The 133,979-nt window shown below is 33.8% G+C and overlaps 9 protein-coding genes, 1 long non-coding RNA gene and 1 pseudogene across 17 annotated transcripts in view; 2 read left to right on the top strand and 9 right to left on the bottom strand.

Moving 5' to 3' along the window:
• Positions 1–16,467: 16,467 nt before the first annotated feature.
• LOC109159055 lies at positions 16,468–20,029 on the bottom strand (annotated as a pseudogene).
• A 4,441-nt stretch (positions 20,030–24,470) lies between these two features.
• On the bottom strand, positions 24,471–51,704 carry LOC109159056 (receptor like protein 30-like). Its single transcript, XM_019307056.1, has 3 exons — positions 51,598–51,704; positions 34,067–37,068; positions 24,471–25,188 (listed from the first exon to the last, which is right to left on the bottom strand). Exons 1-2 carry the CDS (start codon positions 51,666–51,668, stop codon positions 34,089–34,091), a joined length of 3,051 nt encoding a protein of 1,016 aa, XP_019162601.1. The 5' UTR covers positions 51,669–51,704; the 3' UTR covers positions 24,471–25,188; positions 34,067–34,088.
• On the bottom strand, positions 25,435–32,923 carry LOC109158739 (tyrosine-sulfated glycopeptide receptor 1-like). Its single transcript, XM_019306637.1, has 3 exons — positions 32,560–32,923; positions 27,937–28,745; positions 25,435–25,829 (listed from the first exon to the last, which is right to left on the bottom strand). Exons 1-3 carry the CDS (start codon positions 32,921–32,923, stop codon positions 25,563–25,565), a joined length of 1,440 nt encoding a protein of 479 aa, XP_019162182.1. The 3' UTR covers positions 25,435–25,562.
• A 9,553-nt stretch (positions 51,705–61,257) lies between the features above and the next one.
• Positions 61,258–66,144, top strand: LOC109158738. Its single transcript, XM_019306636.1, has 5 exons — positions 61,258–61,460; positions 63,761–63,851; positions 64,043–64,064; positions 64,809–65,256; positions 66,087–66,144. Exons 1-5 carry the CDS (start codon positions 61,258–61,260, stop codon positions 66,142–66,144), a joined length of 822 nt encoding a protein of 273 aa, XP_019162181.1.
• Positions 66,145–74,864: 8,720 nt separating this feature from the next.
• On the bottom strand, positions 74,865–77,630 carry LOC109159057. The gene is made up of 4 exons (XR_002050486.1): positions 77,239–77,630; positions 76,986–77,066; positions 76,046–76,125; positions 74,865–75,488 (listed from the first exon to the last, which is right to left on the bottom strand). It is a non-coding gene; the product is annotated as an uncharacterized LOC109159057 (long non-coding RNA).
• A 3,206-nt stretch (positions 77,631–80,836) lies between these two features.
• Positions 80,837–82,401, bottom strand: LOC109158736. The gene is made up of 2 exons (XM_019306635.1): positions 81,285–82,401; positions 80,837–80,964 (listed from the first exon to the last, which is right to left on the bottom strand). The coding sequence occupies exons 1-2, from the start codon at positions 82,399–82,401 to the stop codon at positions 80,927–80,929; spliced, it is 1,155 nt and encodes a 384-aa protein (XP_019162180.1). The 3' UTR covers positions 80,837–80,926.
• Positions 82,402–86,247: 3,846 nt separating this feature from the next.
• LOC109158735 lies at positions 86,248–87,880 on the bottom strand. The gene is made up of 4 exons (XM_019306634.1): positions 87,821–87,880; positions 86,986–87,509; positions 86,705–86,821; positions 86,248–86,512 (listed from the first exon to the last, which is right to left on the bottom strand). Exons 1-4 carry the CDS (start codon positions 87,878–87,880, stop codon positions 86,248–86,250), a joined length of 966 nt encoding a protein of 321 aa, XP_019162179.1.
• Positions 87,539–91,527, bottom strand: LOC109158734 (LRR receptor-like serine/threonine-protein kinase GSO1). Its single transcript, XM_019306633.1, has 3 exons — positions 90,695–91,527; positions 88,357–90,620; positions 87,539–88,208 (listed from the first exon to the last, which is right to left on the bottom strand). Exons 1-2 carry the CDS (start codon positions 91,525–91,527, stop codon positions 88,379–88,381), a joined length of 3,075 nt encoding a protein of 1,024 aa, XP_019162178.1. The 3' UTR covers positions 87,539–88,208; positions 88,357–88,378.
• Positions 91,528–96,217: 4,690 nt separating this feature from the next.
• On the top strand, positions 96,218–103,012 carry LOC109158733. Its single transcript, XM_019306632.1, has 6 exons — positions 96,218–96,223; positions 100,153–100,560; positions 100,779–100,812; positions 101,599–101,689; positions 101,996–102,039; positions 102,161–103,012. The coding sequence occupies exons 1-6, from the start codon at positions 96,218–96,220 to the stop codon at positions 102,205–102,207; spliced, it is 630 nt and encodes a 209-aa protein (XP_019162177.1). The 3' UTR covers positions 102,208–103,012.
• An 835-nt stretch (positions 103,013–103,847) lies between these two features.
• LOC109159054 (LRR receptor-like serine/threonine-protein kinase FLS2) lies at positions 103,848–107,499 on the bottom strand. Of its 3 annotated transcripts, none has more exons than XM_019307053.1 (3): positions 105,952–107,499; positions 104,104–105,885; positions 103,848–103,956 (listed from the first exon to the last, which is right to left on the bottom strand). In XM_019307053.1, the coding sequence occupies exons 1-2, from the start codon at positions 107,384–107,386 to the stop codon at positions 104,126–104,128; spliced, it is 3,195 nt and encodes a 1,064-aa protein (XP_019162598.1). In that variant the 5' UTR covers positions 107,387–107,499; the 3' UTR covers positions 103,848–103,956; positions 104,104–104,125. The 3 variants fall into 3 exon arrangements, with proteins under 3 accessions (XP_019162598.1, XP_019162599.1, XP_019162600.1); XM_019307054.1 differs by having other exon boundaries at positions 104,104–105,901; positions 105,968–107,499; XM_019307055.1 differs by having other exon boundaries at positions 104,104–105,901; positions 106,037–107,498.
• A 9,992-nt stretch (positions 107,500–117,491) lies between these two features.
• The window catches only part of LOC109158888 (putative receptor protein kinase ZmPK1), a 17,304-nt gene continuing 816 nt past the window's right edge, over positions 117,492–133,979 (bottom strand). The window contains exons 1-2 of one of the 6 annotated variants that reach the window (XM_019306783.1): positions 133,781–133,979; positions 127,985–129,770 (exon numbers count right to left, since the gene is read on the bottom strand). The exon at positions 133,781–133,979 is cut by the window's right edge and continues 811 nt beyond it. In XM_019306783.1, the coding sequence (XP_019162328.1) occupies positions 128,164–129,770; positions 133,781–133,979 (1,806 nt within the window). In that variant the 3' untranslated portion in view covers positions 127,985–128,163. Of the gene's footprint in view, positions 120,189–127,978; positions 130,567–132,257 lie in introns of those variants that run through there. The other 5 variants (XM_019306782.1, XM_019306781.1, XM_019306786.1 and 2 more) reach the window with 5 other exon arrangements.

The following is a 133,979-nucleotide window of genomic DNA, read 5'->3' as shown; positions in this document are numbered from 1 at the left end:
GATATTTTGATGATGAATATTAAATAGTTTTGTCGCAATAAAAGTTCAAATTACTTATAATAAATGTTCTTCATTTATGATAACTAAGGAAACAACTCATAATGCTTTGATATCAATTTAGAAATCTTTAGAATTAATTAAATAAAATATAAAATATTACTTGTAACAAAATTTATGACACCTATATTGTGTTTGCCCATAAGTGTTCTTTTTTATTTCGTAACTATTTATTATGAAGTAATTACATGGGCAAATTATATCGTGCACTGCAGTGCATAATCAATTATGCACTGAGCTTCAAAACGACATCGTTTTGTTTAATGAAAAGAAATGACATCCGTTTTGCACCGTTCCGCAAAAAGTAACTCTGTTATTCAGTTTCATTTTGTATACACTGCAGTTTCAGTTCAACACAACTACAGTCTCATTTTAATATAACTACAGTTTCATTCGACATTTATACACTCAAATATGTGAAAATGTTATTTAATTTTATTTTATATACACTATAGTTTCATTAAAACACAACTACATGATCATTTTGATATAACTACATCTTCATTGCACAATATACACCCAAATATGTGAAATGTTATTCATTTTCATTTTATATAAACTGCAGTTTCATTCCACCACAACTACAGTATCATTTTGATATAACTGCAGTTTCATTTGATAATATATGAAATAATACGTGAGGCAGTGCCGGTTTAGATACATTGTAGTTTTAGTCGATAATTAACACACACAAGAAATGCGCGCTCCTTTAACAGTAACGGCACACCGTTTTTTTACTTAAAAAAATAGTGTCATTTTGACTGCGTGCACCGCAGTCCACGATATAACAACTGAATTACATGGTTACATTAATTAGTAGTACAAATTTTGTAGTTTACAATTATACTAATTATTCACATACCAACTTTAAAAAAAAAAATTGTTGAATTGATGAATATTTAAATATTTTTTTTCAGTAATTGATATTTCTCTTCCTCACTAAAGGCGAAACCCCTAGCCCTCAAGGGCCCATACTCTAACTAGATAAAATAGTGGATGGTAAATTACAGTGACTTCGTAACCTTTTAAATAGGAGAATCAATATCAGATTGGGTGCTCACAAAAAGCAATCGTTATACCCTACACCACGGCGCGCGTAGCACTGTGCGCCGCGCGCCTCCCAAAACGACGTCGTTTAGGGGTCGTTTTGGGAGGCGCGGTAGGAAGTTGCTGTGATTATGTGTATTTGTTCACACAATTATGTGTATTTGTTCATACAGTTATGTACATTTTTTATACAATTATGTACATTCTTTTTATACAATTATGTACATCCGAATCAGAAAATTTGTGTGTATTATGTTAAGAGTTGATGTGTATTATGTTAAAAGTTTATGTTTATTATGTATTATGTTAAATTATGTGTATTATCTTTTAAAAAGAGTATGTATATTTTGTTATATAATTATGTACATTCATGTATACAATTATGTGTATTCTAGTATAACATTATGTACATTTTTGAACAACGGTTTTTTTTAAAAGAAAAAATTTACTGCCATTCACTGAGGCGGGAAATTTAAAAAAATAAAAAATAAAAAATAAAATGACGTCGTTTTGCATCTGGGCGCACAGTGCAACACGCGCCGTGGTGTAGGATATAAATTGCCCACAAAAAGCGTGTCAATTCAATGTAAATCTCACACTGTGACTGATAAGTTTTAATCATACGTGTTTGTTCATAATTCATCATATGCATACCAATTGAGCAGCGCATATCAGTATAATGGAAATATTTACCAGCTTCTAGGAAAATAAAGGAAGAATCTTATAAATGATTTTATGACGAAGAAAAGTAAGATTCTCTTGACATTTCCACATCCGATACGCTAAGACTCGGCAAGACTTTGTGTTGCGTTATTAGTGGATGGTTTGGGTTGTACATTACGTTGTTACGCGGAGGTTGCGATAATCAATTACCTTTCCACGGTCGGTCAGCGAAATGGTCATTGGCTATTCCGCACTTAAACTCTTTACTAATAGCCAATCATTTCCATAAAAGAATAAGTACTTCATACTACACTAATTCTTTTTTTAACTTTTAATTTATTGTATATTCTATTAATGTAAGTGTACTGAAAGCATTTGTTACAAAAGATTTACCCAAAAATATCTCGTGATTGTTGAGAACAAATATAATTAAATAGTTGTATTTCTTGACTTTTTTCTTTCTTTCTCCACGAAAGTAAAATTGAAAAATCAATCATTCTCAATAACTAAAATTAAAAAATCAATCACTCTCAACATGTATGATTCGTAAAAAATGTTAAGGATTCCATATTCTTTATTTCTTTATTACTTATGAACTGTGTGAGATGAAAGTCAAGTAGGCCCTTGACTTTTATACAAAAAAATAATTAAATTTCTGAACTTTAAAAAATTATAATTAAACGCATTAATATGTTGATTTGATGCAATTAGACCAAATATCTAGTTACTCAAAAGGTAACTGGTACAATGTAGACTTGACAATATTTATTCAAAATTTCAAATAAATTAGTTTTAAAATTTATAAAACTTTAAAAAGATAAATGGAGAAGTGTTGGAAAAGGCAGAAGTTACAAAAGAAGACAGGTAGGCACTGGAAAAGGTTTATAATCAACGACCATTATTTTTTTTTTTTTTATTAAAAATTAACACGTCAACATTTTTAAACATGTTTTACCTTAGGTTTACAAATACTTGACTTAATTGCAACAATTTGACAAGTTAACAATTTTATTGCATCAAATCAACAAATTGATATGTTAAATTGTATCATTTTAAGTTGATGGGCTTAATTATTTTTTAAAAAGTTTATAAGGATATTTGACCAATTTTTTTTAATAAAGTGTAAGGTGAAATTTCCTTTTGATTAAGACTATGGAACAATGCTATGCATTACTATAAAAATTAAAACTTCATTAATTTTCAATTCATATTTATTTTATTATAATAAAATGTATAAATATGGACGCACAAACAACTTTCTGTCATTGTGTGAATGTCCCATTCCCAAGAGCCGATTCTTTAAAGAATCTTATTCATTCAGCCACATCACCACCATTAATGACACCAAATATGTATACAAGCAATTCAATTCAAAAGTGATTTAACTACTCAACCATCCATCCTTATGGCCATTACCATTACTTGCCCACCTACTATTTATCCCTATAAATAATGGGCACCCAATGCAAATTTATATCAAATCAAATTACAAATTAAAGTGGTGTCATATTATTGTGACAATTCTATCACACTTACTCACGGTTCTATGTGTCCAAATCCAACCGAAATTAGGTATTTGTGCTGAACTTCGAATAATGTGCATGCAATGAGCGAAAATATAAAATATTAATAATGATAATTTAATCTTTAATTTACGGAAAAATTTATCGTCACTAGACGATGAATGTGCGCTATAAGTGAAGTTCGCCATGAAATCCTAGTCATTAAAAGATTACAAAGAGGTAAATCGACCTAGGCTGCATATAGTTGAGTAGTTGACTGGTTTAAATCAAGAAGACCATAGACAACTCACACGAGATCGGACTTGGAAGCTTATGGTTACCAAGTCAATTGTCGATTTGCCCCACGGTAACTTAATCAGTTAATCTTAGTTTGGAATGTATATGACCCTTTTAACTTTTTTTTCCCCTATTATCTTGAAAAGTAGATTATGATAAAAAATTGAATTATGATAAAAAATATCTTACCTCTATCTAAAAATAACAAAAGTGAGTCACACTAGCACCTACTAATTTGAACCTTAGCTTGTTGTATATGGTTTAACAAAATCTCAACGCTCTTTTCATAGCTTAACTAATTGTAGAACAAACTTTGACCAATCGCAATCGAACATTTTAGACGTACGTACGCTCTATAGTTAACAAATGGCAAGTTGAGGTTTAGCTGAGGTTATAGGGAAAGAGAAGTTGGTGAGCCAAAGCATATCCCTTAAAGCATTAGTTGTGTCTTATCAAGACTATATACATAAATTAAATAATAATTTTAGTACATTAAGTTGGGATCCACGTTGAATACAAGACTAGGTCATAACATACACAATTTTCCCTGATTTTAGGCACCCAAAATTTGAATTTTGACCGTCTATTAGTGTACCTTTCTTAGCTTTCAACTAGTTATAATATGATATGCACCGAATTCTTAACGAGAGTATCTATAATGGTACTTAATTTTAAGAGAATAAGTCATCCAAAAAATTAGTCCAATAATACCCTAAAAGGGGTTTAAATAGTTGTCAACATCTTCGTCCAGCATGATTTTCTTAATTTTTTTAAAAAGGGTAACCAAGTGAGTGTTACGTTGCATGATTTTAGAATTTGAAATTCACGAGTCTTAGCTTTCTAATGCAGTTTACCTTTTTTTTTTTTTTTTTTTTTTTCAAATTTTGTGACGACTAGGGAAACTCGCAATCACTTTCCAAGAGTGCACACGGGGTAAACACACCTTGTGACCCGGCCTACCTGGTAAATGACCATAAGGAGGTAAATTAGCCTATATATTGTCCATATCTGGCCAGCTCAAACCAAGAATGCCAATATACCGCTCTCACTGTGAGTCAAACTTGCAACCTTTATTGAGCTATTTCACATGAATGAGATTTATATTTTTACAAATACAAAATAGATGTAAGATATATATAGTATGTATAAGATAGTGTAAACAATTTCTTTTTGCTTTGTTTATGATTTATGTGTGTAGATATGTGGGAAAGTGAAGCATATATGGTTGCGGAAAATTCCTTGTAGATGAGGCAACAAAGTTCACAAGGATGAGAATGAAATAAAATTTTGAAAGGAAAAGTTGTCTTTTCGGCCACCGCAAAAGGTTTCAAGATTCTACAAGCTAAGGTAGACAACATGAATATAACATAGATGCAAAGCTCTCATGTGAATACATTTGTCTTCTCCTATCTCACATGAAACCTCAATGAACATATATTCCGGCCACAACGATGTGAACAAATTCTATTTCAGTCCTATTCTTTGGTTCCATAGGTATATAATAGACAAATTCTTCTTTTTCAAACGCGCATTGCACCGTCCCAATTCCCAATCGTATTTGACCTCCACCTTTCTTAATCGTATCAAAATAATTGATAGCAAAAATTAAACTGGAGAGTAGGTCCCCATCCTTAGTCTGTCTCTTTAGTATTGTTATCTCAAGATAAATAGAGCTACTAAAGTAGTAAGAATGGAAGAGAGAATATAGCTTCTTAATTCATATTAATAATGAAATAATACAGAAATTCAGTAAAACCTATTAATTATAGGGTGATCGGGAAGATGGTCAGTTATAAATTGGACTGTACAACTCATACTATTATAGAGTATATATAAGTGGTTTAATTTATAGTGAGATGAACGTGAATATGCTCTTGGATTAACTAGATTATAGAGCATTTATATAGCAAACCTGTCAGTTTATGCCATGATGAAAAGTTACAAGTTGGGTGAACATGACTAGCTCTAGTTGGTGGATATGGTCCGTCAATCAGTTGGTGTAGTAATTTTGTTAGCCATTGCACAACGACCTACTTTAGCAATGTGACATGCGGCGTATGTTGACCTGGTTTAATTCACCGAATCTAAGTAAGGTTAGTCGGTAAATCTTTTGACCATGTGTGATTGGTTCGATTCTTCAAAATGCTAACCCCATGGGTCATGGGGTCTTTTCACTATCATATTATTTGTGTTATTGGACAAGTTAGGTTGTCATAGCTAGAATGTTCTCAATAATTATATACACAAATCTCAAATTTAAAGTTTATAAATCATCACGATATTGTAACCTAATGGTCAAAAGTGTCATGGGAATGTTCTGGTCTCCCGGGACTAATTAAAAAGCCGATTTCATTTGATTTGGTAGAGGACTAGAGGTAGTTTGAGTTGGACTTATGAAGTGAGCGATGGATAGGGAGGGCCAATAATGAAGAACATAAAGATATTAGTAGGGCAGTTTTATGAGGCAGCGGTTGTTGAAATGTTGTATCCGGCTACAAAATGTCCCAGATTTTTGCAGTGAAGGGACAATTGGGCGGAAAAAGGGGCCGAAAGAGGGGACCTTTGGTTCCTCTGCTAACTACAGGTTTTCTACACTACAATACATATTTCATCATATTGTCTTCCCTTTATATATCAAGTTTGGTTGCTTTAGTAACCCAAACTTGTCTATCACCAAAACTAACAAATCAAGATTAGATGATGAGCTTTAAAATTATATGGAGGCATTTGGTTTTTAAAATGTTTTGACGTGATATGACATTTTTCAAAATTTTATATACTTTAAAATTTTGGATATGAGATTTTTAAGAATGAGAAATAATTAATTACTTTCAAGAACCTCACATTATCTAATTAATATTACCACAATCAAATAAGGACATATAACATTCAAACTTGTTTAGCAGTTAACTTTGAGTGCAATTTTATGCAATGAAATGTATAGAGTAAAAATATAAAGGTTTAAAAGTTAAATACAAATCCTATGCAAAGAACATTTATTATTTATACTAAAATCTTACTCAAATTGTCAAGTGTTGTATATAGATAATCATAAGTTAAGAATTTTTCGTACATATAGTGTGTGCTTCACTTGTTATGCTATATGTGGCATTGAATGCTATTTATGTTGCTGAATAATGATATTTATTATATCAGATAAACATGCTTACATATGAGCTTTTGAGTATAGGCCACTTTTTAGAGTGTCATTGATAGGGTTATATGGCAATCCTACTTGCCTTAAAGGGCTTACAAGTGCACTTTCCGGTCTCAAGAGGGCTCACATGGAAATTTCCCAATCTCAAGAGGGCTCACAAGTGCACTTGCTGACCTCAGGAGGGTCTATATGTGCACTTTCCGAATGACTTAGTGTATTTCTCAAACCGAAGAGTGTATGTCTGCTCACCGATCGACTTATTAAGTGGACTTACTGGTCGCCTTGTCAATAGACTTCTCGACTAGCCCCATCAATAACCACACAATGATTGCCAAGTGTCCGCAAAATCTACACCGATCGTCCCGTCACATGGTCATACCTCTAAGGACACCTGGCGAGCATAACTTCACCACCGAATCTCCATAAAACATGTGGAGGGCATGTCGGGCAGTCGGCATGTGTCCACTCTCCACTCTATATAAAAGACGTTTATTGCACTTTGGGAGGGAGACTGCTTCTCCCAACCTACACCGCTCCAATAGAAACTTTCTAACCTCACGTACATGATTAGACTCTCAATTAGCTTCCCGGTCACATTTCTCCCCCTTATATTTAATTCATGTTTCAATAGAATTAAGTCTTATTAATCAGAATATGAACTATTCAATAATATTAGTAGGTTTCGGTCTAACCCAACCTAAATGGCTGGGCTCGTAGTTTTCTTTTTAAGATTTTCACATAAATCAAAGTATGAATTATGAATTGAGTTGAATCACTTTCTAGCTAGTTAATACGCAATAATATGTTCAAGTTTATAACCAAAAAACAAATGTTGTCAACTCTGACTTTGCGGCAACCTTTTCAACAGGGTTAATTACTCGGTTCCACACCTCAAAAAATAGATAAGAGACTTAAAACGAAAACAAAGGCGACAGGAAATTAGCAATCCAAGAAAAGGTCAAATTAAGCCACACTACCAGAAATAATGTTGTATTAGGTTTGACTAGTACTACATATGACTAGTATCTTTTACGGAGTGTCTAATTATAAATAGAAACGTGTCATGATACGTGGACGACTTCCAGACCGTAATTCTATCGATTTAGACGTAATAAATACTCGTAATTATCCAGTCAAAGTTGTGGTCCGTCTTTGAAAAAACTTTTTTACTTTTCTTCACGTCTCATAAAATATTTGGAATGAATCACGGTGACTCAACAGACATAATCAATTATCAGTGCATATGAGAAATTTATTCATTTTGAACATAATTCTTATATTGTTATTGTCAAAGTTCGAACATTAATCTCTTCTTTCAAATATTATCTAAATTATTGAGCTAAATCTACAACTTTTTTTACTTGTTATTTACAAAACGTGGAGAGATAAATTTTTAAATTTATTTTCTGACCGTCAAAGTGCCGTTTTTAGTCAGACAAATGCTTTCGGCTTCCTTTATTTGAAATAATGATTAAGTAATATGGGTTTATATGGTAAACAACAGATTGAAAAATATAAATCATTTATGCATCTTTACAAGCACGCTTAACTCGCTATTTATATTATTTTTACGGGGAAAATGGCACTTTTTTCCCCTGTGTTATATGCTTATAGCATTTTTTCCCCCTGAGTTATTCATGCATTCACATTTGCCCCCTCAATTATTATAGAAGTGGCGGTTTTTCCCCTGATAATATTAAATGGACATTTCTACCCTTAAAACAAATATTTTATTTATTTCTCTTCTTCACCAAATTATTGCTTATACGTAGGGATGACCACGGTTCGGTTCGAACTGAACCAAACACTATAGCAATCAAATTAAAAAATTTCGGTTATGATTCATAACATAACCCAATATTTGGGTTTCCGTTTATTAAAATCGTGAACTGGAAAAAAATGGATCCTGAACCGTGAACCGGAGGTTCAAATCGGAACAACTACTAGCAATAGCTTAAATTAGAATTATAATATTTGCAAATAGTGTATGTTTTTTTCCGCATTTGTATTTGAGTTTTATTTTGAACCGTCGGTTCACGATTTTGGATCCAATTTGAACGGTTGGTTCAAACTTTCTTTTAAAATTTTATTTTTTTATTTTTAAAATATTCTAAATTTAACACTTAATGTATTTTATTTTTTCAAATCGTGGTTATAATTTGTTGGAGAAGAAAAATAAATGAAATATTTATTTTAAGGGTAAATATGTCCATTTATTATATCAGGAGGAAAAATTGCCACTTAAATAATTTAGGGGAAAAAAGTGCTATAAGTATATAACAAAGGGGGAAAAAGTGCCATTTTCCCTATTTTTACGCTTATAATTTTGAAATTGGAGTGCAATAATAATGTTAATTTTTTAATTTTTTTTAGAATGCCGTGTGCTTCATAATGTCGTATTTTATGCCTTACAAATTGTACCTTTACAAGTTATACTATCTTTCTAATAAAATACACATCATTGTAAAATTTTCTAGATTGAGTTAATACCATTTGGGGTCCTCTGGCTATAGTGATTTTGCCACGTTTAGTTATAAACTTTCAAATTGACCACCTGTGGTCCTTCGACTTTCAAATTGTTACCACCAGTAGTCCAAGTTAACCACCCATAGTCCTTCAACTATCAAATTTTAACCACACATGGTCCTTCCAGGAGAACCACAGCTGGTTAAATTTTGAAAGTTGAAGGACCATTGATGGTAAACTTGAACCACGAATGGTAATAATTTGAATGTCGAAGGACCATATACGAGTAGTCAATTTGAAAATTTAGGACTAAACGTGGCAAAACACCATACTCGGAGGACCTCATATGGTATTAACTTTTTCTAGATTTATTATGTATCTATAAGGAAAGGCTATGGTGCTAACAAAATCGGGTACAACTAATCAACAATATATATATATATTATTTTGGATACATAAGGTATGTTAGCTTACGCTAGATTAATCTTAAGTCTCTACTCAAGAACTACTAGACCAGAAGAAGTAAATTGTGTATCGTATCATTAATCCTTAGATACATATACCATTTTTGGCATTGGAGCCTAATAATATTAGGTATAATATAATCGGATATACCATTTTTGTGTTATTCTTGATAATTTTGGCGCCTATATATACTGATTGGTATAGGAGAAAATTCTTATATTTATAAAAATTGTGCCTATTTAAAAATGTAAATCTACTATTATGGACCCACATACTCTTTTGGATGTATGTTGACATTGATGCGAATTTTGCTTAATCAAGTAGGCTAGCTAAGTGGCGTTTATGGCCACGGAGAGAGCATCACGTCAGGTGATAAAATGAAAAGTTTGACATGCCCATCATCTCCAACTTCAAATTCTTTATATTGGGGGTGGGGCATTTTCCATTTTCCTTCTTAAGTCCACATTAGGTATGGATTCTTCCATGTTTTCAAGTACACAATAGTATACATAACTAAGCGTTAAGGACACACCTCAACTGGTTAATTAATTCAAAAATATGAATAGTTTAGTCTTTGACTCTTCGGCAGTCACTGCATTGTGCAAATTAAAATCTGATTTCTACTAAAAGTACGTATAAAATTGAATTTGTTGTCTCAACCGGTTAATCAATTCAAAAATATGAATAATTTAGTCTTTGACTATCCGACAGTCATTGCATTGTACAAATTAAAATCTGATTTCTACTAAAAGTACGTATGAAATTGAATTTGTTGCGAGTATAAGTATACAAATATTTTGATAAATTTATAGATTGTTGAAACACATCGTGTAATGATACTACCCTTGATATTAGGTTTTGGTTTGGGAATATTTTTGGGTAGCCGAAATTGAGAGGAAAATGAGGAATATAATCAAAATCTGGGAAAAAAAATTCTTGACGAGTTCCAATTCATTTTTTTTTTGAATGTGACGAGTTCCAATTCAAGTATGGAATATAATGCAACTTTTTTTGAGAGGGATCCACCGGCGACCAGCCGCCCTTGTGTTCTCTGAAACCCATGAAAGTTACGGCGTTTTGTAAATAGCATGCATGTCCACCTCATCATCTTTGACGGTTAGAAGAAGAATAATTCAAAACAAATTTAAAGATTTTAGGCTGTGAATGATTGGATTAGCTTGAAATTGCTGACTGCTATGTTTGACCGTTGACCGTTTTTTTTTTTTTTTTTTTTTTTTTTTTTTTTGACAGTGATGTTCCTGCAGAGTTGTGCGCTGCCCGCGGGAGCTTGGAAGGATTGAAGAATGAGCAGTGAATTTGTGGTTGCATGGCATGTTGTACTTTTCAGGTCTCTGCTTTTTCTTTCAAGCTTTCACTTTTCATATCTATTCAATTATTTATATAATATAATAATATTACTCCGTATTATTTAGTTTTTCTGGTTGACACATGTGAATTCTATGGGTTGATAAAACCAAATTCCGTTCCACTTCTTTGATTTACAAAGAATAATTTTGTAATTACTATTTAGAAGTGTGTTTTTGGTGAAGCTTGTCTTATACTTTTAGGGTGTGTTTGGTTCAGACATAGGAATCGGAATCGGAATAGGTATCAAATACTTGGTAATGGTAATAGGTTTTGGTGAAAGTATTTAACATGTTTGGTAGTAGGGTGGAATGAGAATGGTTACTAATAGTAATGCTTGAAAATGAATAAGGGAATGAAACCCTTATTGTATTTGGGTATGAGTTTTTCAATTGATGGGGTATTCGAAACCCATAGTAGTGTTCTAAAAACCTATCAACCAAACAACAACAATCATTTTCATACCCATTCCTATGGGCAAAACCCACCAACCAAACACACCCTTAGTTGATAAAAAAATACAAAGGTAAACCAATTGTTTATAGTTGATCGGCTCAAATCAAGAATAATAATAAACAATTCATATTAAGAGTCAAACTTGAAATCTTGTGAATATTGTGGTTGTCAAGCCAATTGTCCAACGAACTTCTCAAGTTATACAACGGCTTCAAGTGGAAGTTTATATATATATATATATATATATATATATATATATATATATATATATATATAATCTAAAAACATAATAAGTGTCAATACAAGTTATGTCCTTGATTTTTGTCCATTTTTTATATGCTAATAAATATATACATCTTGCTTTAATTGTTGTACATTTAATTTGTATTGGACAAAATTATCCTTACACCGTTATAACACCGTTAGTATTTAATATGTCCACCAATCTTACCATACACCTACATCTATCATATCTTTTTCCTATTTTTAGTTATCATTTTATTAAAATTATCATATAACAATTAATTTAATTATAAATTATATTTTAATTAAATATTTATATGAATATTAAATTTTAATTATAAATAATATGTATATATATTATTTGTGTATACATATCAATATATCATATATGTGGGTGTTAGCTTAGTATTATTTGTAAATTATTATTATTAATATATATATATATATATATATATATATATATATATATATATTGTTTTGATCACTTTAAGGAATTGTGAAACATATTTTAACTAATTTTTTAAATTTTGTTACTTAATAATATTTTAATATTGGGCATAAGTTTTCGCGCATCGCGCGTACAAAATGCTAGTATATATATATATATATATATATATATATATATATATATATATATATATATATATATATATATATATATATATTAACTGTAGATACAGAATAATTAACTGCAGGTGTATAATTTAAATGTTATTTTAAACCAGGATCAACCGATCAACAATGCAAGATAGACCATGATGCCTGATATAATATGCCATTAATGTAATTTCATAATCGCCCGTATTCATTAATTGCATTTGAATGGACTAACCATTTATTCAAATGAACTCATATGTAAAATTTGCATGATAAATGGCAATTTATATCCTACACCACGGCGTGCGTTGCACTATGCGCCCAGATGCAAAACGACGTTGTTTTAATTTTTTTTTTTTGAAATTTCCCGCACCAGTGAATGACAGTAGTTTTTTCTTTAAAAAAAAATCCGCTGTTCAAGAATGTACATAATGTTATACTAGAATACACATAATGTTATACATGAATGTACATAATTATATAACAAAATATACATACTCTTTTTAAAAGATAATACACATAATCTAACATAATACATAATAAACATAAACTTTTAACATAATACACATCAACTCTTAACATAATACACACAAATTTTCTGATTCGGATGTACATAATTGTATAAAAAGAATGTACATAATTGTATAAAAAATACACATAACTGTATGAACAAATACACATAACGTTGTGAACAAATACACATAACGTTGTGAACAAATACACATAATCTCAGCAACTTCTTACCGTGCCTCCCAACACTACCCCAAAACGACGTCATTTTGGGAGACGCGCGGCGCACAATGTTATGTGCGCCGTGGTATAGGATATAACGATTGATGATAAATCTAGTTGCAGTTATACAGGTTGATGCTAAAAGGCCCAATGTAAAACACAAAAATGGGTCTATCGATCATATGTATGGGCCGTTGGGTTCGGCCTATAGTTGAAAATCACAGTTTCAGCTTTAATAGGGCAAATTATTGTGTGGATCATGAATATTAGGTATATTTTTAATATATTTAAAGTACATTATTTTTGTGCAGAAGATACATTATTTTTATACTGAAGATACATTATATATTAAAATACATTATACTTAAAATAATGTATCTTTAGTATATTAAAAATATACTTTCAAAAATTGTATTTACGTACATAAATAATGTACCCTTAGTATACTAAAAATGTACATTTTATTTATGGTCCACACAATTGTGTGGATCATGGTCCATGTAATAATGATTGTTTTAATAGATAATCAATCATATCGTGGAACAGGGTCATGGACCCTAGTTCAATATACATAATTTGACTTAATAATGCATAGAATTTATGTTCATAATGCACAGAATTTATGTTTCATAATACTTTTTTTTGAAGGTCAACCTGACGGTTGTATTTATAGATAAGCTAAAATAGAGTTCGGTGGGACATTGTCCCAGTACATAGCCGTAGCGAAATCAAAAGTTGTAGTAGTTAGGGAATGAGCTAATAAGTTCTGTAATCTAGGAATAAACATAACTGAGCAGAAAGTAAAAGTAGATATGTAGGTTCTGCAACTATCAATAGCATAACCTAGATATGAACATGATGTGGTAGGTGGTCCAGACAGATAACTCTGTATCAACCTGATATAATGAACATGAATTCTGTGCATTATGAACATGAATTCTGTACATTATGAATATGAATTCTGTGTATTATGTTAAGTGTTTATGTGTCTTTTATTATATCGTGTTTATGTGTATGTACATTATGAGAATATATCTATCACAAGTATATGTATCAAACATAAATTTAATAAGCTTGCAATTATTAATCGAATAACCATAAAGAACACGATGAATAAAAAATAATTGTATTAAGGCAATAAAACAATTACGAACAATGTCTCAACATAGGCTTATCATAATTCAAGTATTGCAAATTTAGCCTCTAAACATTGAAGCAAAAATAAAAGAGATAAAATAAACAACAAAGAAATTGATTTTTTTTTTTTTTTTTTTTTTTTTTTTTTTTTTGGTGAGATTGACCCGTGTATCACGGAGAAAACAAAAACAAAGTTACCAAACTCTAATCGAGCTAGCTTCGAATGCGTTCACTGCTAGGAGCCTATCTAAGCTTGTTGGTGGTTCTTTGAGGCAGGATGTGCCCCACTCGCTATGTTGCCCAATATTCGTCAAGTGGTCCCACACTTATTACCCTCTCTTAACATGTGTTGGAAGGCAATATTATCAAACTGATTCGCAAAGAATTTACAGTCTCTAACAAGTATCGATGATGCCTCATGAATCTACTCTTCCCCTTTCATTACCATGATGCATGACAACTTCTGAATTAAGTTCGAAGATAACCCTCTTCAACCCCTTAGTCTTTGCCATAGGCCCCACAGCTCCGCGGCAAAGCTATTAGAAGTCCCGATTTTAGTTGTGAATCCAAAGAGCTAGACCCCTTGATGGTTTCGAGCCAACCCACCGGCACTAGCAAGACCCAAACCCCTTTTAAAGGCACCATCAGTGTTGATTTTTATCCACCCAATGTCTGGTGGATCCCAGAAAACCCAACGCATTTTCCCCACCGTTTTGGAGGTGTGAGGATTGTCCGTTTCCATCGTTATTCTGGAGAGATCAGTTATAGCCACAATCGGAGAGGATATGCATGGTGGTTTCCTCGTCCTCGCCACAACCCGTACAGCTGCAGTCATCCGTTAAGCCTCTTCTGTATCTTTCAAAGTTTGAAAGCAGCTTCCCCATCAGGCCATCACCGTAAGCCAAAGAAAGAAGCGGCACCTTTCCGACACCCAAATTTTCCAGAGTCAATCGTAATCTTCAGCATCCTCCGTGATACCTGCGATATATGAGAAAACAGAGCTTACCGAGAACATACCTGTGGATGAATTTGGCCAGTAGAGGTAATCTTTGGAGTGCTCATCCATGGGAATCGGGATTGCCTTGATCATGTTCACCACTTCCCAAAAGGATTGGTAGAAAGAGGCTTGGATGCCATCTGGACCAGGACTACCGTACTTTTTCATTTCCATAACTGCTCTCATAACTTCTTCCATGTTCACCGTCGTCCGGGCCAAGTCAACCGCTTCCCTTCGGGTGATCTTATGGCCTTCATAGGTTTTTGTCAAGAAACCCATTTACGTTACGAAGAAATATTGATTACAAGCCTTCATGAGATGTAAAGTTTCTTTCCTAAGAGTGTTGAAGCCTCCAAAAGTTCTTCGGTTGTTTCCTTGAAGTGTTAGATCAAAGAGTTCTCCCCAAAAAAAGGTCAAAACGTACGCCACTTAAATAGAGATTTGTGACCATTGACATGCCCCATACATTGTCGTGGCATGTCAAAAGGTGCATTACAATATGTTGTGCCAAGTGACATGGCCTTATCTCTGAGCGTATCAATTTTTGCATGTATTTTTCTCCATATCTTAGTCTGAATATCTCAACACTTTGAACACAAGAAGTTGTAGAGAGTCATCTTAGCTTTCCATGGACACTCTAATCATCTCAATCAAACTTTGTATGAAAGAGATATGATCAAAATACTATCAGCATGTCGCAAGGCCGTGTCCATTCGCGTGTCAAAATTTATCCACAGTTTTGATCCTAATTTGTCCCAAATCTTTGAAATCTATGAATATAAAAGTCACAAGAGATTGTCTTAGTTTTACATGAACACACAAATCACTTCAATTGAATTTTATATGAGTGAAATACAGCCAAAATACTTACCGCATCTCACAAATTGCATGTTTTGTCATTTTTGCTCAAAAATTCCTAAAAAATAAATATTAACGAATTAAAGACTATATTCAATAAATAAACAAGATACATACAAAATCATCATAAATATGATATTAGAAATAATTGTAATTAAGTACTTATCTAATATTCGATTGGCTGGTCTCCACCTTCTCTTGACCATATGAATTATGTTGGTGTGTCACATTTTTGGTTTATGTGACTTGCCTTATGCTTTCTTTACCATGATCCAAAAAAAAAAAAAAGAAAACAATACAAAAAAAGAAGAAGAAGAAGAAGAATAGAAGAAGAAGAAAGAAGTAGAAGAAAAAAGACATGCTTGAAAGATGGAAAGTTAAAAATTAATTCCTAACATATCACATGATTTTAACTTCAGGAATTAGAATGATGAAGATGATGACAAAATATATATTAAATCAGAATACGAAAAATAGATAGTATTTTAGTAACATAAATAGGATTTATTGAAAATATAAATACAAACTTTTGTGTTTTCCTCTAAATCAAATGCAGGAAACATACAGATCTTCAAACAGATGAGTGCTCCATACAAATTCTTCATTCTCAATTCGCACATACATAATCGATCTGTGTCAATTATATCAGATTAGTGGAGGCCAAAACTTGATCAATTAGTACGATACAAAATTAAAAAGGCAAGTTAAAAGATATAGTTTCACCAAAAGGAGACAAAAAAATGAAATAATACAATAGTGGGGGCAATTATACCTTTTATTGCTTCATCAAATCATCATATGCGTCTCAGCTTTCTTTGCATCCTGACCGAATAGATCTTCATTTTTACATAGAGCCAATCTTTGACATCATTCAAGAATTCATAGTATGTAATTCTCCAAGAGTCTTTGAGTACCAAAGTGATTACAATTCCCCAGAAGAAGAGAGAGAACCCTAGCACCATGGATATGTAAAACTCTCGATTTAGAAAACTACCATCTTCTTGGAAGTCATTGTCTTTGTTTTGTGGAGGAACATATGAAGAACATTTAGGAAGTGGGTCCCCGCACAATCCAATATTTCCGGCATATGAAGAAGCATCGAAACTTTGTAGCTGAGTGCCCGTGGGGATTTTGCCCGATAGAAAGTTGCTCGACAAGTCAAGAACATCAAGATAATTCAGACGAGCAAGACCTATTGGAATTTCACCAGAGAGTTGATTCCTAGAAAGATCAAGGACTTCCAATTTTTCGAGCTGATAGATTGTCGAAAATATTTTTCCAATCAAATGATTTTTTGAAAGGTTCAAGGAAATTAATCCCTTGAGAGAAGAAAATTCCTCGGGAATATGTCCAATCAATTGATTGCTTGAAAGATCAATGCTTTTTAAGAGTCCCAATTGCTTCCTATATTCTCTTTCTTGGTTTTTCCACTGAATCAAAATATTGTCTATATAGGAACTAAGTCTTCTATCTAATAAGAGAATTAATATTAGGAAATTCTATAGTAACTGCGATTGATATACTATTTTTCATCATATAAGTGAAATTGTAGAAGCAATGTGGAATTTCCCCGGTCAATTTGTTTTCAGAAAGATCCAAGATTTGGATGCTATTAAGATGACAAACACTTGAAGGCACTTTTCCATAAAACTTGTTATGCCGGAGACTAACAATAAGCAAACTTGTCAAAGATCCTCCAATCCATGATGGAATTTTACCAGCAAACTCATTTCCACCAAAATCCATAACCCTCAGTGATGTGTAATTTTGCAATGAGGAAGGTAATTCTCCAGTAAATTTGTTATTTCGCAAGTGCAATGATTGAAGGCTACATAGGCAGCCTAAAGAGTATGGAACCTTCCCAGAGAAATTGTTATTTGCAAGGTTAAGAAGGAAGAAAAATGGAAAGGTGTAATTCCAACAATCAGGAATCTCCCCAGAAAGTTGATTATATGAAAGGTCAATAGAAAAAGCATTAGAGCTAATACTTGAACATAAGAAAGAAATCGACCCAACAAACTTATTATTTGAGAGATGAAGAACTAAAATTGGTTTGGAATTTATGAATATTGGTATCGGACCCCAAAAGTTATTAAAACTTAAATCTATGACACGAAGAGAAGACTCATTTTGTAAATAAGGCAATCTCCCACCAATCTTGTTGTATGACAAATTCAAGTAGTCGTAACCCCGGGAGAAATTCCAAAACCAATTGGGTATCATATCAGAAATATCACTTGAAGAAATATCAAGTTCAACGTAACTATTTTAGTTTGAGTGTGCAGCCATTTTGGAAATTGAGGCCCCATTTTACAGTTTGCTAATAATAAGCCGTAAAGCTGAAAAGGAGGAACCCAGTTACTACTCATGTTGAAAGACAGTGCTACATTAAAGGACAAATCTAACTCTTGGAGACTGGTAAGTTTTGAAAAGTGGGCTTCGGTTACAACTCCTTCCAATGAGTTTGATGAGGCATACAACTTATTAAGCTTTGATAGCTTCCCTATAGTTTCTGGTAAGTCCCCTTGTAATTTATTTTTAGAAAGATCTAGCACTCTTAAGGACAAAACATGTGATAGATCAGGAATTTGTCCTGTAATTTGATTTCCAAAGAGATGTAACTCTCTTAAGGACAAAGCATGTGATAGATCAAGAATTTGTCCTGTAATTTGGTTGTTGGACAAATCTAAATATTCAAGACTTGAAGGTAGTCTGAAGTTTGATCCATTCAGCTGGTTGAAAGGTGCGCGCAATTCTCTCAAAGATGTAAATCTGGTGTTGAGATCTGCAGGGAGTTCACCAGTGAATTTACTCCCAGATAAGTCTAAGATTTGTAAAGACTTTTCGGCATCGTTGGGCAACTTTTGGAAAAGTTCAGCAATTGACTCATTTAATTGATTATTCTCACGCAAAGATAAAACTCGTAGATGAGTTAAATTCCAAAAAGATTTCAGAATCCCATCCGTGATAATAGAATCAAGATAAAGGTTCTCAAGATTTTCCATGTCTCCAAATGCATGATCAGGAATGGTATCTGCAAAGTAATTTCCTGAGAGGTCGAGGCTAGTGAGTTTTTTGCTTGCATTGCGCAACAATGGGAATACCCAAGACGTATTGATAGAGCTGTAAGAAAAATCAACAACGGAAAGAAATGGAGAGGAAGAATTAAGCGAGAAAGGCAAAGACCCATAGAGTCGGGAACCTGGCAAGTGTAATTCCTCAAGGAAAGGAGGGAGGGTGACACTGGTTTTTGATGACTCAATTAAATCAATGTCAAAACCACCGAGCTTAATGGATCTTAGAGAGGAAAGAAGAGAGAGCCACTCAAGATTTTTTATTTTCAACTTCACATTTAAATAATCTCCAGAAATATTTAGAACTCGAAGATTGGTAAGATTTCCAAGTTGGGGAGGAATTGTACCAATGAACTCGGCATCCATAAGACTCAAGACACGTAATCTCTTAAAGGAACCAATGAATTTGGGGATACGACTCCCTTGAAAATCATTGTAACTAAGGTCCAGATAATTCAAATGCTCCAGTTCAAGTAGAGATGGACTAACCTTGTGGCCTCTCAGCTGTTTATAAATTGGATTGTAATCACTATAATCTGGTAAGTGGGCATGAAGATCAAGCATGGTTACATGACCAGTGCTGTTGTTGCAGTGAACACCCCACCAATTGCAACACTCATTATCATCACTTCCCCAAGAAGACAGAACTCCATACTCATCCAGAAGGCCTTGTTTGAAATCCAGAAGAGCAAGCCTCTCCCTCTCAATACACCTTATCATGTTGTTTTTCGCTGCAACTCTTTTTGTGAAAGCACAAGAAGAAGAAGAAGAAAACAAGCAAACAAAAACGAAAAAGTAAAGAAAGGGGGGAAGTAGCGTAGTAGTAGTAGTAAACAACATTCTGATAGCAGCACAATAAGGTTGTAGGAATATTGGTTTTGAGAGCATGATGGATGGATAGATGCTTTATGAAATCTTTCAATGGGAGGGAGAACTGAACAACCAAACTAACTCTAATATATATACTGTAATTTCGACAGCATTTTGTTGGATTCAAGGACAACTCATTAATGAAAATGTGTGGATTTATAAATTAATTAATAATTCTGTATGTTTAATTTAAGGGAAAATTTCAATTTTGATCCACTGACTATTACGTTTGTCTTAATTGCAACACTTAACTATTAAAAATGTTAATTTAGTAATTTGACTATAAAATTTTTATCAATTTTGGTCACGCCGGCCAAATTACCGACGGTCGAAAAATTTTAATACTTAGAATAGTGAGGATATTTTAGTCTTTTTGCATCTCCTTTCCTCCTCTCCATTCCTTGGTCGATCTACTGCAATCGATCTTCATTTTTGCAGCAAATAACAGACCATGATCTCATGATGGCCATGGATTTCCATTCCCAAATGAAAACTATTAACAAATAATTAATTAGCAACCAGTAAATATCATCCCTTTCATGCTATTGACGACGTAATGTAATCCCTCACTTCCTTGCCAATCACATTTTCCATGGCATCCCGAAACAGCGCCGGCAAGTTCTCAGCCGACCTCAAGTGACCGCCCAATCCCGGAGACGCCATCACAATTTCTGTTACCAGTGTTCACTCTCGGACTCTCACTGTCCGTTCCGATGATTTTTCCATCTTGAATTCTGTAGATCTGGATGAGTTAACGTCCGCCGCAGTCATTGGAATATCAGACGGTTGAGGTCGTTTTTGCTGTTGTTGGTGTCTTGGCGGCGTTGTCGGTGCGTCCGGGAGCAATCGCGCACTGGTGGCTCATAGGTTGCCGTACCGCGAATGGGCGGCCAAGATGGCCTCATCCTTCGCCTGATTCCCGCCAGCGGAAAACGACGATCCAGAAGAACACGAATCCGACGACATAGATCGAAAGCATACTATTAAGGCGACATTCTTCTTAAAGCTATCTGCGTTTTTTTAAAGCTATACTGTTCAAGCGACCTTCTTCTTCGGCGAATTTGCAGAAGATCCGATCGAAGGAATGGGAAAGAAAGAAAAAGAGATGTAAAAGACTAAAATATCCTTACTATTTTAAGTTTTAAAATTTTCCGGTCACATTTGGCCGGTAATTTGGCCGGCGTGATCAAAATTGATAAGAATTACATAGTCAAGGTACTAATTAACATTTTTGATAGTCAAGTGTTGCAATTAACACAAACGCAATAGTCAGTGGACTAAAATTGAAATTTTGTCTTAATTTAATACAATTTTTATTTGAATTTAATTAATAAAATATTTTATAATATTTTAAAAATTTAAATAAGTCTACATCCACAAATCTTGATTTAAAAAAATAAAAAATTAAAATTGAACAATGATGTTTTAAGAGTTTGGTTAGAGTTGGTGGCCGGAACTAGTGGAGTTTTTGAAAATTAGAAAATTTCTTGAAAAGACGATGAACACATACTATAGATAAATAGCAGACATAGACTTGACTCAATAATGGAAGGCGAATGAGCACGATAATGAATGACAGACAATCGTTACACCCTGCACCACAGCGCACATAGCACTGTGTGCCCTGTGCCTCCCAAAACAGCGTCGTTTTGAAGGCATGGTAGGGGTTGACATGATTATGTGTATTTATTTATACGATTATATGTATTTTTTATATAATTATGTGTGTTTGTTTATATAATTATGTGTATTTATTTATACGACTATGTATAATTTTTTATACAATTATGTAAAACGACGTTGTTTTGCATCAGAGCGCACAATGCAATGCGCGCCCTGATGCACGATATAATTTCCAATGACAGATGAGTGGCAGGCAAAGACTTGACTTAAATCATTATGGACTAATTTTACATGAATATACTTTCTTTTTGTTTGGTTGAAAGGAAAAAAAAGTATTGCAAGACAAAATTTGGTGGGTCAACCCCTAACTTCCCCACTGATGCAGAAGTGGGATATGTGAAAGTTATATTCAAAGCATAATACTGTACTATTAAAGAGAAAATTTTATTTTTTATTCATTAATTATTGTGCATTGTAATATTTAGTTATGTTTTTTTTTTTTTTTTAATGCTACTGGCTCTGATCTATTACAATATAGTATCTGTTCATATTTAGTCACATTTTTTTTTTTAATTTTATCACATTTAATAATGATGGCCAATATACCTCACTTACCTTGAATTGCATTCGGTAACCGATTGCAAGATTTCTATCGATCAAATCTGAGCGGAATTAATACGATATGATTGACCCCCGACTGACATTAGACAGGAAAGTTTACAATTCTGATTGGGAAAAAAGAGAAATAAGCATCTGTAGGCCGTACAGTGACAATAATTCGAGCAGGAATTAAAGCACTGTCACATCATATACATGTGGATTATATTGTCAGCTTCATATGGAAACCTCGCCGTAGAAAAATAGGCGCAGAATCCACTTTAATTTGGCACGTGGCAAACATGCCGAGAGCCCGGCATGTGCCCGGTGCCCCCATCTTTGCTTATATAAGGCACATTTAAATGCTCTTGAGGGGGGATTTTGAAACACTATATTCTACAAACTTATGCTCGGAACTGTCCGGTTAGACACAACCGTTTGACCATAAATTGTATATTAGGTCTGAGTAACCCGATACGCGTAATGTATCAAATAAAATGATTAATTAATATGAAATTTCATCATTTAATTAAACAAGTTTATAAGAATGGGAGAAAAATTACATATTGAAGTAAGTGGCTTGAATGATAAAATTACATGTTAGTCATTTTTATTAAGCGGATAGAGGTCAACGATGTAATGAAACAAAATTAAAAGAATAAAGCTAAGTATGACGATGCCATAATAGTTGGAGACTAAAAGTAAAATTTATTGTAATATTAAATATTTAAAAGAATAGTATATTGGAGTTCAACCTCTGCTCTAAGCTAAGCCTCCCTCCACCCAACAGTCTTTTTCTAATATGATCCTTTTTACAGTCAACATTCAACTTTTGAGTTAATTTGTAGAAATTAGGATGGAAAAAATAATTCCCCACCAACATTTTATTTTATTTTTATTTTAAATTTTGTGGTTAAAAAATCACTCATTGCAACAATGAAACAATGTAAAATTAAAGAAAGAGTTTTCAATGCTGAGAAACATGTACACCAAATTAAAGATTGAGTGTCATTTTAAGTTCTTGATACTGGCTTAATTAAGGACTAACAACAGTAGTAATTTCTCCGAAAATTATATATAATATAACTGTAAAATTTTACAAATGTTATGTTAATGGACAAAAGAATGAGATAAAATTTGATGTAATATGTTTGGTTTAAAGTATATAAATAAAGTAATAATGAGTACGGTCAACATCTTTTGGTTGAGATTATGTGAATTTAAAAATATATAAGTTAGAAGATTACAAAAGTTTGTACGAAGTTGGGATATAACACTCGTTTAATATCAATCATTAGTTGATGAATGATAATAAACATGTTAAACTAGAAAAATAGTTTGTAACTAAATTGAGATTTTAGGTGAGTCTGTGGGGAGGGAATGCTGTACAAAATATTGTATTCAATTTTAAGCGACATGCAGGTAGTGATACTAGTGAATAGATGAATATAATAGTCAATCACAATCTATATATGTTAATCACATGGAAGGTAATTCTCATAATGGGCATAGAGATATATCATATATATATCATGAGAATATTTAAGCAACAAGTAAAACAAAGAGAATAATAATCAAAGGTAAAAGAGAGATTTATACTAGTTCGAAACTTGTATAGATACTATGAGATATTTTAGGATTGGGGATCATATAAATAACTTACGTAGTTGTGGCTAAGAGAGATGTTGCAATTGTGCCAAGGTTACTTTAATTTCATAGTTATTGGTCTAATGGCTAGCTAGCCAGCCAAGTAGTTCTGGTCGAATTCCAATTTTATGGTAGTTCATTCATAATTTGGATAATTTGTCGAACACATAGAATATAGGTACTATCGATCTCTTCCTTTTATAAGACAAGTTTAATGTTGTGAGTAATGTAACTTAGGTGTAACACATTCTCATGATATTCACATAATATAATCCATGGACTAAAGCATACCTATGGTTAGGTTACATTATAGTTTAATGATGAGAATGCTAAACACATAGTTCATAATAGGGGTTCCTTTATGCAAACAATCTAATCAAAACATCTAGAGGGAAGAGCAAGTTTAAACTATGAAACATAAGGATAATGAAAGCCATAAAAGAAATAACAAGAATTGGATGAACTGAAGGTAAGTACTTAGCTTTAATTTGTAAGAAATTAAAGATTACAATATCCAAACTATTTAGGAAATGAAGATTAAAAGTGCCAATAATCTAGACATATTCTTAGTAGGGAAAAGTCAAGAGGATGAAAAATGCTCTCCAAAGTATATTCAAAGATTCATAAAATGATAAATAACTTTTTATTTAAACTAAATTTAGACGTAACCACAACTTCCTACCATGCTTGTAGTGGGAAGAGTAGTTGTTCTTTGCCCATCAATTTCAATTTTCAAACTATTTTTGATTCAGATAACATCTAAATAATGATTTATAGTTTACTTGGTTATTGTAGTTCTCTGAGTTTTATTTCCAATGCTATTGGAATATCTCAAATTTAAACATTTCTATATTGAGATATGACCAAAACACCGCGAATACACTTAATAACCACGACCTCGTGGTTTGCAAAGGTGGTGACCACAACTGCATGCATGGTGGAAGCCATGGAACCTGGTTCTTGAATTGCCCCAAACTCCTTTTCTCCGATGCCTTAAAGATTGCCTCTTCTATCATAGGCACTCTAGGAAATTAAGAAAAACATATTTGAAAATAGGTGAAATAATGTAGTTTCTTAACAGAATTGTAAATGCAGAACAATCAAACACAATAACATTAGCACTTAGAATGAAGAAGATGATGATAATACATTATCTTAGAATATGAGAAAGGGATTCTAGTAACATATATACATAGAAATTATTGAAAAATCAGATACAAACTTGTTTCTACAAAACAACTGGAGGAAAGAAAGGTACATAGCTTCAAACAGAGTGCTCCATCCAAATGGTGTGTGATGCTGCACATATTATTCATCCCCAGTTTGCACATAATCAATCTGTTTCAAGTATGTCAAATTCATGCAAAAACATGATCATAATTGAAACATGTGCTCCATCTCGACTAAAAGCCTAAGTTGATAGTTGGATACACATCACATTAATGGATATATAAACCGTAGTCGCTTACGAGTAACATTGAGATTCGAAGACTCTGATACCAAATTGAAACATGTGCTCCATCTCAACTAAAAACCTAAACTGATAGTTGGATACACATTAATGGATATATGCTCACAATCATCAATTCAATAATCACCATACAAAATGAAAGGGCAAGTTTAACAATTTCATAGTTTAAAAGACACTCATTCACCAAAATAAAATAATACACTAGCGGAGTAATTATACCTATTGTCACTCATTCATTGAATCATCTTGTGCACCTAAGCTTTTGTTGTAGCCTGCCCAAATATATTTTCACTTTCACGTAGAGCCAATCTTTGACATCATTCAAGAACTCATAGTAGGCAGTTCTCCATGAGTTTTTGAGCACCAAAGTGACCACAATTCCCCAAAAGCTAAGAGAAAACCCCATCACCATTGATATGTAAAACCCCCGGTCTAGAAAAGTATCACCTTCTTGGTAGTCATTGATTTTACGTTGGGGAGGAACATCGACTGAACATTTGGGAAATGGGTCTGATAAACATTATTTTGGTTGTTATTTTTAATAATCTTTTTATAGTTAATATACAATAATTGATTAATTTTATATCTATTTTTATTTATTATTGTTTTTAATAGCTTTGTTAATATTTTCTATTTTTAGGTTGTTTTTATTAGGGAAAATGGCACTTTTTCCCCCTGAGTTATATACTTATAGCACTTTTCTCCCCTGAATTATTTAAGTGGCTCTTTTCCCCCTAAAATGTTAAATGGACATATTCACCCTTAAAATAAATATTTAAAATAAATATTTCATTTATTTTTCTTCTCCAACAAATTATTACTATAATTTGGTTCAAACCAAACAGATATTATAGCAACCAAACCAAAATATTCCAATTACAATTTAGAATCAAAACGCGATATTTAGAGTTTATTAAAATCACAAATCGAAATGATCGGTTCATGTTCCGAACTGAAAAAATAAAATACATTTATTGTTGAATTTAGACTATTTTAAAATAAAAAATAAAATAAAATTTAAAATAAAGACGGTTCAAAATCACAAACCGGATTCGAAACCGCCGGTTCACGGTTCATGATCCAGTTTTTTTGGTTCATAAATTTAATAAATTGAAATCTAAATATTGGATTCTACATCTGAATCATAACCGGAAACTTTTAATTCGATTGCTATAGTGTCTGGTTCAGTTCGAACCGAACCGTGGTCATTGCTACATATACACAATAATTTGTTGGAGAAGTAAAATAAATAAAATATTTACTTTAAGGGTAGAAATGTCAATTTAATATATCAGGGGGAAAAACCACCACTTTTAAAATAATTGAGGGGGCTAATGTGCTTACATAAATAATTGAGGGGGAAAAAGTGCTATAAGTATATAACTTAGGGGGAAAAAGTGCCATTTTCCCTTTTTATTATTATATTTGTTTATTATTTGATTTCTGTTGATCCAATAATTCTTGATCCTAATTTCATAATAATAATAATAGTTGTAGTAGTATATGGTCAGCATGAGTTTTAATAAATGTAGATTAGTTATATATGGTTTCTAATAAGTTTATTATTATTATTATTATTATTATTATTATTATTATTATTATTATTATTATTATTATTATTATTATTATTATGGTTGTAGTTTTAAGTTAATAATAAAAGTGTAGCTAGTAGTTAAATAAGGATTGTAATTTATTTAAGCTTTTAATTTTAATTTATTTAACTAAAGAATAAGTCATTGTGCGGTGAACAAAAAGAGCCGAATGGAGAGGATGATTCGCAGAAGAACTAGAACTCGGGCAGCGGCTTGGTCATCTTGGCGATCCGATTGAATCGAAGAAATTGTGGCTGGGCTTGGAGAGGCGATGGAGGTTAGACAGTATAAAAGGGACGCTGATTCATTCTCCTGAACATGAAATCTGGCCCCGGACCAATTCCGGAGGCGATCCACATCAATCTCCCCGGAGCAACTCCGGTCCGTAGGGCGGCGATCTCCGGCGGCAACGTTGGCATTCTTCGGTAGCAACCAGCCCTTGGGCGGTGGTGATTTCCGACCCGCGGTGGCATCAGTTTGGTTCAACGTTTGGCAACAACTCTCGTTCTTCCTGGTTTTTCCCTTTGTTTATACTTTCATTCTCTAATTAGCAGTAGCAGTTCTCTGGTTTTCTTCCTCTTAAATCTTCACTTGTCATTTATAAATTCTTTACTTTCAACTTTGTGAGTGGTGTACGTACTGTGCTTGTCGTAACAATGTTAAATTGGTTTGCAATTAATTTTGAAATGCTTTTGATATTATTAGGAACAAGATGATTTTAATTTCATTCACACTATTTGTTAGTAGATTTAAATTAATTGTTGATCTTGAATGAGCCAGTGCTATGTTTCTGTTATTATTATCTTGATTTTGATTTTCAAATATTCCACTTGTTAATTAGTTTATAATACTTTTGAAGCTGAACTATTGAAGCTGATAAGTTAATTGTTTTAATTTCAAGTCAATTACTTCTTAAGTTGTTAAATTGCATCGTACAATTTCCTGTGGGATCGACCCTTGCTTTTGCACGCTATTACTACCGTGACTCGTGCACTTGCGAGGACATAAAAATTGTCCATCAGGGTCCCCACATAGTCCAAAATTTCCCGCATAAGAAGAAACATTGAAGCTTTGCAATTGAGTGCTAGTTGGGATTTTGCCCGACAAGAAGTTGTTTGACAAATCAAGAACATCAAGATAATTCAAACGAGCTAGGCCAATTGGAATTTCACCTGAGAGTTGATTCTGAGATAGATCAAGGACCTCTAAATTTTCCATCTGATAAATTGTCAGAAAGATTATTCCCGTCAAATGGTTATTTGAAAGGTTTAACAAAATTAATCCATTGAGAGTAGAAAGTTCCTCAGGAATATCTCCAATCAGTTGATTGCTTGAAAGATCAATGGCTTTTAGGAGTCCCAATTGCTTCCTATATTCCCACTCTTGATTTTTCCATTGAATCAAAATATTGTCTATATAGTAACCATTTCCTCTTATAATAAATGTACTGCTCCACACTATATTTTGCATAGTACTTCCAACAGAACTGTTGGCTTGCATCAAATAAGTAAAATTGTTGAAGCACGGTGGAATTTTTCCTGTCAATTTGTTTTTGGAAAGATCCAAGATGTGTATGTTTTTGAGATGGCAAATACTTGAAGGCACGTTCCCGTAGAACTTGTTATGTCGAAGGCTAACAATGAGCAAACTTTTCAAAGATCTCCCAATCCATGATGGAATTCTTCCTATAAACTTATTTCCTCTAAAATCAACAACACTCAATGATGTGCAATTTTGAAGTGAGGAAGGCAACTCCCCATTAAGGTTGTTGTTTCGCAAGTGCAATGACTCAAGTCTTAATAGCTGGGAGCCTAAAGAGTGTGGAACCTTCCCTGAGAAACGGTTATTTGCAAGGTTGAGAACAAACAAATGAAAAACAAAACTCTTATTCCAACAATCAGGAATCTCAGCAGAGAGTTGATTATATGAAAGATCAATAGAAGAAGTAGCCGAGCTAATTGAGCATAAGAAGGAAATTGACCCAACAAACTTATTATTTGAGAGATGAAGTATTGAAGCTTCTTGAGGATTTATGAGTAAATTGACCCAAAAAAGTTTATATTATATTGACCTTTTTTTTTTTTTTTTTTTTTTTTGAAAATTTCAACAATGAAGTTTTAAGAGTGGATGCCCGGGACTAAAGGGTGTTAGGAAATTAAGAAATTTAATAGAAAGAGACTAAACACGATAATACAATAATGACAAGATAAGTGATTGATAAAGACTTGACTCAATAATCTTTGTAAGAAGTATTAAACAAATGTATCAATAACCTCAATATTGGTTGAACTCACTGGGGCTTTTCTATCTCTCTCTCTATATATATATAGTACAGTACTTACAATTAGTATAGTAGCATTTTTTTTGTTTGAATTGGTAGAATTTTTAAAGAATAAAATGATTTATTTTAAATTAAATCATTATAGTAAAATGAGTCTAAAATTATTATTGTTGTTATAATAATAATAATAATAATAATAATTATTATTATTATTATTATTATTATTATTTATAGACAGAAAATGCAAATTACTCTTAATTTTACCATCACAAACCAAAAACTCCATGATGTGGCAAAATTATAGATATTTTTTTTAAAAATTTTAATTTTACTAATGTCTAGGAATTCCCACATCATGCAATTGAATCATGTCTAAAATGAACATGTATGATGTATATTAGTTGTTCATATTGTAATGTGCACTACTGGAAATTCTGAAATTTCCGACCACCTGAAAATGATCTTAAATTAAGTTGATACTAAAAAATCCAAAAAGTGGTCGAAAATAGCAACAAAGGTTTTTCCAGATACCAAAAGTGGTCGGAACAAGACTTTCAACTTGATTTATGATCACTTTCAGGTGGTCGGAAATTTCAGAATTTCCAGTAGTGGTGGACCATGATTCATTGTATAATAATTACATAAAAATGGTATGGGCTTAATATGTGGACCTTAATTATGTACTTGTAAATAAACTAGAGGTACATAATATGTTAATTGAAATATGTACATAATTTATTAACTGAAAGTTCATAATATGTTAATTACATATACATAATATATTAATTGTAATGTGTATGTAATTTATTAACGACAAGTACATAATATATATATTAATTGTAATAGATACATAATTTTATAACTGAAAGTACATAATATTTTAATTACAAGTACATCATATCATCTGAATTATATTTTGAACTAAGATTCACAATACAAAGTCGACCTTGATCCAGGGTATAATAATTGATATAAACATGACTAATCTTGATGTGGGAATGTGAGATGACCTATTGGACAAAGTATTTTAAATATGATTTAGTCATTATCTACTTTAGACTACTTTGTTGAACACCAATAATTATATCGTGGACTACGTACATGTTGCTACATGCATTCAACACACCAATGTTTTTTCCTTAAATTTATTTATTTTTTGTATAAATAAAATTAATATATAAAAAATATATCATTAAAAAATTGTAAATCACTCTCATGACTTTTGTTATAAAATATTTAAGTGTTTGGACATGTCCTAAGGTAATTTGTCTTGAATTTAGGGTTGATAGCTAATTTAGGGAAGTTACAACAAACTCCATGTGTCTTCCAAGCTAAATGGTAACTTTGTCATCCTAAGAGTACGCCGTCCGACCTAAACTTCTTTCAATTGTTATTGTATGGACCATGGTTCATATTGAATTGTAAACCATGGTAAAAAAATTATGTATTTACCGTTAATATATTTTGTATCTTCAATTAATACATTTTGTACTTTAAACAAATTGAAGGCAAATAACATAATAACTACAGACACATAAATTGTTAATTGCAAGTACCGAATATATTAATCGTAGACACATAGTATGTTGGTTAACATGTTATGTGTCTACCGTTAATATATTTTGTATATATATATGCAGTTAACAGTTTATGTGTCTATGATTATTATGTTATATGTCTGTAATTACCATGTAATGTGCTTCCAATTTATTTACAGATAAAAAATGGTTAACGTACGTACATAATGTGTCAATTGTATGCACCTAATAAAATAAAATAAAAATTAAACAAATTGTGAATATTAAGTATATAAATTGTGAATTTTTGAATTCGAATCCATCTTACAAAGTGGAGCCGAGTCCACAGAATAATTTGCCTTAAATTATATTGTGGACTATGGTGTCAAATACAAGATGAAAGACTAAAAAATATTTTTTTTTTTTATCAAAAGGAAGGGGAACACCCTCAATACGAACTAATTAATTAACTACAAGTAGTCCAGTTGATGCCATACTGGCACTCCAAACTGGTCCTCCTCTACAACTCTGCGCAGTTCTTTATTAGGTGAATCCACAATGATAGTTCTGTGAAGGCCGGCATGGTTCTTCGCCAAAAGATGGGCTGCTTGGTTTTGTTCCCTGGAGACGACTGGCCAATGTTTTCCAGCTCTCTTCTGCAAGCAGTAAGAATATAATATTCTCTGCTATATTGCTTACCTTAGCTCTTCTATTAATAGCCTGGCCTCCACAATACTTCTAGAGTCACTTTCGGAACAAGTTCTCCTACTGCCAATTGTTTTAGCAAACTGAATTCCCTTAAATAGAGCCCAAACCTCGGCCACTTCTATCTTACCCCTGGTAGCCAGTAATCCACGACCGGTGCATACAATTCTGGCGGGGTAAGTAGATTGTCCACACACTAGCTCTTAGCTAGGGCAATTAGCTCTCAGTCTGACTCTCAATTTTGGGACCGCGTCTCACTCAATTGTATTCAATATTTTTTCACATTAGCATCTAATAAGAGACATTGTCAATAAATAAATAAATACTCCGTAAACCTTAACACCATGGAATAAACATTTGCAAAGCATTTAATATCAAACCTGGGTTGAAGCAAACTTTTGTGTAGATCGAATGGAGTCAAAAGCAAATTTCATGAAGTCTCACAATTTTACCTAATATCTTTATAAAGAGGATTAATAACTAATCACTAGGTTGATCAAATAGAATCTCTTTGATCTCAATTAAAAACTCCAAAAGTTACATTAAAGATTTATGAGTTCTATGGAACAATTTGACTCAAATGATGATTTCATCTTATCTCCAGAATTGCATTCTACCTCTTCTAAATGTGTGAGATTTACACATATAGAGAATATCTCTTTCACAAGTATATGTATCAAACATAAATTTAATAAGCTTGCAATTATTAATCTAATAACCATAAAGAACACGATTGAATAAAAAATAATTGTATTAAGGCAATAAAACAATTACGAACAATGTCTCAACATAGGGCGCTTATCATAAATTCAAGTATTGCAAAATTAGCATCTAAACATTGAAGCAAAAACAAAAGAGATAAAATAAACAACAAAGAAATTGATGATTTTTTTTTTTTTTTTTTTGGTGAGATTGACCCGTGTATCACGGGGAAAACAAAAACAAAGTTACCAAACTCTAATCGAGCTAGCTCCGAATGCATTCACTGCTAGGAGCCTATCTAAGCTTGCTGGTGGTTCTTCGAGGCAGGATGTGCCCCACTCGCTATGTTGCCCAATGTTCGTCAAGTGGTCGCACACTTATTACCCTCTCTTAACATGTGTTAAAAGGCAATATTATCAAACTGATTCGCAAGAAATTTACAGTCTCTGACAAGCGTCGATGATGCCTCATGAATCTCCTCTTTCCCTTTCATTACCATGATGACAACTTCTGAATTAAGTTCGAAGATAACCCTCTCCAACCCCTTAGCCTTTGTCAGCCATAGACCCTCCCTTAGGCCCCATAGCTCCGCGGCAAAGCTATTAGAAGTCCCCATTTTAGTTGTGAAACCAAAGAGCAAGACCCCTTGATGGTTTCGAGCCAACCCACCGGCACTAGCAAGACCCAAACCCCTTTTAAAGGCACCATCAGTGTTGATTTTTATCCATCCAATGTCTGGTGGATCCCAGAAAACCCAACGCATTTTCCCCACCGTTTTGGAGGTGTGAGGATTGTCCATTTCCATCGTTATTCTGGAGAGATCAGTTACAGCCACAATCGGAGAGGATATGCATGGTGGTTTCCTCGTCCTCGCCACAACCCGTACAGCTGCAGTCCTCCGTTAAGCCTCTTCTGTATCTCAACACTTTGAACACAAGAAGTTATAGAGAGTCATCTTAGCTTTCCATTGACACTCTAATCATCTCAATCAGACTTTGTATGAAAGAGATATGATCAAAATACTATCAAGTATGTCGCAAGGCCGTATCCATTCGCCTGTCATAATTTGTCCACAGTTTTGATCCTAATTTGTCCCAAATCTTTGAAATCTATGAACATAAAAGTCACAAGAGATTGTCTTAGTTTTTCATGGACACACAAATCACTTCAATTGAATTTTATATGAGTGAAATATAGCCAAAATACTTACTACATCTCACAAATTGCATATTTTGTCATTTTTGTTCAGAAATTCCTAAAAAAACAAATATTAATGAATTAAAGACTATATTCAATAAATAAACAAGATACATACAAAATCATCATAAATATGATATTAGAAATAATTGTAATTAAGTACTTATCTAATATTCGATTGGCTGGTCTCCACCTTCTCTTGACCATATGAATTATGTTGGTGTGTCACATTTTTGGTTTATGTGACTTGCCTTCTGTTTTCTTTACCATGATCGAAAAAAGAAAAAAAAACAAAAAACAAAAAAACAAAAGAAGAAGAAGAAGAAAGAAGTAGAAGAAAAAAGACATGCTTGAAAGATGGAAAATTAAAAATTAATTCCAAACATATCACAGGATTTGAACTTCAGGAATTAGAATGATGAAGATGATGACAAAATATATATTATTAAATCAGAATACGAAAAATAGATAGTATTTTAGTAACATAAATAGGATTTATTGAAAATATAAATACAAACTTTTGTGTTTTCCCTCTAAATCAAATGCAGGAAACATACAGATCTTCAAACAGAGTGAGTGCTCAATACAAATTCTTCATTCCCAATTTGCACATAATCAATCTGTGTCAATTATATCAGATTAGTAGAGGCCAAAACTTGTACGATACAAAATTAAAAGGGCAAGTTAAAAGATATTGTTTCACCAAAAGGAGACCAAAAATGAAATAATACAATAGTGGGGACAATTATACCTTTTATTGCTTCATCAAATCATCATATGCGTCTAAGCTTTCTTTGCATCCTGACCGAATAGATCTTCATTTTCACATAGAGCCAATCTTTGACATCATTCAAAAATTTATAGTATGCAATTCTCCAAGAGTCTTTTACCACTAAAGTGATTACAATTCCCCAGAAGAAAAGAGAGAACCCTAGCACCATAGATATGTAAAACTCTTGATTTAGAAAACTATCATCTTCTTGAAAGTCATTGTCTTTGTTTTGTGGAGGAACATATGAAGAACATTTGGGAAGTGGGTCTCCGCACAATCCAATATTTTCGGCATAGGAAGAAGCATCGAAACTTTGCAGCTGAGTGCCCGTGGGGATTTTGCCCGATAGAAAGTTGCTCGACAAGTCAAGAACATCAAGATAATTCAGACGAGCAAGACCTATTGGAATTTCACCAGAGAGTTGATTCCTAGAAAGATCAAGGACTTCCAAATTTTCCAGCTGATAGATTGTCGGAAATATTTTTCCAATCAAATGATTTTTTGAGAGGTTCAAGGAAATTAATCCTTTGAGAGAAGAAAGTTCCTCAGGAATATGTCCAATCAATTGATTACTTGAAAGATCAATGCTTTTTAAGAGTCCCAATTGCTTCCTATATTCTCTTTCTTGGTTTTTCCACTGAATCAAAATATTGTCTATATAGGAACCAAATTTTCCATAGGAAGTAGTAGAATTAAGAAATTGTATAGTATTTCCAATTGATCTACTACTTTTCATCATGTAAGTGAAATTGTAGAAGCAATGTGGAATTTTCGCGGTCAATATGTTTTCAGAAAGATTCAAGATTTGGATGCTATTAAGATGACAAATACTTGAAGGCACTTCCCCATAAAAATTGTTATGCCGGAGACTAACAGTAAGCAAATCTGTCAAAGAACCTCCAATCCATGATGGAATTTTACCCGTAAACTCATTTCCACCAAAGTCCATAACCCTCAATAATGTGCAATTTTGCAATGAGGAAGGTAATTCTCCAGTAAATTTGTTATTTCGCAAGTGCAATGATTGAAGAGTATATAGGGAGCCTAAAGAATGTGGTACCTTCCCAGAGAAATTATTATTCGCAAGGTTAAGAATAGCTAAATTTAAACGGCTGTTATTCCAACAATTAGGAATCTCACCGTAGAATTGATTATATGAAAGGTCAATAGAAGTAGTACCGGAGTTAATAATTGAACATAAGAAAGAAATTAACCCAAGAAACTTATTACTTGATAAGTGAAGTATAGAAATTTTTTTGGAATTTATAGATATTGGGCCCCAAAAATTATTAGAACTCAAATCTATGACTTGAAGAAAAGACTCATTTTGTAAATAAGGCAATCTCCCACCAATCTCGTTGTATGACAAATTCAAGTAGTCGTAACCCTTGGAGAAATTCCAAAACCAATTGGGTATTATATCAGAAATATCACTTGAAGAAATATCAAGTTCAACTATTTTGTTTTGAGTGTGCAACCATTTTGGAAATTGAGGCCCCATTTTACAATTTGCTAATAATAAGCGGTAAAGTTGAAAAGGAGGAACCCAATTACTACTCATATTGAAAGACATGGCTACATTAAAGGACAAATCTAACTCTTGAAGATGGGTAAGATTTGAAAAGTGGGCTTCAGTTACAACTCCTTCCAATGAATTTGATGAGGCATACAACTTATTAAGCTTTGATAGCTTCCCTATAGTTTCTGGTAAACCCCCTTGTAATTGATTTTCAGAAAGATGTAGCACTCTTAAGGACAAAGCATGTGATAGATCAGGAATTTGTCCTCTAATTTGGTTATTGGACAAATCTAAATATTCAAGACTTGAAGGTAGTCTGAAGTTTGATCCATTTAGCTGGTTTAAAGGTGCGCGCAATTCTCTCAAAGATTTAAATCTGGTGTTGATGATATCTGCAGGAAGTTCACCAGTGAATTGATTCCCAGATAAGTCTAAGATTTGTAGAGACTTCCCTGCATCCTTGAGCCACTTTTGGAAAACTTCAGCAATTGATGCCCCACTTAATTGATAATTACAACACAGAGATAAAATTCGTAGATGAGTTAAATTCCAAAAATATTTTGGAATTCCAGCATCCTCCGTGATAATATGATCAAGATAAAGGTTCTCAAAAATTTCCATATCTACAAATGCATGATCAAGAATGGTATCTACAAAGTAACTTCCTGAGAGGCCGATGGTAGTGAGTTTTTTGCTTGCATTGCGCAACAAGTGGAATACCAAAGAAGCATTGATATTGTTGTAAGAAAAATCAACAACGGAAAGAAATGGAGAAGAAGAATTAAGCAAGAAAGGCAAAGACACATCGAGTCCGCAGAATGGCAACTGTAATTCCTCAAGGAAAGGAGGGAGGGTGACTCTGGTTTTTGATGACTCAATGTCAACACCACTGAGATAAATGGACCTTAGAGAGGAAAGAAGAGAGAGCCACTCAAGATTTTTTATTTTCAAATTAAAATAATCTACAGAAATATTTAGAACTTGAAGATTGGTAAGGTTCCCAAGTTGCGGAGGAATTGTTCCAGTGAAGCCGGCATACATAAGACTCAAGACACGTAATCTCTTAAAGGAACCAATGAATTCAGGGATACGACTCCCTTGGAAATCATTGTAACTCAGGTCCAGATAATTCAAATGCTTCAGTTCAAGTAGAGATGGACTAACCTTGTGGAAACTCAGATATGAATTAATATTATAGGAATTGAGATCAAGCATGGTTACATGACCGGTGTTGTTGTTGCAGTGAACACCCAACCAATTGCAACATTCTTCATCACTTCCCCAAGAAGACAGAACTCCATAGTTATCCACAAGGCCTTGTTTGAAATCCAGAAGAGCAAGCCTCTCCCTCTCAATACACCTTATCACGTTGTTTTTCGCTGCAACTCTTTCTGTGAAAGCACAAGAAGAAGAAGACAAGCAAACAAACACGAAAAGGTAAAGAAAGGGGGGAAGTAGCGTAGGAGTAGTAGTAAACAACATTCTGATAGCAGCACAACAAGGTTGTATGATTGTAGTAAAATCATTAATGAAAATGAGTGGATTTATAAATTAATTTGTAATTCTGTATGCTTAATTTAATACAATTTTTATTTGAATTTAATTAATAAAATAGTTTATAATATTTTTTTTTTGAAGAAAATAGTTTATAATATTCTAAAAATTAAATAAGTCTACATTCAAAAATCTTGATTTTTTCTTTAAATTTTCAACATGATGTTTTAAGAGTTTGGTCACAGTTGGCGGCCAGGAGTAGGATAGATAAATTATACAATCATTATTGTGTGGACTATGGTCCACACAAGTTATGTGGATCATATTTTGTATACTATAAAACAAATAATATACACAAATAATATACTTTTAGTATATTAAAAATGTACATTGTATTCAGAGAAAGTAAATTATTTGAATACTAAAAGTACATTATTTTATATAATGTAAATTCAGTACACAAATAATATACTTTAGTTTATTAAAAATGTATTTTCTTTTATGGCCCATACAACACTATGTGGACCATGGTCCATACAAATAATTTGCCCCCAACCTTCATTCAATTGATGTTACACCATGGATCGGACCATAGTTCATATTGCATTGTGAACTTTGATCCAAAAATTATGTATTTGCAGTTAATACATTTTGTATTTGTAAACTAATTGAAGATACATAACATGATAATTATAGACACATAACATAACTACAAACACATAAATTGTTAATTGTCGGTACATAATATGTTAACTGTAGACGCATAGGATATTGGTTAACATGTTATGTGTCTGTAGTTAATATATTATGTGTTTATAGTTATCATGTTATATGTATGTAATTACAATATAATGTGTCTTCAATTTAATTACAAGTACATAAACAATTAATTGTATGCAGTACAAAGTGTGTTAACTATATATACAGAATCTGAAGATTATTTTTAAATCAAGATCCACGAAGCAAATTAGCTAGACCCAAGTACATGGTATAATTTGTCAACTTTTTTGCAATTGTGCTTAAACAACTTAAGTATATCCAATCGTGATTGGCTCCAGCTTGGACTATTGTTCTATTGTCAACCTCAAGGGTTTATGATTTACTGAGAAGTGTCTTTATTTTGGCTTTGATATAGGACAGGAGAGAAATCCTAATGGATCTAAATGGATCTAAATGGTCCAGTTAGTTCATGAATAAATTTCTTCGCAAATAAATGGTGTATCCACATGGAAGACTTGACTTGGTGGTATGTATATATATTCACAATTTCACACGTATAGTAGGTGGAAATTTGAAAAAAGAAAATAATTATTCTCTCAAAACATTCAACCCACATGCTAGAAAATGTTTTTTTTTTTTTTTTAATATACTCCTTTTCACACCTCATTCACAAAGGCGGATTCAAAAAATTATTTGAGTGGGGCAAAGTTCAAATGAATTTAGGGCGTGTTTGGTTCGCACATGGGAATCGAAATCGGAATGGGTATCAAATACTTGGTAATGGTAATGGGTTTTGGTGAAAGTATTTAACATGTTTGGTAGTAAGGTGGAATGAGAATGGTTACTAATAGTAGTGCTTGAGAATGAACAAGGGAATGAAACCCTTGTTTTATTTGGGTATGAGTTTTTCAATTGATGGGGTATTCGAAACCCATTATAGTGTTCTAAAAATTGGCATTTAGCCTTGCCTACTAACCCATTGAGTCACCGTGATTTACATCCTCCCACATGCTCTGTCGGGTCGAAGTATGGGGGGCCCTTAAGGCTGGGAATTCAGCCTTTTGGGATAAGTGTTCTAAAAACCTACCAACCAAATAATAACAATCACTTTCATGCCCATTCCCATGAGCAAAACCCATCAAATTATCAAATACTTGTAATAAGGTTCAAATACAGAATATATTATAAATTAGAATACAATGATAGTTAGAGACGACGGAGCTAAAAATATATTTGAGTAGACTAAATTTTAAAAATCCTATAAAAATATTTATGACAAAATATGTAACACAATCAATTATAGAAAATAGTTTGAATAAAAAAGACAATATATATATATATATATATATATATATATATATATATATATAAACTTGAATGCCTATAGTTGGGCCATTGGGTTGGGCCTATAGTTGAAAATAACAGTTTCCGCTTTGATAGATAGTCAATCGTGAAATCGTGGAGCAGAATCGTTGACCCTGGTTCAATACACATTATTTAACTTCATAATGTATAGAATTTATATTTATAATGTATAAAATTTATGTTCATAATACACATACATATCTACTATATATATCTCTACATCTCTACATCTCTACAAATCTTTACATCTTTTCTTTACATTTTTACAAATACAAATCTAATAAGAGCGAATAATGTTAGGCCCTTAACTGGAACAAAAAAAATGTCGATACTAATTATTTTTTAAAATGAATGATTCATATTATTTTGATTTTAGTATCTTTTAATGATTTTCCTTATTTACCCTCTATTATATTATTTTCTTTTCTTAAATAACCCTAAATTCCGTTAGTTTAAACTTTAGTAACGGAATATTCCGTTAACTATTTATTATTCTTAACATACTCTTAATTTATATAAGGTCTTAGGTTCGAACCTCATCCCAAGTATAATTAGCATAATTGTTATTTGTTAAACATATATTATGAATATGTTAAAATGTATTAAAAAAATATTCATTATAAAAAAAATTAAAAGAAATATAATTTCATTAGTCATATTATCTTTATTTTCTACAATTCAAAGATTCTTTACCTTCAAATTTATTAATTTATTATATTCACTACATTGTTCATTGTCTTATTTTTTACATTATCTTGTAATTAAATATCAATGTTATAATCCAAAACATATTATATTATATTATATTATATTATATATATATATATATATATATATATATATATATATTTATTTATTTATTTATTTATTTATTTATTTACCAAGTATTTTATACAAATATAATAAATATTAATATTTTGTTCAATACTTTTACATGATAACCTACGACACACATCTCACAACACATGAAACATGTAAGGAAAAAACTATCACTACTAAATATCAATAAGTATTTGTACGCTAAAGAGTTCATATTGCAACTAAAATCTCAGTCATATACACAGCAAGTCAAATCTAAAATTTCTTACACCATAATCTCATTGCATGATGAATCCCTCTATGCTGCTACCAGTAACCTAATTGCACATGACACACTACCAATAAAAAAAAAAAAAAAAAAAAAAAAAAAAAAAAAGGACATGTACTGAAGATAAAAACAATAACAATGCTACCCAAAAGAGAATTAAGAAGAATTATAGAAATTTAAACCAAAAGTACTATTTATTTAGACTATCGCTTTAAGACTAAGTATTTAGACTAACGTTATTATAAAGTTACAAACATTTAATTTAGTGACAATTATAATCAATCTCTCATATATTATCTTGCATTTATATACTTTAAATTACCGATTTAAATAAACAAATTTAACATTTATTTACCTATGCATGAACATCTCCTATATAATATTGCATTGATATACTTTGAAGTACTTAAAAATAATTATTAGGCATTATCCCATTCGCGCAAAACGCGTAAAAAAACTAGTCTACTATACTAATAAGAGCCCAAGAGAGTTAGGCCTATAATGGGTAGAAAAAATGGCGGTCACAGATTTTAATCAAATAAATGGCTCAGATTGATTAAAAGATTGATAAGATTTAAATTTTACACTAAAATTTCCTAAAATACCCACACACCGTTACTAATTCCGTTAAAATTTTAAGAATTGACATTAGTTCACCGTTAACTTACTCATTGATTTCAATAAAAAAAAAAAAAAAAGATCTTAGGTTCGAACCTCATCCCAATCAAAGTTGGCATAATTAGTACAATTTTAAGAATTGTCGTTAGTTCACCGTTAACTTACTCATTGATTTCAATAAAAAAAAAGGTCTTAGGTTCGAACCTCATCCCAATCAAAGTTGGCATAATTAGTACTCTATTTTACTCTTATTAAATTATATAAATAATAATTTAGTAGCTACAACAAAAAATTATAGATATGCATTTCTTTAATTTAGAATTATGTGTTTACAATGCCTTTATTCAAAAAAAATTATTCATTATCAATAAATTAAATAAGAGAAATAATTGTATTAGTTATATTGTCTTTATTTTTCTACAATATAAAAATTCTTTATATTCAAATTTATTAATTGATTATATTCGCTACATTGTCCTTACTATGTCTTAATACAGTGAAAAAAATTATTCATTATCAATAAATTAATTAAGAGAAATATTTTCATTAGTTATATTGTCTTTATTTTTCTCAAATGTAAAAATTTTTACATTCAAATTCATCAATTGATTATATTCACTACATTGTCTATTATCTTTTTTGTGCACTATTTTTCTAATTAAATATCAAAGTTATAATACAAAATAATGCTATATATTTATTTACCAAGTATTTTATTAATACCATGAAAAAATTAAAAAAATATATAATTAATAAAGCCAACCATATTAACTACTTGAGAGATTTTGTGACAAAGAGAGTATTCAAATCACACAACAAATTGAAGTGAGAACTTCCTTGCAATGTCCTTGTTTGACAATCAACAGTTAGCGCGCGGATTATATTAGCGGATTTGACCAACGAATTTATTTAATTATTAACATTGGGTAGAAAAATGACCGCCAAATTATTAAATCAAATGAATGGTTCAAATTGTTCAGGTTTTATTTTTTTAAAAATTTTTTTCTAATTTATCCTTAATTATATGATTATTCATTTAACTTTTCCGTTAAATAGCGTTAATTCACCGTTAGTCTAATTATAATATTAACGTCTTCATCCCAAATGCTCTGTCGGGCCGGAGTGTGGGGGGCCCTTAGGGTTGGGGTTCAGCCTTTTGGAAGAATAATATTAACGTCTAATATAGAATTATAATTACACCATTAATCTAATTCTAATATTAAAGTCTTCATAGAACTTAACCACAAATCCTAATGTCGAAATCTCCTCAAACAATATTAGTATATATTTAATATTTTATGCCCTAATTTTTATTTGTTCTCCCTTATGTCCCGTATTTGGTTTCAACCATACCTATACAATTATTTTATTGACAATTATAATCAATCTTGACTATATTATCTTGCATTTGTAAACTTAGAATTACCTATTTAACCCGCACGGGCTTAGCTCAATGGTTTAGTGGGCAGTATTTGGGAGAAGAGACCAAGGTTTGAACCTCGGCGGCGGCAGTGCGGGAATTATGTCCAAAGTGGGCAGATTCCTTGTTCGCACCGGCATTTGGTCCTGTCTACTGAACCATTGAGTCACCGTGATTTACAACTTCCTATAATGCTCTGTCGGGTCAAAGTGTGGGGGGCCCTTGGGTAGGAGACTCAACCTTTGGGAGAAGAATTACCTATTTAAATACGCAAATTCAACCTTCAATTATCTATGCATGAACAATTTCAATATAATCTTGCCTTAATATACTTTAAAGTACTTATTTTAAAAAAAAAAACATTGGGCATTATCCCAATCGCGCAATGCGCGTAAAAAACTAGTATACTAATAAGAGCCCAAGAGAGTTAGGTCTATAATGGGTAGAAAAAATGGCGGTCAAGTTTTTTAATCAAATGAATGGCTCGGATTGATCGGATTTTAATTTTTTCTTAAGATTTACTAATTTATCCTTAATGAATATGATTATCCGTTAACTTTTCCGTTAAATATTATCTTTTCCGTTAATTTCTGTTAGTTCACCGTTAACTTATTCATTGATTTCAATACGGAAGGTCTTAAGTTCGAAGTTCGAACCCCATCCCAATTAAAGTTGGCATATTTAGTACTCTATTTTACTTTTATTAAATTAAATAATAATTTAGTAGTTACAACAAAAAATAATACATATGCATTTTGATCTTTAATTTAGAATTATATATCTACAATGTTTTTATTCAAAAAATTTATTCATTATCAATAAATTAAATAAGAGAAATAATTTCATTAGTTATATTATCTTTATTTTTCTCCAATATAAAAATTCTTTACATTCAAATTCATCAATTGATTATATTCGCTACATTGTCCCTACAATGTCTTTATTAAAAAAATATTATTCATTATCAATAAATTAATTAAGAAAATTAATTTTATTATATTATATTGTCTTTATTTTTTTCCAATGTAAAAGTTCTTTACATTCAAATTCATCAATTGATTATATTCACTAAATTGTCTATTATCTTTTTTTTGTGCACTATTTTTTAAATTAAATATCAAAATTATAATACAAAATAATGTTATATATTTATTTACCAAGTATTTTATTAATACCTTGAAAAAATTAAGAAAAATATAATTAATAAAGCCAATCATATTAACTACTTGAGAAATTTGTTGATAAAGAGAGTATTCAAATCACACAACAAATTGAAGTGAGAACTATCTCGTAATGTCCTTGTTTGACAATCAGTAGTTAGCGGTTAGCATTAGCGGATTATATTAGCTGATTTGACCAGCGAATTATATCAATGGTGGGTAAAAAGATATTTGAAAAAATTAATTTTTTAGATTAACATGTAAAATGACCTAAGGGTATTGATAAGTGCTTATTTGTCTATATTTTCCTCCCTTTCACTAAGCCATTTTGCTTATAGATCATTACAAATTTCATGAGATTATGATTAAATTGTGTTATTTTGCTAGGAGTTTTGTTTGGAAACAACAATGAGTATTTTCAGGCATTTTGGTGGACATTGGAGTCAAATGGAGCATTTTGGATGCATTAGGAGTCCATGAGAGCCAATGAGAAGTTAAGAGGATGGACAAAATACTTCAAGGGAGCGTAAGAGTGGTGTATTCAATGGTCTTAGTCATTTGGGCAAACCAAAACAAAAGAGGAGCAAAAGATCAAGACATTGTAATTTTCGCTCATTTCGGACACTGTTCGGTTTTTTGACCATATCTCGGTCTAGGAATGTCCAAATGAAGTGATTCTTGAACCATTGGAAAGCCAACTTAAAGGGCTACAACTTTGTTGAATACCATAAGTGCAAATAAAATGGGTTTAGTGGAGGAAAATAGCCTAGAAGTTAAGACAAGTGTACAGAATTCTATTTCCAGGAGCCTCGTACGCCCTGTCGTACGCCCATACGCATGCCAGTACGCATCTCTTCTCCCTGATCCAGTTTTCACTGGAAATGCACCAAAAATCATACCCCTTGGCGTACGCCCATCCAAGAGGCCGTCCCAACCTGCTCTGCCCCTATTTAGACGCGTTTTTGTGTTATTTCAACTTGGTTTTGACTCTTGTTAGAACCCTAGACACTCTCTTTCATTCTCCTTCATATTTTTAGGTTAGATTAGGCTTAGATTTATGTTTCTTAACACTTTTGAAGCTTGTAATCTTGGATTTGAACCTTGAATTCCAACATTTCAAGATTCCACCATCCATTTTCAATAGTGAAGCTTTCTTTTCCTTATCTCTTTCTTTTGCAATGTTTATGCTTTACACTTATGTTTTTGTGTTCTTTATGCTATTTAATCATGAGTAGTTAGTTTATGGACTTGAGTTAGGATTGTATTTTCTATCTTGATGCTTGATTTGTGATTATTGCAAAAAAGGGGAGGAACTCCAACCTAGGGTTCATGTGTTTGTGAAAGTTTTGTATTTATATCTTGTTAATGTTTGATGTACACATTCATTAGCTTGTTTTTGGAGGATTCCTTGCCTCAACGAGAGTTGAGTGATGAATCCAAGCCACCCCTTGCATAGACCCGATTTCTTCCTACGAAAATAGGGGAAATTGGGGGCTTTAGATGCTTTGTGTGCTTGATGGACTTGGAATTGATTCACCACGAAAGTGGGGCAATTCCTTGTTCTAATCCTTGTTTATTAATTACGAGAATGGTTCGTAGACTAGGATACCTACGTGCTTTCCCACTTGTTTCCTTGGTTACTTGTTCTCCCTAATCCCTTAAGTTGTTAAAGCATCTAGATGATAATGCTCCCTAGCTTGAGTCCTATCTCTTTATTGTGTGTTTATCTTTGTGTATATGTGTTGATCTTATCATTTCCTTAAACTTGTAATTTGCTTAGCTTCTTGTTGATTTCCTTATGCTAGTGCCTAGTTTATTGTGATTGCATATTGCGTGTCATATCCCCCAATCCTCTGAGAACGACATAACACACCCGAGCTCACATCTTATTTTTGCTACATCAAATACATATATTTAATAATAATAATAATAATAATAACAATAATAATAATAATAATAATAATAATAATAATAATAATAATAATAATAATTGTTTTAAAAAATAAAAAAATAAAAAAATATAATTAATCCAATCATATTAACTACTTGGGGGATTTATTTACAAAAAGAGTATTCAAATTACACAACAAATTGAAGTGGAAAACTACCTCGCAATGTCCTTGTTTGATTATCAACAATTAGCTCTTCAATATTAGTATATATTTAAAATTTTATGCCATAATTTTTATTTGCTCTCCCTTATGTCTCGTATTTGGTTTCAACCATACCTATACAATTATTTTATTGACAATTATAATCAATCTTGACTATATTTTCTTGTATTTGTAAACTTAGAATTACCTATTTAAATACGCAAATTCAACATTCAATTATTTATGCATGAACAATTATAATATAATCCTGCCTTGATATACTTTAAAGTACTTATTAAAAAAAACATTGGGCATTATCCCAATCGCGCAATGCGCGTAGAAAACTAGTAAATATGATATAAAGAACAAATAATCGTATTAAGGCAATAAAACAATTACGAACAATGTCTCAACATAGGGGGTTTATCATAAATTCAAGTATTGCAAAATTAGCATCTAAACATTGAAGCAAAAACAAAAGAGATAAAATAAACAACAAAGAAATTGATGAATATTTTTTTATTTTTTGTGAGATTGACCCATGTATCACGGGGAAAACAAAAACAAAGTTACCAAACTCTAATCGAGCTAGCTCCGAATGCATTCACTGCTAGGAGCCTATCTAAGCTTGCTGGTGTTTCTTTGAGGTAGGATGTGCCCCACTCGCTATGTTGCCTAATGTTCGTCAAGTGGTTGCACACTTATTACCCTCTCTCAACATGTGTTGGAAGGCAATATTATCAAAATGATTCGCAAGAAATTTACAGTCTCTAACAAGTGTGGATGATGCCTCATGAATCTCCTCGTCCTCTTTCAATTCATTACCATGATGACAACTTCTGAATTAAGTTCGAAGATAACCCTCTTCAACCACTTAGCCTTTGCCAGCCGTAGACCCTCCCTTAGGCCCCACAGCTCCGCGGCAAAACTATTAGAAGTACCGATTTTAGTTGTGAAACCAAAGAGCCAGACCCCTTGATGGTTCTGAGCCAACCCACCGGCAATATCAAGACCCAACCCCCTTTTAAAGGCACCATCAGTGTTGATTTTTATCCACCCAATGTCTGGTGGATCCCAGAAAACCCAACGCATTTTCCCCACCGTTTTGGAGGTGTGAGGATTGTCCATTTCCATCGTTATTCTGGAGAGATCAGTTACAGCCACAATCGGGGAGGATATGCATGATGGTTTCCTCGTCCTCGCCACAACCCGTACAGCTGCAGTCCTCCGTTAAGCCTCTTCTGTATCTTTCAAAGTTTGAAAGCAACTTCCCCATCACCGTGAGCCAAAGAAAGAAGCGTACTTTTTCCTTTACGTTACGAAGAGGCTTGGATGCCATCTGGAGCAGGACTACCGTACTTCTTCATTTCCATAACTGCTCTCCTAACTTCTTCCATGTTCACCATCCGGGCCAAGTCAACCGCTTCCCTTCGGGTGATCTTATGGCCTTCATAGGTTTTTGTCCGGAAACCCCTTTACGTTACGAAGAAATATTGATTAAAAGCCTTCATGAGATGTAAAATTTCTTTCCTAAGAGTGGTTGAAACCGGCAAAAGTTCTTCGGTTGTTTCCTTGAAGTCTTAGATCGAAGAGTTCTCCCAAAAACAGGTCAAAACGTACGCCACTTAAATAGAGATTTGTGACCATTGACCTGCCCCATACATTGTCGTGGCGTGTCAAAAGGTGCGTTACAATATGTTGTGCCAAGTGACATGACCATGTCTCTGAGAGTATCGATTTTTGCATGAATTTTTCTCCATATCTTAGTCTAAATATCTTAACACTTTGAACACAAGAAGTTGTAGAGAGTCATCTTAGCTTTCCACGGACACTCTAATCATCTCAATCAGACTTTGTATCATATTATCAGCATCTCGCAAGGCTGTGTCCATGTGCATGTAAAAATTTGTCCACCGTTTTGATCCTAATTTGTACCAAATCTTTGAAAACTATGAACATCAAAGTCAGAAGAGATTGTCTTAGTTTTTCATAGACACTCAAATCACTTCAATTGAATTTTATATGAGTGAAATATAACCAAAATACTTACCGCATCTCACAAATTGCATATTTTGTTATTTTTGCTCAGAAATTCCTAAACAATAAATATTAATGAATTAAAGACTATATTCAATAAATAAACAAGATACATACAAAATCATCATAAATATGATATTAGAAATAATTGTAATTAAGCACTTATCTAATATTCCATTGGCTGGTCTCCACCCTCTCTTGACCATATGAATTATGTTGGTGTGTCACATTTTTGGATTATGTGACTTGCCTTCTGCTTTCTTTACCATGATCGAAAAAACCAAAAAACAAAACACAAAAGAAGAAGAAGAAGAAGTAGAAGAAAAAAGACATGCTTGAGAGATGGAAAGTTAAAAATTAATTCCTAACATATCACAGGATTTGAACTTCAGGAATATAATTAGAATGATGAAGATGATGACAAAATATATATTAAATCAGAATACGAAAAATAATTAGTATTTTAGTAACATAAATAGGATTTATTGAAAAAAATAAATACAAACTTTTGTGTTTTCCTCTAAATCAAATGCAGGAAACATACAAATCTTCAAATAGAGTGAGTGCCCCATACAAATTCTTCATTCCCAATTTGCACATAATCAATCTGTGCCAATTATATCAGATTAGTGGAGGCCAAAACTTGATCAATTAGTAAGTTACAAATTTAAAAAGGCAAGTCTAATAGATATTGTTTCACCAAAAGGAGACCAAAAATGAAATAATATAGTAGTGGGGTAATTAACTAATTATACCTTTTATTGCTTCATCAAATCATCATATGCGTCTAAGCTTTCTTTGCATCCTGACCAAATAGATCTTCATTTTCACATAGAGCCAATCTTTGACATCATTCAAAAATTCATAGTATGCAATTCTCCAAGAGTTTTTGAGCACCAAAGTGATTACAATTCCCCAGAAGAAGAGAGAGAACCCTAGCACCATGGATATGTAAAACTCTCGATTTAAAAAACTATCATCTTCTTGAAAGTCATTGTTTTTGTTTTGTGGAGGAACATATGAAGAACATTTGGGAAGTGGGGCCCCGCACAATCCAACATTACCGGCATAGGAAGAAGCATCAAAACTTTGCAGCTGAGTGCCTGTGGGGATTTTGCCCGATAGAAAGTTGCTCGACAAGTCAAGAACATCAAGATAATTCAGACGAGCAAGACCTATTGGAATTTCACCAGAGAGTTGATTCCTAGAAAGATCAAGGACTTCCAAATTTTCGAGCTGATAGATTGTCGAAAATATTTTTCCAATCAAATGATTTTTTGAAAGGTTCAAGGAAATTAATCCCTTGAGAGAAGAAAGTTCCTCGGGAATATGTCCAATCAATTGATTGCTTGAAAGATCAATGCTTTTTAAGAGTCCCAATTGCTTCCTATATTCTCTTTCTTGGTTTTTCCACTGAATCAAAATATTGTCTATATAGGAACTAAGTCTTTCACTTGAGGATGCATCATTAAGATATTGTATAGTATTTCCAATTGATCTACTATTTTTCATCATAAAAGTGAAATTGTAGAAGCAATGTGGAATTTCCCCTGTCAATATGTTTTCAGAAAGATCCAAGATTTGGATGTTATTAAGATGACAAATACTTGAAGGCACTTTCCCATAAAACTTGTTATGCCGGAGACTAATAATAAGCAAATTTGTCAAAGATCCTCCAATCCATGATGGAACTTTTCCCGTAAACTTATTTCCACCAAAATCCATAACCCTCAATGATGTGCAATTTTGCAACGAGGAAGGTAATTCCCCACTAAGGTGGTTGTTTCTCAAATGCAACGAGTGAAGCCAAGACAGAGAGCCTAAAGAGTGTGGAACCTTCCCAGAGAAATTATTATTTGCAAGGTTAAGAATGAATAAATTAGAAAGGCGGTTATTCCAACAATCAGGAATTTCACCTGAGAGTTGATTATATGAAAGGTCAATAGAACAAGTATCGGGACTAATAATTGAACACAAGAAAGAAATTAACCCAACAAACTTATTATTTGATAAATGAAGTATAGAAATTTTGTTGGAATTTATAGATATTGGGCCCCAAAAGTTATTAGAACTCAAATCTATGACTCTAAGAAAAGAAGACTCATTTTGTAAATAAGGCAATCTCCCACTAATCTTGTTGTATGACAAATTCAAGTACTCGTAATATTTGGAGAAGTTCCAAAACCAATTGGGTATCATATCAAAAATATCACTTGAAGAAATATCAAGTTCAACTATGTTATTCTGAGTGTGCAGCCATTTTGGAAATTGAGGTCCTATTTTACAGTTTGCTAGTAATAAGTGGTAAAGTTGAAAAGGAGGAACCCAATTACTACTCACGTTGAAAGACAGGGCTGCGTTAAATGACAAATCTAACTCTTGAAGATGGGTAAGATTTGAAAAGTGGGCTTCAGTTACAACTCCTTCCAATGAGTTTGATGAGGCATACAACCTATTAAGCTTTGATAGCTTCTTAGTTTCTGGTAAGCCCCCTTGTAATTGATTTATAGAGAGATCTAACACTTTTAAGGACAAAGCATGTGATAGATCAGGAATTTGTCCTGTAATTCGATTTCCATAGAGATATAACTCTCTTAAGGACAAAGCATGTGATAGATCAGGAATTTGTCCTGTAATTTGATTTTGAGAAAGATCTAACACTCTTAAGGACAAAGCATGTGATAGATCAGGAATTTGTCCTGTAATTTGATTTTGAGAAAGATCTAACACTCTTAAGGACAAAGCATGTGATAGATCAGGAATTTGTCCTGTAATTTGGTTGCCGGACAAATCTAAATATTCAAGACATGCGTCCTTGAGCAACTTTTGGAAGTTTGATCCATTTAGCTGGTTATAACTTGCGCGCAATTCTCTCAAACATGTAAATCTGGTGTTGATGATATCTGCAGGAAGTTCACCAGTGATTTGATTCCAAGATAAGTCTAAGATTTGTAGAGACTTCCCTGCGTACTTGAGCAGCGACTTTTGGAAAAATTCAGCAATTGACTCATTTAATTGATTATTATCACTCAAAGATAAAATTCGTAGATGAGTTAAATTCCGAAAAGATTTTGGAATTCCAGCATCCTCCGTGATAATAGAATCAAGATAAAGGTTCTCAAGAATTTCCATGTCTCCAAAATCATAATCAGGAATGGTATCTGCAAAGTAATTTCCTGAGAGGTTGATGGTAGTGAGTTTTTTGCTTGCATTGCGCAACAAGTGGAACACCGAAGAAGCATTGATATCGTCGTGAGAAAAATCAACAACGGAAAGAAATGGAGAAGAAGAATTAAGCGAGAAAGGCGGCAAAGACCCATGGAGTTCGCAGAATGGCAACTGTAATTTCTCAAGGAAAGGAGGGAGGGTGACACTGGTTTTTGATGACTCAATGTCAACACCACTGAGATAAATGGATCTTAGAGAGGAAAGAAGAGAGAGCCACTCAATATTTTTTATTTTCAAATTTGAAGAATAATAATATTCTGAAATATTTAGAACTCGAAGATTGGTAAGATTTCCAAGTTGTGGAGGAATTGTTCCAGTGAACCCGGCTTCCATAAGACTCAAGACACGTAATCTCTTAAAAGAACCAATGAATTCAGGGATAGGACTCCCTTGAAAATCATTGTAACTGAGGTCCAGATAATTCAAATGCTTCAGTTCAAGTAGAGATGGACTAACCTTGCGGCTTATCAGCTGTTTATAAATTGGATAATCTAACTGGGCATGAAGATCAAGCATGGTTACATGAGCAGTGGTGTTGTTGCAGTGAACACCCCACCAATTGCAACATTCATTATCATCACTTCCCCAAGAAGACAGAACTCCATACTCATCCACAAGGCCTTGTTTGAAATCCAGAAGAGCAAGCCTCTCCCTCTCAATACACCTTATCGTGTTGTTTTTGGCTGCAACTCTTTGTGTGAAAGCACAAGAAGACGAAGAAGAAAACAAGCAAACAAAAACGAAAAAGTAAAGAAAGGGGGGAAGTAGCGTAGTAGTAGTAGTAAACAACATTCTGATAGCAGCACAATAAGGTTGTAGGAATATTGGTTTTGAGAGCATGATGGATGAATAGATGTTTTATGAAATCTTGCAATGGGAGGGAGAACAACCAAACTAACTCTAATATATATACTGTAAATTTTGAGAGCATTTTGTGGGATTCAAGGACACCTCATTGATGAAAATGAGTCGAATTATAAATTAATTAGTAATTCTGTATAGGGAAAATGACACTTTTTCCCCCTATGTTATATACTTATAACACTTTTTCCCCCTTAATTATTTATGTAAGCACATTAGCCCCCTCAATTATTTTAAAAGTTGTGGTTTTCTCCCCTAATATATTAAATTGACATTTCTACCCTTAAAGTAAACATTTTATTTATTTTACTTCTCCAACAAATTATTGCGTATATGTAGCGATTACCACGGTTCGGTTCGAACTGAACCAGACACTATAGCAATCGAATTAAAAGTTTTCAGTTATGATTCAGATCTAGAACCCAATATTTGGATTTCAATTTATTAAATTTAAGAATAATAAAAAAAAAAATGGATCATGAACCGACGGTTCCGGATCCCGTTCACGATTTTGAACCGTCTTTATTTTAAAATTTTATTTTTTATTTTAAAATAGTTTAAATTCAACAATAAATGTATTTTATTTTTTCAGTTTGGAACATGAACCGCCCATTCCAGTTCGTGATTTTAATAAACTCTAAATATCGCGTTTTGATTATAAATTGTAATTGGAATATTTTGGTTTGGTTACTATAGTATCTGGTTTGAACCAAATTATAGTAATAATTTATTGGAGAATAAAAATAAATGAAATATTTATTTTAAGGGTAAATATGTTCATTTAACATTTCAGGGGGGAAAAAGAGCCACTTAAATAATTGAGGGCGAAAAAGTGCTATAAGTATATAACATAGGGGGAAAAAGTGTCATTTTCCCTTCTGTATATTTAATTTAATACAACTTTTATTTGAATTTAATTAATAAAATAGTTTATAATATTTTAAAAATTAAATAAGTCTACATTCACAAATCATGATTTTTTTTAAAAAAATTTTCTAATGTTTTATAGAGGAGTTTTTGAAAATTAGAAAATTTCATGGAAAGAAGATGAACACCCCAAGATAAATAACAGACAAAGACAACTTGATGATGTATTTACATCAAAGACTTTGACTTTGATTTAAATTATGGAAATTTATGAAACAAAAATGAGTAAATATCAATTTTTGTCCCATCTACTCTCTAATATATATATATATATATATATATATATATATATATATATATATATATATATACTGTAATTTCGACAGCATTTTGTTGGATTCAAGGACACCTCATTAATGAAAATGAGTGGATTTATAAATTAATTACTAATTCTGTATAATTTAATTTAATACAATTTTTATTTGAATTATATTAATAAAATAGTTTATAATATTTTAAGAATTGAATATGAAGCTAATTTCATTTTTGGTCTTAGATTTATTGGTGATATAATTTACTTTTAGTCCTTTTTTTATCAGAACATCCACTTTTAGTCCTAGTATTATTATGATATGACTATTTTTGGTCATCTATTAATAAAACAGTTTAAATGTTAAATACAAAGGTATTTCAGTATTTAATTATAGATTTTTTTTTTTTAAAAAAAAGAACATAAAATATATAATGGGTCAATCTACTTTGTATAAAAAAAAACGAGCTAAATATCATTGTATTTAACGATATTTCAATAATTTTGTTGACGGATGACACAAAATGATCATGTTATAATAATATTTAGACCAAATAAGAATGTTCCAATAAAAATGACTAAAAATGAACTATCACATATAAATCTAGAATAAAAAAAATGGAATTAACTCTTAAATAAGTCTACATTCACAAATCTTGATTTTTTTTCTTTAAATTTTCAACAATGATGTTTTAAGAGTTTGGTTTGGTGGGTGGGACTAGAGGAGTGTTTAGAAATTAGAAAATTTCATGGAAAGAGGATGAACACGTACTAGATAAATAGTAGACAAAGACTTGAGTAAATAATTTTTTTTATTTAATCCCAAAATTAATTCATTATAAAGTAAAATTTTATACAAGGTACCATACATAATTTATTATAATACGGAGTAACAAATTGTTAGAATATCATATAATATTTTAATAATTTATTTATTTATTTTTACTATGTAAAAGCTAAATATATGTGAAACAAATAAGACTTACTGAACGTGTCTCAACAAAACAAGTTAAGTCAGGATCAGCATAACTTTAGATGTAAATTAAATTTGAGGGTGTGGTTGAGTTGAAGGGACTCAATCATCCTTAACCCAAACGTATAAAGGGTTCGATCATTGACTTTGGGTATGGAGTAGCCTTACATCTCTTGGCCAGTTGTTCCACCCATTAAAAGTGCCTATAATTCGGTTAATGAATTAGTCATTGTGGTCGTCAGTGGTGAAAATCTTGGATACACCCAAAAAAAAAAAGTTACAGAGTAGATGTTAGTTTAACATGAATATGAATACTTTTTTTTTTTTGGTTGAAAAAAAAATATCTTGTAATCATAATTAATTATAAACATTAACAAACAAATAAATAGTATAGCAATACAAAAAAAAAGAAAATCTTGGTGTATAAATTCTTTTCACAATATGACCCTTTTCAAACGCAAATTTTATGTACTACAATATTATGATCCTTTTCACACGCATATTCATCATATTTAATTTTAGGAGTTAATCCATTTTTTGTCCTAGATTTATAGGCCACAGTTTACTTTTTGTTTTTATAGAAGAAAATAAAAAATGGAAAATAAAAAAAAAAATAGAAAGGCCTTGTTAAATTAGTTTATCATGATTTAAAGGTTTACCCTTAGTTTATAATAAATATATTTAATTTATAAAAAAATTTGTGGTGCATTAGTGTTAGGATAATGGTGAACTGAACATAAATTGCTTTATAAATTAAAGTATCCAATTTTTAATAACCGTTGCATGTTTAGGGATGGTAGATTGGGTCATTGGGTGGGATAGTAGCCGGTACAATTCAAAAACCTGAATTTGACCCACCATTCACTATAAACAAATTTTTTTATATCTAAATCTAATTCATTTAGAACGGATATGAGCAGGTAATATGGATTATATGTAAATTTTCATATTTATGCATGTTGACTAACATTATTTACAAATAGTAGAAAAATTTCTACCATATTTTTTGAAAGAAATTAAACTTACAAAATGGTGTAAAGACTTTTCATACTAAAAAGAAATTAAACTTACAAATTGGTGTAAAGACTTTACTAAGAAGAAATTAAACTCACAAAATGGTGTAAAGACTTGACTTGATGGAGGTATTTACATCGAAGACTCTGACTTTGACTATGATTTAAATTATGAAAATTTATGAAACAAAAATGAGTAAATACCAATTTTGGTCGTCCCACGAGTATTAGTAAAATGACAGTTTTTGTTCACATGTTTATTTTTTACCAGTTTTCATCCACGACTATAATTTTAGTATCAAATTCATCACGCTGATCACCCCTTCGTTTAAGATATACCGAAATCTAAAATTATTAAAGATATTTTAGTCATTTTCAAATTAAGTTTCCAATGTGAGCATGAATAAATAATGGATTTAAGCTCTAAGATCGATTCCAATTCGTAATTTTCTTCCTCATAAGAGATAACTGCCAATTGTGGAAAATTATATTCAAAGCGTCATATGAAACATTTAAAATTTTAGGAGGTTTCCCTTTTCTTTTGTTTTTTTTATAGAAATTTTAGAAGTAAAAAAAAAAAAAAAAAAAAGTGGTGTAGGGTGCATGTTGATTCACCCCATGATTAAATTTTATTCAAAAACTTATAAAATGGTGTAAAGACTTGACTTGAAGTTGTATTTACATGGAAGCTAGACTTTTGACATTGATTTATATTGTGGAAATTTAATTTGCAAACAAAAATTGGAGAATGTAATATAAATATTACATTTGATAAAATCCTAAAAGTTATGGTTAAAATGTGATGGAATATTATTGAAAAATTAAATATGAAAAATCAATAATTAAGGAGGGTAACATCGGCTAATCATGTTATTCATAACTAAAATGATTAAACGTTAATAATTTATGTGTTAAATTGTACGTACTATTTTGAATAATAATTTACTTATGCTTATTTGTTATATCATATATGTTAAACTTAATAAATTTTTTATTTGAATTTAATTAACAAAATTGTTTATAATATTGTAATTAAAAACTTAAATAGCTTAACATTCAATTTTTTTCTTTTAAAATTTTCAACAATGATGTTATAAGAGGTGGTCAGAGTGGGTGGCTAGGACTCTATCAGAGGATGTTTGGAAATTAAGAAATTTTATGGAAAGAGAATGTAAAATAAGTAACTGATAAAGACTTGACTCAATAATTTTCGTATTCAATCTGTATTAGAGTAATTTCAATGGAGTTTTTTTTTTCCCCCAAAAATCCACCCAATTTTTTTTTAAACAAAAATTCCTGTTGTGATTGTCAATAACCTCAATATTGGTTGTACTCATAGGGCCCTTTCTCTATACTAGGGTGTAAACGAGCCGAGTCGAGCCCGAGCCTGGGTATGCTCATGCTCGTGCTCGTTAATGATAGCACTGCTCGAGCTCGAGCTCGAGCTCGTGAACTGATGCTCGAACTCGAGCTCGGCAATTGTCGAGCTGCTCGAGCTCGAGCTCGAATTCGAGCCTCAACTCGAGCTCGAATTTAGGCTCGAATTTGAGACGAGTTTAGGCTCGAATTTGAGCTCAATTTTGATCTCGAATTTGACCTGTTTGATTTAAAATTTAAACTGCTTTGTTTTATGACTTTTATTCATACATAATTATTAAAGTATTTTAATTTTTCTCCCCCTAATTATTATTTTTATATACTAAATATAATATAATTATATTATATATTATATATTATATATTATATATTATATTATAAAGCTCACGAGCGGCTCGTCGAGCCGCGAGCCTACAATACCTAAGCTCGGCTTGTGCTCGTTTAATCCACGAGCTGCTCGAGCTCGAGCCGAGCTCGATTTTGACCGAGTTCGAGCCGAGCGTTTACCGAACCGCTCAGGAGCGACTCGCGAGCGGCTCGGCTCATTTACACCCCTAGTCTATACGGTACTCACAATTAGTACGTATAGGGTCAGTAGCATTTTGGTGGAGCCGGGGTGGTGTGGGAGGGGGTAGAATTGGTAGATTTTTTAAAAGAATAAAATGATTCATTTTTAATTACATCATTATAGTAAAATGAATTCTAAAATAGTAGAATTTCCTTTAAAAGTTGACTAAATGGTGCATCCACATGGAAAACTTGACTTCGTGGTGTATATATTGACAATTTTACACAATGTTGTGGAAATTTGATAAAAGAAAAATAATTATCCGAAAATATTCAACCCTCGTGCTAGAAAATTGTTTTTTTTTTTTTTTTCAAATAATATCCTTTTCACACATACTCGTGAATTCTATGTATGTCTACACATATTATTTTTTTTTAATTAAAAGCATGATGTAATATATTATTTAGTTGTTCTTTGCACATGAATTTCAATTTTTAAATTATTTTTTATCTAGTTAACGTCTGAATTAGGCTTTATATATAATTTACTTGGATGTTAACTTTCAAAATTTTATTTCCAATGTGGTTAGAATAACTCAATTTTAACATTTTGTATGTTGAGATATGATCAAAATACAACGACCATGCTTAACAGTCACGACTTTGTGGTTTGCAGAGGTGGTGACCACAGCCATGCATGGAAGTTGTGGTACCTGGTGACGGTAATAATGTTACCGGAAATATATTATAAAGTAACGAATAAGAGAGTAACAATAGTTGTATTGTCTTAGTTCCAGTATGGAAAGTACAGTCCTCTGCTCAGCTGAGGGAAGTTCTATTTATGCTAGGTCCTAACGGTAACAACATGAAGAGACATCCTTGGGGAGCTGAGCTAACGGCAAGAATATGAAGAGTCATGAATGAGGCGTTGAGGCTTTAACTCTCTCTCATCAATGGTGGCATCAAAGGTGGCTTCAATGATAATAAATGTGACACCTGTTAGAATTCTAACCGTTGGAGTTCTGCCCGTTAGGTTCCCATGTGATGCTGAGTCAGATGCTCATTTGTGATCCGGGTCGGGTGCCAGCCCTATTATCCTGTCACCAGTCCCCCCTACTCCTGAGTCAACGGATGTGTTTGAGTTGACTTGGGAGTAAGGCTGAATCTATCTTGATCCTGTGTATAATCCTGCTTGATTTAGGATATGTGATTTTATTTTATCCTGTGTATGTGATTTTATATATATTTTTTTTAAAAAAATCATATATGATTTTATTTTATTTCTTATGCTAGCCGAGATTGGCTTTGGCCTAGGTTGGCAGAGGTGCGTGCCTCCGGCCGAGGCGTCGCCTCGACCGATCGTGACCGAGGCGTGCGCCTCGGCTAACCGTGGCCGAGGCGTCGCCTCGACCAATCGTGGCTGAGGCGGCGCCTCGGCGGATCGTGGCCGAGGCGTGCGCCTCGACCGACCGTGGCCGAGGCGTGCGCCTCGGCGGACCGTGGCCGAGGCGTCGCCTCGACCGATCGTGGCCGAGGCCTGCGCTTCGGCTGATCGCGGCCGAGGCGTAGCCTCGACCGATCGTGGCTGGGGCAGGCTCCGGCCTATTTTTATTATTATTATTTTTTTCTTTTTGCCGAGACGGACTTCAGCGTTGGCCGAGGCGGGCGCCTCGGCCAAACTGTGGCTGAGGAGCGCCTCGGTCAGACTATGGCTGAGGCGCCGAACTTTGGCTGAGGTGTGCCTCGGCCATCCGAGTCGAGTCACGTCTCGGCCAACCTGTGGCCGGGGCGTGCGACTCGTTCCTTTTTTTTTTTTTTTTTTTTTTTTTTTTTTTTGTGTGAAACAACATGGGCGGACCACAAGCACGAGATATTATTCCAAAAGATTTCAGAATGCAAAGCGGGTGGACCGCGATTACCAACACTAGTCCCAAACGACTACTAGAATATTAAGGAAAATACTTAATCAAATGTTCCTAGCTCCATACCCGATCGATTATCCTTACAGATGGTGTGGATTTATGGATCATTTCTGTCAATCTTTTTGCATGCTTTAACGTAACAACTGCGGGCCGCTCGCTGGTCTCCTCTGACGACCCCTATCCCGCTCGGAGTAGGGAACTTCATACACAAGTGTTCCACCGACACTATGGCCTTGAGGTTCTCCAGTGCCGGTCTCCCCAATATGATGTTGTGCGCACAAGTGAGTCTTACCACGATGAATTCCAAGTCAAGTTTGCGAATGTTAGGGCTCGTGCCTATCTCCACTGGTAAGACCACTGACCCCTCCGTCTCCACTGAATCACCCGTAAATCCAGAGAGTGGGGTACGTACTTCTTTGAGCTGGTTCCTAAGTATCCCTAACTTGGTGAAGGCATCGTAATACATCACATTTACTGAGCTTCCAGTGTCGACTAAGATGCGGCGGACAATGACATCGTTGACGTCCATCTCAATTACCAGGGCGTCACGATGGGGTAACGGGCCCTCTGGGAGGTCATCATCAGAGAAGGTGATGGCCTCCTGTCTCTGTTTCTTTTCCCTGGGCTATGAGTAGTTTACCTGAGAGACCAGCAAGCCCCTATGAGAAGTATTAAGCCAGTCTGGGCTATAGCGCACATGATGACTCCACACGTAAAATGATGGAGGTTGTGTCTATCAGTGAGATGTATGACAGGCAAGAGGAAAATGTAAAAAAAAAAATGAAGGAAAATAGTGTTTTGATTGAAAAGACATATTAATGCCATTTGGTGGATGTTTCTATGTTGTGGTTTTTGCAATGAGTTTTTTTTTTTTTTTTTTTTTTTTTAATTGTGGTTTGGATGATGAACAAATATGAACTCCTAAGGATTGGTTTACATTGTCTATAGCTGGATTGTTTTAAATTTAAGTTTGCAGGAACCATGCTAGGAGTCATATTCACATGAACCAATAGGATTCATGAAGAATATAAGGGAGCAACTTTGTAAAAAATTTACAAAGTATGCATTTTTTTGAGCGACAGTATGCATTTTAATACTTTGATTTTTGAATACTAAATCAGAGTGATTTTTTGGTCTCCTATTGGATTCAAAGAACATTTAATAAAAATCAGGGTAAACTATACAAATTAGGAAATAATTGGCATAACACTTAACAATTTAACTATAAGTCTTCACGTAATCTCTTCTATTGGATTCAAATAACTTAAGGTATTTCGCACAAACTGAAAAGTAATATGACTAGACTATGAGTCAAGAAAAAGTTATGATTTGAAGCACAAAAAAATATTTGGTTACTGAAATAAAGATTGAAAATGTTAAAGTCACTAAACCTTTTTTTTTTTTCCAAAAAATCAATATACAGACTAAGATGAAAATAGTCACTTAAACGTTTCCAATTCCATTGTGAATCTGAAAAAGCATAAAGGTGTTTTAATGCAAACATGGATTCAAGTTGTGACTTTACGACTACTTAAAAGACACTCAAAACTGATTAAAGAAATCTAAACACTATCAAACACATGTAGTCATTGAACTGCAAATTTATTCTACCATTCATAGTATTATGAAGTAACTTACACAAATTTCACCATTATAGGCAACAATAGGAAACAATTTGAAGGCAATAAAGGTAAATTATTTACCCTTGGTCTTGATTAGCCTTCGTGTTATCCTGTAACCTTTATAGCTTCTCTCTGCTTTTTTATTCACAGACTCGCACAAAAAAAAAAAAAAAAAAAAAAGATACAAAATAGAGAATTAGAAAATTTGGAAAAATCTACCGTGAGAATAAACTTATATTGCAGGATACACAAAAATTACCATAAAAAATAGATAGAGTAAATGTCCATTTAGATTTTTTTTACATGATTCTTTTTTCTTTAGCACCGAAAAAAACATGCAATGGAAATTGAATAACAATCACAAAATGTGCGATTTAACAGAAAAAAATCTGTCATTATTGCAAAATATTTCAATATAGATAGTAGCATTTCAAATCCGAACAAAGAAGAAATCATTTAAAATTGCAGATCTGGAATGTAAAATGGAAAAATATAAAAATCATTAATTACAGCTTAGATCTACCAAATTTTAAGCAACACTCGAAAGATTTCATTGCATGCAATCAAAGTTAGAAAACAACTGATTACTGATAAGTGCTTATTTGTCTATATTTTTGCTCCTTTCACTAAGCCATTTTGTTTATAGATCATTCCAAATTTTATTAGATTAGGACTAATTTGTGTTATTTTGCAAGGAATTTGGTTTGAAGAGCTTTGGAAGCAAAAATGAATATTTTCATGCATTTTGAAGGACATTGGAGTCAAGTGGAGCATTATGGATACATTTAGGGTTCATGGGAGCCAAGGAGAAGCTAAGGTGATGAGCAAAACACTTCCAAGAAAGCCTAAGAATGGTGTATCCAATGGTCTTAATCATTTGGGCAAACCAAAGCAAAAGAGAAGCAAAAGATCATGGAATTGAAATTCCCAACCTGCACGTCGATACTTTAGTTTTTGGACCATATCTCGGCCTAGAAATGTCCAAATGCAGTGATTTTGGCTCCATTGGAAAGAAGACTCGAAGAGCTACAACTTTCATGAAGACATCGAAGCCTAATTCTAAGCATAAAGTGGTCAAAATTAGCCTACAAGTCGGAGTTGCGTTGCAGAGAAGCACTCGACGCGTCGAGAATTTTCTCGACGCGTCGAATCTGGGCAGTGAGATCGCGTTTTGCAATCTGTAAATGCTCGACGCGTCGAGCCCCCCGTCTCTGCTCTATTTTAGCTGAATTTTCACTCATTTCTACTCGGTTTTGAACCCCATTCGAACCCTAACTATTTTCTACTCTTTCTTTTCATATTTTAGTGTTAGATTAGGTGTAGATTTTGGTTCTTTACCATATTTCAAGCTTGTATTCAAGGATTCAACATTTGGATTCCAAGATTTAGCATCAATTTCTTTAGAGAAGTGTTCTTTCCCTTATCTCTTTTCCTTTGCAATGTTTATGCTTTACACTTGTGTTTTTATGTTCTTTATGCTATTAAATCATGAGTAGTTAGTTTATGGACTTGAGTTAGGGTTGTATTATATATCTTGATGCTTGATTTGTGATTATTGCATAAAGGGGATTTTGCCTACCTAGGGTTCTTGAGTTTATGAAGGATTTGTGTTTGTATTTTGTTAATGCTTGGTGTACAACATTCATTGACATGTTTTGGAGGATTATTGGCCTCAATGAGAGTTGGGTCAAGATTCCAAGCCACTCCTTGCATAAACCCGATTTTTCCTATGAAAATTGGAGAAATTGGGGGTTTTAGATGCTTTGTGTTCTTGAAGAACTTGGAGTTGATTCACCACGAGAGTGGGGCATTTCCTTGTTCTAATCCTTGTTAATTTGCTCACGTGAGTGACTTATAGACTAGGATTCCTACGTGCATCCCCTCTATTCCTTGGTTGTGTGATTTTCCCCAATCCTTAGGTTGTGCTATGCATCTAGATGATAATACTCCCTAGCTTGAGTCCTATTTCTTTATTTTGTGTTTATCTTTGTGTATATGTGTTAGTCTTATCATTTCCTTAAACTTGTAGTTTGCTTAGCTTCTTGTTGATTTCCTTATGCTAGTGCCTAGTTTATTGTGATTGCATATTGCGTGCCATATCCCCCAATCCCCTGAGGACGATATAACACCCGAGCTCACATCTTATTTTTGCTACATCAATTACAAATACTCATGAAGATTAAACCGATCTACAATTTTAACATGATGAACACTGCTAGATGAAGTAAATGAGAGAAAAATGGAATAATTTACCAAGAATTTGAGAAACTTCATCTTCATGAAGGAATATAGAGAATGGTTTAGACCATTCTAGAGACGAAGTCTCTTCATCGGCCAATATACTTCCAGGCTGGAGAATAAAAGCCGACATCTTCTCTTCTGCAACTTCACATTTAAGAAAATAATAATAATAATAATAATAATAATAATAATAATAATAATAATAACAAACTATGACTCAAACACGTCTGGGTCATAGAAGATTAACAAGATCCATTTATGAAATGGAGTAAAATAGGAAGATCAGTGCACTTTCCACATCTAAAGTTGATGAAGAATTGAAAATTTCTGGAGCTTTAGAGAAATGTAGAAGGAAATGTGAAAGGCACGTGTAGAGAAAGACAGAGGCACAGAGCAGGGCCGGGTATATTGGATTGGCTGATGGGTCGTCCATTTTGATCAAATGCAACTTAGAATGAAACCTTGGTAATATAAGGTCCATATGTATAAACTTGGCAAATTATGGTCCACACAATAATGATTGATTAAACAATTATTATTGTGTGGATCATGATCCACACAAGTTGTGTGGACTATATTTTATATATTGTAAAATAATGTACATTCAATACAAAAATAATGTACATTCAGTATAAAAATAATGTACATTGTATTAATGGGACGTACATTATTTTTGTATCGAGTGTACATTATATTGTATAATGTATATTCAGTACAAAAATAATGTACATTTAGTATATTAAAAATGTACTTTTTGTTATGGTCCACGTAACATTGTGTGAACCATGGTCCACACAATAATTTGACATGTTTAGTGGTAATTTATATCGTGCACTACGGCACACATAGCAATGTACGCCCAGGCACAAAACGCTGCCGTTTCAATTGCTGTTGATGGAGATTGACGTAACCGACACCACTCCGTTCGTCCAAACCCTGCTATGTGTATTCAGTTTAAAGTTTATGTGTATTGTGTTCAAAGTTGATGTGTATCCTGTTAAGAGTTTATGTGTATTATGTTAAGAGTTTACGATCGATGTTTAGTAATATTTTTTTAGAAAATTGTTATTCTATATTTAATACTGTACCCTAAAAAACAGGTCAACGATGTATTTATGGTATTTTTCAAGGTTCACTATCTATTCCATTGAGCATGGATCACTTTGTAAGCAATGACTTTATTTATTTATGTATTCATTCTTTTTGAGACTAATTGGTAAACGCTCTAAAGGATTTTAGAAATTTTAAGTTGTCAACAGTTTTTGAGATTGCTATTGTAATAGTTGGTGATCTTGATTCAAACATTGGCAAGCGTGATATCTTGGTTGAGGTAATGTTATAAAAACTTAAACGAATACGTGAATTGAACTCTACATACTTGCCTTTGCAATATCCGATTTTGTATCCATATGGAGAAGATGGATATAGGTAGCATATAGTATGAAAAAATAAATTGTTTTAGTAAAGAAATAAAATTTGGTGCAGAATTTGGTGTAATGCTATTCACACTCTTGGTTGTAGATTCTGAGGAGGCTTAGCCGAAGTAACTCTTGGTTTTAAGAATAATTTTTGACAGTTTGTTAAATTAAACTTAATATATTAATAATAACGAATAGGTAATAATCTTGAATGGGTTAAATAGTTGTTTTATGATTTATTATTGTGGAGTAAAATAATATTTACATTATAATCATATTTTATATTAAAATATTAAAAGTTATAATACAAAGTCTTAATTTATGAAAAAATAAATTATTTTAGTAAAGAAATAAAATTTGGTGTAATGGGTTGGAGATAGAATAAAAAATGGTATAAGAATATACAAGGAATATTTCCTATGGTGTACTTTCTTTTATGGTCCATACAGCACTATGTGGACCATGGTCCACACAATAATTTGCCTATATATAATCTCAGGGTTACGAGAAAACATTTTATTAATTGTTTTATTGCGTTCGGGTTATGTGCTACATTATTGGGTTAGTTTTGGGTCAGATTATTTAGAAGAAAAAAATGAAAGAAATAAAGTTTGATCCAAGAATTTATTATATTTAGTATATTTCTTTATTAAATATTATAAAATAACATTAGTGTAATGGGTTGGAGATGGAAATAATTTGATGTAAAAGTATATTTGAGAATATTCCTTTTATTGGGTTTTGGTTATGGGATACATTCCATTTTTTGCAAAACAAATTGATAATATGAGATGAAGGTCCAATGATGTACAAATGTTGCTATAAAGCTTTAGACCTAACAATGGATAGCTAATGGATAGCTAATATAGGTGATGGAATAATTGGTAGTCAACGTGATGGTGAGTCCGAGATTACTGTTCTAGAACATTTGTTGTTGAAGTGCGAGGATGACCCTATTGCTACAATTGTTGATAGCACTTTCCCTAATTTCCGACTGGGAATTGCCGATTTATCATATCTTAATGATAGTGCAATTTTAGCTCCAACATTGGATGTGGTAGATGCCGTTAACCAATACATGAATGATCATAATCCGGCTGAGGGTAAGACATACTTGAGTTGTGATTCTGTGTGTAAGTCAGATGCCAATGTTGACATGTTAGCGGATTTGCACACTCCCGAATTCTTGAATGCCTTGAGATGTTCTGGAGTACCAAATCATGCTTTGACATTGAAAGTTGGATCACCTGTTATGCTATTGCGAAATATTGATCACACGCTAGGATTATGCAACGGTACAAGGTTGATTGTTACAAGGTTAGCTGACCACGTGCTGGAAGGCCAGATCATGTGCGGTACAAATGCAGGAACCAGAGTATTGATTCCTAGAATGTCACTTACACCGTCAGATCCAAGATTGTCTTTCAAATTTCAACGAAAGCAATTTCCTTTGATGTTTTCCTATGTCATGACAATCAACAAAAGTCAAGGACAAACGCTTGCTAAAGTGGGGTTGTTGTTGAAAAAACCTGTCTTTAACCATGGACAACTGTACGTAGCTGTTTCAAGAGTTAGTAACCCCAGGGGTTTGAAAATTTTGATTTGCGGGGAAAGTGTATCATGTCTTAGTACGACTAAAAATGTTGTGTACAAAGAAGTCTTCAATAATGTATAATAACATTCCACAATTTATTATTTAAAATTTACTATTTTTTTAAATACTAGGTTTCTTATTCTTATTATATTATACGTAATATTCTATGTACTATATAGGTAGTCATGCATCACATTGTTTCAACAATGAAGTTTTCAAACAATGTCTAATAAAATTACTATATTCATCAATGTGTAATAAAATCACAAGTTTTTCATTTCACATTTTGTCAGGTTCAAATAACTATATTCTATACTGTATATATATCATACTATATATATAGCCGCGCATCGCGCGGGTGCACCTACTAGTCTTCCTATATATTAAAGCCATAAGATTTCGGCCAATGAAATGGCTCCATTTTCCCGCTCAATAAAAGTGACGTCGTTTGGCTATTAGAAAATTGCGGTCAAATACTTTTTAATTAACTTTATATTTTCAGTAATTGTATTTGTATTAATCTTAAATACTTAAGTCATGCTCCACATTTTAGGTTTCCCAAATTTGTGGGGAGTTGTTCCAAGTTGAAGGCCACCGTTTGCATTAAATGATTTTATACATACACTATTGCGAATACATATCAAAATCGAAACTCAGATTAAATAAATCTTCCTATATATTAAAGCCATAAGATTTCAGCCAATGAAATGGCTTCATTTTCCCGCTCAATAAAAGTGACGTCGTTTGGCTATTAGAAGATTGCGGTCAAATACTTTAAATTAACTTTATATTTTCAGTAATTGTATTTGTATTAATCTTAAATACTTAAGTCATGCTCAGCAACCTTTTAGGATTCCCAAATTTGTGGGGAGTTGTTCCCAAGTTGAAGGCCACCGTTTGCATTAAATGATTTTATACATACAATATTGCGAATACATATCAAAATCGAAACTCAGATTAAATAAATACATATCAAGATGAATTCAAAACACCTTGCAGCTTTTCTATTTTGGCGTTTCATTTTCCGGTGCAAACCCATAATTGCTCTTCAGTAATTGTTGAGTTTTCTTGGAATTCTAAATCCTCCAAATCTGATTTGAACTCTTCAGCTTAACTCTGTTCTATAAATAATGGCTACTAACCAGCCATTTTGCGAATTAAGGTCTGCGTGTTTGTTCTTTCTTTGCCATCTACTCCGCCTGAAAATGGCTCCGCTCTACATTTTAGGAAAACAGTCAAAGACCTCAGTCCGAGTACCTCAGTCCAGGTAATTTTAAACCTATTTTAATCCTTCTATTTCATTCCTTCTAAATACAAATATGATTTTAAACCAAAAACCAGATTATGATTTACTTTTATAACAATATTTCAGATCTAATACTTTTTTGTTTTCAGATTGAAGGTTGAATATACCCCAGTTAGAATCATCAACTGTGTGTCAATGATGTCCTATGGCAACAGTACATACAATTCCAAGTCTCCTAGGGTAATAAGCACTATAAAAGATATATATGACAAAGCTGAGGTATGAATAATACATACTGCAATTGAAATATTTTTATTTCTTAGATGCCCTATATATTTTTCTAATTTATCTGCATGCTTTGGTTTTAAAAAGCTATTTTATATAATACTTCCTACCAATAACCCAAGTAGTTAAGTACCAAGTGTATTTAGTACTAACAGAATAGAAATAGCACACTTTTCAAAAACATAGTACTCTTAATACTTAATAAAATACTTGAACCAAGTATTATTTTAGCATTTTCTGAAGTACAAAATAGTATACATATCAACTAAAGCAGTAGGCTTAAAAATCACATTTGCACATGTGTTAGATGTAATGATTAAAATTAGTTGAAAAAATAATTAAAAGTTACCTTGGTCCAACTGCATCCAACAATATTAGCATGTCTTTCAAATTGTTTGATGGTAGGTTGAATAGCTCTAAAAATTTCTCTGGATCAAAGAACTTTTTTATTTTCAAAAGCACTACATTGCAACAACCAAAGGGTGCAATAAAAAGCTTGTGTCTAAGGGTGGCCTATTGTAATGTGATATGTGTAGCAGAAATTGGGCTAAAGGTATTTTGAGATATCGTTTGAAAGTGAGTGTGGTCGATGTCAATGGGGATGCCCCCATTCTTCCTTTGGGAAATGGAATGTGTTGATCTAATTGGTATTACAACAGCAGAATTGAAAGCATTATATCCAAGGGTAAATATCATTTCACCATCTACTTTTAATAATCTTTGAATCTTAATACTATAAGTGAACTAATGCAGACTATGAACTTGACTTAGGGAAATGGGAAGATACCTATGCAGTTAAAGACTTTGGTTTGGTTTATCATTGGTATTTAAAATTGTTGGTAGAAAGGAACAATTTGACAATCTACTTAATTCATTTCCTGTGATAAAAATTGAGAAAGACAGTGCATGATAAACATGACACTGATGATGTAAGGTTCCTAAATAAATATAATTGTAATCTATAATTAATTGTTATTTTCTTAAATGGAAGCCAGTGAAGTCAGTGAATGGAAGCCAGTGAATATAATTCTAATCTATAATTAATTGTTATTCTAATCTGAAGATGTAACTGCTTTGAAGCCAGTGAAGGAATTGAGTGGTGATGTAAGTGGTTCACTGAAAAGAAATCTTCTGGATGAATTATCATCCACTAAAACCTCAAATAAGAATAAACAAGTGAATGTGAAGCTGGAAAAAGTGACATTGACCTAGACTAGCTTGGTTTTTGACAAAATCATTTTGTACTGGTGGGCTGTGAAACAATATTCAGTTCTGTATTTTGCCCCGTTTGACCTCTAAAACATGATTTTAGACTGTGGTTTTTGGCCCAAGTGCCAATGATGTCTAAGTTAGAACTATTGGTTTCTATGTGATAGATATTAGCTATCTTGCGGTTGTCTTAAGTTATTTTCAGGTGCATATTCAAGAAAGATGGTGATGCAATGGAATAAAGAAAGATTCAGGGAACATACTGGAAAGACAAAATGTTTACAGATAGGAAATCTGACTATTATTTATATGCAATGTGTAAGTGAGATTTTTTTTTGTTTTGTTTTTGTATCAAAGCCATGAATCATAGATTTAAAACCTCAATTATGTACATTGTTTTCATGAAACTACAAACTGGTCTAAGGTTGTAAAGCAACAAAATTGAAGGTAGGCACTTACAGAACCAAAAAAAAACATTAAATCTTAGCTTTAATTTCTCTACCTTCTGCTCAAGTGCCATTTACAGAACCAAATCACAGAAGAAAACAAACACTATACCTATCAAAACTACTTAGTACTAACAATCCAGATATAGCATCTTAAGGGTACTTACTAAATATCATACTTATCAAGTACAACAACAAGGCTAAAATTACTTATGCACATGTTTTTAGAATAGCATATTAAGGCTACTTACTAAATATCATGCTTATCAAATACAACAAGAAGGCTAAAAAATATAACAAGAAGGCTAAAAACTACTTATGCAAATTTTGAAGAAAAAAATTGATCAAAATATGTTTTAAAAATAAAAGAAAAAATTTACCTTTGAAAGCTATGTGTTCATAGTTCATATACCTTTACAAACCAGTTTGATCAACTTCATACACTATGTAAGCTATCTCTACCTTCTCAACCACTTTAAAATTGGTTGATTGAATGTTTAAAAGCTGAAATTTAATTCCGTAAAAGAAAATTTAAGCAACCAAAGTTAACTGGAATTCTATTATGTATTTATAAAACTCAAATTTCAATAATTATGTGTGCAGACATGTTAAAAATAAAAATAATAATAATAATAAAAAATTTAAAAAAAAAAAAAACTCGATGTAAAATTGAACTTGTGGCAAACAAGTTGCACATTATTCTATTCTATACTTTCTAGCATACATAGAAAAAATAATTAAGAATTGAGATAGAAACAAAAAATATTTTAAAGCAATTAGACAACCTAAAATTTTTAAGATACCATAATAAAGACCATACTTAGTAACTAAAGTATAACAATAAAGATTACTACACTCTATAACTATAACAGTTGTCAAAAAAAAACATGAAGATAATTACAAGTCTAATGCCTAAGTGTATAAAAATCATATGGCCTAGATCAGAGTAACTATTACTTTACAAAATGGTAATTAAATAGTTACAATCATTGAGGTATTTAAATCTATGATTAACAATTTAAACAACAATCTGGACATTAAAGCATAGAACAAACAAAAATTTCAAATTAGGACTGAACCAAGTTCTCCAAATTAGAAAATTGGTAAAATTAGATTTATAATATGTAAAATAATATAAATATTACCTGATAAAGTAGTATGTTTTACGAGCTGCTGTCCAAGAGCTTCTTTGTCGGTGGCGCCATTTCACCACAAAGGATTCGATTAAGGTTTCTACTGGATATAAGAGCTAGAAGTGATGTAATTAGAATCATACTGGTACTATTTTTCGGCGTGCATAGCTTGGATTTAGTTTTGTTGCGCAAGGGTTGGCTTGGTTTCTATTTGTGTCGACGGAGGAAGGTTTTGGGCAGAGACGCGAGGAAGTCGACAGGAAAGGGTGTTTGGTTTCTAGGGTTGGGGTTGGTTTTTGTTCAGACATTAAATGGGTCGGGTATGGGCTTAGGTTTTGGGTTTCTTTTATGGGCTATATATATATATATATATATATATATATATATATATATATATATATATATATATAGAGGAAGGTTCAAGTGCGGCAGTGCACTTAGGTGCGGCAGTGCGGTTAATTGTAGGCCATTAGATTAGATAAATCCAACGAATCACATTCATCCAGGCTTTTCCGATATTTCCGCGCGCGTTCTCACAGTACGCGAACTGCAAGGTTAAAGTCGTCATTGGGCACCAGAATATATCAAATCATAGTGTTGTGTGTTTTATGTTCATTATTGGTGCATTATTAACCTTACTGTGGTGTATTTGAGAATTCATGTTGGTGCCTTCCCGAGCGGTCAGTACGACCACACTAATAGTTATACGAATATACACCATCCATGTTATAAAATGCACACCAAAAAAACATGCACAAATTAGATACGCATCACCAGAACGCACCACTAGGTATGACTAAAAGCATCACACAGTGTTCAGAATACACCATTGGGTGGTGAGTTATATGGTGTATTTTTTGGGTGTGTTGTGTGCTTTTTGGTGTATTTTTACATTTCATTGTGGTGTTTTTTTCTAACACTATTGGTGTCTTTTGTTAACACTGTTGGTGTATACTGACAAGCGACCAATATAAATAACCACTACAATTGCCATAAACCCCCCACTTACCAGGACGCGCTTAAATCTTTAAATCTTCGGAAATTAGCTGCTGCCGTTAGATTAAGCAAAATAGATGACGCTGATATGACCGCACCGCCGCACCTAAAGTCACTGCCGCATATGAGCCTTATTCTATATATATATATATATATATATATATATATATATATATATGGAGTAATGGGCTGATTGGGTTGGTTTAGCTAATCTTAATAAATAAATAAATAAATAAATATATATATATATATATATATATATATATATATATATATACACACACACACAAAGTATTTTACTTTCAAAGAGCTTTGAGATAGTCCACATACTATGGACAATCAAACTCACTAATGTATTCTTTCAGAGTAAATATTTATGATCATAATAATTTTATAATTTTATTATAGCTAATCAACATAATTATTAAATAACCAAAATTTATAAAATAATAAATTTCATATTCCCTTTGTATATATAAAATTTAATAACACTATTAATTTTTAATAACATATAAAATTTTAACGAATAATTACTTCAAATTCCTACATACTAAGTTTTATTGAAAAATAAACTTAACTAAAGGATTTACAATTTCACCTCCGTGTATCGCACGAGTGACTTATCTTTCGTACGGCTTTAATATGTGTTCAATATTACATGTCTTATAATTGCAACATAACAACATAGTCGTGCATCACACGAATACAGTACTAGATTGATGGAACAATTAACAATAGGAGTGCACCACCAATTTTTAGACTACATGGTCAAATTTTCCACTAAACGGGGAGTTTGTTACCAGAATCTGACGCTAAACCAAAGTTTGCTCAATTATATATTTATGACACTGAGAATGAGATCAACAATTGACTAAGTGCGTTGGGGTTAGTATGGTCATTCAAAATAACTTAAAATGAGAATGATTCATTAGTAATCTAAATTATTCTAATTACCTAATTATATTTCGTCTATTTATTATATGTTCAACATTTTATTTACTATACGTTCAACCTATACAAGTGTTATAGCTTGCACCATAATAATATTGTTGTGCATTGCATGGGTGACATAAGGAAGTTAGATAGATAGTTGAATAAGACGGTTACAGAGAAGAATTTAAAATTGTGAGTATTACTAATGAAGAGGAGGTTGAGAAGTTAATTAGATAGTTTTTCCAAGTGGATTGCAGATTTAGGTTATGGAAAACTTGGTGAATACAATGGTGTTGATTGCAATATAATTATACCGTCTTCCTTTGTATTGGAAAATGAGGGCGATTCCATTAGACAAATTGTTGACAGTACATTTCCTAAATACCGTACTGGAAACATGGATGCAAGACAACTCGTGAGTAGAGCTATTTTGGCTCCAAACATTAGATGTTGTCTTTAAATTCTATGAGGTTAGGAATTTAGAAATTTTATTTTTACAAGCTTGGTTAGGAATTTAGAATTTAGAATTTAGAAGCTTTACTATGAGGTTAGGAATTTAGAATTTAGAACTTAGAAGGTTTTTTTTTTTTTTTGATTTTTTTTTTAACAAGCTCTACTCAATCTTAAATTGTATATTGGTCTAATTACTTATGTTTTGTGGACTATAGTTTTAAATTTACTAAAAATGCATTATTGGTCTAATTACTTATGTTCTGTGGACTATAGTTTTAAATTTACTAAAAATGCATTATCTTTAGTAAAATTATTATTTTTTACTTACAAATTTAAGTTGTATATTGATCTAATTACTTATGTTTTGTGGACTATATTTTTAAATTTACTAAAAATGCATTATTTTATAATATAAATAAATACCATAATAAACTTTTATTATAGCAATAATGTAAATTCAGTATATTAATAGTGTATACTTTATTCATGGTTCACAAATATATGTATCTTTAATTAATGTAATAATATATATATATATATATATATATATATATATATATATCATATTCTAAAAGCATTAGAATTGAGAAGTCACATTTTCTATTATATATAAAAATAAATTCTATTTGTGCATTGTATTGGTGGAGTACTTGACAAATTCACAGTTTGGTCTGTTGATTATAAATATTGTCTATAAGAAGGTGTTTAATAAATTCTGCATGAATTTAATAAATATTTGTTTCATTATGTTACAACCAATGTAATGTGTATATATTATATTATATAATATATATTCAATACACAATTAATGTACATTTAGTATAATAAAAATGTACTTTTTGTTATGGTCCACATTGCACTATGTGGACCATGGATCCACACAATAATTTGCTAAATTGGACCACAATCTGATAATGTTTTTGTATTCCTATACGTACACATGTATATACCCATATCTTATATTTCTGTGTATTTGTTTATTTTTTATCCTATATAAAGATGATATTCGAGTAGATGTATGTGTACGTATGTATATGTTTTTTATAATATTTATGAATATATGTATCTTTATTATATTTTAAAAAGTTTTGTTATGTAGAGGATTTGTTCTTCTCTGTTCTTCAAATGCTGACTTTAAGGAATCAACACCTAAAAAATTTGTTCATACTTAGAAAAGTATGTGGGACGTAGAGAATGAATTGATTTCTAAATTTGTAAAGTGAGGTTGTGTTCGACAACTTGAGAGTTGAAAGGATGCAATTGAAAGGCGAAATGGTAAAGAATAACAAAATGTTGTCCTTAAACGGGTTGTATGGTAATTAATTTATATAAGGATATAAGGATATCATGAGATTTTTTTTTTCGAACAACTATTTCTCTATGTATGCCTTATTCAATTTATATTAACAATTTTACTCTTTATAGTAAACTTAATTTTATTATTCTAATAACACAATGCACATAAATAATAATATTATCTCAAACTTATATTACAACAACATAACTAAAATGTTTATAAAAGAGTTAACAGTTTTTTCTCTTATGAAAAGAATGAAAAATTTTTGTTTAAATATAACCGTTTTTAAATGGTCTATTTTTTAAAAATAAAAGGTTAAAATTTTGTATGTTTAACAGATTTAATACGAAAATTAAACGAAATTTTTCAAAAATTAAAGGTTCAATTTTTTCAAATTATATCATTATATTTTCAAATTAAAAGAGTTAATAGTTTTTGTTCTCATGAAAAGGGGAAAGAACACGTGTCTTCAATTTGAAAGTTTAGAACAATACAATTTGAAAGTCAAAAGATCATAATTCGTCAATTTGAATGTTTAGAACTAAACGTGGCAAAATTACTATACTCAGATGATCACAAATGACATCGAATGGCCAAATATGATATTAACACTTTTTAGTAATTACCTAACTTAAATATCAATTTTTAATTTAATAACAACATTTTATAAAAGAATAAATCTCATATTTGTTTTTTATATATGAAATTTAATAACATTAATATTTTTAATAACATAACATGATTTTAATATTTTAAATATTGGTTTGTTATGATTTTTTAAAAAATTTTAAACAGTTTGAGATGCTTAGGAGCCCCCAACCACTGTTTAACTTTGAAAGTTGGAACTCCAGTTATGCTACTGAGAAATATAGATCACTCATTGGGACTGTGCAATGGTACAAGGTTGATAGTAACACAGTTGAGAAATATGTTATTGAGGCACAAATTCGATGTGGCAACAACGCAGGTACAAATGTGTTGATCAGACACAAGATTTCCATTTAAATTTCAAAGAAAGTAGTCTTCACTTATGTTGTCATATGCAATGACAATCAACAAAAGTCAAGGTCAAACGCTTTCACAAGTTAGTTTGTTACTGAAAAAAAAAAACAGTTTTTAACCATGACCAATTATATGTAACAGTTTCTAGGGTGAGTAATCTTGACGGTCTTAAGATCTTAATTTGTGGGGAATCTAGACGTCTTTTAAACAAGACTCAAAATGTAGTTTACAAAGAAATCTTTAATACTGTGTAATTGTTTTGTTTATGGAACACCAATAAATCATATTTTGTCTATTTATTACATCTAAAACCTTATTGGTCTTATATCTTCGATATAACAATCTTTTATATATTGCACCATAATAACATGGCCGTGCATCGCACGGGTGCAACTACTAGTACATATCAATAGAGATGAATTCAAAACACTTTGCAGCTTTTCTATCTTGGCGTTTCATTTTCCGGTGCAAACCCATAATTGCTCTTCAGTAATTGTTGAGTTTTCTTGGAATTCTAAATCCTCCAAATCTGATTTGAACTCTTCAGCTTAACTCTGTTCTATAAATAATGGCTACTAACCAGCCATTTTGCGAATTAAGGTCTGCGTGTTTGTTCTTTATTTGCCATCTACTCCGCCTGAAAATGGCTCCCCTCTACGTGTTTGTTCTTTCTTTGTTTGGTCGCTGCTCTTCATTAAGGTCTGCCTCAGTCCGAGTACCTCAGTCCAGGTAATTTTAAACCTATTTTAATCCTTCTATTTCATTCCTTCTAAATACAAATACAAATACAAACATGCGTAAAGTTGGGTAGATTTCAGCCTTCTAAACTTGGCTCTATAAATACTTGGTACGACATCTTCAATTCATTCTCTACCACCATTCTCCCTTTGAAGCTAGGTTTGATCCAATTTTCTTTCTAATTTTCTGATTTTGAAAATCTGCAAATGGCTCCACTCTTCATTTTGTATGCAATAGTCAGGAAACAGAAGAGTGAAGAAGGCAGAACAACAAATACTAGAGCAGGTAAAGTGTATGCAGTACTAATAGTACTTATATATTTTCTATTGGTCATTCTATATTCTTGGATATTTGTTAAGTTGTTTTTTGGTGTTGATGTTGCTATTACTGTTTCAATAGAATGAGGTTATTTTATTGGAACCCAGTTCACTAACTGTGAAGGGGACTCTCCAAATGCAGTTCAAATTGACTTTTATTGGATTGCAGGAATTAAACTACATTGAGGTAGTAGGGTTGTGGTTACTAAGGAAGATCATGTATAATTAGTCAAACAGTTTAGTATTGGTCATTTCATTATTCAAACATTAATATTGTATGTAGATGTAATTAGTCAATTATTCGAACATTAATTTGGTATTCTAATTTTATCTATTTAGAAATTGGCCATATAAACCTACTGATTTTCTGTTATTAATTTTAGCTAGGATGGACAAATCTAGGCTGTAAAATCATCAATGCAAATGTCTAGGGATAATATAAACAATTGAAATTTACCTTTTCCAAATCTGCAATCTTCCAAAATGACCAAATATTTTTTATTATCCAATCTGCTGTGTTTTGCATAATTATCCAATCTGCTTAACAGGAAACACTATTATATTAAAAATCCCTTGCTTGGCAAATGTTTTGCATAATTAAATGAAATTATAAGCATGAAACACTATTATATTATGCATCACAAAATAAGTTTGTACACAAACTGTTACTTTACACCACCATTGGAAGGAAACAGTTGCAAATATTTCGGTTGTTAATGCCATGTTTAACACTCCAACACCAATCAGTTGTATTGATACATATCTGGGCATCAGAACTCAGTTGATTCATCACTTGCCATTTCTTGGATTTCAAAATGTTAGTCAATCTAGACAGTAAAGTAATAATCATATTAGGCTTATAAAGACAAAGCAGAATGAGATAACAAGTCTTTTATTCTTCCCAAAAAGAGTATTCATGACAGCCCTTTAAGGCCCAATCAGTATTCACATATGCTAACAATGCAAATAACATTTGGTTGTTTTACCGTTAAAAATTCTGTACAGTCCTTACAAACAGAATTCTGCTTAAAGACATGCGGAAGATTACTTCATCAACAGTTATTGGTGGAAAAAGAAAAATCAGCACTAAACATTTTTTAAGCTACCTATTTCTATGGATCTTCATGAGCATGTTCAAACTGAAAATCAATTGCTAGATTGCTACCTTTATGCCTCAGGAATTAGTTTGGAATAATGTAAAAAAAGTAAGATAAAAAAAGACCTAAAATTAAAACTCAGCTATTTTGCCCCTTTGTATGGTGATTTGTCCTTTCGATATGTATATGAAGATTTCAATCAGAAGTCTAAAATAATGTAAACCACACAAACAATAATAAATGAGTAAAATTAAACATTTGAATTTCACAAATTAACACAGATTTATACACATTAGATACCTGGCAAAAAAATAACTTATCTGGTAGATTTCATTCGATGTTTGAGTTGCTCTTCTTAGTTCGAACAGGTGATTTAAAGCACTACAAACATTTACAAAACAAATTACTTAAATCTATGCACATTAGATTGTCGAAATCAAAACAGAAATGAATGAAACCCCCAACGATTTACAGAATGAAACACAGATAATCAAACATATAAACAAGAATTAAACCAATAAAAAAATCAAGGATTTGATTTTCTTATGCTTACACAGAGATCCTTCCGTTTCGATTCGTACTCGGGTTTCCAGAATATTGCCGAACAGAACAATCGAGGAATGAAACAAATTGCGACCGATCTAAAACTACACTTTCAGATCGAGGAGTACTGCAAGGAGAAATGAAGAACCAATCACACAGTACGAAAGCGAGGACGATCCGACTGAGATTGGCGAGAACCAGCCTTCTATATGATGAAGCTCATTCAGAACTATATGATTAATGTTGTTTTCAACAGATGGTAGCCAGACTCAGCCGGATGTAGAGAAGACGAAAGAGACAGAGAAGAGAAGATAGAGACAAGAAGCAATTTAGATCTGCCGAGTCTTTCGTTCAATGTACTAGAGATTCCCACCACACCCGCCTTTTTTATTTTCTTTTTCATCTCCCATTCATCTGCTAATTACACGTAGAAGTAGATGAAGACATTATAATCTCTCTCTCTCTCTATTTTTAATATAATTTTATAATGTTGAGATGTATAATGATATCTTCCACATGTTAAAATTCAACTTTTAGAAAATGAGAACTTACTGTAAGGAATTGAGAATAAACTGCAAGCATTGTTGCAGAGAAAGATGGAAAATATATATTGCATATAAGTTGTGTATTGAAAGAAGAATACAATGTGTGTATATATATACAACTAAGCTAACGGTAGGAAAAGTGAGAAAGGTAAGAGAACCAATCATCTAGGAATTTACCTAAACTATGATCCTAAGAATATGGAAATAATTATGAATACATATATAAAATATTCTAGAAGATATATGTAATATAAATATAGATATTATTTTTCTTCACTCCCCCTCAAGCTCAAGGGTGGTACATGAGCTTAGAAGTAATGGCGTTGAATGTTTGAGGGAGGAGGCCCTTTGTGAAGATGTCGGCGAGTTGTTGATTAGATGGAACGAAAGTGGTGCGTAGTGTACCAGAAGAAATCTTTTCTCGAACGAAATGACAATCAATTTCGACATGCTTGGTTCGTTCATGGAAGACGGGATTGTTGGCAATGTGGAGAGATGTTTGATTGTCACAATGTAAATGTGCAGGATGAGCTGGTATATCTAGTTCGGATAAGAGTAGTTGGAGCCATGTAATTTCACTTGCTGCACTTGCCATGGCACGATATTCAGCTTCAGCAGAGGATCGAGAAACTGTGGTTTGCTTCTTTGTTCGCCAGGATAGTGGACTTGTTCCTAGAAAAGTACAATATCCTGTAGTTGAGCGTCGTGTGGTTGGACAAGAGGCCCAGTCAGCATCACAATATGCATGTAATTTTAAGGAGTTATTCGTGGATAATATGATACCACGAGCAGGAGACATTTTGAGATAACGCAGAACTCGAAAAGCAGCGTGCCAATGTGTGTCACGTGGTGCAGACATGAATTGAGAAAGAAGATTGACTGCATAAGTGATATCTGGTCGAGTGACCGTAAGGTAGAGCAGACGACCAATCAATCTTCTATATATGGAGGGGTCAGTAAGAGGTTCACTAGTATCAGGAGTGAGTTGGTGGTTAACCTCTATGGGAGTTGAGGCGGGTTTGCAAGCTAATAGGCCAGTATCGGAGAGAATCTCAAGAGTATACTTCCGTTGATTTAGGAAGATTCCAAGAGAGGATCGTGCAACTTCTATTCCAAGGAAGTATTTTAATGGACCCAAGTCTTTGAGCTGGAATTGTTGTGCAAGGTAACGTTTGAGGATAGTAATGATAGTCGGATCATTCCCTGTAATTACAATATCATCAACATAAACAAGCAATATGGTTAGAAAATGACCTCGTCTATAAGTGAACATGGAATAATTTGCTTTAGATTGTGTGAAGCCAGCATTAGTGAGGGATGTGGAGAAAGTTGTGAACTAAGATCGGGATGCTTGTTTAAGCCCATAAAGAGATTTGTGGAGACGACAAACGCGATTCTCCCCCTTTCGCCCAAAACCGGGAGGGACCTGCATATAGACTTCTTCATGAAGAGTGCCATGAAGAAAGGCATTTGAGACATCAAGTTGATGGGTAGCCCATCTTTGTGCAGCTGCGATGCTTAGAACTGTACGGACGGTGACAAGCTTAGTGACAGGGGCAAAGACATCAGTGAAGTCCAACCCTTCAAGTTGAGAGTATCCTTTGGCGACTAGGCGAGCTTTATCGCTCTACAGAACCATCAGGGTTATATTTAATACGGTAAACCCATCGACAACCAATAGCAGACTTACCAGGTGGTAGAGTGGTTAAAGACCAAGTGTGATTGGCTTCTAGAGCACGAATTTCTTCTTCCATGGCTTGTTGCCATTTAGGGTCTTTTTGTGCAGCTGAGAAGGAAGAGGGTTCGATTTCTTTAGAAATGTTGTTTATGAAGCAGATGTGGTCTTCAGTGTATGGTTTAAAGTTGAGAAAGTTGGAGATGGGATATTTTGTGGATGTGGTCATGTTGCATTGGTAGTCAGAGAGGTAACTAGGAGGCTTTCGTTGCCTTTGAGATCGTTGTTGGATAGGTTGCACTTGCGTGGGGATGGGTGGGTTAAGCATAGGAGAATTAACCTCAGGTGGAGGATTTTCTGGTAAGGTAGGTATGTGAGGAGTGGCATTAGAATTCTTAGGAATAGGTGAAGTAGTTGGAGTACCATGTGCTTCAATGGGTGGTATGGGGTTTTCAGGAAGAGGTTTGGTAATTGGGGTATTGTGTGTTTCAATGGATGGTATGGGTAATGGCAATATAGGGGTGAGTGTTGATTGATCAAATAAATTAGGATCATTTTTAAAAGGAAAAATAGTTTCATAGAAGACAACATCGCGACTTACCAAAATTTTCTGAGAGTCAAGATCATATAACCTGTAAGCTTTTTGACCTTGAGGGTAGCCAAGAAAAATGCAACGCTTGGCCCTAGGATTGAACTTATTAGGATGATATTGTATAGTAGAAGCATAACACAAGCAACCAAAAGTATGTAAAATGGTGAAATCAGGAGAACAACCAAAAAGAATTTCAAAAGGAGTTTTATTTTGTAAGTTTGGGGTAGGGGTACGGTTGATAATGTAAGTAGCGGTTAAAACACAATCACCCCAAAATTTGAGGGGTAGGCCCGCTTGGAAGCGTAAAGCACGTGCCACATTAAGGAGATGGCGATGCTTGCGTTCGACAACCCCATTTTGTTGAGGTGTCCCAGGACAACTAAGTTGTTGTAAAATACCATTTTGAAGTAAGATGTTTTGAAAATCAGTTTGTGTAAATTCAGAGCCATTGTCACAACGAAAAGTTTTAACACATGTGTTGAAATGGTTTTTTACATATGATAAAAAACGAACAAGTAATAAGAAAGCATCAGATTTATATTTCATTAAAAATGTCCATGTTGCCCTAGAAAAATCATCAACGATAGTTAAGAAATAATGATGTCCAGTACGAGTTGGAGTAGAATATTTACCCCAAATATCAACATGAATCAAATCAAAGCAAGCAGAAGTAGAAGTATGACTAATAGGAAAAGATAAACGTGTCTGTTTGGAAATGTGACAAACATCACAAGGATCTTGAAAATCAGAACAATCCAAAATAGAAATTAAGTGTTTAAAAACAGAATGTGACGGATGACCAAATCTAGCATGCCATGTATTAGGTGTAATGGTGAGTAATGCAGCGGGGTGTGGTGGAGAACTAAAAAAGTATAAACCATTGCGTTCATGGCCCCGACCAATCTCCGTCTTCGTTGAAAGGTCCTGAAACACACAATAATTAGGGAAAAAAATAACGGTACAATTGGAATCTTTAGCCAATTTTTGTACAGATAATAAGTTAAATTTAAAAGTCGGGACATATAAAACATCAAGTAAAACAACAGTCGAAGATAGGCGAGCATTACCAACACCATGGACCGGAACAGTAACACCATTTGGAACAGATATATTAGTCACCATATTATTAGGCATAGATAAATTATTTAAAATAGATGGGTTAAAACAGACATGATCAGTAGCACCTGTGCCAATGACCCATTCATTGGAAAAATTAAAAATAGAAGTTAGAGCAATAGACTTACCAACAAGGTTTGCTTTAGGCTCTTTTACCTCTCGTAAAAGTCGAAGTAATTGCTGAATGGAATCGGAAGAGATCTCTGACGAAGTTGATGGTGTCCCCATAGGTTGGCTATTTGTATTACCTTTTTTGTAAAATTTGTGTCCAGGGGGATATCCATGCAGCTTGTAACAAGATTGTTGTGTATGGCCAGGGATCCCACAGTGTGCACACTTTGTCCGAGATCGATTGTTGTTAGAACGAGAAGTGGAAGCAGATGTATGGATATTGCTCGCAGATGATAGGTTGGCAGCAGCAACAAATTGTGGATGTTGTGTGTTTGTAGCTTGAAGAGCAGAATGTTCTGTAGAATGTCCACCATTACCACTTTGTATACGTTGGGATTCATCCTGTAGCAGTAAGTTGTATGCATTTTTCACAGTGGGAAGAGTGTTGTTGAGCAGCAATTGACTCCGTGGTTGAGCAAAAGTTTCTCGAAGTCCCATGAGAAACTGCATCAACCGGCGGCGTTCAATTTGTGCAATGTAGTCATGTCGAGCAGAGCATGAACATTTAGGAGGAGGATCTAACAGATTTAATTCATTCCACAGGGCACTCAACTGATTGTGGTAATCTGCAATGGACGCATCTTTTTGGTAACAAGTTGCAATGCGTTTCTCAATATCATAGATACGAGGTCCATTTGATGTAAAGAAACGATCTTTTAAATCTGTCCAAACTGAGGCAGCATCTGGGGCATATAAAACTGTGTGTGAAAGGGATGGATGTATAGAATTAAGGAGCCAAGACATCACCATATTGTTTACGCGGTGCCAACGAGCATGATCGGGATGGGTAGAGTCTGGCATGGGAAGGGAGCCATCAACAAAACAGAATTTATTGCGGCCTTTCAATGCCATCGTGATTGCCCGAGCCCATGGATTGTAGTTTTCAATGCCGGTAAGAATGTTTCCAACGAGAGTGGCGCCTGTACCATCAGAAGAATGTAGATAATAGGGATTCTCCGCATCAAAAGGAACAACATGGTGTTGTGATTGCTTAGCAGAGGTTGAGTCTTCATGGGTATTAATGGTGGTGATGGGATTTGTGTGTTGGTTTGAAGAATCTGAAGGAGTGGTCATTGGCGTGAAGTGATGAGGCCAAAAGAGAGCAGCAGAAAAACAAATTATTAGGGAAAAAAAATTCTACTGATACCATGTAAGGAATTGAGAATAAACTGCAAGCATTGTTGCAGAGAAAGATGGAAAATATATATTGCATATAAGTTGTGTATTTAAAGAAGAATACAATGTGTGTATATATATACAACTAAGCTAACGGTAGGAAAAGTGAGAAAGGTAAGAGAACCAATCATCTAGGAATTTACCTAAACTATGATCCTAAGAATATGGAAATAATTATGAATACATATATAAAATATTCTAGAAGATATATGTAATATAAATATAGATATTATTTTTCTTCACTTACAATCTACAGCAAATATTTCATCTTAGGATCTTCATATCTCTTCTGAAATCAATCGTCAAAGCCATACAATTTTCAGACAAGATTTAAAATCTTACACTCCAACAAGTCTTATACTCCATGGTACGAGATGTTTTAATGTTGAAAAATAAAAATTATGCTGTCTAATTCTGATATAATTATATTTTTATAACATATATTTTCATACGCTATTAATTTGCTTATTGAGAATTTTTTATCCCCTATTATAATATAGATGATCCCCTATTGTAATTTGTTTAGTGTTAAATTTGAAAATTAATTATTATGCAATACAATTTGTATTCAGTTATTTCTCAAAAGCGAATTAGATTAATTGTAAAAATTAAACACAAAAAAAAAAAAAAGGAATACATATCTAAGTGTTAGCTTTAGATCCTTCCGTTTCGATGCTTAGTAGGGTTTCCATACTAAGATTGAATAAGACGCAGAGTAATAGAAAAATCAATGACGGATAGACGACCGATCAATGAGGAAAACCACAGATGCAAAACGAGAGAGACAAATCAATGAGAGATTTGGGAGAAATGAAGAACGAGAAGCACAAATCGAAGAGAGATAAATCAGAGATGAGAAATGAAAAAGGGGAAGCTAAGAACGAGAAGCAGAGATGTTCTATAGCTTTCTAAAGTAGAAATGTTATTTTATATATATATATATATATATATATATATATATATATATATATACTATACTATACTATACTATACTAATAAGAGTCCGAGAGAGTTAGGCATATAATGGGTAGAAAAAATGGCGGTCAAATTTTTTAATCAAATGAATGGCTCAGATTAATCAGATTTTAATTTTTCCTTAAGTTTTTCTAATTTATCCTTAATGAATATGATTATCCGTTAACTTTTTCGTTAAATATTATCTTTTCCGTTAGTTTCTATTAGTTCACCGTTAACTTACTCATTGATTTCAATAAGAAAGGTTTTAGGTTCGAACCCCATCCTAATTAAAATTGACATAATTAGTACTCTATTTTACTCTTATTAAATTAAATAATAATTTAGTAGCTAAAACAAAAAATAATACATATGCATTGCTTTAATTTAGAATTATGTGTCTACAATGTCTTTATTCAAAAAAAAAAAAAATTATTCGTAATCAATAAATTAAATAAGAAAAATAATTGTATTAGTTATATTGTCTTTATTTTTCTCCTATATAAAAATTCTTTACATTTAAATTCATCAATTAATTATATTCGCTACATTGTCTATTATCTTTTTTGTGCACTATTTTTTAAATTAAATATCAAAGTTATAATACAAAATAATGCTATATATTTATTTACCAAGTATTTTATTAATACCATAAAAAATTAAAAAAATATATAAATATAATTAATAAAGACAATCATATTAACTACTTGAAGAGAGTATTCAAATCACACAACAAATTGAAGTGAAAACTATCTCGCAATGTCCTTGGAATGAAACCAGTTTGAGCAGTACATTTAGCTATGGCATCTATTGAATAAATAGTAATACAAATAACCAAAAACATTTTAATAACAACAAAAATTTGATGACTTACAAACAAAGATTGTAGCTACCACCAAACAAATTTAAATTGATACAAGTCAACAGTGAACTACATAACTAAATTAAAGCTAGACAGGGGCATCAGAATCAGAATTCATCACATGCCATTTTCTGCAAATAATTGCTAAATATTGGATACAGAACTACATTAACTATAGCTCAGCCATAATGTGAGACATGGGCATCAGAATAAGATTTCATCATATGCCATTTCTTGCAAATAAATGGTTAGCATTGGCTAAATATATTAAAGTAAAATTCATATATAAGAAAGACAAATTAATTGCAAAGCTGGAATACTAAAAGACTTTTCTTGGTACCAGTCTAGATCGGACAATTTGACAGTGTTAGAGAGAAGGTCAGAAGAGATGAGAGAATGCTAGCTGATCGAGATGGCAAGAGGGGTCTGTGGTGGAATGTAAAAGACACAACAGATCTCACATTTGCGCACATCTCTAATGGGTCGGGTTTGGATCGATTTTCACTACACATTTGCACACGAAAAAACCAGATCTGTACTCAGATCTTACATGCACTGGATCGGTCTTCACTACACATACAATATATAAGAAATACATTAGCTTTTCGTAGAAATCTTAGAAATTAAATTCAGCAACGGTAGGAAATCGTAAAAACCCAAATCAAAATGGAAGAATCCACACTTAGCTTTTCGTAGATATCCCAGTCAGCACTTGGATTGTAGAAGCTCCGACCACTTAGAGATTTGTATCTTGAAAATTTCAGATCAATCAAACAAACATGATATGAAATTTATAACAACAATTTATAAAAGAATAAATCTCATATTTGTTTTTTTTTTATATATGAAATTTAATAACATTAATATTTTTAATAACATAACATGATTTTAATATTTTAAATATTGGTTTGTTCTGATTTTTTTTTTTAAAAAATTTAAACAGTTTGAGATGCTTAGGAGTCCCCAACCACTGTTTAACTTTGAAAGTTGGAACTCCAGTTATGCTACTGAGAAATATAGATCACTCCTTGGGACTGTGCAATGATACAAGGTTGATAGTAACACAGTTGAGAAATCATGTTATTGAGGCACAAATCCAATGTGGCAACAACGCAGGTACAAATGTGTTGATATCAAGGCTATTTTTTACTCCTTCAGACCCAAGATTTCTATTTAAATTTCAAAGAAAGTAGTTTTCACTTATGTTGTCATAAGCAATGACAATCAACAAAAGTCAATGTCAAACCCTTTCACAAGTTAGTTTGTTACTGAAAAAACAGTTTTTAACCATGACCAATTATATGTAACAGTTTCTAGGGTGAGTAATCTTGACAGTCTTAAGGTCTTAATTTGTGGGGAATCTAGACGTCTTTTAAACAAGACTCAAAATGTAGTTTACAAAGAAATCTTTAATAATGTGTAATTGTTTTGTTTATGGAACACTAATAAATTATATTTTGTCTATTTATTACATCTAAAACCTTATTGGTCTTATATCTTCGATATAACAATTTCTTATATATTACACCATAATATCATGGCCATGCATCGCACGGGGCAACTACTAGTTACTAATTAGAATAAGAAGATGATGATAATACATTATCTTAAAATATGAGAAACATATGGGATTCTAGTAACATATATAAATAGAAATTATTGAAAAATTCGATACAAACTTTTTTCTACAAATCAATGGGAGGAAAGAAATTAAAGGTATGAAATGCCCGCGGGAATCACGCAGACAAGCGCTCCCCGCAGCCCCATCCGTTGAGAAAGCCGCATCCGTACGTGTTAAGCTTTAGTCTCCCCACCGGCGGCGTGAGCCATCTGATCCAGATTGTCACCTTCCGCGGCGGAGTATTAATTCGCGCCACCAAACCTGTCGGACTGAAGAAAATCGTCGCAAGGTCTAGAGAGAGATATCACTATATCAGTAGCAGCTCACGCTTGATTTTGTTGATAGTGCCAAAAGCTGAAAAAGGCGTATCCTCAAAAAGGCCATGATTATACGAGCACCAGAGAAACCACAGAATTAAGCACGGAACCAGCTTTGCAAACCAGTCCTTCGCCGAACCTGGAGCCGCCAACAACCACCACGCATGGCACTCCGCCCTGATCGAGCTAGTGTTGGCAGACGTCAAGCCCAAAACGCCACCAAAATAATGCCAAACCTGTTGCACCATTTCGCATCTGTATAGGCAATGATCCAGTCCAGCCTTATACGAGCACCAGAGAAACTTTCGAAGGCATTCCATCACCCCAAGTGCATGAGGAAGACAGGCTGCGACCTGCCTTGGGCCTGAGCGCATCTTAGGCCGATGAGAAGGTGAAGTCGCCGTAGGGAGATAGCGACCAAACCATCGCATCCGAGCTTACCACTACGTTATCTTCAACAAAGTCATTGAACTGCTACATTCTTCTCCACTTGATCGAGGTAGCCACACGAACATTGCCCACTTGGTAGCTGGTGTGCATAAACTCACTCCACAAAGAACCTCCCTGCAACATGTTAAAATAAAGCTTTGCAGAAAAGGTTTGTTGAATTGAGGCTAGAGACCAGATCCCCAGACCGCCTTCATTTGTGGGGAAACAATTTTTTTTCCCACGATGCCCAATGACGCTTTGGTTTGCCATTTTCCGCTCTCCATAAATAATTAGCAAACTTGGACTCGAGGGCCTTCTCGGTCTGTCTTGGCAAGAGGATTGAAGCTGCAGTAAATAAAGGAATCATAGTTGAGACATGTCTGATGAGAGTCAGTCGTCTGCCCGGTGAAGACAACGGATCGCCTTGCTTGACACCCCTAGTTGGCTGGAAGAAACCACAACTGACACCATTTACTAAAACTGACAGCCTCGTCGCCCCCGAATTGTTCATGATAATATTGACAAACGTAGCCGGGAAACCAAGCTTGCTCAGCACTGCTCTAAGAAAAGGCCAGGATACCCTGTCAAAGGCCTTCATCATATCAAGTTTGACTATAAGATTTGAGCCACGACACTCTTTATGAATCTGCTGTAGAAGCTCGAACGCAAGGAGAACGTTGTCTTGAATACTCCGGCCTTCCACAAACCCTGCTTGTTCTCTAGAAATTAACTTCGAGAGTATCTGGCTCAAACGAGATGCCACCACACATGTGAAAACTTTACTGATGAGGGTACAGAGACATATAGGCCTGTCACCCCTTAACTATTTATCAAAGGATGAAAAAGCTCTCCAAAGTTCATAAAATGACAAATAACTTTTTATTTAAAATAATTCTAGCCGTGACCCTCCCACCAAGCTTGTAATGGGAATAGTAATTATTGTTGTGTGCACATCAATTTCAATTTCTAAACTTTTTTTTTTTATCTAGACCAAAATGTTACTGGAATAACTCCATTTACACATTTTTATGTTGAGATATGACTATAACACTAGGACCACGCTTAACAGCCACAACCATGTGATTTGCAGAGGAGACAATCACACCCATAATATAATGGTGGATGTTGTGGTACTTGGTTCTTGCCCCAAACTCCACTTTTTCCCGATGTCTTGATGGTTGTCCCTTCAAACATAGACACTCCAAGAAATTAAGTAAAATATATTCAAAAAAAGGTGAAATAATGTAGTTTCTTCACAGGATTGTAAATGCAGAACAAGCAAACACAATAACATTGATAATTAGAATATAATGAAGAAGATGATGATAATACATTATCTTAGAATTTGAGAAACATATGAGATTTTAGTAACATACATATATAGGAATTATTGAAAAAACTGATACAAACTTTTTTCTATAAAACAAATGGAGGAAAGGTACATAGCTTCTAACAGAGTGCTTCATCCAAATGGTCTGTAATGCTGCACTTATTATTCAATCCCAATTTGCACATAATCAATCTGTTTCAAGTATGTCAAATTCAGTCAAAAACTTGATCATCAATCCAATAAGCACGATACAAAATGAAAGGACGACTAACAATTTCATAGCTAGTTTAAAAGACACTCTTCACCAAAATAAAACAATACACTAGCAGAGTAATTATACCTCTTGTCACTCATTCATTGAATCATCTTGTGCGCTTAAGCTTTTGTTGTAGCCTGCCCAAATATATTTTCACTTTCACATAGAGCCAATCTTTGACATCATTCAAGAACTCATAGTAAGCAATTCTCCATGAGTGTTTGAGCACCAAAGTGACCATAATTCCCCAAAAGCTAAGAGAGAACCCCAACACCATTGATATGTAAAAACCCCTGTCTAGAAAAGTATCACTTTCTTGGTAGTCATCGATTTTATTATGTTGGGGAGGAACATTTGCCGAACATTTGGGAAGTGGGTCCCCACATAGTCCAATATTTCCCGCATAGGAAGAAACTTTGAAGCTTTGCAATTGAGTGCCCGTTGGGATTTTGCCCGACAAGAAGTTGTTCGACAAATCAAGAACATCAAGATAATTCAAACGAGCTAGGCCAACTGGAATTTCACCTGAGAGTTGATTCTGAGATAGATCAAGGACCTCTAAATTTTCCATCTGATAAATTGTCACAAAAATTTTTCCAGTCAAATGGTTATTTGAAAGGTTTAACAAAATTAATCCCTTGAGAGTAGAAAATTCCTCAGGAATATCTCCAATCAGTCGATTACTCGAAAGATCAATGGCTTTTAGGAGTCCCAATTGCTTCCTATATTCCCACTCATGGTTTTTCCACTGAATCAAAATATTGTCTATATAGTAACCATTTCTGACTAGAAATGATGAACTGTTCACCCATAGATTCTTCGTAGTACTTCCAACAGAACTGCTGTTTTGCATCAGATAAGTAAAATTGTTGAAGCACGGTGGAATTTTCCCTGTCAATTTGTTCTTAGAAAGATCCAAGATTTGTATGCTTTTGAGATGACAAATACTTGAAGGCACGTTCCCGTAGAACTTGTTATGTCGAAGGCTAACAATGAGCAAATTTTTCAAAGATCCCCCAATCCATGATGGAATTCTTCCTGTAAACTTATTTCCTCCAAAATCAACAACACTCATTGATGTGCAATTTTGAAGTGAGGAAGGCAATTCCCCAGTAAGATTGTTGTTTCTCAAGTGCAATGACTCAAGTTTTAATAGGGAGCCTAAAGAGTGTGGAACCTTCCCCGAGAAACAGTTATTTGCAAGGTTGAGAATAGACAATTCAAAAACAAAATTCTTATTCCAACAATCAGGAATTTCACCAGAGAGTTGATTATATGAAAGATCAATAGAAGAAATAGCCGAGCTAATTGAGCATAAGAAGGAAATTGACCCAACAAACTTATTATTTGAGAGATGAAGTAAAGAAGCTGCTTGAAGATTTATGAGTATCGGACCCCAAAAGTTATTAGAACCCAAATCAACGATAGTAGGTAAGAAGTGCGGCAATCTCCCTCCAATGTTGTTGTATGACAAATTCAAGGAGTAATAACTCTGGGACATGTTCCAAAACCAATTGGGTATTATATCGGAAATACCACCAAACGAAATATCAATTTCTAATAATTTGCTCTGAGTTTGTAACCATTTTGGAAATTGAGGCCCTACTTTGCACTTTGCCAAAAATAAAAATCTGAGCTGAAAAGCAGGAATCCAATTATTGCTCAAGTTGAAAGACAAGGCTACATTATTGGATAAATCCAAGAATTGAAGGTTGGCAAGTTTTGAGAAGTGGGCTTCAGTTACATCTCCTTCTAACAGGTTTGATGAGGCATGCAATTCTTCAAGCTTTGATAGCTTCCCTATAGTCTCTGGTAAGCCCCCTTGTAATTGATTTTCAGAAACATATATCACTCTTAAGGACAAAGCATGTGATAGATCAGGAATTTGTCCTGTAATTTGATTTCCAGAGACATATAACACTCTTAAGGACAAAGCATGTGATAGATCAGGAATTTGTCCTGTAATTTGATTTCCATAGAGATGTAACTCTCTTAAGGACAAAGTATGTGATAGATCAGGAATTTGTCCTGTAATTTGATTTCCATAGAGATATAACTCTCTTAAGGACAAAGCATGTGATAGATCAGGAATTTGTCCTGTAATTTGATTTTCTGAAAGATCAAGCACTCTTAAGGACGAAGCATGTGATAGATCTGGAATTTGTCCTGTAATTTGATTGTTCGACAAATCTAAATATTCAAGACCTGAAGGTAGTCGGAAGTTTGATCCATTTAGCTGGTTATTATTTGCGCGCAATTCTCTCAAAGATGTAAATCTGGTGCTGAGATCTGCAGGGAGTTCACCAGTGAATTCACTCTCAATAAGTCTAAGATTTGTAGAGACTTGTCTGCATCCTTGAGCAACTTTTGGAAAAGTTCAGCAATTGACTCATTTAATTGATGATTATGACGCAAAGATAACATTCGAAGATGAGTTAAATTCCAAAAAGATTTTGAAATTCCAGCATCCTCCGTGATAATAGAATCAAGATAAAGGTTCTCAAGAATTTCCATGTCTCCAAATGCATGATCAAAGTAATTTCCTGAGAGGTCGATGGTAGCGAGTTTTTTGCTTGCATTGCGCAACAAGTGGAATACCGAAGAAGTGTTGATATAGTTGTAAGAAAAATCAACAACAGAAAGAAATGGAGAAGAAGAATTCAGCGAGAAAGGCAAAGACCCATGGAGTTCGCAGTGTTGCAACTGTAGTTCCTCAAGGAAAGGAGGGAGGGTGACTCTGGATTTTGATGACTCAATTAAATCAATGTCAACATCTCTTAGATAAATAGATCTTAGAGAGGAAAGATGAGAGAGCCACTCAAGATTTTCCATTTTCAAATTATAATAATATTCAGAAATATTTAGAACTCGAAGATTTGTAAGGTTCCCTAGTTGTGGAGGAATTGTACCACTGAACTCAGCATCCATAAGACTCAAGACACGTAATCTCTTAAAAGAACCAATGAATTCGGGGATACGACTCCCTTGAAAATCATTGTAACTAAGGTCCAGATAATTCAAATGCTTCAGTTCAAGTAGAGATGGACTAAACTTGAGGACACTCAGATATGAATTCAGATTATGGGCATTGAGATCAAGCATGGTTACATGACCGGTGTTGTTGTTGCAGTGAACACCCAACCAATTACAACATTCATCATCACTTCCCCAAGAAGACAGAACTCCATGGTAATCCACAAGGCCTTGTTTGAAATCCAGAAGAGCAAGTCTCTCCCTCTCAGTACACCTTATCATGTTTTTGGCTGCAACTCTTTGTGTGAAAGCATAAGAAGAAGAAGAAGAAGAAGACAAGCAAACAAAAACGAAAAGGTAAAGAAAGGGGGAAAGTAGCGTAGTAGTAGTAAACAACATTCTGATAGCAGCACAATAAGGTTGTAAGAATATTGTTTTTGAGAGCATGATGGATGAATAGATGTTTTATGAAATCTTGCAATGGGAGGGAGAACTGAACAACCAAACTAACTCTAATATATATACTGTAATTTCGACAGCATTTTGTTCGATTCAAGGACACCTCATTAACGAAAATGAGTGCAGGGCAGTCAGGATTTGTTAGTGTAGGGGGCAATCACAATTTGAAGGAGAATAATAAAACATATTAATATTTATTTAACATATTTCAAAATATATTATTATATTACAAATCTACTAAAATTTGGAATGCTTTCAATGACTCAATACTCGTAAATGAATTTACTTGAGATGTTGAATTTTCAGAATTCTTTCTTTTAAAGAAAAGATCAATTCTTTGTGTCTTTTTCATTTCAACTCAAACTTTCGATGTTCACAGTGTTAATTTTTTTGACAAATCAATTGAATTAACTAAAACTGAAAAAAAAAAAAAAAGAATAAATAGACAAAGATTAAAGTAGTAGAAATTTAAAGATTTTGGTAGCAAAATGATAATTTATTATTATAATAAACACAATTGAAATGTATTTCATTTGCAAATTAAAAAAGGTAAATATTAAAGTAGTAGAAATTTAAAGATTTTGATAGCAAAATGACAATTTATTATTATAATAAACACAATTGCAATGTATTTCATTTATAAATTAAAAAAAAAAAAAAAAAAAAAAAAAACTAACTAGATAGCAAATTACCAATCCACTAAATTATCCTAGAAGCTTGCTTGGAGGGAGGGGAGGGGAACAAAATAACAAATATTTAGTGAGGAGGGCCAAAGAAAAAAGACTACAATACTAATAAAAAAATTGGTTGGGGGGCCAAGCCCCCCTGCAACTTCCATGTGGCTCCGCCATGGATTTATAAATTAATTACTAGTTCTCTATGTTTAATTTAATACAATTTTTATTTGAATTTAATTAATAAAATAGTTTTTAATATTTTAAAAATTAAATAAGTCTACATCCCCAAATCTTGAATTATTTTTTTTTTTAATTTTTAATAATGATGTTTTAAGAGTTTGGTTAGAGTTGGTGGCCGAAACTAGTGGAGTGTTTGGAAATTAGAAAAATTCTGAAAAAGAGGATGAACACATACTATAGATAAATAGTGGACAAAGACTTGACTCAATAATTCTTTTTGTTTTTTTTTTTTAAATTTAATCGCAAGATTAATCATTAAAGCAAAATTGGATACAATGTATCATATATAATTTATTATCAAACTTTATTCTTCTATGCATACACTAGAAAATTTCATTAAGACGTTCAAATTAAAAATCCTAGAAGAAAACGAAAAATGGAAAATGAAAATAAAATTTAAAAGTCCTTGTTAAAATTTTTTGAGTATTGTCGGTAGAGCAACCTTTGCTCACCACACACAAGGAGCCCCCCTCACTTAGAAAGGTGACTCCCACATTGCCGCTAGTGAAATTTGATCCCAGGTAATTCTTCCAAACTTTCACCTCTATAACCAATTGACTACCCAGGCTATATGTAATTTTTCAAATTTATGCATGTTGACTAACATTTACAAATTAAATAGTAGAAAAATTTCTTCCATTTTTCTTTTGAAAGAAATTAAACTAACAAAATGGTGTAAAGACTTTATTAAAAATAAATTAAACTTACAAAATGGTGTAAACACTTTACTAAAGAGAAATTAAACTTACAAAATAGTGTAAAGACTTGACTTGATGATGTATTTAGGTCGAAGACTTTAATTTGACTTTAACTTTGATTTAAATTATGGAAATTTATGAAACAAAAATGAGAAAATATCAATTTTGGTCGTGACACGAGTATTAGTAAAATGACAATTTTAGTTCACATGTTTAATTCTTACCAATTTTCATCCATAACTATTGTTTTAGTACCATTTTTTTTCCACGATTATGGTTTTAGTGTCAAAATTCATCACGCATGTCACCCATTCATTTAAGATATGTCAAAATCTAAAATTTTAAAGGTATTTTCGTCATTTTCAACTTAAGATCCCAATTTGAGCATTGATAAAGATATTTAAGCTCTAAAATCGATCCCAATTCGTAATTTTCTTCCCCATCCTACCTTAATTTGAGGAGGATAATTGCCAATTGGGATGAATCTTAGGGCTTAAATCCCTTTATCATGCTCAAATTGGGATATTTATTACAAATTATTTTAAAAAATGACAATTCACCATCCACGTAAGCAGACAACATGAAGAAATGAGTGTTAATCTCCTATCAGGTGAAATTGTATATATTTGGGATGTTCAGTGGCCTAATAATATTTTTTTTTTCGTTCAGTCGCCTAATTGTACTTTCAAGTTACGTTGACCAATTTAGACCTTATTCCTGTAATGAAATTAGTTGTATAAAATTTAGAAGTAAAAAAAAAAAAAATCATTAAAGTGGAGAATTTGTCTTGGTATTTTTAGCAATAATATTATAAGAGTTGGTTTGTTGGAGTGGACGTCGGGAATAAAGGAGTAGGGAGTGTTTGTAAATTAAGAAATTTTATGGAAGGCAAATGAGCACGATAATGAATGACAGATGAGTGGCAGGCAAAGACTTGACTTAAATCATTATGGACTAATTTTACATGAATATGCTTTCTTTTTTTTTTTTTTTTGGTTGAAAAAATATATCGTAAACTTATTTAATTTTAAACATGCGTAAATAAACCAAAAAAAAATAAAAAAAATACAGTATTGCAAGACAAAAATTTGGTGGGTCAACCCCTAACTTCCCCACTGATGCAGAAATGGGATATGTGAAAGTTATATTCAAAGCATAATACTGAAAGTTATATTCAAAGCATAATACTGTATTATTACAGAGAAAATTCTATTTTTTTTTTTTGAAGAAGAGAAAATTATATTACAAAGAAAATTCTATTTTTTATTCATCAATTATTGTGCATTGTCAGATTTAGTCATGTTTTTTTTTTTTTTAATTTTATCACATTTAATAATGATGGGCAATATACCTCACTTACCTTGAATTGCATTCGGTAACCGATGGCAAGATTTCTATCGATCAAATCCGAGCGGAATTAATACGATCTGATTGACCCCAGACTCGCATTAGATAGGGAAGTTTACAATTTCGATCGGGAAAAGAGAAATAAGCGTCTGTAGGCCGTACAGTGACAATAATTCAAGCAGAAATTAAAGCATTGTCACATCATATACATGTGGATTATATTGTCAGCTTCGATCGTATGGAAACCTCGCCGTAGAAGAATAGCCGTGGAATTCACTTTGGCACGTGGCAAACATGCCGAAAGTCCGGCATGTGCCTCCATCTTTGCTTATATAAGGCACATTTAATGCTCTTGAGGGGAGATTTTTGGAACGCTTTATTCTAACATACAAACTTATGCTCGAAACTTTCCGATTAGACACAACCGTTTGACCATAAAACTGTATATTAGGTATGAGTAACCCGATACACGTAATGTATCAAATAAAATGATTTATTAATATGAAATTTCATCATTCAATTAAAGGGATTTAATTATAAGAATGGGAGAAAAATTACATATTGAAGTAAGTGACTTGAATGAATGATAAAATTACATGTTAGTCATCTTTATTAAGCGGATAGAGGTCAACGATGTAATGAAACAAAATTAAAAGAATAAAGCTAAGTATGATGATGCCACAATAGTCGGAGATTAAAAGTAAAATTTACTGTAATACGGAGTATTAAATATTTAAAAGAATAGTATATTGGAGTTCAACCTCTAAGCTAAGCCTCCCTCCACCCAACAATCATTTTCTAATATGATCCTTTTTACAGTCAACATTCAACTTTGGAGTTAATTTGTAGAAATTAGGATGGAGAAAATAATTCTCCACCAACATTTTATTTTATTTTTATTTTAAATTTTGGGGTCAAAAAATCACTTGTTGCAACAATGAAAACAATAGTAAGAACCTTGCGGTCCATTGGTACTAGGTTGCTCCCTTATGTGGGAAGTGATAGGTTCAAACCTTAATTAATGCAAGTAGTGTGTATATGTAGGGTATCCCCTTCTTGTTAATATTAACAATGTAAAATTAAAGAAAGAGTTTTCAATGCTGAGAAACTTGTACACCAAATTAAAGTTTGAGTGTCATTTTAAGTTCTTGATACCGGCTTAATTAAGGACTAACAATAGTAGTAATTTCTCTGAAATTTATTATATATAATATAACAGTACAATTTTACAAATGTTATGTTAATGGACAAAAGAATGAGATAAAATTGGATGCAATATGTTTGGTTTAAAGTATATAAATAAAGTAATAATGAGTATGGTCATCATCCTTTGGTTGAGATTATGTGAATTTAAAAATATTTAAGTTAGAAAATTACAAAAGTTTGTACGAAGATGGGATATAATATAACACTAGTTTAACATCAAACATGAGTTGATGAATGATAATAAACATGTTAAACTAGAAAAATAGTTTGTAACTAAATTGAGATTTTAGGTGAGTTTGTGGGGAGGGAATGCCGTACAAAATATTGTATTCAAGTTTAAGCGACATGCAGGTAGTGAATAGATGAATATAATAGGAGTTAATACTCAAAATCATCCTCGACTATAGTGATTTTTCTCAATTTCGTCCTAAGCGACTTTGGTGACCTAATATCGTCCCAGACTTTTGTGTTTCGCTCAATTTAGTCCCAGACTTTTGTGTTTCGCTCAATTTAGTCCCAGACTTTTGTGTTTTTGCTCAATTTAGTCCCTCATTTGTTATTCTGTCCATTTGATGTTAAATAAATAGACAATTCAGTAATTTTAATATTGGCATCTCTTTACTCATAGACATGTGAACTGCGAAATCCTTTTTTTTTTTTTTTACGAATTACTCCCAGAATTACTCCTAAAACTGCGAATATAAAATTTGATTTGCAGGTCCGGGAGTAATTCTGGGTGTAATTCGTACAAGAAAGAGGAATTTCGCACTTCACAAGTTGAAAGTAAAGAGAGATCAATATTGACATTACTAAATTGTCCCTTAATTTAACACCAATTTAACGGATCGGAATAACAAATGGAGGACTAAATTGAGCGAAACACAAAAGTTTGGGACGATATTAGGTCACCAAAGTCATTTAGGACGAAATTGAGAAAAACCACTATAGTCGAGGACGATTTTGGGTATTAACTCAATATAATAGTCAAGCTATATATGTTAAGAGTCAATACCCAAAATCGTCCTCAACTATAGTGATTTTTCTCAATTTCATCCTAAACGACTTTGGTGACCTAATATCGTCCCAGACTTTTGTGTTTTGCTCAATTTAGTCCCAGATTTTTGTGTTTTTGCTCAATTTAGCCCCTCATTTGTTATTCTATCCATTTGGTGTTAAATAAATAGACAATTCAATAATTTTAATATTGGCATCTCTTTACTCATAGACATGTGAACTGCGAAATCCTTTTTTTTTTTTACGAATTACTCTAGAATTACTCCTAAAACTGCGAATATAAAATTTGATTTGCAGGTTCGGGAGTAAATCTGAGTGTAATTCGTACAAGAAAGAGGAATTTCGCACTTCACAAATTGAAAGTAAAGAGAGATCAATATTGACATTACTAAATTGTCCCTTAATTTAACACAAATTTGACGGAATAACAAATGGAGGACTAAATTGAGCAAAACATAGAAGTCTGGGACGATATTAGGTCACCAAAGTCGTTTAGGACGAAATTGAGAAAAACCACTATAGTCGAGGACGATTTTGGGTATTAACTCTATATGTTAATCACATGGAAGGTAATTCTCATAAATGGGCATAGAGATATATATCATGAGAATGTTTAAGCAACAAGTAAACAAATATAATAATAATCAAAGCTAAAAGTGAGATTTATACTAATTCGAAACTTGTATAGACACTATGGGATATTTTAGGATTGAGGATCATATAAATAACCTACGTAGTTACGTTGTGGCTAAGAGAGATGCTGCAATTGTGCCAAGGCTACTTTCATAGTTATTGGTCTAATGGCTAGCTAACCAAGTAGTTCTGGTCGAACTCCAATTTTATGGTAGTTCATTCATAATTTGGATAATTTGTTGAATACATAGAATATAGGTATCCTCGATCTCTTCCTTTTTCAAGACAAGTTTAATGATGTGAGTAATGTGACTTAGGTGAGACACATTCACTCATAATATTCACACAATATAATCCATGGATACTTAAAGTATACCTATGGTTAGGTTACATTATAGTTTATGATGAGAATGCTAAACACATATATAATTCATAATAGGGGTTCCTTTATGCAAGCAATCTAATCAAAACACCTAGAGGGAAGAGCAAGTTTAATCTATGAAACATAAGGATAATGAAAGCCATAAAAGAAATAACAAGAATTAAATGAACTGAAGGTAGTACTTGAATTTAATTTGTAAAAATTTGAAGATTACAATATCGAAACGATATATTTAGGAAATGAAGATTAGAAGTGCTAATCTAGACCTATTCTTAGTAGGGAGAAGTCAGAGGATGAAAAATGCTCTCCAAAGTATATTCAAAGATTCATAAAAGGGAAAATGACACTTTTTCCCCCTGAGTTATATACTTATAGTACTTTTCCCCCCTGAATTATTTAAGTGGCTCTTTTTCCCCCTGAAATGTTAAATGGACATATTTACCCTTAAAATAAATATTTAAAATAAATAATTCATTTATTTTTATTCTCCAACAAATTATTACTATAATTTGGTTCAAACCGAATAGATACTATAGCAACCAAACCAAAATATTCCAATTACAATTTATAATCAAAACGCGATATTTAGAGTTTATTAAAATCACGAACTGGAATGGCCGGTTCATGTTCCGAACTGAAAAAATAAAATACATTTATTGTTGAATTTATACTATTTTAAAATAAAGACAGTTCAAAATCGCGAATCGGATCCGGAACCGCCGGTTCATGGTTCATGATCCAATTTTTTTTTTTTTAATTCTTAAATTTAATAAATTGAAATCCAAATATTGGGTTCCAGATCTGAATCATAACCGAAAACTTTTAATTCGATTGCTATAGTGTCTGGTTCAGTTCGAACCGAACCGTGGTAATCGCTACATATACGCAATAATTAGTTGGAGAAGTAAAATAAATAAAATGTTTACTTTAAGGGTAGAAATGTCATTTTAATATATTAGGGGGAAAAACCACCACTTTTAAAATAATTGAGGGGACTAATGTGCTTACATAAATAATTGAGGGGGAAAAAGTGCTATAAATATATAAGTTAGGGGGGAAAAGTGCCATTTTCCCTTCATAAAATGATAAAGAGTTAATACCCAAAATCGTCATCGACTATAGTGGTTTTTCTCAATTTCGTCCTAAACGACTTTGGTGACCTAATACCGTCCCAGACTTTTGTGTTTCGCTCAATTTAATCCTCCATTTGTTATTCCGTCAAATTGATGTTAAATTTAGGGACAATTCAGTAATGTCAGTATTGATCTCTCTTTACTTTCAACTTGTGAAGTGCGAAATTCCTCTTTCTTGTACGAATTACACCCAGAATTACTCCCGGACATGCAAATCAAATTTTATATTCGCAGTTTTAGGAGTAATTCTGGGACTAATTCGTAAAAAAAAAAAGGATTTCGCAGTTAACATGTCTATGAGTAAAGAGATGCCAATATTAAAATTACTTAATTGTCTATTTATTTAACACCAAATGGATAGAATAACAAATGAGGGACTAAATTGAGCAAAAACACAAAAGTATGGGACGAAATTGAGCGAAACACAAAAGTCTGGGACGATATTAGGTCACCAAAGTCGTTTAGGACGAAATTGAGAAAAACCACTATAGTCGAGGACGATTTTGGGTATTAACTCAAATGATAAATAACTTTTTATTTAAACTAAATCTAGACGTGACCACAACTTCCTACCAGGCTTAGCTTGTAGTGGGAAGAGTAGTTGTTCTTTGCCCATCAATTTCAATTTTCAAACTATTTTTGATTCAATTAACATCTGAATAATGATTTATAGTTTACTTGGTTGTTGTAGTTCTCTTAAGTTTTATTTCCAATGCTATTGGAATATCTCAAATTTGAACATTTTTATACTGAGATATGACCAAAACACTGCGAACAAACTTAATAACCACGACCTCGTGGTTTGCAAAGGTGGTGACCACAATTGCATGCATCACTACTACATAATTGGACAAAAATATTAGACTATGAGCATCTATTAATTGGTAAATAGATGTTAAAACACGCGCGGTAGCAGTTTTGTAATATTTTAAACAACAACTAGCATCTATTGTAAAATAGAACAGATGTTAAATGTGTAATTTTAATAAATCTGACCCTTTTGCGTCTGTTCGCGTCTGTCTTGAAGTCAACCGGCGCTAAGGGCAGTCAATTTTAATAAATTCGTTTTGTTAAAACAAAAAAAAAAAAAAAAAAAAAGTAAATAAAAAAAAATATAGAGTCCACAATCTCTGCTCCAGAGATCCACAGATCTGCGAGACATCAGTGACCATCTAGCGGCGACAACCATTGTCTTCTCCACAGATCTACAAGAACCAACCTTCAATTCCACAGATCTACGAAACCATCTCCGGGCGACAACCACACACCGTCAGCGACGAGCGCGAGAACAACGGCGTCAAGCTTCAGCTTTGGCTTCTAGCACTGTCAACGGCGACCTTCGGCTTCAACGCCGTCAGGATCAGCGGCGAGACCAACGGCGACTGGTGGCGAGCTTCTGCGTGTTTTTTTCGACGGCGAGCCAGCGACGCAGCCACTCGCCCAGGAGTCCCAGCGACGGAGACACAGCTCTGCGACGCAGCCACTCTGATCTCCGGCAACCATTCCGATCGTTGCACTGCTCGCAGGTAATTTATTTTCTTATCTTTAATTTAAATAATTTTTTTAATTGTTGCCTTTTTTTGTTTCAGTGTATATATAATATATACTGTATTGTATATTAGTATATTACTGTGTGTATTTTTTTTCTAGGGAATTGATTTTTGGAGTGTAGTGTATATCGGTATATTTGTATACCACTATCAGAATTGATTTTTTCAGTGTAGTGTATATCAACAACCTGCAGGTAGCCAATTTTGATCAATTTTGGGTAAGCAAAGGTATACTCTCAATTCTTGATTTCCTAATAGTGCATGCATTATGTTCTTGGTATATCTGTTTGTGGGATACTGTGAAAGGTCTGTGTTTTCTTACCTTTGGGCATTTCTTTCTGTTGTTTAGTGAGCTATACATAGTCACCACTAGTGTCCATGTTAATTATTTTTCATTTGTTTTTACTGCTATTGCCAATGCCTTAATGAGGCATTTTTTCAAGGGAAGGGAAACACCTTGTGTCCTTGTTGGTTAGAAGCTCCTTTAGATGCATGTATCTACATTCCCTATCCTTTTCTGCTTAGTTAATCTTATAATCTAATTACAGAAAGTAAATTGCTCACTCAAGACATGTTGAAACCACACTTACTTTGATGGCCGAGGCTATTGTGTTTGAATTTTCTTAAACTCTAAGAGATAAGTGTGGATAACGACGACTAAGAATTTGAATCACATACTGGTTTTTAACAGATCTGGAGCTTGATTCATATAGATTTGACAGGCATGATTACTAAGAAGTTTTCACCTATAAATTGAGACCATTCACTCTTATATGCAAGCTTGACTGATCTAGTTCATGTGATTACATTTCAAGTATTATTCATGACATTTACATATCATTTCTTAACAAAAGTTTTATGTGTTATACTTTGTCATCATGTGGGATTAATGCATGTCTAAATTCTTTTTATTTGTAAAACCTTAATTATTTTGGTTAATTTCTAAATGTGAAGCCATATGCATTTCCAAGTTTTTGGTAGTCATCATTTTCTATGATCTGTTTGTCTTGTCAGATATGGTTTGCCTCCAGGTCACAGTTTGGAAAACTACGAAAGAGCTTCAAAAGAATATTTCAACTGCCACATTCTCTAGCAATCCATGCAGGTAGACTTTATTTGATAAATTGTGTTTAATGGCTGTTTTTCTATGTTGAAACGCTGTTTTGATTTGGGTGGATGCAGTACGTGGAATTTTTTAAAGTTCTGGGAGCTATTTTTGTGCTTGATAATAAATTATAATCACACATGTGATCTGGATTATATTACTGTATATATACATTGTGGACATGGATCTGTCTAAGGTGATGGTCTTCTGAGTGCATTTGATCGAGCTTGTTGTGTGCATGAAACTGGTGCTGTTTAAGTTAGTAGATTGAGGTGAGAGCTGATTTATCTGGTTTTCTATGTGCAGGGAGATAGGATCATCAGGAGTTCGCTATATTTCAACTCAAGTTGGTCATTTTGATCTTTAATTTTCTTTTGATTCATTTGTCAACTTGTATGCTTAATTGTTTGACAGTATTTCTGTATGCATTTTCTGGAAGAACTATTTATATTGGTGAATGGATTGGTGCAGTGAGAAACCGCATGAAGAGTGTTAGAAACATTCAAAAAATTACTTAAGGCCATGAAGATGGTTGCAGCTTCCAAGCTCTGAGCAATTCAAACTAGGGCTGAAAATTCACGTGGTCTCTCGCAGCCGTTCACTGCTTTCCTTGGTGACACTCCAAGTAAGTCTAAATTAAATTTTCAGTATCTATGCAATTTGAACCCTTATTTAAGGTGGAATTTATAAATTGGTTTTATCTGCACTCTCTCTCGTCACATTGGTATAGAATCAATTGAATAAGTATTGTTTTTCCTTTAGATGTATTTGTCTAGAACTCCTAGGGAAGATGAATCTGTGTCAAGGAAACGTAGGGTCCTGAGAATGGGTGTGTGATGAAATATTGTCCATTGCATTCTTTTACCTTTTCTGTAAAGCTGCTGCAGTGACAAGGCATGATGATCTTGTTGGGTTATACTGATTCTCATTTTACCTTTTGAGCTCTTATTAGGGTGCTTATGCGTTCTTTTGGATATGTGCATATTTGTTAAATGTTTGGCTAGCTTCTGTTTTCCTCTGTTTTCTGGTATCCTATTAGGTGTCGTTGTGAAGAAGAATGTCATTGTGACTATTTCTTCAGACAAAGGTCTTTGTGGTGGAGTTAATTCTACAGACAAAGGTCATTGCAGCTTCAAACAAGTTAGCTTCAACGGTTGCAAGTTGAGTAGTTTCAAACAAGTTTGTTGACCGAATATTTTGATCATTAATATGTATTTTGTGGATTGTATTGTAATTTAGATTATGTTGTGGGTTGCGTTATATTGTGAATATTATTTTATTTGTGGATGATTTAATTTGATTATGTTGAATAATATTGCTGAAAATTACAGTGGAAAAAAAATTATTTTTTTTAAATAAGCCTACTATAGGCGTCGGTTGTAAGTAAAGAACAGACGCCTATAAACGACAGACGCTAAAGTAAAGACTATTAGCGTCTGGTTCATAGGCGCCTGTCGTACAACAGATGCCTATTGGTTCTTACAACAGACGCTAATGAGCAGTGCATGGTGGAAGCTAGGGAACCTGGTTCTTGAATTGCCCCAAACTCCTTTTCTCCGATGCCTTAAAGATTGCCTCTTATATCATAGGCACTCTAAAAAATTAAGAAAAGAGTTAATACCATCTAGGGTCCTCCGAGTATAGTGATTTTGCCACGTTTAGTCCTAAACTTTCAAATTACCACCTATGGTCCTTCGACTTTCAAATTTTTACCATCCGTGGTCCAAGTTAACCATACAAGGTCCTTCAACTATCAAATTTTCACCACCCATGGTCCTTATAGGAGGACCGCGACTGGTTAAATTTTAAAAGTCGAAGGACCATAGGTGGTTAACTTGGACTATGGATGGTAACAATTTGAAAGTCGAAGGACCATAGATGGTAATTTGAAAGTTTAGGACTAAACGTGGCAAAACCACTATACTCGGAGGACCCTAGATGGTATTAACTCATTAAGAAAAACATATTTGAAAATAGGTGAAATAATGTAGTTTCTTCACAGAATTGTAAATGCAGAACAATCAAACACAATAACATTAGTATGTACTAAGAATGAAGAAGATGATGATAATACATTATCTTAGAATATGAGAAACATATGGGATTCTAATACATATATACATAGAAATTATTGAAAAATCAGATACAAACTTGTTTCTACAAAACAACGGGAGGAAAGAAAGGTACATAGCTTCAAACAGAATGCTCCATCCAAATGGTGTGTGATGTTGCACATATTATTCATTCCCAGTTTGCACATAATCAATCTGTTTCAAGTATGTCAAATCCAGGCAAAAACTTGATTATCAATTCAATAATCACGACACAAAATGAAAGGGCAAGTTTAACAATTTCATAGTTTAAAAGACACACATTCACCAAAATAAAATAAAATACTAGCGGAGTAATTATACCTCTTGTCACTCATTAATTGAATCATCTTGTGCGCCTAAGCTTTTGTTGTAGCCTGCCCAAATATATTTTCACTTTCACGTAGAGCCAATCTTTGACATCATTCAAGAACTCATAGTAGGCAGTTTTCCATGAGTTTTTGAGCACCAAAGTGACCACAATTCCCCAAAAGCTAAGAGAGAATCCCAACACCATCGATATGTAAAACCCCCTGTCTAGAAAAGTATCACTTTCTTGGTAGTCATTGATTTTATTATGTTGGGGAGGAACATTTGCCGAACATTTGGGAAGTGGGTCCCCACATAGTCCAATATTTCCCGCATAGGAAGAAACATTGAAGCTTTGCAATTGAGTGCCGGTTGGGATTTTGCCCGACAAGAAGTTGTTCGACAAATCAAGAACATCAAGATAATTCAAACGAGCTAGGCCAACTGGAATTTCACCTGAGAGTTGATTCTGAGATAAATCAAGGACCTCTAAATTTTCCATCTGATAAATTGTCACAAAGATTTTCCCCGTCAAATGATTATTTGAGAGGTTTAACAAAATTAATCCCTTGAGAGTATAAAGTTCTTCAGGAACATCTCCAATCAATCGATTGCTCGAAAGATCAATAACTTTTAAGAGTCCCAATTGCTTCCTATATTCCCACTCTTGGTTTTTCCACTGAATCAAAATATTGTCTATATAGTAATCATTTCCTCCTTGAAATGATGTACTGTTCAACAATAGCTTTTGCATAGTACTCCCAACAGAACTGCTGGCTTGCATCAAATAAGTAAAATTGTTGAAGCACAGTGGAATTTTCTCAGTCAATTTGTTTTTAGAAAGATCCAAGATGTGTATGCTTTTGAGATGGCAAATACTTGAAGGCACTTTCCCGTAGAACTTGTTATGTCGAAGGCTAACAATGAGCAAATTTTTCAAAGATCCCCCAATCCATGATGGAATTCTTCCTGTAAACTTATTTCCTCCAAAATCAACAACACTCAATGATGTGCAATTTTGAAGTGAGGAAGGCAATTCCCCAATAAGGTTGTTGTTTCGCAAGTGCAATGACTCAAGTAGTAATAGGGAGCCTAAAGAGTGTGGAATCTTCCCTGAGAAACGATTATTTGCAAGGTTGAGAACAGACAAATCAAAAACAAAACTCTTATTCCAACAATCAGGAATCTCACCAGAGAGTTGATTATATGAAAGATCAATAGAAGTAGCTGAGCTAATTGAGCATAAGAAGGAAATTGACCCAACAAACTTATTATTTGAGAGATGAAGTATTGAAGCTTCTTGAGGATTTATGAGTATCGGACCCCAAAATATATTTGAACTCAAATCAATGATAGGAGGTAAGAAATGCGGCAATCTCCCACCAATGTTGTTGTATGACAAATTCAAGGACCGGTAACTCTTGGACATGTTCCAAAACCAATTGGGTATTATACCGGAAATACCTCCAGACGAAATATCAACTTCAAATAATTTGCTCTGAGTTTGTAACCATTTTGGAAATTGAGGCCCTACTTTGCACTTTGCCAAAGATAAAGATCTTAGTTGAAAAGGAGGAATCCAATTACTGCTCAAATTGAAAGACAAGGCTACATTATTGGATAAATCCAAGAGTAGAAGGTTGGTAAGGTTTGAGAAGTGGGTTTCAGTTACATCTCCTTCTAACAGGTTTGATGAGGCATGCAATTCTTCAAGCTTTGATAGCTTCCCTATAGTCTCTGGTAAGCCCCCTTGCAATTGATTTTCAGAAACATCTAGCCTTCTTAAGGACAAAGCATGTGATAGATCAGGAATTTGTCCAGTAATTTGATTCCAAGAGAGATCTAGCACTCTTAAGGAAGTATGTGATAGATCAGGAATTTGTCCTGTAATTTGATTTTGAGAGAGATCTAGCACTCTTAAGGACAAGACATGTGATAGACAAGGAATTTGTCCTGTAATTTGATTTTCAGAGAGATATACCTCTCTTAAGGACAAAACATGTAATAGATCAGGAATTTGTCCTGTAATTTGATTGTAGGACAAATCTAAATATTCAAGACTTGAAGGTAGTCTGAAGATTGATCCATTCAGCTGGTTGAAAGGTGCGCGCAATTCTCTCAAAGATGTAAATCTGGTGTTGATATCTGCAGGGAGTTCACCAGTGAATTTACTCTCAGTTAAGTCTAAGATTTGTAGAGACTTGTCTGCATCCTTGAGCAACTTTTGGAAAAGTTCAGCAATTGACGCATTTAATTGAAAATTAGTACGCAAAGATAAAATTCGTAGATGAGTTAAATTCCAAAAAGATTTTGGAATTCCAGCATCCTCCGTGATAACAGAATCAAGATAAAGGTTCTCAAGAATTTCCATGTCTCCATCAGGAATGGTATCTGCAAAGTAATTTCCTGAGAGGTCGATGGTAGTGAGTTTTTTGCTTGCATTGCGCAACAAGTGGGATACCGAAGAAGTATTGATATTGTTGTAAGAAAAATCAACAACGGAAAGAAATGGAGAAGAAGAATTAAGCGAGAAAGGCGGCAAAGACCCATGGAGTTCGCAGAATGGCAACTGTAATTTCTCAAGGAAAGGAGGGAGGGTGACACTGGTTTTTGATGACTCAATGTCAACACCACTGAGATAAATGGATCTTAGAGAGGAAAGAAGAGAGAGCCACTCAATATTTTTTATTTTCAAATTTGAAGAATAATAATATTCAGAAATATTTAGAACTCCAAGATTGGTAAGGTTCCCAAGTTGTGGAGGAATTGTACCACTGAACCCGGCATTCATAAGACTCAACACACGTAATCTCTTAAAGGAACCAATGAATCCAGGGATAGGACTCCCTTGAAAATCATTGAAACTGAGGTCCAAATAATTCAAATGCTTCAGCTCAAGTAGAGATGGACTAACCTTGTGGCCACTCAGTCCAACTGGGGAACCATAATTATCGAAGTGGGCATGAAGATCAAGCTTGGTTACATGAGCAGTGGTGTTGTTGCAGTGAACACCCCACCAATTGCAACATTCAATATCATCACTTCCCCAAGAAGACAGAACTCCATACTCATCCACAAGGCCTTGTTTGAAATCCAGAAGAGCAAGCCTCTCCCTCTCAATACACCTTATCATGTTGTTTTTAGCTGCAACTCTTTGTGTGAAAGCACAAGAAGACGAAGAAGACAAGCAGACAAAAATGAAAAGGTAAAGAAAGGGAGGAAGTAGCGTAGTAGTAGTAGTAAACAACATTCTCATAGCAACACAAGAAGGTTGTAGGAATATTGATTTTGAGAGCATGATGGATGAATAATAGATGCTTTATGAAATCTTGCAGTGGGAGGGAGAACAACCAAACTAACTCTAATATATATACTGTAATTTCGAGAGCATGTTGTTGGATTCAAGGACAGCTCATTAATGAAAATGAGTCGATTTATAATTAATTAGTAATTCTGTATATTTAATTTAATACAATTTTTATTTGAATTTAATTAATAAAATAGTTTATAATATTTTAAAAATTAAATAAGTCTACATTCACAAATCTTGATTTTTTTTTTCTTTAAATTTTCTGATGTTTTAAGAGTTTGGTTAAAATTGGTGGCCGGACTAGAGGAGTTTTTGGAAATTAGAAAATTTCATGGAAAGAAGATGAACACCCCATACTATGGTTGACAGGATAATGGTGCTGGCACCCGAACCGAGTCATAAACGGGTAGAATTGCAACGGGTGTCACCTTTACTGCCATTGAAGTCACCATTGAAGCCACCATTGATGTCACCATTGATGAGAGAGAATTAAAGGCTTAGCTCCCCATTTATGCCTCATGTTTTTACTGTTAGTAGCTTTTGTATAAGTAGGAGCTCCCCTCAGCTTGAAGACACGTTGACTATTTTGTACTAAAACACTTGGCAATACAACTATTGTCACTCTTTTACACTGCGTTATTCTAATAATATATTTTCGGTAACATATTTACAGGCATTGGTGCTTTCATTGAGAGCTTGAGTCCCACACTCAAGCAGGCGACGACACACACAACTCATTCCTCTTTCAACAGCAAGCTTGAAAGAATGGTGTCCCACAACTCCCACGGTTCCCGCAACGTGAACAATGGCAATGCTTCAGGTGACCTCTGGGACCAACTCACCAACAATCGCGGAGGGGCGAACCAAGCCGTGAACCTCCAGGCGACCGCCGATGTCATTCAGCAAGCAGTGACGGTGGCGGTGGGACAGCAAGGCCAAGTGCCCCTGCCGCGGCCCCAAGAAATAGGGGTAGAGACCCAAAGAAGTGGACCGGCCAGGCAACAACCAGGCCCTTCCCAATTTGCACCAGAACGATTGGGACATAGGGCGCCCGTGCGGCAAAGATTAGGATCACGGGCCAAGGGGTCCTCTACCAGAGGCCCTCGCCAACACGAAAACAGAGAAGCCGGGAGATCACCCACAGAGGAGGTGGGCGAGTCTCGGGAGCCGGCCCCATGCCGACACGTTGATGAGTCGACCCTACGTCGACACTTGGAGGAGCGACGCGTCGGCACTCGGCGGAGGAGCGACGCGCTGATGAGCGGGTTCCACACCGACACTTGTATGGACGGAACGTCGAGGAACCAGCTCCGCGTCGACACTCAGATAGATGGCACGTCGATGAACTAGCTCCACGCTGACACATGGAGGAGCGGCAGCCGGCCCCGCGCCGGCACCCTGACGAGTCGGCCCTGGTCGAGAGGTTGCAGAGAAGAATCGAGGAGTTAGCGAGAAGGGTGGAGGCACGGGAGCAGTCGCCGGAACCCGAGGTACGGATGACAGCACCATTCTCCCCAAGCATCATGGACGTACCTTTGCCGAGGGACTTTAGGTTGCCCGCCATCAAGGAGTACACGGGCGCCACTGACCCACGTGTCCACATGACGAGGTACAAGGCTGCTATGGTAATGAGCGTGGCAGGGGACGCCATCATGTGCCGAGCGTTCTTGTCCACCCTGGATGGAGCGGCCCAAGACTAGTTCAACACCATCCCGGATGGGTCGATCCAAAATTTTGGGGAGTTGTCCAAGAGCTTCCTGACATACTTCTCCGGTAGCATACAACGTAAGAAACCCTTCTCTCACCTCTGTGTAGTGAAGCAAGATAGAGGCGAGAGCTTCAAAGACTTCCTCATCAAATGGAAAAAGGAAGTCAATAATGTCTACGACTTCGACTACATGGCGGCGATCGCGATATTTATTGATGCCTTAAGATCAGGGTATTTCCACAAGCAGCTGAACGCCCACCACCCCCGTTCTTACGAAGATCTGATGAGGACGGTTAGCCGCTATGCTGAAGCAGAGGACGTCGACAGGAAGAAGAAGGACGAAGAGGATGGTAGGAAAGGTGGGAAGCCTGGGAAAGCTGGTCCGCCCAGCCAGGGAAAGGCCGAGACCACGAACAACCTCGCATGGTCCCCTTGCGTAATTTAACTCCTCTTACTCATCCCGTCAGTGTCATTCTAGAGCAAGCTGAGAAGGTGGGAATGGTAGAATTCCCCGAGGAGTGCATGAAGGTCTCCCCAAAGACAGACCAAACAAAGTACTGCAGGTTTCATAGGCAAGCCGGCCATGATACGGATGAGTGTCACGTTTTGAAGAGACAAATAGAAGAACACATCCAGCAGGGCTACTTCCAACATTCCGTCAAGCGATCCAAGCAGTAGCAACAGCCGCAACACAATCCACCAAAGAATGTCTGGAGGAATGAGGATGGCACCAAGCCGTCCACCTTGAACGCAGAAAAAAGAGAACACGACCAAATATCTAAGCAGAATGATAGCGAGAAAGAAACTGAGGTGGCGCCCAGACGACAAAAGAAGCACACCATACACTTTATCTATGGTGGACCCGCAGGGGGCGACACGCCCGCGGAAAGAAGGAAGTGGAGCCGACAACTATATGTGGGAGAAGTGGTGAGTCTTCACAGAGAAAAGAAACAGAGACAGGAGGCAACACCTTCTCTGATGATGACCTCCTAGAGGGCCCGTTACCCCATCATGACGCCCTAGTGATTGAGATGGACGTCAACGATGTCATTGTCCGTCGCATCTTAGTCGACGCGGGAAGCTCAGTCAATGTGATGTACTACGATGCCTTCACCAAGTTAGGGATACCTAGGAACCAGCTCAAAGAAGTACATACCCCACTCTCTGGATTTACAGGTGATTCAGTGGAGACGGAGGGGTCAGTGGTCTTACCAGTGGAGATAGGCACGAGCCCTAACATTCGCAAACTTGACATGGAATTCATCGTGGTAAGACTCACTTGTGCGCACAACATCATATTGGGGAGGCCGGCACTGGAGAACCTCAAGACCATAGTGTCGGTGGAACACTTGTGTATGAAGTTCCCTACTCCGAATGGGATAGGAGTCGTCAGAGGAGACCAGCGAGCAGCCCGCAGTTGTTACGTAAAAGCATGCAAAAAGATTGGCAGAAAGGATCTACAAGTCCACACCATCTACAAGGATGATCAATCAGGTATGGAACTTGGAACATTTGATTAAGTATTTTCCTTAATATTCTGGTAGTCATTTGGGACTAGTGTTTGGTAATTGCGATCCGCCCGCTTTATATTATGAAATCTTTTGAAATAATATCTTGTTGTTGTTGTATTCGGAAAAATGATCCGCCCAAGTTTTTTATTGAAGCAGGTTCGTTTTCGTCATCCACGGAACGCTTTCGGAAAAAAAAAAAAAAAAAAAAAAAAAAAAAAAAAAAAAAAAAAAAAAACAGAGGGAAAGCGGGCAAGGCTGAGGCACACGCCTCGGCCACGAATTGGCCAGAAAGTGGTCAAGGTGCACGCCTCGGCCACGGTCGGTCGAGGCGCACGCCTCAGCCACGATCGGTTGAGGCGACGCCTCGGCCATGACTGGTCGAGGCGACGCCTCGGCCACGATCGCCGAGGCGACGCCTCGGCCACGATCGACCGAGGCGACGCCTCGGCCACGATCGGCCGAGGTGCACGCCTCGGCCACGATCGGTCATGGCGACGCCTCGGCCAAGATCGACCGAGGCGCACGCCTCGGCCATGAGCGGTCGAGGCGACGCCTCGACCGCGATCGGCCGGAGGCACGCGCCTCGGCCTGCCAACCTATGCCAAAGCCCGTCTCGGGCAGCATAAAAAATAAAATAAAATCACATACTCAGGATCAACCGGGATTCTGCACGATATCAAGCAAATCCAGTCTTACTCCCTAGTCAACTCAAACACATCCGTAGACTCAGGAGTAGGGGGGACTGGTGACAGGATAATGGTGCTGGCACCCGACCCGGGTCATAAGCAGCATCTGGCCCGGCACCATATTTGACCCGGCACCACATGGAAACCCAACGGGCAGAATTGCAACGGGTGTCACCTTTACTGCCATTGAAGTCACCATTGAAGCCACCATTGATGAGAGAGAATTAAAGGCCTAGCTCCCCATTTATGCCTCATGTTGTTACCGTTAGCAGCTTTTGTATAAGTAGAGGCTCCCCTCAGCTTGAAGACACGTTGACTATTTTGTACTAAAACACTTGGCAATACAACTATTGTCACTCTTTTACACTGCGTTATTCTAATAATATATTTCCGGTAACATATTTACCGTCAATGGTTTTCAAAAAAAAAAAACCATACTATAGATAAATAGCATAGACTTGACTTAATAATTTTAAAGGTATTTTCGTCATTTTTAAATTAAGATTTCAATTTGAGCATGAATAAATAGATTTAAGCTCTAAAATTTATCATAATTATTCGTAGTTCTCTTCTTCATCCTACCTTAATTTGAGGAGGATAACTGCCAATTGAGATCAATCTTAGAGCTTAAATCCATTTATCATGCTTAAATTAGGATCTTAATTTGAAAATGACAAAAATACCCTTAATAATTTCATATTTCGACATGTCTTAATTAAACGAAGAGGTGACCGACATGATGAATTTTGACACTAAAATAATAATCGTGGATTGAAATTGGTATTAAAATAATAGTCGTGGATGAAAATTTGTAGGAATTAAACATGTGGACCAAAGCTGTCATTTTGTTAATAATCGTAGGGAAAAAAAAAAAAAAGAAGATATAATTGTCACAAAAAAATGTTTGAAGAATTTTGATTTATTTAATTAAGAGTTGAGTTGATGGTGTATCGTGGAAATTTGGAAAAAGAAAATACTTTGGTATTGATGTGGGGAGAAATCCATTTGTGGAAAATTATATTCAAAGCGTCATATTAAACATTTAAAATTTTAGGAGGTTTCCATTTTTATTTTTATTTTTTTAGTAGAAATTTTAGAAGTAAAAAAAGTGGTGTAGGGTGCATGTTGGTTCACTCCATGATTAAAGTTTATTCAAAAACTTATAAAATGGTGTAAAGACTTACTTGAAGTTGTATTTACATGGAAGACTTTGACATTGACTTATATTGTAGAAATTTAATTTGAAAGCAAAAATTGGAGAATGTGATGAAATATTATATTTGATAAAATCCTAAAAGTTATGATTAAAATGTGATGAAATATTATTGAAAAATCAATAATTAAGGAGGGTAACATTTGCTAATCATATTATTTAGAACTAAAATGATTAACCAAAGATATTGTGGTCAAGTGATGGTATGAAATGACTCTTTTAAATGAGAAGGTATGGATTCGAGTTTAGGGGTTAATATTACTAATCAAAAAAAAAAAAAAAAAAAAAAAAAAAAAAAAAAAAGAACTAAAATGATTAAACACTAATAATTGATGGGTTAAATTATAGTATAGAAATTATGGATCAAATTCTGTGTGCATCTTGCATGGTGCACACGGTTGCACAACATAACGCTTCAATATTGATTGAATACAAAAATTATTGAGTTAAGTGACTCAAGTCATTATCAGTTACTTATTATACTAATATTGAATACATATTTTTATGCATCACGCATTCACACATAGAAAATACTAGTTCTACAATATAAGTTAATGTCAAAGTCTTTCATGTAAATACATCATCAAGTCAAGTAAGTCTTCACACCATTTTGTAAGTTTTTCAATAAAATTTAATCATGGAGTGAACCTACATGCACCCTACACCACTTATTTTACTTCTAAAATTATTACATATAAGAAGAAAATTTTTTAAAATTTTAATGGGACGCACTTATGTGAAATCGTCTCACGGATCAAAATGTAAAAGTATTACATTTTTCTTCAAAATTATTACATATTTTCATATAAGTAATAAACATTTTATTTCTAATTTAGTACTGTATTACATTTGCTGATATAAGCATTACATTTCATCTTGACCTGATCCTTCTCACGGACAAAATTATGTCCGTTCGTGAGACAGTCTCACACAAATTTTTGTCTAAATAAAATATTTAGATTCAATTCCTTCGAATAATATATTCAAAAAATTACTCATCATTCTCACCTAACTTCTCCTCTTATAAAATTTATATTTAAAATTAAAAAATATTGCAATAATGGGTAAATAAATAAACCAATAAACTTAAGTATATCCAATCGTGATTGGCTCGGACTTGGACTATTGTTCTATTGTCGACAGAGCGTTATGTCAGGGAACCGTGTTCACCATGTTCCAACGGTGTTAATACACCGTTATCTTTTTTCTTTTTCTTTTTTTTCTTAATTAATTGCGTGACTTTTCTTCTTCATTTTCACATTTTGCGGTTTCACTTTAATTTGAGGTGAACAATGATTTCGGACATTCATAAATTATGAATTCATGCCTGCACATTCACTTTGGAACCATGCCTACACATTCCTGTCCGAAATCACGGACATTCATAAATTATGAATCCATGCATGCACATTCACTTTGGAACCATGCCTACACATTCACTTTGGAACCATGAGATTATGAATTTTCTGTTATAAGATTATGAATTTTCAGTTATGAGATTATGAATTTTCTGTTATGAGATTATGAATTTTCTGTTATGAGATTATGAATTTTCTGTTATGAGATTATGAATTTTATGAAAATTTATAATCTCATAACAGAAAATTCATAATTTGATCAACGCGCGCCGTTAACTCCACATCCGCGAATTTTTTTTTTTTTTTGGCCTAAAAACGACGTCGTTTGGCCTTGTGTTCACCTCAAAAAAGATAACGGTGTACTAACACCGTTAGAACCGTGTTCAACATTGGCATAACGCCTCAAGGGTTTATGATTTACAGAGAAGTGTCTTTATTTTGGCTTTGATGTAGGACAGAAGAGAAATCCTAATGGATCTAAATGGCCCAGTTCATGAATAAATTTCTTGGCAAATAAATGGTGTATCCACATGGAAGACTTGACTTGGTGGCATATATATATTCACAATTTCACACAGAGGTGGAAATTTGAAAAAAGAAAATAGTTATTCTCTCAAAACATTCAACCCACATGCTAGAAAATGTTTTTTTAAACATGCCCCTTTAAAATGTTAGTTTTATAGGTAGATATTTTAGAAGTAAAATAAGTGGTGTAGGGTGCATGCAGGTTCACTCCATGATTAAATTTAATTGAAAAACTTACAAAATGGTGTGAAGACTTGACTTGACTTGACTTGATGATGTATATATTTATATGGAAGATTTTGACATTGATTTATACTGTAGGAGTAGTATTTTTTTTAGGAAAATACTTGGTGTACTCCCATTTTATACTCCCAACTTGTACTCCCTCTCACATGTTTTTAATGTAGACATTTTTCTGTGGACCCACATGTTGAAAATAACCAATCCTAGCTTGCCGCATCAGGGAGTACAAATGAGGGAGTAAAATTTGGAAGTTCATGTAGTAGAACTCTTTTTTTTTTATGGGCGCTGCACACAAATATGTATCCAATATTAGTACTTTATTTTAAAATATTATATTTATTTAGATTTTAGATATTTAAATTATTATAAATAATAATAATAATAATAATAATAATAATAATAATAATAATAATAACAATAATAATTAGCTCATTCTTTAGCTACTTCAGCCTTTACGCTTTCTACGGCAATGTACTGAGACAATGTCCCACCCGACTCTATTTCAGTTTATCTATGAATACAACCCATTAGTTGACCTTCAAAAAAAAAAAAAAAATAATAATAATAATAATAATAATAATAATTATTATTATTATTATTATTATTATTATTATATTATTAACAAATGTAATACTTTTTTCATCAAACGTATTTTATTTTTCTATAATGTTTTACTTATAAAAGAAAAATGCAATATTTTTACATCAGAATGTAAAAATATTACATTTTAATTTCCTCAAAATTATTATATTTTTTCATATAACTAATAAATATTTTATTTCTGATTTAATATTGCATTTGTTAGTATAAGTATTACATTTCATCTTGACCCGACTCGTCTCACTGATAAGGATTCGTAACATTTCACATATTTGAGTGTATATTGTACAATGAAGTTGTAATTATATTGAAATGATCATGTAGTTGTGTTTTAATGAAACTATAGTGTATATAAAATAAAATTAAATAACATTTTCACATATTTGTGTGTATAAATATTGAATGAAAGTGTAGTTATATCGAAATGAAACTGTAGTTGTGTTGAACTGAAATTGCAGTGTATACAAAATGAAACTGAAGAACAGAGTTATTTTTTGCGAAGATTCTGTTTCTTTTCATTAAATAAAACGATGTCGTTTTGATGCGCGGTACATAATCGATTATGCACCGCGGTGCACGATATAATTTGCATTTCATTTCGCATTGGGCTTGTTGCCATTGTTAACCTGGGCCTATTGGGCCAAGCCCAACCCATTTTAATGCAATCATTATGCTATAAACTATAGTTTACATTGCAAATTAAACAACCAACAATCTAACACACACACACACACACACACACACACACACACACACACACACACACACATATATATATATATATATATATATATATATATATATATATATATATATTCATTTTTAGAGTTAATTCCATTTTTTGCCCTAAATTTATAACTTTCATTTTACTTTTAGTCCATTTCTTTCAAAACATACCCTTTTGGTCTTAGTATTAATGTGACAAATTATTGTGTAGACCATGGTCCACACAGTGTTATGTGGACCATAACAAACAGTACATTTTTAATATATTAAATGTACACTATTTTTGTACTGAATGTACAATATACAATATAATGTACACTCAGTACAAAAATAATGTAGATCCCCTGAATACAATGTACATTATTTTTGTGCTGAATATACATTATTTTTGTACTGAATGTACACTATTTTATAGTATACAAAATATGGTCCACACAACTTGTATGGACCATAGTCCACACAATAATGATTGTATTAATGTGGCATAACCATTTTTGGTCTTTTATCAACAAAAACATTTAAATCTTCAAAAATACAAGGACATTTTGGTCTTCAAATAGGGATTTTTCAAAAAAGTAAAAATAAAAATATGACGGATCAACCCACTTTATAAAAAAAATGATTAAAATGCCCTTATATTTAACGTCATTTCAACGATTTTATTGATGAGAACCAAAAATGGTCATGCCACAATAATAGTAGGACTAAATGTGAATGTTCTAATAAAAAGAAAAGACTAAAAGTGGACTACTACCTATAAATCTAGGACCAAAAATGGAATTAACTCTCATTTTTAATATACTGAAGATTTATTTTTAGCATATTGTATGTTCAATTTTAATATATTATTAAATAAATATTTAGTATATTAAAAATGAATATTTATCAGTAGTCTATCTTGTAACAAGCACCATGTTAATGGTTTACTAGTTTGAAATGTTTTTTTTTTTTAATCAGGGAAATACTCCTAAAATATTTTATAAAGTTTTTATAATTCTTTTTAAGGAAAAATGTTTCTGAAATGCATAAAATGTTCTATCTCTAGCTATGAATGCAGAGGTTCAAAATATTGGCAAGATAAAACATTGGGGTTGAGGATAAGGTGGCAGAGAAAATAACAGAATGGAAAAATGGTCCCAATGGTTGTTAGAATTGAAGTGGAGAACATTATCAATGGTGAAGTAATGGTCCCAATGGCTATTAGAATTGAAGTGGAGCACATTACCAATGGTGAAGTAATGGATATTGCAATCAATAATGCACCACTAATGTTATCTCGTATTTACAGGAAATCCACGATCACTATTTGAATGTGTGTTTTAGATGAAACTCGCCAATTGTCTTGTTGTTATAGCTAACAATTTGTACAGTTCAAACTAAGAAAATCAAGAGAATGTTATTTTTGATATTTACTTCCCGATCATATCCACTTTAAGGTAATCAAATAGTATCTTATCCTTAATATATTGCCATAAGTTGTGATTCTTGGCAGAATTGAATGTTGGAATAATATGGTTTGCAACCAACCTGCTAATGATAATGTCAAATTCAGTCTGCAATTCTTGTTACAGCAATAGATGGGTACAATCCATTGCAAATACAGTGACAGAAACACACATTCTTGCATATTTTGAGTACAAAGATGAAAAAACAGAAACATTCTTAAACAACAATTAAGTAAGGATTGAATGTAAAGTGGATCTGGTGTTTAGATTGTTGCTTCATCTTCACATTCCAGAAGAGTTTGCACCACAGAAGCCATTGTAGGTCTCATGTTTCTGTCTTCCTCCACACATGAAACACCAACCTTGATCAGTGTCTTTGCCTGCCTCCTGCTGAACTTCCCTTCCAGTCTTTTATCCACTATATCCTCCACCCAACTCTCATCTGCTAATTCAACTTTGCTCTTCATTGCCCACAGAAATTGCTTTAAATCTGGTGCTTCCTGCTGAAGCTCACTTTCTTCGGCTGCCCAGCTCGATAGCCTACTACCCTTCACCATCTCCAGGATCACAACACCATAACCATACACATCTACTTTGGAAGTGATGGGCTGGTTCAGAGCCCACTCTGGAGCCATGTACCCTTTTGTTCCCCGGATTTTGGTGAAATATGAACCAGGTTCACCTCTTTGAGAGAGCTTGGCTAGTCCAAAATCTGCAATCTTGGGCTCGAGTTCACCAGTTAGAAGTATATTCTCAGGTTTCACATCACAATGGATCACCCATTCCAAGCACTCATGGTGAAGATATGCAAGACCTTTGGCAGTCCCTAATGCTACCTCAAACCTTTCTTTCCACCCAAGAAAATTTGAGGTGTAAATATGCTTGTCTAAAGAAGAATTCTCTACATATTCATAGACCAGAAGGCGGTGTTTCCTTTCTGCACAGAATCCCCACATTCTCACCAAATTCATATGGTTGATCTTTCCAATTGTGGTCATCTCTGCCCAGAATTGTTCTTCTCCATGAAACTCATCTCCAAGTTTCTTCACTGCTACCTCTCTATCATCTGCCAAAACACCTTTGTAAACAGCCCCTGAGCCTCCCCTTCCTAGCTCCACCTTGAAATTCTTGGTTGCCTTCTTCAGTTCTGCATAAGTGAACATCCTGAACTGACTAGATAACATATGATATCCATTCTCAAGTGAAGCTGGAATCCCATGCTTGCTGAATAAAGCCCACCATCCCAAAGCAAAAACAAGAAGCTCAATCACACCAACAGCTGAACAAAATGAGTACAGATAAACCCATCTCACCTTTTTACTACTCACTTCATACGTCAAAGTTAGATTTTCTGCTGAATTTGAACATACCAAGTTAGAGCGAGTGAGAGTCACGGGATGACCTGTTTCTGGCACTGGAAAATCTCGGGGGAGTTTCATATATATACTTCCAGGGAAATCTGGAGATCTGTAGCCATTGTAAAGGGTGCCTTTGGTGTAACATGATGCCTCTCCAGTTCGCCTGTAGGCAAATGCCATACAATTAGGATCCTTTGAGCACAAATTCTTGCAGTCTTCCAGTGAAAAAGGTTTAGTGAAGTTGAGATCAAATCCCCAGTAATCCACCTGAGGAATCTCCAAGAACTTGACAGGCTGAGTTATTAAAGTTGCAATATTGAACAATGCCTTGCAGCCTCTACTCCAATCATCTGGATCAACCACCACATACCCAGGAGGACATGAACATTTGGGCTCTGGTGCATAATTACAAATACCATTTCTTCCACAGATTCCATGTACGCCACACGCCTGTGGAAGAGCTTGCCAGGTTACCTTCCACAACCCAGTTGAATCTTGCAGGCTGTAGATTCTGAGATTCCCATCAACATCCAATGTCATTCTCCTCTTCACCTGATCACCCGTGTCAATAGCAGTGAAATACAAAATTTGCACCTGCCTATCACTAGAGAAAAACCTTCCAGAATTATCAATGAAAGCAATTCTAGTACTGTTTTGGCTGGTTCTCTGATTCCCATAAGTATCAAAATCAGGGTTTGGCCAATAGAAACCAGAAACTTCTGGGCCGTCGTATATCAGCTTTAGCACATTATCACCATCAAAGTATAGAATGAAGTAGCCTGGTTCAAACCCCCCTTCCCTTAACACAGAGATGAGTCTATTATTCTTGGTGAACACCTGGGAAGGCAACAATGTATCAGTAGGAAGCCCAAAGCTTTGCCAGAGAACATCACCATCTGGATTCTTGAGAACAAGATTGCCTGTGTCAAGCAGCTCAGCTGTGTTAACTTTAGTTGAAGTTGTATTACTCTCCCACACCATCGCGCCATCAACATCAGTCAATGTTAAAGCTCCATTTTTTTCCAGCGTCACCTTTGAGCCCAGGCTATTGACAGGCCTGGCTCGATTCGCCACCCAAACAACAGTTTTGTCCCTGGAATTGGTGAACCATATGGCAAACCAATAAGCATTGGTTCCCAATCCATAGAACCCACAGGTGAATGTGTGGTTTGGGGAAGTTAGAAAAGTTGAATCTGCATCCTCGACTGATAGAGAATGACCCCTTTCCAGTTGAAGCAGAGGCTTAGCTCCAGAACAAGAAAGGAGGATGAAGAAGAAGAAAAGTAGAGAACTGAATCTCCTCCGGTGGCTAACCATTGCGGAAAGAGAAGAATTTAGGAAGTGTTGGAAGATACAAATTACTACTACAGGGTACAGATATATATAATACCAACTTGGAAGCTCAACCAATAAAGTTCCATCCAGTAAGAAAATTATTAATTCTCCTATTGCAGAAGTTCCAACTTCCAAGTCTTAATCAAAGCATGGGGACAAAGGCGGCAATAAGAAAATAAAGAAAGACTTTTTATTCAATGTGATGATGAGGAAAGAGCCTCATAGGCTCATAGCATCTTCTTGGATCCTGGCTACTCACTAAATGACTATCAACAAATCCCACTAGCTCATGGTATTCTCACTTACCATATTTAGTTAAACACTCAATTTTTCGTTAGAGGTCTTATTTTATAGAATAAGGTAAAAGAGTTTTGAATGGGTAACTGTTAATCATGAACATCTTTCTCATGGTTTTCATTTCTTCAACTCTCCGAAACGCATCATGACCGAGTTAAAAATCTCTACCAAATTTACTTGTCTCTCTCAAGACCGAACTTTTTTTGACTCTATCACGTTGACATTGTAGTATCTGTTCAAACATATTTTCTCAACATAATGAAGCACAAAGAGTCAACAACGGAGGCGACCTCATGACCTCCCACATGAGAAATGTCACTACATCCCACATGAGAAATGTCACTACATGTCATCTGAGCCCAAATTGTTTGGCAACATATGATTTATTAATTATAATATTTTTTAAAAAAAATGTTCGTACATAACATGGATATATTAGACATTTAAAAAAATCCTAGAAAAGATTAAGCAAACCAAATATCTCAATTAACTTTCAGGTAATTTATTTCTTATTTTCTAGCATAACACCAAAATTGTTAATTAACCAAACACCCTTTAAAGAAATTGAAGAACAAACAAAAAAAAAAAATATTAGTTGTTGGCAAGGACAAGATTTTTATTATTTGTTCGACATAGTCCAATACTCCCATCCATATTTTAATTATTTATTGACAAATATAATAAAACTAAATTAAAGATATTGAACAAAAAAAAAAATGAAATGTTTTTTTAATGTTTTTTGTTATTGGTCGGGCTACTGGGCTAGACTAAGATTTTTATTGTTTGACATAACTCAATCATTATATTATAGACTATGGACATAAGATACATTTTAAATATATTAAAAGTACATTTTTAATATATTGAATGTTTATTTTTTTAAAATACATTATTTGTATATTAAATGTTCATTATTTGATATACTACGAAATAATGAACCTTCAGTACACAAATAATGTACATTCACTCTATTAAAATAAACATTTATTTATAGTTCAATTGCAATGTGAACTATAGTCCACAATATAATTTGCCGACTTATGTTTTAACCAGATAAATAGTGGGACAACTTGCCCAATTCACACCATTAAAAAGGAGGGCAAGAATTAAGCTTAAGATAAGAATCTAAAAATGGATCATTTTTCTTTTAAATAGAATGAATATTTTTCATTGATTTTACTTTTTCTTTGCCAAACACTATAAATTTTTAAAAAAAAATCAAAAATCATTTTTAAAATTTCTAACAAATCCTTGATGTTTTGCTTTACTGTTCCTCCATATGTATAAACAAACACATATAACTGTATAAAAAAATACACATAATTGTATAAACGAATACACATAATAGTATAAACAAATAAACATAATCACGTCAACTCCCTTCCGCGTCTCCCAAAACGAAGTCGTTTTGGGAGGCGCGGAGTACACAGTGCTGCGCGCGCCGTGGTGCAGGGTATAACGATTGCAAAAGGAAGGAAAGAATTAAGCTTAAGATAAGAATCTAAAAACGGATCATTTTTCTTTTAAATAGAATGAATATTTTTCATTGACTTTACTTTTTCTTTGCCAAACACTATAAATTTAAAAAAAAAATTCAAAAATCATTTTTAAAATTTCTAACAAATCCTTGGGGGCCATTTACTAACGGGAAATTTCCAGAAATTTCCGGAAATTGGAAAATAGAAAACAGAAAACATGTTTACTAACACAGTTTTACATTTTGAAAACTGAAAATAATTTCTAGAAATTTCTGAAAAACTGAAACACACTTAAAAGTTATTTTCGAAATGGAAAACAGAATCATCTATCATCTATTTAGTTATATGTCACTATAACCACATTACTATGATTACATTCATTATCATCTTATTTTACTTATCACAATCTTCTATCTTTTCTACTTACTTTACTTATTTAAACATAATTTATTTGCTTACACTTTAAAGTTAGACATGATTTACATTATCAAAATTAAGAATTAAACTCTAACAGGGCGTTTGGTTGAAGGGAATTTAAATTCTCTTCCCACTTAATTCCTACCTAATTTCAAAGGTCACAAAATTCCCTTGTTTGGTTGAAAGGAATTGCAATTCCCCCATTTTCATGGAATTAAAATCCCATGTCCTCCCCCCCCCCCCCCCCTCTGTGATTTTAATTCCTGGGATTTTACGAAGAAAAAAAAGATAGTGATGAGTCAAAATTACTCCTTTTTTTAACCTAAAATTAATGTCTAACAACAATAATGGACATTTTTGACTTTATACTACTTATTCCCTATCAATTCCCATATATACCAAACATTGGAATTGAAATTCCCAATAACTTTATTCCTGTAAATCAAACACTGTAATTTAAATTCCCACTTTATTCCCAGTAATTCATCTCCCATGGAATTGTAATTCCTTTCCCACGTAATTCCCCCCTCCAACCAAACGCCCTGTAATTCGTTTTAGATTTTGATTGAATTCAATAGATTATTAGTTCGAATATTTTTAATTATGTTACACCATAATACAAGTTCGGTCCAGATATCGGATATTGAAATCTCACATATATTAGACTTTAAAGTAAAAGTTATATATTCATATATATGTCATTCAAATGTATATATCCAAAAAAATATTTTAAATATTAACTCAAAAAATATTAATATTATCTAAACTAAATTTAGGTGAAAACTGAAAAATTAGAAAAAAAGAAAATAGATAATTAGTAAACAAGTTTTCTAAACAGAAAACAAAGAAGGGGAAATAGAGAATGAAAACTGAAAAATTAGAAAACATAAAATAGATAATAGTTTGGTAAACGGACCCTTGTGTTTTGCTTTACTGTTCCTCCATATGAAAATAAAAAATTTATATAGACAACCCTTTGAGACAAAAATCTATACTATATATAAAAACAAAATCCTGAAATTTTAACTTTCCGCCTAATTCCTAAAAAATCTCTCTTCCGAAAAAATATATAGATTTCTACTTTCCCATTCGTACAATAATTCTGCGTTAAAATTCTATTCTAATATTATAAAATAGTGTAATACAATATATATTATATATAAAAACAAAATCCTGAAATTTTAACTTCCCGCCCAATTCCTAAAAAATCTCTCTTCCTATAAAATATATTGATTTCTACTTTCTCTTTCGTACAATAATTCTGCGTTAAAATTCTATTCTAATATTATAAAATAGTGTAATAGAATCTATACTATATATAATAACAAAATCCTGAAATTTTAACTTCCCGCCCAATTCTTAAAAAATCTCTCTTCCTATAAAATATATTGAACTTTACTTTCTCATTCGTACAATAATTCTGCGTTAAAATTCTATTCTAATATTATAAAATAGTGTAATAGAATCTATACTATATATAAAAACAAAATCCTGAAATTTTAACTTCCCTCCCAATTCCTAAAAAATCTCTCTTCCTATAAAATATATTGATTTCTACTTTCTCATTCGTACAATAATTCTGCGTTAAAATTCTATTCTAATATTATAAAATAGTGTAATACAATCTATCTATACTATCTATACTATATATAAAAACAAAATCCTGAAATTTCAACTTCCCGCCCAATTCCTAAAAAATCTCTCTTCCTAATAAAATATATTGATTTCTACTTTCCCATTCGTACAATAATTCTGCGTTAAAATTTTATTGTAATATTATAAAATTGTGTAATACTATTCCTATTCTAATCTATATCTATTTTATATATCAGTGTTGCAAAAATCGTGCCGCTGGCCGCGGCGAGGAAGGCCGGAATCGGCCTCCTCAGCGGCCGCCTCGCCGGCTGAACCGGTCTTTAATTTTTATTTTTATTTTTTAAGTTGTAAAGTGTCAAAAGTTCGGCAAGACATAACTTTTGACTCCGTTGTCCGTTTTGGACAAATGTTTTTTGAAATCACGTATTTTTTCGAGATCTATCCACCGCAAACTGCCGTAGGTGGTTTGGCCCACCAATTTCTAAAAAAAAAATACTTTATTAAAGAGTTTCTAAGAAAAAACTATGAGAACCTTATGTTTTATTAATGAATTTTTGAAATTTTTAATTAAACAATTGTCCCGTGCATTATTTAATAATCTTTCTTTATAATTGGTTAAATTATTTAATTATGGTAAATTTGGGAATAATTAATGATGGTAATAGAAATCCTAGAAGAATATAGAATTGAACAATATTTAATTATTGTTATATTATTATTGTGACTCACGGAATACAAGAGTTAATGTCATTTTTGGTCCTAGACTTATTGGGGCATTGACAGTTTTCATCCTCCATAATAAAAATTGCCACTTAGTAGCCACTGTTATTAATCGTTTGACAGTTTTGATCCTCCGTCAATGACGCCGTTTGTTGACCGTGAATTAGAAGGGTTTTTTCTGTCTTTTTATGTTCTAATCCTTGTATTTCTCCATCCATTGGTCACTGCTACATCCATTTCTTCAATCTGAGGTTATCCGCTTCAGTCCTTTCTAACATTAAGAAACCATCTTCACCCAACTAACAATCACGAATTTTACATTTGACATCAATCTCAAGATAATAGAAACAAGTGCAGTTGGAATAGAAAGGGCGTTAGTCCATGCCTGTGGAAATTTTGTCGAGCATACAACATAACTAGCAAAGTCAGGAATATCACCCAACCCCTCCCTTAACCTTTCTGCATCAACTATAATAGGTATGCCCCTACTCTTTGCCTCCTGCACTACAATCAAAGCAGTCTCATGCAGCCTTCCATCTAAATAGACAATATTTACTCTAAGCGCTGAAGACAATTTTGATTTGGGTATGTAGACTCTCAGATATCATGGGTGGATATCCTGGAGTGAAAATACACGTGCGAGTTTTTTTTTTTTTTTTTTTGGTTGTAAACAATGACATATGTGAATGGTGAGTTTCCTCCTTTGGACACCACCATAAAAGATGTATCAACATCATCCCTTTCAAGCTCATCAAGTATTCTTTCGCCATGCGAGTCATCAGCAACCTTAGATATGATCCTTGGATTAAGACCAAGACGAATTTTATCATCCGGGTTTTATCAAAGCATTGCCAGTGTTACCACCTCCTTGAACCTCAAAGCTGGTGCTCCGAATTTTATCATCCGGGTTGGGGAATGAAGCTACAGCAGCCAGGAAGTCAACACCGGTCATTCCAACACCTCAGACAATGCGATTTTTGGGGAGCGGCGGATTCCACATTTTCAACTTGAAACTTCAATGAATTTCAGGTAGAATAACAAAGTTTTTGAGGTTGTGCACCAAGTAGTTGTGGTCAGAGAGAGAGAGAGAGAGATGGGAAGGATATTTGTGGTCAATATGGAAGGGAGGACTTACAGGTGCAAATTCTACATCACGCCATCTACAACTACAACTGCTATTTACCATAGGAGGGTTCGCCGACCTGCTGCCCTCTCTGCTTCGCCGGAACCAAAAACCACCGGTGAAGGCCCCAACCTTGCCGGATCTGTTGCTGCACCGTCAGATCTGCCTTACTGGTCCGTCGCCGGAAGGAGTTACTGCCTCGTATGCTCGCCGCCGTACCCACAACTCGCCGGAGAAGAACCTCGCTGCTACTCACTACCGACGGTTACTACTTAGCCTCCAAGTCTCGCCATCTCGCCTCACAGGAGTCACATCAGCACTGGTCTAAACAAGATTAGAAGAATAAGACATAAAAAGACAAAAAAAAACCCTTCTAATTCACGGTCAACAAACGACTTCATTGACGGAGGATCAAAACTGTCCAACGACCAATAACAGTGTCTACTAAGTAACAATTTTTATTATGGAGGATGAAAAGTGTCAATGCCTCAATAAGTTTAGGACCAAAAATGGCATTAACTCCGGAATACAATACAAGAATATTTAATTATGGTTATATTATTATTGTGCCTCACGACCATTATATACTAACAGTACTTGAAAAGAAACTAATAATAATAATAATATAATAATAATATAAGTGGTAATAATAATATCTAAAAATAATTAAGTGTTAATAATAATAGTAAGAATATTAACGTAAGAGTTGTAACATAGAATAAATTGTAATAATTAATAACTATAGTCTAGGATTAAATTTGAAATTGTCAGGAAAGATAAACGACCTCTGGTGAAATTAACTCTTAAATAATTATATATCGATTTAAATATTCTTAATATATTATAATAATTTTTCATTTCGTGCATCGCACGGGTGAAAATACTAGTTATGTGTAAAAGGGGAATAGTTATGCTGTGCATCTGTATGCACCATGCATGGTGCATACAGATGCAAAAACGACGTCGTTTTATTAAAAACGCGCGTCTCCCCTTTAAAAAAAAAATTCAGGTTCGATTCCTAGTAACAACATTATTTTGTTCATTCATTATGGAATTTTAGTTCATGGATTATGGAACTATAGTTCATCGATTATGGAACTATAGTTCATCGATTCTGGAATTATAGTTCATCGATTCTGAAATTTTAGTTCATAGATTCTGGAATTTTAGTTCATTCATTCTGAAAATTTTAGTTCATAGATTAGATTATGGAATTATAGTTCATCGATTATGGAATTATAGTTCATCGATTATGGAATTATAGTTTCGAACCTAATTTTTTTTTTTTAAGGGGAGACGCGCGTTTTATAAAAACGACGTCGTTTTTGCATCCGTATGCACCATGCTTGGTGCATACGGATGCACAGCATAATTTGCCTGTAAAAGGGAATTGTCTCATTCAAAATCCTGGTTGAGTACGTCTTGCTTGGTTAAGGGACCGGCGACAGCTGTAATTGCATATAGAATGTGGAAAGAATTCAAAGAAGCGTGACTCAATTCCTATATGGAAAGATGGAAGATTAAGATAAAGCGAAAGTCAACAACTAAAAATGTATTTTAAATAAACTCCGGTCAAAACTAGGTTGAAATATTTATACTAGTTGTTATTTGTAGGGGCGTTTACATAATATGAAGAATTGGTAAATGGAGGCTCAAAATGAGTGGTCGTAGCATAATTCTTAAAAGATCACGAATTTAAGTTTTGTTCAAAATAGGTGTTATTCTACGTGAAACTGTGAAAGATGAGTTAAGGTAAACGATGTGTTGGAGCTTTGGAATGAATGTGGTGTATGTGCACTACGACGTCATGTAATGGATGTTTAGGTCTATCATTAATGCATCACTATTTTTTTTTTCTTCTTCTTTTAAAAGGTTGAATTTCTATCTCTAAAAGTTTCCCATACCTCGTCTAAATGTTTACTTCTCAATCATCATGTCCATGTAATTAAAAGGAACTGATAATCTTGCACTATGTTTATGGTAATCAAATCTCGTTATTGTCATAAATCATGATTTTGAAGCCAATCTGCTATCTCAACAAATAAAATATATACTATTCTTGGCAGAGATAATTATAAGAGGTAATGACAATGTCAATTTCAGTTTGTAATTCTTTTTTGGGTGACAAAAAGAATTTACAATCACTATTCCGAGAATGTGCATAGGCTAAATCATGTATTATAATCCTAGCCAGACTACAATAAACTAGTTCCGACTCAAATCAAGAAAATTGAGATTCGAACTTGTAACCTTGTGATTATAAGTTAGTATCCTTAGTTATCTTGGCTAAGGTTATTCATCCAGTTGCAATTCCCATTACAACATTGGATGGGTACAACTAGATTCTGCAGTCATTTGGCAACAGTCTCAGAAACAAACATCTTGAGTACAAAAATGAAAAACAAAAACATAAATAGAAACATTTCTCAAATGTGAAGTGGATCTGATGTTTGGATTACTGTTGTTTCATCTTCACATTCCAGAAGAGTTTGCACCACAGAAGCCATTGTAGGCCTCATGTTTCTATCTTCCTCCACACACGCAACACCAACCTTGATCAGTGTCTTTGCCTGCCTTCTACTCAACTTCCCTTCCAGTCTTCTATCCACTATATCCTCCACCCAACTCTCATCTTCTAATTCAACTTTTCTCTTCATTGCCCACAAAAGTTGCCTTAAATCTGGTGCTTCATGCTGAAGCTCACATTCTTCGGCTGCCCAGCTCGATAGCCTACTTCCCTTCACCATCTCCAGGATCACAACACCATAACCATACACATCTACTTTGGAAGTGATGGGCTGGTTCAGACCCCACTCTGGAGCCATATACCCCTTTGTTCCGCGGATTTTGGTGAAATATGAACCGGGGTCACCTCTTTTATAGAGCTTGGCTAGCCCAAAATCTGCAATCTTGGGCTCGAGTTCACCAGTTAGAAGTATATTTTCAGGTTTCACATCACAATGGATCACCCATTCCAGGCACTCATGGTGAAGGTATGCAAGCCCTTTAGCTGTGCCTAATGCCACTTCAAACCTTTCATTCCACCCAAGAAAATTTGAGGTGTAAATATGCTTGTCTAAAGAAGAATTTTCTACATATTCATAGACCAGAAGACGGTGTTTCCCTTCTGCACAGAATCCCCACATTCTCACCAAATTCATATGGTTGATTTTTCCAATTGTGGTCATCTCTGCCCAGAGCTGTTCTTCTCCATGAAACTCATTTCCAAGTTTCTTCACTGCCACCACTCTATCGTCTGCCAAAACACCTTTGTAAACAGCCCCTGAGCCTCCTCTTCCTAGCTCCACCTTGAAATTCTTGGTTGCCGTCTTAAGTTCTGCATAAGTGAACATCCTGAACTGACTCGATAACATATGATATCCATTCTCAAGTGAAGCTGGAATCCCATCCTTGCTGAATAAAGCCCACCATCCCAAAGCAAAAACAAGAAGCTCAATCACACCAACAGCGGAACAAAATGAGTACAGATAAACCCATCCCACCTTTTTACTATTCACGACTACAACTTCGGATGCATTTGAACACACCAAGTTAGAGCGAGTGAGAATCACTGGATGACCTGATTTTTCTGGCACTGGAAAGTCTTGGGGGAGCTTCAGAAATATACTTGTAGGAGAATCTGGAGATCTGTAGCCATTGTAAAGGGTGCCTTTGGTGAAACATGATGCCTCTCCATTTCGCCTGTAGGCAAAAGCCATACAATTATGATCCTTTAAGCACAAATTCTTGCAGTCTTCCAGTGAAGAAGGCACAGAGAAGTTGAGATCAAATCCCCAGTACTCCACCTGAGCAATCTCCAAGAACTTGACAGGCTGAGTTATTAAACTTGTTACATTGAACAATGCCTTGCAGCCGCTACCCCAATCATCTGGATCAACCACCACATAGCCTGGAGGACATGAACATTTGGGCTCTGGTGCATAATTACAAATACCATTTCTTCCACAGATTCCATGTACGCCACACGCCTGTAGAAGAGCTTGCCAGGTTACCTTCCACAGCCCAGTTGAATCTTGCAGGCTGTAGATTCGGAGATTCCCATCAACATCCAATGTCATTCTCCTCTTGATCTGATCACCCGTGTCAATAGCACTGAAATACAAAATTTGCACCTGCCTATCACTAGAGAAAAACCTTCCAGAATTATCAATGAAAGCAATTCTAGTACTGTTTTGGCTGGTTCTCTGATTCCCATCAACATTAAAATCAGGGCTAGGCCAATAAAAATCAGAAACCTCTGGGCCATCGTATATCAGCTTTAGCACGTTATCACCATCAAAGTATAAACTGAAGTAGCCTGGTTCAAACCCCCCTTCCCTTAACACAGAGATGAGTCTATTATTCTTTGTGAACACCTGGGAAGGCAACAAAGTATCGGTGGGAAACCCGAAGCTCTGCCAGAGAACACCACCCTCTGGATTCTTGAGAACAAGATTGCCTGTATCAAGCAGCTCAGCTGTGTTAACTCTAGTTGAAGTTGTATTACTGTTCCACACGATAGCGCCATCTGCATCTGTCAATGTTAAAGCTCCATTCATTCCCAGTGTCACCTTTGAGCCCCAGCTTTTGACAGGCCTGGCCCGATTGGCCACCCAAACAACAGTTTTATCCCTGGAATTTGTGAACCATATGGCAAACCAGTAAGCATTGGTTCCCAGTCCATAGAAGCCACAGGTGAATGTGTTGTCTGGGGAGGTTAGAAAAGTTGAGTCTGCATCTTCAACGGATAGAGAACGTCCCCAATCCAGCTGAAACAGAGGATTAGCTTCTGAAGTTGCACAAGAAAGGAGGATGAAGGAGAAAAGTAGGGAACTCAAACCATGGTAGTTAACCATGGCGGAAAGGGATAGATGAGTTTTGAATAATATGTTGGAAGATAACAAATTAATATAGATTTATATAATTAATTAAAGTTCCATCCAGTAAGAAAAGTATTCATTCATTCTCCTTGTCCTAATTTCCAGAAGATCAGTGTGGACTGTGGATTATCAAAGTCTAATCTTCCAAGTCTTAATCAAAGCATGCATGAGGAGAATCCAAGGAAATAAGAAATTAAAGAAAGAAAGACGACTATTCAACACATAGAAACGTGATGATGACGAATGGGCCTCATAGCAACTTCTTGGATCCTATCTACTCACTAAATGACTAGCAACAAGTGTAGTAGTATTTCTCAGAAACAAGACAGTGGCATAATGTATCCAAGATAATATATTCTTTTCCCCGCTCATGCTATTCTCACTTACCATCTTTGGTTATACACTCAGCTTTTTGTTTGTTTGTTTATGTTTTTTTTTTTTTTCTTTTGCAACCAAATAAACATTAGATTAACTCAAATCCAAAGATGACCTATTACAAATGATAGGAAGAGGGTTCGAAAACCACTTCATACAATCTAGCATAGAAAAAGACTGCCTAGCTAACTGATAGACGGCCTAATTCACAGACTGCTTAGCAAAGACTAAACGAATTTGAGTAAACATACTCATCATCAAGTTTTTGATTTCCTGTCGCACTAATTTGAGGAATTAAGATATATATTGCTAGTAATTATCTAACATTCAGAACTTGTCAGCCTTGTTAGGATCAAACGTTTACAACTAGATCAAAAAAAATATAGCCATTAGTCAATGTGCGATTTTATTTCTTTATACTTGCTTAATAGTCAGCGACTTTCAATAACAGCATATATTAAACTTGCCTCTCCAACTAGTCACTCAACCGTACCGCAAATGTTTGCTATATTTTTATATCATTTTTCTCTATATTTGACTACTTGAGCTTAACTCGGGTAATTAATTGTTAGTCCGTAATTTATATTGTTTTATTTAATTCAAAATGATGCATTGCATGATGAATGGATTGGCTAGCTTAATTGCAATTGCTGACTCTAATTTGTTACCATTGACCAATTATATAATTTCAACAATGATGTTCTTAGAGAGTTGGCCGCCGGGGGCTTGGAAATTAGAAATTTGCATGGAATATAATAGGAAGAAAAAGAATGACAACATCATGCAGAATAATATTATTACGAGTATATGTCTACCCCAACCTACCACTACATCTTTTATCTTCTTATACCTATCTATTAATTAATTATTATGACTAGATTCATTATTATGTTGTCATATATAGTGATTTTGAACTTAAGGTGCTATTTTAAAAAATAAAACATAAGAATATGGTTATTTTGCAACCGTCAATGGCCTTGTGGTCTAGTGACACCAAGTTGCTGTCTCATATGAGAGGGTGTGGATTCACGCCTCAGTGTATGCGATATTGACTATTTGTGTTCCTGTTTGAAATTCTTATTACAACATACAGCTAGAATCTGCAGTTATTTGCCAACAAAGGCTCAGAAACATATTTTGAGTACGAAAATGAAAAACAAAAGTAGAAACATTTCTCAAATGTAAAGTGGATCTGATGTTTGGATTGTTGTTTCATCTTCACACTCCAGAAGAGTTCGTACCACAGAAGCCATTGTAGGCCTCATGTTTCTATCTTCCTCCACACATGCAACTCCAACTTTGATCAGTGTCCTTGCCTGCCTTCTGCTGAAATTCCCTTCCAGTCTTTTATCCACTATATCCTCTACCCAACTCTCATCTCTTAATTCAACTTTGCTCTTCATTGCCCACAAAAATTGCTTTAAATCTACTGCTTCCTCATGAAGCTCACTTTCTTCGGCTGCCCAGCTCGATAGCCTACTACCCTTCACCATCTCCAGGATCACAACACCATAACCATACACATCTACTTTGGAAGTGATGGGCTGGTTCAGAGCCCACTCTGGAGCCATGTACCCTTTTGTTCCTCGGATTTTGGTGAAATATGAACCAGGTTCACCTCTTTGAGAGAGCTTGGCTAGCCCAAAATCTGCAATCTTGGGCTCGAGTTCACCAGTTAGAAGTATATTTTCAGGTTTCACGTCGCAATGGATCACCCATTCCAGGCACTCATGGTGAAGATATGCAAGACCTTTGGCAGTCCCTAATGCTACCTCAAACCTTTCTTTCCAGCCAAGAGAATTTGAGGTGTAAATATGCTTGTCTAAAGAAGAATTTTCTACATATTCATAGACCAGAAGGCGGTGTTTCCCTTCTGCACAGAATCCCCACATTCTCACCAAATTCATATGGTTGATCTTTCCAATTGTGGTCATCTCTGCCCAGAATTGTTCTTCTCCATGAAACTCATCTCCAAGTTTCTTCACTGCCACCGCTCTATCATCTGCCAAAACACCTTTGTAAACAGCCCCTGAGCCTCCCCTTCCTAGCTCCACCTTGAAATTCTTGGTTGCCTTCTTCAGTTCTGCATAAGTGAACATCCTGAACTGACTGGATAACATGCAATATCCATTCTCAAGTGAAGCTGGAATCCCATGCTTGCTGAATAAAGCCCACCATCCCAAAGCAAAAACAAGAATCTCAATCACACCAACAGCTGAACAAAATGAGTACAGATAAACCCATCTCACCTTTTTACTACTCACTTCATACTTCAAAGGTAGTTGTTTTGATGAATTTGAACATACGAAGTTAGAGCGAGTGAGAATCATGGGATGGCCTGATTCTGGGACTGGAAAATCTCGGGGGAGTTTCAGGAATATACTCCCAGGGAAATCTGGAGATCTGTAGCCATTGTAAAGGGTGTTTTTGGTGTAACATGATGCCTCTCCATTTCGCCTGTAGGCAAAAGCCATACAATTATGATCCTTTAAGCACAAATTCTTGCAGTCTTCCAGCGAAAATGGTTTAGTGAAGTTGAGATCAAATCCCCAGTAATCCATCTGAGAAATCTCCAAGAACTTGACAGGCTGAGTTACTAAACTTGTTATATTAAACAATGCCTTGCAGCCTCTACTCCAATCATTTGGATTAACCACCACATACCCTGGAGGACATGAACATTTGGGCTCTGGTGCATAATAACAAACACCATTTCTTCCACAGATTCCATGGACCTTGCACGGGCGAGGAAGAGCTTGCCAGGTTACCTTCCACAACCCAGTTGAATCTTGCAGGCTGTAGATCCTGAGATTCCCATCAACATCCAATGTCATCCTCCTCTTAATCATCTCATCACCCGCGTCACTAGCATTTAAATATAAAATCTGCACCTGCCTATCACTGGAGAAAAACCTTCCTGAAGTATCAAGAAAAGCAATCCTAGTACTGTTTTGGCTGGTTCTCTGATTCCCATAAGGATCAAGATC

Source organism: Ipomoea nil, unplaced genomic scaffold (assembly GCF_001879475.1).
Source record: "Ipomoea nil cultivar Tokyo-kokei standard unplaced genomic scaffold, Asagao_1.1 scaffold2826, whole genome shotgun sequence".
Lineage (NCBI taxonomy): Eukaryota > Viridiplantae > Streptophyta > Magnoliopsida > Solanales > Convolvulaceae > Ipomoea > Ipomoea nil.
The sequence above is the reverse complement of the archived record's forward strand: the minus strand, read 5'-3'. Positions and strand labels throughout refer to the sequence as shown.

What these genes read in the sequence shown, in the direction of transcription:
- LOC109158736 (XM_019306635.1), bottom strand. Translation starts at nt 82,401, where the DNA reads ATGACCACTCCTTCAGATTCTTCAAACCAACACACAAATCCCATCACC. An exon ending in GCCTAAAGCAAACCTTGTTG is followed by an intron (nt 80,965 to 81,284) that starts GTAAGTCTATTG and finishes TGTGTGTTTCAG; the next exon opens with GACCTTTCAACGAAGACGGA.
- LOC109159054 (XM_019307053.1), bottom strand. Translation starts at nt 107,386, where the DNA reads ATGCTCTCAAAATCAATATTCCTACAACCTTCTTGTGTTGCTATGAGA. An exon ending in ACAAATTCCTGATCTATCAC is followed by an intron (nt 105,886 to 105,951) that starts ATACTTCCTTAA and finishes CTGATCTATCAC; the next exon opens with ATGCTTTGTCCTTAAGAAGG.
- LOC109159056 (XM_019307056.1), bottom strand. Translation starts at nt 51,668, where the DNA reads ATGCTCTCAAAACCAATATTCCTACAACCTTATTGTGCTGCTATCAGA. An exon ending in TTGTTTACTACTACTACTAC is followed by an intron (nt 37,069 to 51,597) that starts GCTACTTCCCCC and finishes TACTACTACTCC; the next exon opens with TACGCTACTTCCCCCCTTTC.
- LOC109158735 (XM_019306634.1), bottom strand. Translation starts at nt 87,880, where the DNA reads ATGTTTGAAGGGACAACCATCAAGACATCGGGAAAAAGTGGAGTTTGG. An exon ending in GAGAAGGCCCTCGAGTCCAA is followed by an intron (nt 86,822 to 86,985) that starts GTTTGCTAATTA and finishes AACATGTTGCAG; the next exon opens with GGAGGTTCTTTGTGGAGTGA. An exon ending in ATGACTTTGTTGAAGATAAC is followed by an intron (nt 86,513 to 86,704) that starts GTAGTGGTAAGC and finishes TTGCCTATACAG; the next exon opens with ATGCGAAATGGTGCAACAGG.
- LOC109158739 (XM_019306637.1), bottom strand. Translation starts at nt 32,923, where the DNA reads ATGGAAATGGACAATCCTCACACCTCCAAAACGGTGGGGAAAATGCGT. An exon ending in ATCGACGCTTGTCAGAGACT is followed by an intron (nt 28,746 to 32,559) that starts GTAAATTTCTTG and finishes ACCGTTTCTCAG; the next exon opens with GGAAGGTTCCACACTCTTTA. An exon ending in ATTTTGGACTATGTGGGGAC is followed by an intron (nt 25,830 to 27,936) that starts CCTGATGGACAA and finishes TGTTTATCAGAC; the next exon opens with CCATTTCCCAAATGTTCAGT.
- LOC109158734 (XM_019306633.1), bottom strand. Translation starts at nt 91,527, where the DNA reads ATGATAAGGTGTACTGAGAGGGAGAGACTTGCTCTTCTGGATTTCAAA. An exon ending in AATTTAACTCATCTTCGAAT is followed by an intron (nt 90,621 to 90,694) that starts GTTATCTTTGCG and finishes TCAAGGATGCAG; the next exon opens with ACAAGTCTCTACAAATCTTA.
- LOC109158733 (XM_019306632.1), top strand. An exon ending in TTCTCTAGCAATCCATGCAG is followed by an intron (nt 101,690 to 101,995) that starts GTAGACTTTATT and finishes TTCTATGTGCAG; the next exon opens with GGAGATAGGATCATCAGGAG. An exon ending in CTATATTTCAACTCAAGTTG is followed by an intron (nt 102,040 to 102,160) that starts GTCATTTTGATC and finishes GGATTGGTGCAG; the next exon opens with TGAGAAACCGCATGAAGAGT.
- LOC109158738 (XM_019306636.1), top strand. Translation starts at nt 61,258, where the DNA reads ATGTCCAAATGCAGTGATTTTGGCTCCATTGGAAAGAAGACTCGAAGA. An exon ending in TCTGAGGAGGCTTAGCCGAA is followed by an intron (nt 64,065 to 64,808) that starts GTAACTCTTGGT and finishes TAGCTAATATAG; the next exon opens with GTGATGGAATAATTGGTAGT. An exon ending in ACAAGGTTGATTGTTACAAG is followed by an intron (nt 65,257 to 66,086) that starts GTTAGCTGACCA and finishes TCCACATTTTAG; the next exon opens with GTTTCCCAAATTTGTGGGGA.